Source organism: Vombatus ursinus, unplaced genomic scaffold (genome assembly GCF_900497805.2).
Source record: "Vombatus ursinus unplaced genomic scaffold, bare-nosed wombat genome assembly UNPS02003292.1, whole genome shotgun sequence".
Taxonomy (NCBI): domain Eukaryota; kingdom Metazoa; phylum Chordata; class Mammalia; order Diprotodontia; family Vombatidae; genus Vombatus; species Vombatus ursinus.
In genome coordinates, this window is record NW_020943070.1 from 8,496,317 (window position 1) to 8,634,005 (window position 137,689).

Consider the following 137,689-nt stretch of genomic DNA (forward strand, 5'->3'; position numbering starts at 1 on the left):
AGATAGATAGATAGATAGATAGATAGATAGATAGATAGATAGATAGATAGATAGATATATCGATCGATCCCTTTTACAGATAAGGGAATAGAAGCCCAGATTGGTGACAGGATCATAGGTCTGTCTAAAACTATAAGGGAACTCTGGGGCCATCTTGTCTAATTGAGTTTCTTTGTATTCTTGTTCCCACATCTGGCACACAGTCGGTGCTTAATAAATACTTCTGGATTCATTGTCATAGCTGTTCACAGGTATAATAGGGGAATCAGTTTCTCAAGCCATTATTAATCACCTTCTCTGTGCTCAGCACTGTTCCAAGCATTGTAGATACACAACAAAAGTGAAGCAGCCCCTGCCTTCGAGGAGGAAGGAAATCTGGACCGGGAGTCAGTAGCTACGTTTTCCTCTTAATTCTGTTTTCTACCTCCCACAATGGCCTTGGTGCATGTCCTTTTCCCATTTGGATAGCTGAAACCTTTTTTTCTTTTTCCTTTTTTTCTTTTATCAACAATCACTTCCATAAACTTTTGAGTTTTAAATTTTTCTTCCCCTCTCCCAAGATGCAATCTGATACAGGCTATACATATATATTCCTATTAAACATATTTTCATATTGGTGATGTTGTAAGGAACAATTAGAACCAATAAGAGGAACCACCAGAAAGAGGAAACAAAACACAACAGAAGAAAAATATAGCAAATAGTCTGCTTCAATCTGCATTCAAACTCCATGGTTCTTTCTGTGGACGTGGATGGCATTTTCCATCATGAGGCCTTTGGAGATGTCTTAGATCCTTAGATCCCCTTCTCTCCCTCTTCCTCTCTGTCTCCCCTTCTCCCTTCCCCTTTCTCCTCTCTCATCTCCCTCTGTCTCTTCTCCCTTGAGAGCAAGCAGTCTTTGTTTTTACCTTTGAGGCATCTGGGTGGTTCAGAAGATACAGCCTGGAGTCAAAAGGGTTAAGTCTATCACTATCAGTCATCACACAATGTGGCTGTTGCTGTGTACAGCATTCTCCTGGTTCTGCTCACTTCACTCAGCATCAGAGCATACAACTCTTTCCAGGTTTTTCTGAAGTCTGCCTGCTCATGATTTCTTATAGCGCAATAGTATTCCATTACATTCATATACCACAACTTGTTGAGCCATTCCCCAATGGATGGGCATCCTCTCAATTTCCAATTCTTTGCCACCACAAAAAGCTGCTACAAATATTTTTGTACACGTGGATCCTTTTCCCATTTGTGTGATCTCTTTGGGATACAGCCCTGGAAGTGCTATTGCTGGGTCAAAGGGTAGGCACATTTTGATAGCCCTTTGGGCATAGTTTCAAATTGCTCTCCAGAATGGTTGGATCGTTTCACAACTCCACCAACAATGCATTAGTGAAAACTTTATTTCTTTAGGACCATGCCTTAAACCCAAATCACTCTGGCTGTCATTGATTGGCCAACAAGAGGTCCTAGCCCAAGCCCTACTTGGTCATTGTTTGGACCCTGATCGGCTCAGAGTGAACGTAAATAGCAATTGTTTCTGTTTTGGCCAGAAATCCTGAGAGTCTTTCCTCCCAGATTGATGATGATGATGATGATGATGATTAACAATAGATTGATTGACTAGGTAAAAGAGGTCATTCTTTGCCTCGTTTCTTACCTAGCCTTAATCACTAAATGGGCATTGCCTCAGACCTTAGCTTAAAAAGGCCAAGGTCTCCCACCGCATCCAGGACCATCTCCAGTCGTCCTGATCTATATCTTACCACTAGACCCAGATGGCTCTGGAGGAGAAAGTGAAGCTGGTGACTTTGCACAGCCCTCCCTCACATGGCATCACCTCCCTGATGTCACGGTCCTTTTCTAAAACAAAGGACAAACAACCACCACCACCTTCCCTCCACAGACTTCAGTTCTCTCATCTCTAAAATGAGGGGGTGGGTTCCCTAAGGCCCGCTTCAATTCCCTAATTCTATGATGTTCCCTGAGACGTGTCAGGAGCAGGAAGGAAGGAGCTAGATGAGTTTGAGAACAAATATCCCAGACCTCATCCATGCAGATGAACGAACATCCCTTTCCAAGAGGTCACACTGGAACTCTGTGTCTTTCTGGCCAGGCTGCCATGGCTCAGGGCATTTCTGGAACTCTTGGGAGTGGAGTAGGGATTCCCCGTGAAGATAGAGGCACTTTGAAATTCCACATATCTTAAGTAGTGGAAAATTTTCAGCCAAATTTGAATTTTAATAAAAAATAAAAGGCTTTGAGAGCCTAGCTGGGCAGTAAGGTGACTAGGTGACCTTGGGAGTGACCCTTCCTCATGGATTCTATAGTTTTGTTTAATTTTGTTTTGTTTTTCCCAGCACAAGTGCCGCTTCTCATCCAAGGCTCATCCTGACCATAGCCCCTTTCTTTTTCTTTTTCTTCTTTTTTTCTTTTTGGTGAGGCCAGTGGGGTTAAGTGACTTGCCCAGGGTCACACAGCTAGTAAGTGTTATGTGTCTGAGGCCAGATTTGAACTTGGGTCCTCCTGAATCCAAGACTGGAGCTCTATCCACTATGCCACCTAACTGCCTCACAGTTTCTAATGCCCTCCTGAGCCTCCAAGGTCAGCAAAACAAACCTTTATTAAGAACCTACTATGTGCCAGATATTGTGCTAAGGACTGAGGATATAAATAAAAGAAGGAAAAAATGGCGGTTCTTACCCTCAAGGAGTTTATCTTTTCATAGACTTAGACATTAAAAAAAGGGGGGGAATAAAATAGTAGCAAGAGGTTCCCACCAGGGAAGGTGATGAAATCTGGAGAATGGTACTTTGAATTTACTATGTATATAATAAAGAGACCAGAGTTCAAATCCAGCTTCACACATATATTTACTGCGTGATCCTGGACTAGTCATTTAACCTCTCTCTGCCTCAGTTTTCTCATCTGCAAAATAGGATACAAATAGAAGTGTTGTAAGTATCAAATAAGATAATATTTGTAAAGCACTTAGCACAGTGCCTGGCACATAGTAGGTATTTCATTAATATTTATTCCCTCACCCTCCCTTTTTGCATTCTCACAACCGATCCCAGTGCCTGATATATAAGATAGGACCTAGACCCGTAATTTCATTGGCATTGAGTAGAGGAGATCTCTCCATCAAGAGAATTCTATGTCTTCTCTCTAGTACAGAATTTTTGAGAATTGCCTAGACCACTCGGAGGTTAAGTGATTTGCCTTTGACGCATAATATCTGTGTAACCCTGGGCAGATCACTTAACCTCTCAGGGGTGTAGGCAACTAAAATATGAGTTACAGAGGAGAGAGGCAGAGGGGTATTAGTAGGGAAAGTTACTAACCAGTAGCTCCCTAGATCAGTGAAATCAGAAGACCTTATCCACGTCTATGTCTACATACACGTGTATATGTACACACACGTGTATATATTACATATATGTGTGCATGTGTGTGTATGTACGTATAGGTATATATGTATTATATATGTGATTTTTATATTTCAACATTAAAAAATGTCTTCTGTGGCCAATACTCTGCCTCTGAAGGCAGTCCCCAAAGAGCATAAATATTCTGAACACTGACATTCTTGATAAAATGTCCATACCCTCCTCTGTTATAGTTTAAGTATTTGTCTTAGCTAAAGGGCAGTGTGGTTACCATAGGATCACAGGACCAGAGATGTAGAATTGAAAGCGACCTCAGATACCATTAAGTCCAATCCTCCCAGTTTGCAGGTAAGGAAAATGAGACCCAGGGAAGTTAAGTGATTTGCTCAAGGTCACATAGGCAGTTATAATCAGAGGTAGGATTTGAACTCAGGTTCTCTGACTAGCAAGTCACAGTTCTTTCTACTACATCATGTTGCGTCCCAGTACACTGCCTCCCAGATTCTGCCTGACATATACTACCTGGGTGACCTTAGATATGTCAACTCATTTGGGCCTCAGTTTCTTCATTTGTAAAAATGAGTAGTTTAGACTATACGGGCTCCAGACCTATAAGCATATGATTTCCCATTGAACTCATTTAAATTCAACCAGAACTCACCAAGTACCTTCTAAGTCCAAGGATAAAAAACTCCACAGCTTTGAAAGCCCGTCAAAGAAAGACAGTGCCTCAAGTCCATGCCCCAAAGCTAGACGTGTAATCCTTGTTCAGTAAAACAAATCTTGCTCTTTATATGAAGTCACCCGTTATCTCGGCTTGTCTCTTCTCAGATCCTTCAAGCCCATTCAGCAGCACATCTACAGTATGACCCTGGCAGAGGAGTACTTCAGCCTAGTTATCGGCCTCCAATATGGCAGACTCCCCAGTGTAAACTCCTTGTACTCCATTTACAATTTCCGCAGCAAGCCTCGGGTGGGAAGTGCTGAGACCAAACTACGAGATCGGAAGGTAGTTTTCTTTTGAAAGTTTGGGATGAAGAGCAAAGTTGGAAGGGAGTGTAGGTTCTTTGTCAAATGGCTTCATATGTTGAAACCAAGCCTTAGCGGGGCCCATTGGGTCAACTGAAAGAAATCTCCCAGATTGTCTAGTCCAGCCTCGACTGCTTCACAGGGAGGATGAGTGACTTTCCCCAAGTCAATGACGTCCAAAGTTTGTAGGATTATAGACTTAGAAATGAAGGGAACCTTAAACATCTTCTGCACCAAATCCCTCTTCTACCATTTGGAAAAATAGATCCCCAGATTTAAGGCAGTGACTTGCCCAGGGTCATAAAGATAGAAAAATTTCAGAGATGGGATTCCAACTCAGAGAATCTTAAAGATAGAAGATGTGCCAGGGGTTACCTACTCCAACCTAAAAATTTGAAGAAATCCTTTCTTTTTTAAAAAATATTTCCCCCAATTACATGTAAAAACGATTTTAAACATTCATTGTTTTGGAGGGTTTTTTTTTTAATAAGTTTTGAGTTTCAAATTCTATTCCTCCTTCCCTCCCGTCCCCTCTCCCTGAGACAGTAAGCAAGCTGATACAGGTTATACATGTGCAATTCTGTAAAACATTTCCATATAAGTCAGTTTATGAAAGAAAACTCAAACAAAAAAGAAGGAAGGAAAGAAAGGAGGGAGGGGAAAATAATGTGCTTCAGTCTGAATTCAGAAGCCATCAGTTCTCTCTCTGGAGGCAGATAGCATTTTTAATCATGAGTTCTTGGGATTATCTTGGATCATTATATTTCTGAGAATAACTAAATCATTCACAGTTGATGGTCATACAATATGGCTGTTACTATGTACAGTGTTCTCCTGGTTCTGCTCACTTCGCTTTGTATCAGTTCAGGGTTTTTCCAGGGTTAAGAAATCTCTTCTACAGTAGAACAAATGAATGAATGAAAAAGCATTTATTAGGTATTCACTATATATCAGGTATTGTGCACCAAGGATACAAATACAAAAAGCAAGATAATCCCTGCCTTCAAGGAGCTTCTGTTCAAATATAGGGAAATAACATATAAAGGGAAGTGGTGGCTAGGAAAGAGAGGAGTTTTTTTGGTTTTGGTTTTTTGTGATAGTGAGTTGATTTACCAGGCAGTCCATTGACAGCTTTATAGAAGCCATGGTATATTCCTCTGATTACTGCGCACATAATTTTGTCTAACTGAGTCAGTTTCCTCATCTGTAAAATGAGGGGATTGTCCTAAGTGCTCTTCAAGGACCCTTCCAGCCTGAAACATGTGACCTTATCCCAGAGCAACAGGTGGAAAGCAGAAATAGCAGCTACAGATGTTGGCAGGGAGATGGCAAGATGGTGTGATGGCTGGAATGGAATCCAACATTATATCCTGCAATGAATTAACCTGATAATTAGGTGTTATGAATGCATAGACAGACCTTCCGTCTAGCACCTAGCAAAGTGTCAGGTACATAAATGGGCACTTATTAAGTGTTCACTGCATATTTTTTGTTACAATCAGATGTAACGGGAAAGCCTCTATATGTACAGTTGGAAGACCTGTGCTCGAAGTCTAGATTTAATCCTAATAGTCAACATTTATATAGCACCTATTATGGACCCGGCACTTTACAAATATTATCTCATTTGATCTTCACAACAACCCTGGGAGGAGACAGATACTGTTATTATCCCCATTGTACAGATGAGGAAACTGAGGCAAACAGAAGGCAAGTGACCCTTGTTCAGGGTCATAAATAGCAAGTACCAAAGGCTGGGTTTGAACTCGGGTCTTCCTGACTCTGGGTCCCAGTTCTATCTACTGTACCACCTAGCTATCCTTTACTACTCATTTGCTTTAGGCAAATCACTTTATCTCATCTGTCAAAAGAGAATAATGCACTTACTCATCCTACATCATGAGCTGATTTGCTAGGTGCTAGTTTGGAAAGACATGAAAAGGCATTTATTAATCACTTTCTGCATGCCAAGTACTGTGCTAAGACCTAAAGATATCAAGAGCCAACGAATATACGGGTCCTCTACTCTCAAGGTCCCTAGTCTAATTATAGAACAGAAGAATAGAGGAAGTTATACTGGATAAAAGTAAGCTGGTATTACTCCATACAGATCCCCGCCACTGACTCTGTCTTTTGGAAGATTTATCCCTTGGTGCCATATATAAGTGTTACAGATTGGATAAGTGGTAGTTTTAAGGTTATTCTAAGAATAGGCAGAGGACTTTGTTGCTTGGGGCTGTCACTAGGAAGACGTCTTTCCTCCACAATGCAATCACTTTAAAATATTTAAACAAAAAAGCCCACCCCTGCAAAAATCTATCCTGTCAAAGTTTCTCTTAGCAGCCCACTTATCCAGAAAGCCCATTTGGGTATTCAGTCATGCCAGCTTTTATCAGTTTGGAGTGAATTCAGGTATGTGCTAAAGTTATTCCTGTGATCACTGAGGGTTGAACTGACTCTGAGATGTAAATATTTCAATAGGCTGGAAAATAGAGGGAGAGGAGGGTCTCTAGCTTCCTGGGCTGGTGAAAGGAATGTGGAGAAGGTCAAAATTGCCCACCCTCTGGCAAACTCTGTAAATTTTTTTGAACATATGAAACAGTGGGATGCAATAACCATTTTCAAATAACCTAAAGTCTCTCAGGTGAAAGAGAGATGATTAGTCTGTTCTGCTTAGCCCTATAGGGCAAAACTAGGAGCAGTGAGAAGATGTGGAAAGGAAGCAGATTTTGGTTCCATATAAGGAAAAATCTCCCAAGTTAGTGCTAATCCAAAATGGGGAATGAATGGGATGCTTCCTGAACTGATAGATTTCCCATCACTAGAGTGGAGGACAGAACTGTTAGAGAGGAGAGTCCTAATTTTTTCTCTTTTAAAAAAATATTTATTTATTTTAGTTTCAACATTTGCTTTTATAAGATTTTGAGTTCTAAATTCCCCCCCTCCACTCCTCCCTCCCTAAGATGGCATGCAATCTGATGTAGCCTATACAAATATGATCATACTAAACATATTTCCACATTAGTCATGCTGTGAAAGAAGAACCAGAACAAAAGGGAAAGACCATGAGAAAGAAAAAACAAAAAAACAGAAAATGAGAAAATAGTATGCTTCAATCCACATTCAGACGCCATAGTTCTTTCTCTGGAAAAGAGGGTCTTTGGACTTATCTTAGATCCTTGCATTGCTCACAAGAGCTAAGTCTAACAAAGTCGGTCATTGCACAATGTTGCTGTTACTGTGTACAAGATTCTCCTGGTTCTGCTCACTTCACTCAGCATCAGTTCATGCAGGTCTTTCCAGTTTTTTCTAAAGTCTGCCTGCTCGCCATTTCTTATGGAACAATAGTAATCCATCACATTCACATACCACAACTTGTTCCGCCATTCCCCAATTGACAAGCATCCAAGAGGAGATTCCTATTGAGGAACCAATTGGATTCCGGTGTCTGGTACATAGTAGGTGCTCAATAAATGTTTTGAATTGAGCTGAATGTCCTCTGAGATGCCTGATAGTCTGATCAAACTCTGACGGAAGCCTAACCGTGGGCTAGCATTGAAGGGCATTCAACGATGGTCAAGATGGCAATCTCTCAACAAGTGTTTCTTATTGAGTGCTTGCTGTGTGCCAGACACTATTCCAGGTGATAAAAAGACCACTAACAATCCCTGCCCTCCAGAAGTTCACGTTCTAACAAGAGCTCCATCAAGTGCCTTTGTAAGTCTACACAAAGCAAATTCCAAGTAACCTTGGAGGAGAAGGATAGGAAAGGTCAGCTGAAGGCAATGGTTCTTGACCTGAGTGTTGACAGAAAATAGAACCTGGAGGCAGAGAGGAAGAGAGAGAACATTCCATGTATGGAGGATAGCCATTGAAAAGGTGAGGAGGAAAGAGATGGCAAGCCCTATGTTAACAATCATAAGTATGATTGGAAGGGGATTCTTGTATTGGAAGGCCAAGACATAGGGTATAAACCAAGAGCTGGAAGGGGAACTTCTTCACTTTACAGATGAGGAAACTGAGGCCCAGAAAAGTCACTGAGACTGATTATTGGTGGATACTTGGGTAGTAAATGGCAGAACCAGAGTTCAGATCCAAGTCACAGATTTTGAATTAGAATTAAAAGAGAACAGCAACCATCTAGTCAACCCCCTTCATTTTATAGTTGGCCTACTAAGGGTAGTAAGAGGTAGAGTATTAATCAAGAAATTATTTCAGAGAAGTTCCTATATCATAGATTCTATATCATAGACATGACTTTAGCGAGCAACCTCTTGATTTTATACATAAGGAAACTGAAGCTTGGTGACTTGCCTAGGGTCACATAGCAAGTAAGTATCTGAGGCACGATTTGAACTCGGGTCTTCCTGCCTAGCTGGACCACTGCTAAAAATTCCATTTTCTGTCTCCTGCCTACCTAAACCCTTGGATTTGTTCCCTCCACAAACTCTGGCTTGATTTGGTCTACATTCCTTTTCATTCTCTAGGGGTCTAATCTGGAGCATGCCCTACTTTTTTCCAGTCAGTCGATAAGCATTTATTAAGCACTTACTATATGCTGAGCACAGAGGATACAAAGAAAGGAATAAAATCAGGCCCTACCCTCAAGGAGTTTATGTTCAAATGCTGGAGTCAAGGGGGCAGCTAGGTGGTGCAGTGGATAGAGCACCAGCCCTGAGTTCAAGTCCGGCCTCAGACACAAAACACTCACTAGCTGTGTGACCCTGGGCAAGTCACTTAACCCTAACTGCCTCACTTAAAAAAAAAAATGCTGGAGTCAACTTGCAAAGAGTTTCGAATTTTAATAATATGCAAAGTGTAAATGGGAAATTCCCAATGTGCTCTTGTCTTTGACTCCCTTCTGGGATTCGGGACTCCTCAGTGCCTTGGGAAGCTTTGGCTCCCGTGTGCCTGATCCCAGTTACTTCTTTCCTAGATCCCCACTGGGTGGATATGAAAGGTCCTCTGAGACGAGTGCTCAGCCGGGATTCAGCTGCCCTCTGCTGGTTTCTGGGATGGCTGAAGGCCAAGTTAACTCTTCACTTCCCGTTCCCTTCTGGCAGAGCTGCGGCTCAGAGCAGGGGTGGGGTGGGTTTTGGGGACGGGACCTGTAAGTTTCTCAATTTTGGGGGCTGTCAGTGAGCTCACTCTCCCCAGGCAGATCAGGACCTGTTCTGCAATTTACAGTCCTATAAAGAGATAACTAGAGAGTTACCTGGGGCATTGAGAGGTGAAATTACTTGCCCAGGGTTACCCAGCCCTTATAATTCAGAGGGAGCCCTTGATCCCGGGTCTCCTTAATGCCAAATCCAGCCTCTATCCATTACATCAAATAGTTAACAAGCTATTTGGAAATTCTACCTGCTCACCTGAAGGGTTTGAACAGAGTAGACGCCCATGGGGTTCTTTGACACGGTGTTGGGCTTTTGTCCCTGTCTCACTTTTCTCCTGGGAGCAGATTGTTGGCTTTGGAACCAGAGAACTGGATTCAAATCCTTTTTCAGTGTCTTACTGGCCATGTCGCCAAGCAAGTCCCTTAGATTCTCTGGGCCTCTGTTTAATTGCAACATGAGGGAGGTTGAACCGGTGGACCTCTGAGGTTCCTTCCAGCTTGAAATAGATGATCCTGAGAGTCTCGTTCTGAGAGCTAGGACTGCACCCTCACTGCCTCCCCAGCCTTCCTCCCTCCCTCCATTTGTTTAGACATAGGTATTCTGCCTGGAGGGACCCAGACCGACATGCCCAGGCTGGGAGGTAGCCAGCCTAGGAGGAGAGCCAAGCCTGAGGAAGTGGTGGAAGGTTTAGCCCCGTGACAGGATTGGGGGGGGGGTACATGCCAAGGAGCATTGCTTTCTAATGCCATGGCTGTTGGAGACCAGAAAGCTGTGGGCATGTGACCTCCAGCTTACCCAAGGACCCACGGACTCCATCCTCTGACCTGAGTCAACAGGAGTGTCCCCATATTCAGACATAGAACATGCGGCTGTCCCAATAGCCTTCCCTCAGTTGTTATTCAATTGTATCCGACTCTTCATGACCTCCTTTGGGGTTTTCTTGGCAGAGATACTGGAGTAGTTTGTCTTTCCTTCTCCAGTTCATTTTACAGATGAAGAAACTGAGGCAAACAGGATGAAGTGACTTGCCCAGGGTCACATAGCTAGTAAGTGTCTGAGGCTGGATTTGAACTCAGGTTTTCCTGACTCCAGGCCCTGCAGTCTATCGACTGTGCCACCTAGTTTTCCTCAGTCTACCCCCATTAGATTCCGGAGACATCTTCTAGTCCTACCCATTCTAAAGAAGGACCACCTCTATTATAACTTCCAACAGATGATCAACCAGTCTCAGTATGAAGACTACTGGTGATGGGGAGCTCACTACCTTACAAGGGAGCCCATTGCATTCAAGGACAGCTCTGAGTGTTAGGATTTTTTCCCCTAATTGGAGCCAAAATCATCCTCCTTTTACTTGCTCCTAGATCTGCCCCCTGAGGCCAAGTAAAACAAAGCTAATCCCTCTTTCCTGCGACAACCACTTAAACACAAAGATAATAGCTTTTGAGTTTCTTCTTTGGTCTAAACAGCTCAGTAGTACAATGGATAGGGAACTGGATCTGAGTTCAAAGCCAGCCTCAGACATTTACTGGCTGTGTGACCCTAGACAAGTCACTTGCTTACCTCCATTTCTTCCTAGGGATGTTTTGAGGATCGAATAAGATATTGTTTGTAAAGGGCCTGATAAATGCTCTTCCTCCTCATTATAATTATTACATCATTATCATACCACTTGAACTCAAGGCCCTTCACGGTCCTGGTCACCTTTCTCTAGACACTCCCCAGCACATCAATTTCCTTCCTAAAACATGGCTCTCAGAACTGAGCACAATACCCCAGACGGGGTCTGAGTGGGGCTGCATACAGCAGGATCCTCCCCTCCCCCTGAGGGTCTTTCTGGACCCTCAGCTTCCTCCAATTCCACATGTGGATCTGTTAGCTCTTCTGGCTGCAGTTTTACCCTGGCGGGATACATCAAATTTGCAGTCTGTTCAAACTGGTCTGTTTGGCCTGGGGGTTGTATGACCAAATTTCTCTTCAATGTTCCCCAGCCAGACATCATCAATATACAGGAGTTCCTTTATGACGCTGGGATGAGAGAGCAGGACTCACCCTGCCTGCAGGTTAATGGGTCTGTGTGGGGATCTTTCTTCATAGGTATGTTTCCAGGGATTGAATGGGACCATGGAAAGAGTACTAGATATGGAGCCAGAGGGTCTGGTTTCAAATCTTCTCTCAGATACTTGCTTCCTTGTGTGACTTAAGTTATTGAATCTCCTTTGGCTTCATTTTTCCTCATTTCTAAAATGAAGGGGTAGAATTACGTATCCTCTAAGGTCCAGTTCAGCTATTTAACCCAACTCTCATCCCCAGGACATGGCTGCCATGTCACATCTGAAAGGTTCTAGGGGGCGTCTTTCTTATGTTATAGTTCATGAGCCGTCTCCCTTCTCTGTGTTTTCCTCCAAAATTATAAACTGAGAATCAATTAAGTCAGCCAGCCTTAATTAGCTTTAAGAAAGGGCTATTTACTCAAGTAGCACAGTTAGAACAGTTGATGTAAAGCATAAAAAAGTCCATGATATGCTCCTACAATTAATACAGAGCCCGAGGGAAAGTAAACTTAAGCTTAGGGTGTAAGTGGGGCAAAAGGGGAAACTCCCAGCTCCTGGAAGTCCTTTGTTCCTCTCTGTGGATGTTCATAAAGGTCCCTTTGAGTATGGTGTAACTTCTTTGCTGGATTCCTTGCTGAGCCATGAATCTACGTCCTGTCTAATCTTGACTTCCAAAGCAGACTGGGCTGTCAGCTGATCCAGGGATGCCTCTGAGATACTGGTAGATGGGACATCCAAAATACTCTTGTTTGTAAGGCTCTCCTCTACCAAAATCATGGGGAGGGAATGAGACTAGGCCAAGGCCTCTCTTTCTACCTCTTTCTCCTCCCCCACCCCCAATCAGGTCCCATTCGAGTGTTTTACTAAAATTCTGCTCTTACTTCTGTCTCTGGAACTGCTTCTGTTCTAAACTAGCTCGATGTTTTACAGACAACTCCTAGTCCATAACCAAGTTTCCTCAGCCAATCTGAACCCAATCCCTGTACAAAGTCACTCCATTTCATTCCAGAACTTTTCACACTTGGGTTTAAGCAGAAGTTCTTAATCTGGGGTCCATGGACCCTCAAGGGATCTGTGGGCAGATTTCATGGGGCACTGGACTTGGAGTGGAAAAAATAATACATCTTTATTTTCACTAACCTTTGTGTTTCTTTGTAATCCTATGGATTTTATTTTAAGCAGTTAAAAACACTATTCTGTGAAGGGGTCTACAGGGTTCACCAGACTGCCAAAGGGGTCTGTAATCTAAGAAAAAAGAGTGAGAACACCTGTTATAAAAACTGTAGTTGATCGGGATTTATTCTAACCGTGAATCTTATTATTTACTTTGTGTTGATTCAGTAAATCAATTAAGTTACCCCAATAATTTTATGATCATGATTTGGCATACAATATCTATGGTTATGTATAGTTGTGAGAGGGTGGGGGAATGTTGGGGGTTACTTCCAATCTGAACACAATTCCTAGGAAGTTGATAAAATGAAATGAACAGGAGCCCAGGGAGAAGGGTACTTGACTATCCTAGAGTTCATGATTGCTAATGAAAATAATGCTGAGCATGCTCAGATGTGTAGCCAAGACTTTAAAAAAGAGGTTTCAGAAATGTCCAGAGAAAAAATCCATATGATTAGTCAATCAGCAAACATTCATTAAGTATGGTTCCTGAAACACCAAAAAAAGAATTTCCAAAAGAATGAAAAATGAACTGCTCTATGATGTTTTCTTGCACTAGGAGAGAGACTTAAAGCTGAATGTCCTTAGTACAGGCTGGGAGGGAGGTTGAAGGCAAGCCTGTAGTACAGCCTGAATTCAGTGCTGGGTAAACTAATCTTGGAACTTAAAGGAACAGGTGTTGGCGATATCTCCAATGGAAATCAAGGTTGATAGCTCAGAACAGGAGACCAGAGGAAGTGACCATTGCCAAAACAAGCTATATCAAAAGCAAAACCAAGCCCAGAGGAACTAGCAGGAGGTGAGATCCAGAATTCAGAAATCAAATAATCAATAGAGCAAAATTCCAGTTCGGTGTCCTATAACAAAGTTTTAAGTCTAGGCCCAGATGACTGGATCCTGCCATCCATGGTCTCCTGAATTTCCATGAGCTAGAGAGCTCCTGACAATGCTCTTGTTGTCATTGATTTCCATGGCTGCCAAGGTGGTTATACAGGGAGGCTCTTAAGAACAGAATTCTACTGATACTTATATGAATCATCCCAACGAGGAAGAAAACGAGCAAGTATCTCTGTAGAGCATTGTAGCTGCATAGTGAGCTCTCTGATGATCTCAAATTTGAGGAAATCAAAATCAAAATTTGAAAATCAAATTCACGTGTATATTCTGTGATGATCAACCGTGAATGACTTAGCTATTCTGATCAATACAATGATCCAAGACAATTCCAAAGAACTCTTGATAAAAAACTCTATTATCCACCTCCAGAGAAAGAAAAGTCCAAATGCACATTGAAGCATACTATTTTTTACTTTATTTTTCTTGGAGGGTTTTTTGTCTGTGTTTTCTTTTACAACATGACTAATACGGAAATATGTTTTGCATGACTACACGTGTATAGCATGTATCAAATTGCCTGCCTTCTCAGTGAAGGGGGAGGGGAGGAAGGGAGAGAATTTGGAACTCAAATTATTTTTAAATGAATTAAAAACTGTGTTTACATGTAATTTGAAAAAATAAAAAAATCAAAGTGTATGTCACAAGGACGTGTAATAAATGCTTTGGGCCCACTTATAAAGGAAAGGGATGCATGAGTGTTCTGTAACGAGATTAACTTCCCCCAAAGTCATCCCATCATTTTATCCTCAATGGCTGTGGTTCTCAAAGTATGGTCCAGGGAACCCTGGGTGTCCTTGAGACCCCTTCAGGGAGTCTGTGAGATCAAAATAGTTTTCATAATAATAATGAGATATTTTAATCTCTAATATGATTAACACTGATAGATATAACCAGCATAAACAAAACTTTTAAGAGTCCTGAGACCCAAAAGCTTAGCAACTGCTGCTTTTTGGCATTTACCCAGTTACTGGTCCACCAAACTGTTGGGTGACCCCAAGCACTTCACTTCTCTGCATCTCAGTTTCCTCATGTGGAAAATTAAGAGGTTAGAGTAAACAGTCTCTAAAAATCCCTTTATGCAAAATAATTTAGGGAATATAGTTAACTTAGTTTTCAACTTTTCAATTATGTGTTTATGATTTAGTTGTAGATTGAGACAGAAGAGGAGATGCTGGCTGATTAAAAGAACAAGGTGTGCCCTTCTTAAAAAAAAAAAACAATCATTACTTATATGACATTGGGCAAGTCACTGAACCTCCCTGGCACTCAGTTTCCCTGTCTGTAAAATGAAAGAGTTAACTAGATGTTTTCTAAGGTCCCTGTCAGCACTAACACTGTTATACTGTAATATTTTTTTTCTGGAAGATTTCTATAATTCCATTCTGATTTGGAGGGGATCAATGCTATTGGCATGATCCTAATGAAAGGACCTCATTGAAGGGGTGGATGGAAAGAGAATAAAGATAAATTAGGGGTCAGGAACAAGTGCCAGAGAATATGTCAAAGGAATCAGCCCATTTCTACTTGAAAGACAAGCATGTTCTATTTCAATTTCAGTGGAAGTCTTCCATACTTTTGAGTTGGGAGAAGAACCCTGGATCTGGAGGCAAATCCTTTCACTTGGCTTTCACTGCCTGTGCCATTTCACTGCTCTGGGACTCAGTTTCCTCTGGTGTCAATGAAAAGGATAGATGAGATTGCTAAGATACCTTCCAGCTCTAAATCTGTGATCCTGTGGTCAGAGCCTCAGGAGCTGGGAATGAATCCAAGTTTAGAGGAAAGCAAAAAAGACTGTGCTGAGATGTTCTGCATGACTTCACATGTATAATTGATATAATATTGCTTGACTTCTCAATGAGTTGGGGATAGACTACAGGGGAAAAGATCATTTGAAACTCAAAATGTTTTTAAAATATTTTTAATTAAATGATTTTTAAAATTAAAAAATTAAATAACTTTAAAATATTTAATAAATTAATTTTTTTAAAATATTATTCTGACTCAAGGGGAAAGTTTCTGGTGATGAACTAAGGTTGTAGTTTGCTAGGTGGGGATAAGTGGAGGTAGGAAGAAGAAGCGGAATACTAAAGGCTTTGGATTCTAGGCGAAAGTGGTTGGATTTTATTCTATAGCTAGTAGAAGATCATTAGAAGCAGCCTGAAGGATACTTGAAAAGAAACTGAGCTTATAGTAGGGGGGAAAAAAACTGAAATCAGAGGGCCTGGATTCAAAGCCTGCCTCTGAAGCTTACTACCTGTAGGACCCTGGACAAGTCACTTAACCTCCTGGGTCTCATTTTTCTCATCTGTAAAATGAGGGGGTAGAACTAAGTGGTCTTTGAGGTCCTGAAGACCCTATGATGCCCTCCATATTCAGAATCCTTACCAAGTTCTTTCTTTCTCTTTCAGTTTTCCCAACTAATTAAGATCTTCAATTCACTGGGCCCAGAGAAGTTTCCACTTGTAGAACATTTTCTCCCCAATCACAAGCAAATGGTGAGTACAAGTGGTTTTGCTTGAACTGTGTTTTGGCTCATGGTTCTACGAGGCTCTTTGGGAACTCAGTGAAGTTACCTCATATAAACGGATGGCATCATTTCGTATGAAGGAGAGGGAGGGGATGGGACAAGGGTATGCATGAGAAAACATTCTCTCGCTCCTTCTGACCCTCTGACCCACTGAAAGCTAAAGAGGTGTTGTGAAGTCATGTGGGGAGAGTTCTCATTTTTTCTCAGAAAATAATGATCTCTTTGGGTTAAATGCCGGGGGGCAGGTCAAGTGGTAAATACAGGCAGCCGTTTCTTTGGATCTGGGTTCTCAGCTGGGCAAAGAGAGCCCTTGCCTGTGTGAATCCGAGGCCAAGAATAGAAATATGTGGTCAGTGAAAGTGGGCAAAGACCTGTAATGAGTGGTGTGGAGATAATATTCCTCCTTCAATGTTTAAAATACACAACTATCCATGTTTTATCTATCACTGGAAAGCAAAAGTAAGACATTGGTTCTTTCTTCCCCACTGGATGCCACCAAAACTTTAAAAAGGACTCGGGAGTAGTACGCAGGACCCAGGACTTGGGGCCAGGTCTGGCAGCCTCTGGCTTAAGGTTTATTGTGTATGTGGTCAAGTCACTCGGGCTGCTTGGGATCATAGACGGGGATCTGGGAATTCTTAGCTCTTTGGCTGATGAAGCTGTAAAACGTTCCCAAAAGAATGCCTATTATTGGGATGTAGAGCTGATTTTTATTATTCTCATAAATTCATTGATCTCAACATCAGCCTTTCTTCCCAGAGAAGTTGCAGAGCAAAGTGAATTGAGTGCTGGACACAAAGTCAGGAAGACCCAAGTTCAAATCCTTTGTCAGAGCTTTATTCATTGTGTAACTGTGGGAAAGTCTCTATGAGACTTTGAGAAACCTCTATTAGCCTCAGAATCCTCATCTATAAAATGAGAATCAGAATAGCATTATCTAACAGAGTTCTTGTGAGGATCCAGTGAGATAATACCTGTAAAGTCCTTTGCTACTCTTAAAGTGTTTTAGAAATGCAATCTACTATTACTATGATTTTGGATGGGAGTCAGGAGTTCATTGGTTCCTAGGTATAGGGAGTTTTTAGAGGAAGGAATTTCTTCTTCCAGTGAAGATGAGCAGCTTTTCTGTCATTTGTAGAGTTGACTGAAGTTAAGTGACTTTTACCCAGGGTGGCCCAAGCAGTATGTCAGAGGCACGCCTTTCAAAGTGGGTTATTTTATTGTGGTCATTATTATTGTCGTCACGTTCTTACTATCTCATTCTCATCTTTTGCCACTGGGTTTGGCCTTCACAATGCCTTCACATAGAAGGTTCTTGGAAATTGCTATACTCTTATTGATTTTACTTAGTGTTCTGTGAACTATTTTGCTGTTGTTCAGTCATTTCAGTCATTTCTGACTCTCCATGACCCCATTTGGGGTTTTCTTGGCAAAGTTACTGAATGGTTTGCCATTTCCTTCTCCAGCTCATTTTATAGATGAGGAATCTGAGGCAAGCAAAGTTAAGTGACTCGCCCAGGGTCACCCAGCTAGTAAGTGTCTGAAGCTGGATTTGAACTCATAAAGATGAATCTTCCTGATTCCAAGTCCAGTGCTCTATCCACTGCACCACCCAGCTGCCCATTAAGTTATTTATTATTCATTTTTTTGTTGAGTGTCAGAGAGACCTTGGTACAAGTCGTTATCATGCTATGATTCCTTCCTATTCAATATTCTGTGGACTCTTGCACACGTAGAAAAAATACTAGTTTTTGTAGTTGAACAAATGTATTCAATCTATTGAACCTCCTCTGTAGATTCACTGAAAGCACCCTTGGTGTGACTCCAGTATGACGACAAAGTTGATTTGTACCACAGCCTGTGTCTGCATGATTGAGATCTCCTTGGTCAAGTCTCTGTATTACAAAAGCTACTCATTTCATTCCGCTTGGCACGAGTAGTTGGGATGGCAACATCTTCTAAAATGTGGTTCTAGAGTTTTTATGAATCAGTTTTACGTCTGGGGTGATTGTTTGGTCTTAAGCATGTTAATGGTCCAATTCCAGAAGTTTATTGATTGAATTCTCCAGGATATTTTGAGGTCTGTATTTGTAGTATAGAATGAGATAGGATATAGATCAGTCCATCTATCCCTGAAAGAATGAACCTCTGATATATAATTCTAGCCCCCAGATCATGTTGTGCCTAGTTTTCAGTAGGTGCTAAGTTTACACAGATAATGGGTTCTACCCTCATTTCCCTCTTTCCTGTCATAAGCTGCATTGATTACTATCCATCTGTAGTTTCTGGTGGCAATAGTTTGATCCTAAATTGCCACAATAAATTCCTCTGTATATACAAGCAAATCCAGCCATTTGGTGCTTGTCAAAATACTGGTGGCTGAGTTTAAGTGAGTGTTACCCATGAAGTGCCTTTTGATTCCCTTCTTCTATCTTAGCTATTTTTATAGGCTCCATCTGGAGGTAAGTCACTTTCATTTATATTTGACAAATCCAATGGCATGTACGTGTGATCAGCTCTCATTATTTCTTGTTGAAGTGATGTCCGTTTATATGTTTCTGTAGATTTCTCTTTTTTATCTATTTGTCATGCCTTTATTAATATTATAGGAATGTGCTTTTTTGTGGTTAGCTTTGGGTTGTCAGGGAATGTTACACTCCCTAATATAGGTAGATGTCACAACCGAGGATCTGGGTCTTTGAGTGTACACAATTTTAAAACCGCCAATCGGCACAATCCCATAAGAAGTAATGGTCTGGGGGCCAACTTTAGCGATTGAGCTAAAATGATGTCTTGGTGTGGTTGCAATCACAAGCGATAGTATGGACATCATTGATAGAATGCTTGATTTGTGGTCCTATAGAACTGTAAGGAGCTAGAGAGACCATCTAGTCTGCCCTTCTTGTCTTACAAATGAGGAAACCGGATAAAGCCCAATGAAGTGGTATCTTGATCACACATACGGCAGCTGCGGAGGGTAGGAAGGAAGGACACTGAGCTTCATGGAATAAGCGTCAGCTGCCATTTTTATCCAGGTTCAGAGTTCCTTCTACTCCAATCCCACCTTGGACCCTTATTAGTTGTATAACCATGAGCATTTGCTGCTACCTAGGCAATTTGCTAAGATTGGAAGTTACAGATGGGTCGTGAGCTGTATCGGTCGAGGGACTTCCCATGTGGAAGGATAAGATTACAGGTCTTTGACAGACTTACATGATGATGTTTATAACTGTGCCATGTAGCCAGGGTTTTATGGAATAACCTTCACCACGGACCCCACTTCTTAAGGAGGGTTGTGATTTCCTGCAGATTATGTCTGCCTCATTGTAGATTAGATGAGGTTCAGACAATCCCTGTGAGTTTGGTGATCTACAAAGTCACTTCTCTGGACAATAGCAATACAGTTCCCTAAGTCTCCACTTGGCTACATTCCACTGGGTGGGAAGGAATTCAAGAGAGAGGGGTGCACAGACGTACACACAACACAAAGGGGAGACCAGATAGTGTTTGTGATAGAGATAAAACCACTTTACTATTTAGAATAAAGGACACACTATAAAAAGTGAACATTATGCCACATGACCTTACAAGACAATATACATTCACGGAATATAAAATTCATAAATAACATGGAGGAAAACTGTAAACAGTGCTACAAAATTTAGCGACAAATACATTCCTTCCAGACAAGGTTTTCTCCTGGTGGTTTTCCCTCCCATAACACGAGGACGGCAGACTGGCTACACAGAAGGGTTGGAGACAGTTTAGATGCCTATGGGTGCCACCAGCCACCAGCTCATTCAGTTCATTCTCTGAGGGCTTGATCAGTGCCAGAGAATATGCTCCCTCCATCTCATGTTCTTTCTCTTGACCAAGGGGGAAGAAGGGGACCTAATTTAGAAGCTGTTGGTGTCTGTATAGCAGAAATAGGGCTGGATTTGGCATCAGAGGGCCTGGATTCAAATCCCTGCTTTGTCATTTATTACCTGTGTAACCTTGGGGAAGTCACTCGACTTTCCCGGACCTCAGTTTCCCCATCTATAAAAGGAGAGAGGATTGAACAAGATGACCTTCAAGATTCCATCCAGCTCTAAATTCTCTGTCTGCTCAACTCCCCCATCACTCTTTCTTTTGGCCAAAGCCATGCGTACTTTGACTTCCTGTTCCCTTTCAGCTACTCCATGACCTGTCTTTTTTAAAGAAGTAGCCAGCAGTGAAACTCTTAGGCACTACCCTATGGTAACTGACTCCACCTTCCCACCCCCACTGCCAGTGCTGATGGTATCCATGCATGAGGTGGACAGAATGTAGGGGTGGTAAGAGATGACAGATTTGAGCCACCACTGCCATGTTACAATCAGAAGACAAATCATTCCAAAGAGGCAAGACTCTTGTGTCTGTTGGGAAGTATGTTTCCAATTAGCTGTTGGCTTCTAGCTTCCCTCCCCTGATCCAATTTGTCCTTTCCCAAGAATCATGGAAAGTGAACAAGATGAGCTCATGGGGATCTTGAACCGATATCTCCAGTGCCACCGTGATCGTGATTTGGTGTTAGGGATGAGGGGAAAAGGCATCACCTGGCCAGGTAGGATGACTGCATCTGAAGTCAAATTCCTGGTCTGTCAGGACCCTGGGTGTATGGGTATTGCTAATGGGTAGGTTGGGAGTGAAAGAGAAGGCTGAGATAGCCAACAAACTCTTGATGCCAGACTTGACTTGTCAGAGGAACAAAGCTCAACCCAGAGCCATCCTCATCCTCCTTCTGAAGATTTATTTTTACATCCATAGGACAAGTCCTACTCCCATGTTTTCACCAGTCATACAACTCTTTTTTTGGCCTGCCTTGCTCTCTCTTCCACCAGGAAAATTCTTGCCACCCAAGGGCATGCCCAAGTCAAATGTCACTTCTCCCAATGGAAGCAAAGAGTTATTTGCTCTCTGATCATCCACATTTTGCCAGTCTGGCTGTCTACACATCAGACGTTTTACCTTTCAAAATATTAATAAAATTTGGTGGCATATGGGGAGAAAGGGAAGGAGTCTAGTTTTGCTTTGAAAAAAATTGTGCAGATATTACAACCTACATACAACACAGAACTTAGCAAAACAAAACAAAAAAAATTAACAATAATTTGAAGTACTGAGATGTCTCAGCTACATAAATGACCTTGAATTAAACATTAAGTGAATAGGTGTAGTCAACAAAGCTGTAGCTTATAGCAAGCTCAGTAATCACCCTTGGACATCACACAAGAGACTTTTTTCTTTTTCTTTTTTTTTTTGTCAAGACCCCATTGTCTCTGCCCTGGTCTGGAGCTGGTAGAGAGAGAGGTGGATTCCTCCCTACCATCACATCTGTCTTCCCTGGAGGCCATCCAGCATTTGCCTTTTTTTTTTTTTTTTTGAGGTCTTAGTTTGAGCCACTCCATTACCATGAGAGGGATTCTGAGGATCCTCCAAGATGGCCAGAGGCCAACATAATTGGCTACCTTCTAAAGAAGGTCTTACTCATGCCTCAAAAAAACTGGAGTTCAGGATACCCAATTGGCCAGCCCGGTGGGGAGGGCTACAAAAAGGCTAAATACTCTAGTTGGAAGTAACAAGAACCCTGGTCAGCTAGCCTTCGTCATTCATGGGCATGGCCGTTGTCTCCAGCAGTCTGGTTACTACCTTGTCTGCCTTGATTCTTTCTAAGTTTCTGCTCTCCATGTCAAAGACTGGTAGGCAGAATAATGGCACTAAGGACGTTCATAAACTGGGGTTGTTTCAAATGCCTTTTTTCAGGGGTTTGGGTATGTGTGTATATGTACATGCAGAAGTATCATGTCGGTGATTTAAAATACAAAACTAAACCAAAAAGCAGAGCAGCTCTGTTTCCTAAAGTGGAATGAACTGAAGGTTTGATAAATAACTATAATCTTAAAAAAAAAAAAAAAGAAAGAAATACTTGTGTTAAATGTCACCATTCCCAAAACTCTGTAAAATGCACATCAACCATTTTCTCAGTATCTCCTATTTATCAACATTAAAACTTAAAATAATTTTATTTAATAAGAGAATTTATATTATAGTTTTCTTTAAAAAAAAAATCAAAAGACAACAAAAAGCCCTCCAGTCACCAGCAAAGTCAACCTCTCTAACGTCTAACACCACTCGCTATGCTGTGGGGACAAGGAAGAGTACTGTAGGCCATGGGGCCCAGCCATGGGAAGCTGGGAAAGGAGACATTGTACAATCCGGCCATCGCTGGAAGCAACGAGAGGGTGGCCGCTCCATTAGGTGAGCCAGGCAGGTTCCATTCTCTCCCCTATCTGCACTCACTCCACCCCCAACTCTCCCATCTCCTTGCCCCAGCTGCCATGTTGAGGCCACCAGCCTTGGAGGGGGGAGGAGAGGTTCTAAATGCTCTGGGCCCCTGCCCTGGAGTTCTCAGGAGTTGAAAAATTTAATATCAAAAGCCAACAACTTGGAATGTCAAAACAAAAAAGGCAGGGAGAAAGAGGATTTCAACAGCATTGAATGTAATTCTGTGTCCTGTAAAAACTTAGCTTATACCTCTGTGTGGCTATAGGTATATGTGCACCTAATACATTCCCCCCCTCCCCCTTCGAACTAAAAGCTAATTTGGCAATGGTGTTCTCTAAGCAACATTCTAAAGGACTCTAGCTAAGAGTTGTGTGTATGTATTTCTTAAATGTACATGTTGAGCTCCCTGCCAAACAGAGACCACAGAATTTCTAGGAGCACTTTTTGGGGGTCTCAGCCTTTCCCCTGGACTGCTGTAAGAGGCAGGCACATTTCCTCCTGGCTCTGCACCGATGAAACTGTGCATTCTAGGGAGAGCACCCCTAGTTTGGGGGGGAAATCTTGTGGGTGGGGGAGGGCTGGGGTGCACACAAGCATGCTCACCTCCCCCTCAGATCACGCTCTCCAGCACGCACGCTCTCGCTCATACAGGCAGACAAGAGTTCCAAGAGGCTGTTAGGGGATCCAATACCATCTCCTCATGGTTTGAAATTCCCCACATGCCTTGGGATTTGTCTCCTCGCTGGTCTTGGCCCATCCTATCACTTTCCTCCCTTCAGAAAATGCCTTGTCTGTATATAATTTGTGCACTGGGGAGAAAGAGGGAGGGAGTTAGGGAAGGGACAGGGGGATTACAATGCCCAACCGGGATAGTTTTTAGATTTTTGTTTTCCTAAAAAAATATAGATTATATAGACGCTGATAAAAGAAGTTTGCTCTCCTTGTTCATTTCTGGCAAGCCATCATAGATTTCCCCAGGTGGAAACAGGTGATGTCAAAGCCAAAAAGAAGGGGGGAGGGGAGGGAAACGTGATTAAAAATAAACTCAGTATGACGGCATAGACTTTTCCTTTTAAGTGTTCGAAGTGCTAAATTGGCGAGAAAACAGGCACTAATTTCATTGTCATCGTCTGGTAAGAGTTAGCGTCCGAGGGAAGCTCAGCCGAAAGAGGGAGGGAAGGGGGCAGGGGAGGGACAGCAGCTCAGGGATCTGTGGCATTGATGATCGTTTTGTCCGGGGGCGCCCAGCCCCTGTACCAGCTGCAGTAGCCGCCCTTCTGCCGGATGCAGGCGTAGTGCTTGGACTGGTACCCAGGGTAGCCAAAGTTGGAGAGCATGTCCGTCCAGAGACACTCATTCTTGGAAGTCACGAAGCAGGGCAGGTAATAGCATGACTTGATCTGTAATTACAGAAACAAGTGGGGCAGGTGAGTCGAAGGGAATTGAAGGCCAATGAATCCATCCGTTTTACAGATGAGGAAACTGAGTCTGAGAGAGGTCGTGTCACAGATGGGATCTGATCCCTTAAGCCATATGACATCCAAAAGGGTATAGAAGGATCACTGGGTTATCTTGATGAAGACAGGGGTAGCCCTGACTCTTAATTCAAGTCCAAAATGTAAACGTGGCCAAGAAATCAAAAGAGGAGACCTGGGTTTTAGTCTTTCATCCGTCACTAACTAGCTACATAATTCTGACATCCAGAGTTCTAAGGTCCCTCCCAGGTCTCACATCCTTTCCAAATTTTTTTTGTTGGTGGTGGTGTTTTTGTATTTTTTTTTTCCTTTTTGGCTAGGCAATGGGGTTAAGTGACTTGCCCAGGGTCACACAGCTAGTAAGTGTTAAGTGTTTGAGGCCAGATTTGAACTCAGGTCCTCCTGACTTCAGGGCCGGTGCTCTATCCACTGCACCACCTAGCTGCCCCCAAATGTTTGTTGAGTCATTGATTGACCACAGGGAAAAACACTCTCTCGGTAGTCCTAGGAATAGCTTTGGCCAAGTTATGTCCCCTCCCTGGGCCTTGGTTTCCTCCTTTGTTAAAGAGATGACCTCTGAGATCTCTTCCAGTTCCTCATCTGTAAAATGGGGATATAATATTTTCACCATCTCCCCCCACAGTAGGGGGGAAAGCACTTTGTCACAATTGAGGCAGAAAGAAGAGGCATGATTATTCTCACCCCAGCTGGGTTTCTGCCTCTCCCCTACCCGAAGCAGGGGAAGGATGGGGCTCTGACTCGCCTTTCAGGGCGAGCCCCACTTTTAGCAAAGCACCTCCTGAGTTATGGCCCCAGTCAAGGAGGCTGAAGGGCCCTGCTTTGCTTCTGGCTGCTGAGTGGCCGTAACGTCCATCAAAGGGCAGGATCCTTCGTGCTTGGCTGTCTTCCATTCACATGCCAGAGAGAAGCCCAGCCTCCTTCCCCCAAACACAGACATACCGCACCCTCCAGTCCTCTGCATCGGATGACCATCTACTCCAACCCCCTCAACTTACACAGAGGGGAAACTGAGTCCCACGAGGAGAACCCCAGAGCTAGAAAGGATCTTAGAAACGATGGTCCAAACCCTTCCTTTGACAGATGAGGAAGAAGGACCAGATAGGTCACAGACCTCAGAGGCCAGCTAATACAACGTCCTCACTTTACAGATCAGGAAACTGAGGTCCAGCTGAGTGACAGGCATAAGGGACCTCACGACTTACCCAGTTTAAGCCACTTATTTCATCCATGAAGAAACCAAGATGTTAAACATTACCCAAGGTCACATAGCTAAGTGAGGGACAGAGCCAAGATTCAAGCCCAGGTCCCCCGTGTTTCCCCCTCCTCCCCTCCCACCATCTTACCTTGCAGTTGCAGCCCAGGTGATAGCGATAATTGAGCCCCTTGCGCTGGGACAGGGTGAGCCTGTCCCACCTCTCCACGAAGTTACACAGGCCTGTGTACATCTTGCCATCGTATACCCGGCCTGAGGGAGGAGAAAGAAGACAGAAGGTCGGGTCACACCTCTGCCTGGTGTCGAGCTCACAGGTTTTACATTGGGAGGTGCCTGTAACCTGGCTGATGGCCTTCAATCAATCACCAAGCATTTATTAAACACTTACTATGTGCCAGGTACTATTAGACTTTGGGGATACAGAACCAAAAAATGAATCAATCCCTATAGTCTAAGTGGGAATCAATCGCTTATCTCTGGGCCTCAGTTTCCTCACTGAAAATGGGGGCATTGAACAAACTAGCTTCTGATGTCCCTTACCAATATCAACCTGTGATCCCGACAGGATTAGCATTAGATGGTGGGGAAGTCAAATGTCCTCCTTTTACAGATAAGTAAACTGAGGTCCAGAGAGTTGCTGAGCATTACACAATCAAGCGTGTGAGACAAGTCTCCCTGGGTCCGACCCCGCTCCCCTCTCCACTGTCCTGCATGGTCTGGGGCTCTTTGGGGGTATTCTGTAGAACCGTGGCCCAGACAGACTCCTGGGTGAGCCGTTCCTTTCTCCTTCTCTCCCCACCGCAGACACCGTAACCACCCAAGGTGGCCCTTGGCAGACAGCTATCCTCTAGCGGGGCCTCTGTTGAAGCTGGGCCCTTACCTGTCAGCAGATACTGGTATTTGTTGACTTCCAACTTGAGCCCGCAAAGGCTCTCAGAAGCTTCTGTGTGGATGTACTGCACGTGGGGCATCTTGCTGAAGCCTCTGTACATCTGTGGGGAAATGAATAGGGGGAGGGGGGTCTCTGTTAGATGCCAGGCTTTGGCAGGAGGACTTGGGGTAAAACAGGAGTCGTTCAGGGGGTGGCAGTGAGGACAGGTAATCATTTCTTTTCTTCTTTTTAAGGTTAAAAAAAACCTATTGCTTTTTTATAAATCTCCCTCATTTCCAAATACACCCCTCTCCCCTTCCTTAAGAGCCATCCTTTGTAGTCACAAATAAGAGAAAGAAAAAAGTAATTCAGCAAAAACGACCAACGCCCCAACTGAGTCTGACAGCATCTGTAGTATCCCCACCTTTAATGAATCTGCCTCACTTCTCTCGATCTATTCCTTCTAAACCAGACCCCCCCAAAAACCCTTGTTTCAACCCATATTAAAATAGGTGGTTTTCCTCATTCACAGTGCCTGGCACCTTGAAATAAAAATATCCCAGGATTTTCAAAGATGGCATACTCACTGGATCACCAGTTGGTGCCAAGGGCTGATGAAGCCGAGGCTGCCTTGACGAGCACAGAACTCAGACAGAGGAGGCCCTAGCCAGAGCCCATAGGAGTGTGTGTCTAGAATTACAAAGGCCCTGGAGCCAACTTGTCCAGCCCACTCATTTTACAGACGAGGAAGCTGAGGTACGTCCGAAATACCATCTTCAATCCTGGGTTCCATTTTTTAAAAATTTAAAGAAGTTTTGTCAATACCTTTTGTTTGTACACTAACATCATTTCTGGATTTGCACAGTAACCAACCCTTCCATTTACTCTATATGGACCTGCTAGGTACCTGGTTATTTACATATTGTCTCCCCCACCATTGCCCATAAGAGTATGGGCTCCTTGAAGGCTGGGACAGTGTTCTTGCCTTTTTTTGTCTCTCCAAAGCTTGCAAAGAATAAGCACCTAAATGCTTTTTGACCAAGAAAGAAAATGGGTACCCCAATTTAGGAACAGTACTGACAACCTGAATGGTGAAGGGGACCTTAAGAAAATGTGATGCAAGAACCCTTTGAAGCAAAGTGGGAATTTTTAACTGGGCAAAGACAAGACTTGGGGGTGATAGGAAAGCTCTCGTCAGATACACAGAAGAGGGATTAGTCTTTTTCTGCTTGGCTCCAGAAGACAGAATTTCAAGCAACAGATAGAGGCAGCAAAGAGGCAAATTTCAGCTTAAGATAAGGAAAAACATCCTAACAATGAGAGCTGACCAAAAGTGGAATCAGCTGTGTGGGAGGGACTGCATTCCCCACCACAAGAGGTCTTCAAATGCACAGTAGGTGACCACCAGTACATCAGGGTATTCCTGTTCAGGTATGGGTCAGCTGAGGTGGACCAAGGTCCTGTGATTTGGAATCATCACTCAGTGCCTTGTCTCCAGTAGGGACTTAGTAAATTCTCTCTCCCTCATTCATCCTGCCTACAAAAAAGATGCCTTAACTGGACCACTCTGACCACCGAAATCTCCCCAGTTCTATAAAATGTTCCAGGTTAAAGGGCTACAAACAGCAGCCGGGCTTCTCAGCTCCCCTTACAGACACACGGATTCCCACAGAAATCCAAAGGAGAGAAGAGGGAGGAACGGCTGGATTTCTCAAACCCCTGTCACACCCAATGCCTCATGGAACACACGAATTTTCAGGGCTGAATGAATCACTGCGTTTTGTAACTCTCCAGAGCTGACACTGTAGAATGGAGAGGCAGGTGAGACAGGAGACAAAGAATTCCGGGAGTAGCGCCAGAAGACCTTCCTAGCTGTGTGGTTGGGATGATCAAGATCCATTTGGGGCACCCCCTTTTAGGATAAGCTCAGGAGGGCCCAAAAGAGGGCACCCAGGAAAGTGAGGGGCTTTAAGTTTATTCCACATGAATATGAGCTGAAGGAACTGCATGTGCTCAGCTGTCTGAGAATCTGAAAGGGTGTTACCTAGAAGAGAGATTCCACTTGTTCCTTGGTGCCCTAGAGGGCAGAACTCAGAGAGCCCCATTTCCTCACTATTCAATGTCCCAGGACAAGATTTTGTAAACTAAGCAAGCATTAGAGAACCATTCTCTAATCTTACTGAAAGGGAACTCTGAGGTCCATCTAGTCCAGGCTCTCACTTTACACAGGAGGAAACTGAGGCCCTGAGAGACAAAGGGACCTGCTGAGGTAGCAAGCAATTGGAGTCACGCTCCAAACCCAGGCTAGCTAATTCTTCCCAATGTGCCTCCTTTTCCTGCCAGAAACTCACCTCCAGAAACTAATCCCAGCCTCACCTTTAACTCCACGTGAGATCAGAGAGGGCTGTGAGTATGAGATGTTGGCAGGATCCCAGGATTTATACCTGAAGGGGCCTTCCGAGACCATGAAGTCTAGCCTCTTCATTTTAACAGATGAGACAGCAGATGCTGGAATGGATGTTTGCACCCTGTAACTAATCTCTTCTCAGTCTGGCCCATCTGGTCCAGACAAGAAGCTACCTTTCACCTATTTAATGAAGCCCGGTTCAAATCCACCACGGGGCAGAAAGGAGGGGGCAGTAGGAGAGCACCGAGTCCACTGGGCCAAGTTCCCGAGGGCTGAAACAACCTTGTTAGTGGGTGAGCTGAGGAGGGCAACTATGACTGTTACCCAATCCCCTTCCCGTCAGGGCCTCTCCCATTATGGCCCACGGTGGTCTCCAATGAACTGTTGTTTATAACAGGACAACGTCTCTATTCCGGTTTTTCTGGCAAGAGCTATTAATTTGCTTATGCTAATTAATACAAACCAGACATCACCTCATGGGTGTCTCATCAAAAGCAGCTTCACGCTCCCCTCTCTGTCTGCAGTTGTGGTTTCAGTGGGCTGGAGGGATTTGGGCCTTGACAGAGGGTCCAGGAGCTCACCGGGTGCAGCTTTGGGCTCCAGCCCAATGGCCCCCTCTTAGCCTTTCTCTACCCCTGGAAAATGGGACCAAGGTCTGGCATGCCACTTCCATTAGATATTATTAGGAAAACAAAACAATAAATTTGTATTGCAAAAAACTACGTTTGAGTCCCACACCTCGGTCATCCTATCTCGGTGTAGGACCCTGGACAAGTTAAGTCAAAAAGGATTTAAGTGCTGTGTGCCAGACCCTGCCCTCAAGGAGCTTACAGTCCCTTCACAAGTACAGTGGCTGGCAATAAAACATGTACCCGTTGAACTCAACTGAATTTTCTGAGCCTCAGATTCTTCATCTGTCAAATGGGGGTAACAATAATAATGCTTATTCAACCTACCTCACAGGACTATTTGAGGAAAATGCTTTATAAACCCTAAGGCACTGCAGAGTATGTGTAGGCAATGGATAGGGGAGGAGGCCGGAGGCAGGTGAGAGAAGATGAAGTTATAACCCAGGCATTGGCTCTGTGAGCAGAGAAAAGGGGGATGATTTGAGGGGTGTTGTGGATATGTGGGGGAAGGGAGACCCTGAGGGACTGGGAGGGTTGGTGGTGCCCTTGGTAGCATCAGGAAGGACGGGAAGGGATGGATTTTGAGGTCCTTAATTATAAATGTGTATGTATCTATATATATACTCTCCATAGATAGAGAGAAGGAGATATGCACAGAATTGAGCTGGGAATAAAAATCAATCCATGCACCTTTATTAAGCACCTACTCTGCACTCTAGGCACAAGGGGGTAGGGCTACAAAAACCAAAAATAAAACAGCCCCTGCCTTCAAGGACCTTCCATATTCTGAGAAGAGGCAGAAGACATTGACTCTGCCCTCCTAGAGATTACGTTTATAGAGCCCCTCCCTGCAAGAGTCCTCAGAGGTAGGGAGCACAAATAATTACTGGCACCATTTTTTAGATTAGGAACTCAGGCTGAGAGGTGAAGGGACAGACCAAGGCTGTACCTGGAATGTGTCCAATGAGTGATGTAGCCAGTACAGGTATATGTGAGTTCCAGGGTGGGACAAATCCCCGACAGCTGGGCAGGGCTTCCCAGGAGAAAGGCCATGAGCCCAAGCTTCAAAAGAAATTCCCCCCCCCCCCCCCCCCAATTATGTATTTGCTAGAAGCGAGGGCTGAAGGAAGGAAGCAGGCACTGCTGGGGCCAAACAGATTAGCCCAGGGGGCCTTCCTGCCCAAGGTCAGGGTGAAATGCATGAGTCAGCGTCCTGCCCCTTGGGACAATCCCGCAGTCCGGGACACATTGTCCCACACGTGCAGTCCCTCCCCCAACCAAAGGCCCAAGAGACTTTTCCAGAGAACGAGAGCTCCCGGCAAAGGGGACCACTTTCTCACGGTCTTGCCGGCAGAGATAAAGGCTTGCGCTGATTAGGGCTGCACCTCCTGTCAGCCATCACTCTCACCTGCCCCATGACCCCTCGTGATTTAGAAAACTAATCTCCAGGTTGGGTTTCGTAGCCAACCTTATTTCCCCAAATTCTTGACCCTTCCACTTAGACATCACCTGCCCTTTCCATGATGACTGTCTGACTGCAGACATTTATGACCATTGATTTAGAGTGGGAAGGCACCTCCCAGACCATCTAAACCTAAACCAATTTTACAGATGAAGAAACAGAGGCCAGGGGAGGCTAAGTGACTTCGGGTCAGAGATCTGGAACTGGAAGGACTCAGAGCCCATCGAGCCCAACATGACGATTTTACAAAAAAGGCACCGAAGCCCTGGGAAGGGGTCACTGCTCCAAGGTCACACCTAGATTCCTGGAGGTGGACCGACTTCAAACTAGGCTGGAGGGAAGGAGCAGGGCTGGAAGACCAAGACTAACGGAGAAACCGTCTCTGCTATTTCCACTCATCGAGATGTCAAGACTACCCTCTTGTCAGAAACAGAAAGCATGGGCATTCTGTCCTGCATCTAGGCTTCCCGTAATCCTGCTGCGAGGGGGCCCTCCAGCACCCTGGCTGACTCTGGGGCAGACTCACTTATCCAATGGAGCAAAGCAATTGCAGACGGGCCCCAGGCTCCTGCCGACACACACGTGGGACTTGTGTCTCCTCTCTCTTACAATATTTTTTTTCTGATACATCCTTGGCAAGATGTCACAGAGGAAGTGCTAAGTGGCTGGTGAGTGGGCCACAGCCAAACTCTGGTCATTCCCTGTTAATACTAGAAGGGACCTTAGAGGTCATGGACACGAATCCCTTCATTTTACAAACGGAGAAACTGAGGCCCAGAGAGGGCACCCAAATTATAGGGCAGTGAGTGGCAGAAGCAAGATTCAAACCCAGAGCATAGATTTAGGGCTAGAAGAAACCTCAGAGGTCACCTAAGCCCACCCACTCATTTTCCAGATAGTGGGAAAGAGGCTTACCCACAGTCACTCTGGCACCGGGGGATTCTAGGTCAGCAAATGCCAAATGATCTCATGCTGTTTAAATGATGGTGAAGTCACTCAGGAGCAGAGCAGGTAGAAACAGGATGGGGAAGAGGAAGACAGGTTTCCTCTCTTTCTGGATTCCAAATTGAGCTGCGTGCCTTCTCTAATTTGAGGGCACTGAAAACCTTGTTAGGAGAAGCCTCTGAGATAAGGCTAGGAGGGGTTAAATACCTCAATACGTGGCAATAATGGGAGAAGACCACTCTGAGAGTGGAGAATGCCCAAGCTAACCTCTGACACATGCTGCCATCCTGACTGAGGATACAGTTTGCAGATGACTTGTAGACTTCTATGAATGGAAGGGGGTTTCTATTTGGGGAGTACCTTAAACTGAGGAACTCACAAGCCTAGGCATAAGAATAACAACAGTTGATACTCATGTAGCATTGTACTAGTTACAAAGTACCTCACACACATTAAGACGAATCATAGAAAAATAAAGTAGACAGAGTCTTAAGACCCCAAAGACCTGGATTCAAATTCTGCTCTAGACATACACGAATGTATGACCCTTGGCAAGTCACTTGATCTGACTCATCTAGCAACTCCTCACGACTATAAAATGCAGAACAAGTGCTTTTCGGAATTGGTGAAAGGAGTTTTCCTCTTCTGGGAGTTCCCTATTCCTATGACATCATAGGTTCAGGTTCCATCACTTAAATTATCTCATGTGAGCCTCATTACAACCTTATGACATACAAAGCGTTATTATCCCTTTTACAGATAAAGTAAATTGAGGCCAAAAAACAAAGTATCTTGACCAAGGTCCCAAAGCTATGAAATAATGATGGAAGTTCAATACTGTATCCAGGGGTCCTTGACCTGAGGTCTGTGAACTTTTTAAAAAATTATTTTTGCTAACTGTATTTTTTTGGGGGGAGGGGGGAAGGCAATCAGGGTTAAGTGACTTGCCCAAAGTCACTCAGCAAGTAAGTCAGAGGCCAAATTTGAACTCAGGTCCTCCTGACTCCAGGGTCAGTGCTCTATACACTGCACCATCTAGCTGCCCTGCTAAATGTATTTTAAGAGAATCAGTTTCCTTTGTAATCCTATGTATTTTGTTTTATGCATTTAAAAACGCTGCTCTGAGAAGGGGTCCAGAGACCACCCAACTCACCAAAGGGGTCCACGAAACATAGACTAAGAATCCCAGCTCTAACTTCTCAGTTGATGAGAGGGTGTGAGTATTCCCTCCACACATTCACTAATCAATTGAGTAACTTCTTGGGCATAGTTCCAAATTGTTTTCCAGAGCAGCTAGACCAATTCACAGCTCCACCAACAGTGTATTAAAGTGCCTGGTTTCCCATGGCTCCTCCAACATTTGTTTGTTTTTTTTTTCCTTTTTTGTCAACTTTCCCAATGTGATGCAGATGTATTCATCCACAAGCATTTATTAAGCACCGACTGTGTGCCAGTCGCTGTGCTAGGCTCTACAAGGGCACCCCCAGGAATTCCTGACCTGAGGCTTTCTAGGAAGACTGACCCAAAGCATGAGGGACTTTCAATGGACTCTCTGTTATTGGTCAGATTCATTCGAGGACCAACCCACCTCCATTTCCAGCCTAAGTCTGCCCCAGTCCAGGACCTCCCATTTCTAAGGCCCACAAAGCAGGGAAGGGTACGGCCGTGGCCACTCTGGTCCCAAGGGAGCTTCGTCCAGCTCTCCTCCCAACAGCTCTCAGGAGCACCTCATAAAACAAGGGATTGCTATGGAGCAGGCATTTCTGACCCTCCGCTTTGTCTAATCTGTTTCAGATTCCCTCTGACCACTGCCAAGGCCTTTAAAAGGGGGGGTGGGGTAGGGCTCCCTCAGCTTGTTTTTCCCAGCTGCCCCACACTAGCCCCCCCCCACCACCCACACTCCCTCATCACTGCCGCCTTCTACAAAGATATAAACTAGTCTCAAGACAGGGCTGCTTGGGCCAAGGGAAGCAAGCCAGGGCAGATTTTTAACATTACATAACAAGAGGTCAATGGGTATGTCCAAAAATTCAAAAAATAAGATTTGATGAAGCAGGTTACATGAAATCTGAACATAAGGAGAGGAATGCATTCCAGAAGCGTCCCCATCCATCCACTTACCACACCAGACCATTTGCAAAGACCCAACAAAAAGAAAGGAGTCCTTCTGAGAATGGCTCGACACCCCCACCCCCAAATCTAAATCCCTCAAGATTTAGCCAGCTCAAAGCCTAGTTCTTTTTTTCATTCATTCACCAGCTATTTGTAAACCTCCTCTATGTGAGTGTGAAGAAAGGCCAACATGGTAGGGTAGATGGAAGGCCAGCCTTGGGGTCAAGAAGCCCCTGGTCAAGTCCTGCCTCTGATTCATTGCTGATTATGTAACCACAAAGTTACCCAACCTCTCGGTGTCCCCAGACAACTGTTTATGACTACAAGTTACAGAGAGGTTGCTGATTTGAAAAGGTAGAGGGGAGTTTTCAGCGTAAAACTCCCTACAACGATGAAATCTGAGATCCAGAGGGAAAAAAAGTATGTGTGTATGTATATTTATATATTTACATGTTTATGTGTGTACATCTATATAATAACAATAATAATAATAGCAAGCATTTATATACTTTGAGGTTGGCAAAGTCCTTTACATATGTTAATTCATTTAGCCCATAAAGGCCCATGATGTTAAGACACAGACCTTGCCCCATAGGAAACTTGGCCGATTTTGGGACAGGGAGTGGGAGTGGTAACTTCCTCTCTGAATACATCAATCAGTGAAAAAGCATTTAAAAAGTAAGCCTTACCTTAGCTACTCTGATCGGGACAATGATCCAAGACAATTCGGAAGGACTGGTGCTGAAAAATGTTCCCCCCTTCCCGAAACAGAAGGGATGCAGTCCAATTTTTTAGCCTTCTCTTTTTTTTTCATACAACATGGTTAATATGGAAATATGCTTTACATAATTTTGCATGTATGACTCACATATTGTTTGTCTTCTCAGAGGGTGGGAGGAAGGGAATTGGAACTCCAAAAAAAACTTTTAGGGGCAGCTAGGTGGCGCAGCGGATAAAGCACCGGCCCTGAAGTCAGGAGGACCTGAGTTCAAATCCGGCCTCAGACCAAACACTTTGACACGTACTAGCTGTGTGACCTTGGGCAAGTCACTTAACCCCAACTGCCTCACTACAAAATAACCAAACAAACAAACCTTTTAATGAATGTTAAAAATAAATCAATCATTTTAAGAGTAAAATACAAGTAAGGTTTACTATGTGCTAAGTACATAGAATGTGGAATAGAAGCCCCTTTCGGGCAAAACCATTTTTTTCTCCTTTGTGTTCCTAGCACAGATAGCATAAGAGAGGATCTGGACCCATGATTTCACTGGCCCAGGGAACCCTCGGACAAAGACACTCCCTCTAAGAACGAAGGTCTGCCACCTTCTCTTACCTTAGAGCTGTCTAGAGATCTCAGACATAAAGCGAGTGTTGGGCAATAGCTACAGGTTGAGTTCCCATGTGCAGCACGTAGTCTGAAGCAAAATTCGAGCTCAGTTCTTCTGACTCCCAAGGCCTGCCTCTAAAGCACCAGGCCATCTGTGGTCACACAGTTCATTAGCAGCTGAGCCAGATCTATGGATTCCCAGTTGAATATTGCTTCCATGACGCCACCCTTCTCCGGCTTGAGAGATACTCAGCCGGAGTATCTCTCATAAAGATAATAAATTATCTTTATTCCTCCAGAAGGATGGAGGGTTAGGGTTGTACATGCTTGGAGACCAAGTATAAATAAAAGCCAGAGCCATGCTTAAGGAAAGGCAGACCCCTCTCAGAGGGCCAACCTCGCTCACCTTCATCTGCTTGATGGTGTATATCAGCGTCCCAAAGGGTCCCTCCTTCACCAGCTTCTTTCCCACCACCTTGGCACGGATCACTGCAGAACAAGAGAAAAACATGGGAAACGATATTTACTAGAGGCTTCCAATGCCAGAGAAATGAACTCCACACCCCACTGGCATGTGTCTCAGGGTGAGGTCTCCAGCCCCGAGTTTCTCTGGAAATCCATTTGTGTTTTTGGAGCCAACTGGAAAGATGATTTTGTTTACATGAGCAAAGACTTTGAAAAGGGTGAGGAGAAAGGGAAAACTGGCATTGTCCAAGTTTATTCCACAAATAAGTCATAGCTTTGTACCTCGGCTTTTCTCCCTGGACAGTCATGTACCCTTGTGGCTCTTTTACTGCTTTTAAAAAACTGGATCTCAGTCCCACTGACCCCTCACCCTTCTTTCCAACCTCCTATGAAGCAATGCTATGTGGATCCCTTCCTGGCTCCTGAGCTGTAGCACAATGAAAACCTTTCATGGGATCATGGGTCTGGAGCTGTGAGAAACTTCAGGGTCCAATGAGTTCCACCCACCCATTTTACAGAGGAGGAAACTGAGATCCAGGAAAGGAGAGTGATTTTGAAGCAGGCTTTGAACCCAGGGGCTCTGACTCCAAAAATCCGCAAGGGGATCATAATAAAAATATTTATTGCGCTTTAAAGTTTCTAAAATTGCTTTTCTCACAATTGAAAGATAGTATGGTATTGTGGGTTAGCATCCAGAAGACCCGAGTTCAAATCCCACTTCAGACACTAGCTATGTGGATCTTAGTCAAATTGTTTAACCTCTTTGTGACTCAGTTTCTTCATCTGTGAAAAGAGGGGTTTGGACTCCATAACCGGCCTCTGGGGTCCCTTCTAGCTAACTCGATGATCCTATATACTCTAGGAAATAAGGATAAATAGTCAAGAATTATTGTCCCCATTTAATAGGTGGGAAAATAGAGTCCCGGGGAAGTTAGAAGCCTGGGTCATAGCTGATAGTATCAGAGGTGGGACTCAAACTCTGACCTAATTCTATAATATCCCACTGACCCTCCTTTATACTATTATTCTTTTTTCTTTCCGATTTGATCGTCATTTTTAACCTCTTTTCTCTACTTGCCCCACAGCCACCATCCTAATCCGCTTCCTCCCTGCCTTCTCTCATTCCCCTGCTGCAGCCGGGCGCCGTCCTTTGCTCCTAGAATAAATACTCCCCCAAATAGAGCTGTCATGTCATCTCCTCCTCAGCAGCCTCAAGAGATTTCCTGCTACCTGTCATATCATATCTAAACTGACATTCAGGCTTCCCATCAACTGGGCCCCCTATGTTTATGTAGCATTTTAAGGCTTACAAAGTGGTTTGCAGTAAGGAAGTACTGTGGTGCTTGCTGTAAAACGGGCAGGCACTGGATTTAGAGGCCTGAGACCTGGGTTCAAATCCTGCTACCTATGTAACATTGGACAAGATTAAACCTCAGTTTTTGATCCGTCGGAGAGAAGGTTGAACTACAGCCTTCAAAGTTCCTTCCAACTTTAGATCAGTGACTATAACCTCCCTGAGCCTCAGTTTCCCCATATGTAAAATAAGGTTAGGCTAACGGCCTCAGAGGCCTCTCCCAGTTCTCAAGTCTTTGATTTAAGTTCCTGGACAGCCCTCTGGCTTTGGAAACATCACTTCCCCATGAGCCTCAGTTTCTTGTAAAATTGGAACATTTTCATATTCTGTATATCTCACAGGGTTACTGTCAGATAGATTTGAGAAGGATTTTGGAAAGTATAAAGAGTAACCTAGATGCAAGCTGAGTTTATAATCCTCCACACACGCCCTGCTAACGAGGACAAGACCTCAGTGGTCCCGAGGGCAGGAAGGGGGCGTCGGCATCGGCAGTGTAGACTCATACACAATCCTCCACTTGGGTAAATGGATTCTCCCGAGGTTATGCTAAATGCACAGTCGGCCAGACGCCACCCAAGACCCCCAGTGAGTCTAAATCCACCTAAGTGGCTGTCGGCAGCACCTCCACATCTCAGCGTCTACAAGGACTCATCTCTAAGGCAGCTGGAAGGGTAAGAAAGCCAATGGCAGGCTGTAACGGGGAGGATAGCCTAGCCTCGCCTCCCCTTCCTGCCAGGCTTTCATGACCAGTTATTTCTTCATTTCAGCTACAGGGACAGCCATCACCACCACCCCTCACCTTCACATGGTACTTTGTTACAAAACAATCACTGAGTAAGCAGCTACTAAGAACCTACTATGTGTATGAGACAGTAGAAAGTCAGGGGGCCTAAATTCAAATCCTGCCTCTGACCCTTAAGCACTGGGATGACCTTAGGCAAGGGACTTAACCTCTCTGAGCCTCAGTTTCCTAATCTGTAAAATAAGGGAGTTGGACAAGAGCGCGTCTGAGGTTCCTTCCAGCTCTGAATCTGATTCCTACATGCTATCTGGGACTCAGTTTTCTCATTTGTAAAAAGAAACTGGATCAGATGCCTTCTGATATCTTTTGTTAACTCTGCATCTCCAATCCTATGACCCAAGACTCAGTTTCCTCATCTGTAAAATGGGGGATTAGGACTAGATGCCTCTAAAATTCCCTTCCAGCTTTATAGCATATCCTACGATCCTATGACCTTTACCTCCCCAAAAGCGCTTACAGTCTCAGTTTCCCCCTCCGTAAAAAGAGGGGGCTGGGTCAGATGACCTCCAAGGTCCAGTCTGGCTCAAACATCTATGATCCCCAATATCCCACTAAATGCAACTTACTGTATCGGGCAAAGGGGGAGGAGGGTATGTGTGATAAAACTTCCTGATCCCAAAGAAAAATGAGATCATACAGACCCACAAATCAGCAAAAGCCCTGGCCAAGAAAAGGAAAAAGCACCAAACTCAAGTTTTTCTTCATTTGCTCCCCTCCCAGCAGGGCTCGCAAACAAAGTCCTTCCCAAAACAACATTTCACTGGTTTTCGAGTTACAAAAACCACCCCTCTGCTATCTACTAGCTCTCTGGCCATGGCCAAGTCAAGCTGACTCTGCATGTTTCCAAGGCAAGCCTAGAACCCAGGGCTCTAGGTCCAGCTCTCTTTCCACTTTTGACTTTATATTCACAGCCCTTAACACAGTCCCTGACACAGAGTCCATATCTAATACTCTTTGAAATCCACTGAATTAAAATAATATGATATTTGATATCTCAGCCCAAAGCTCTCAGATTAGCAAAAAATGGAAACTGAGGCTGGAAGATCTGCTCCCCAGAGGAGCTGGAACTTGATCACAGTCAGCCACCAAGGGGCAGAACTGGGATCTGAACCCCAGGAGGTTCTGACTCCAAGCCTAGTTCTCTCTGCTGGTTCTCAGTCCCAGCAGGAAGGGGGAGGGGAGGTGGGAGAGGGCGTTGCTTTGGCACTCTCCTCCTCTATAAAATCATTACTTTATTGACTTTAAACCTCCATGTGGACTGCAGGCAGCCCAGGCTTTGAACAGAAATGGAATTCTGGTGGCAAACACAGCCCCACTGCCAATGTGCCTATTAGCCTGTTTCCAGAGGTTTTCCACATGCTATGAATTAGCATATTCAAAGGGGATGCAGATACCCAATGAGCGGCTGCATCTCCCCGCTCCCCCATCTCCCCCATCTCCTCGTCGATTGAATCCAGACCTCTTTTACTAGGCTTTATAATTGAATTCCCATTTCTCCAGCAGTCTAGGGGGCTAAAAGGCCACCTACTCCAACCCCCCAAACAGCATTTCCCCTACACGAGAACAAGTTTGAGTCTAACTCTGTCTCCGTTAAAATACACCCACCTAAAAGACTCCAGCTTTTCTTTATCTGCTCACATAGGGACGGGTAGAACATCAAACCTCCTCCATCCACCTTGTGAATTAATCATGCCTTCTTACTTTTTCTTTTCTCCAGCCTTTCTCCAGGCTGCCTGATATGTCCTCTACCCTCATTTCTGTCTCTTAATATCCCTGGGATCCTTCAAGATAGACCTCAAACACCACTTTTTATGTGAAACAAGTCCTCCCCCCTCCACTAAATAAAAGTGTATTTATATTTTGGGGGGGGGGGAGCTAGGCAATGAGGTTAAGTGACCTGCCCAGGGTCACACAGCTATTAAGTGTTATGTGTCTGAGGGCAGATTTGAACTCAGGTCCTCTTGACTCCAAGGCCAGAGCTCTGCGCCACCGAGCTGCCCCTATTATTCTTTATCTACTTATGCATGCATATTGTCTCCGATGGCAGAATACAAACTCCTTGAGGGCAGGCATCGTTTTTGTTTTTGTTCCTGTATCCCCAGACCCAGCACAGTAGGCACTGAATGAATATCAGGCACCAGAAATGCATAGGCAAGAATGAGAAGTTACTGTTTTGCAGGAGTTACCTTTTCTTGGGAAGAGCTATGGAAGAGACAAAATTGCAGCCTTCAGATATTTGAAAGGTATCACGAGGAAGAGCCTCAGTTTCCAACTAGGTAGGATCACTTCCCAACAATGAACTGTCCAGCAATGCAATCAGCCACCTTGGGATTCGCACATTCCCCTCTTAGGGTCTTAGAATTTCAAATTTAGAGCTAGAAAGGCTCTCAGAGGTCATCTGAGCCAACCCTTTCATTTGTAGACGAGGAAAAGGGTGTCCAGAGACGACCGTTTAACTGACTCGCCCGATATTTGAACCTGCCCAGGAATCCTCTGAGCAAGAGACCACATTATAGCTTGTTGGGGATTTTTGCTGAAGGGATTGTTGATCTAGAGTGCTTACAAGGTGTCTTTAGGTCTACCTCTAAAAAGACTAGAATTATAGTAATATGTTAGGTTTTGCTATAGACTCACATTATAATACTCACCAGGGAATCCAACTTGGGAACTCAAATTTCATGTCACATTGTTTAAAAAACAGGATAGCAATGACAGCTCCAACCAACCCCTTCGCAATAGTGGGAGGTCCATATTGCACATGTTTTAAGATTTTTTTCAACGTTCTGATCATTTTTGCTGATTTCCCCCCCTCTTTTGTCTTTTAAAAATATTATGTGTTGTATAACCTGAATCAGATTGCTTACTGTTTCAGGGATGGGGGAGGGAAGGATAGAATTTGGAACTGAAAAGTAAACAACCAATGTTAAAATTTGTTCTTACGTGAAACAGGAAGGAAATAAAATATTTTTTAGAAATTTTAAAAATATTATGTGTTATGTGAGATGACTCTGCGAAAAGACGGAGGAACATTATGATTAAAAAAAGACAATATAAATTTATTTTAAAAATTAGAATAGCATTTTTAAAAAGGAAGGTGGTGGGGGAGATAATTTAATTTTTGCTTCTTTTGGAAAAAGTTGAAGGTATCACTCATCAAAAACACTAAAGAGCCTGTGTTCTCATTTCCTCTCCTCTTTCTAGAATTTTTTCTTAACTATCAATGACCCTGATTATTTCCTACCTTTCTAGACCAGTTGGTAGGCTTAGGACATGAAGACATCCCCCCCCTCCCAACTATCCCTGGACCTGGGCATACTTTTGTGTTTCTACCTAAAAGACATTCTTAACCAGGAGACCTGCAAGCCCCCAGAAAACCAAGAGTGCCGAAGAGGTTTCCTAGCTGTCTAATTTTTAAAATGACTTACATCTCTCCAGATTTTTTTTCTTTTTTGTGTGTTTGGGTTTATTTTTAGCTTCCTGAGTTTTCTTCTGTGCCCCAAAAAAAGACCCTGCTTAAATAAAACCAAGATTAATATTTTTACTTAACGGAAAGAGTTCGTCAGTGAGGCTTTGAATTTCCAGGTTTATCTTTTATACTAAGTGCATATTAAATGCCTGATCTCAGCTTTGAAACCCACAACTAAAAGAGGGAGGGTGGAGTGCTCTGTGAAACTACAAGAGTCAGGAGCCTTCCTGCTAAACTTGGATGGGATATTGGAAAGGTTAACTGGACTTTAAGCCTACAACTCTTCCTCCTGCTCAGATTCCTTCTCTTTTTCCCTCTTTCCCTCCTTCCACTGGCCTGGGTTGTTCCCTAACTTTCTACTTGAGGATGCTTACTAATAATAAGCCTGTGCCACCTTGCACAAGTCCCAGCCTGACTGTGCCTCAGTGTTCTCATGGGTAAAATGAGGAGGTTGGACTTTACAGTTCAAGATGGACCTTACAATTCAAGACCTCTGATCCTAAGAGAAACAGGCAAGTGAGGATAGCCCCAATGTTTCAAGACCCTCCCTCTCTCCAGGAGATGATCGATCTCAACTGTTACCTTGACTCAAAAAGAAATAATCAATGAAAAAAATCCAATAAACAGTCACTCCCCACCAGTGGCCTCCTTGGAATGTCTCTAAAGTTCCCTAAGGATCTAGGCTCTAAAGACTGACCATCTGAAGGGACAGACCATTTCCAAGCCTGGGTTTGATTTTCTTTTTCTTTTTTTTCCATTCTATTACAGAGGGAGAGCTGGAAAGCGCAGGCTCAAATTAAGTTAAGTTCCTTGCGCAAATTGGTACAAATATCAGGCATTTTCTTAGTCTCAAAATCCTTCTCCTCCAACATCAATCAGTAAGCATTTTTTAAGTACATAAGTAATAGTAACAGATGCCTTCGGCAAGCCTACATTACATGGTGGGGGGGGGGGGTGTGGAAAGAACCATCTTATACCAAGAAAAGTAACTGCAAAACTACTTGGGGTGGGGGGAGGGTATTAGCGGGTGCCAACAAGTTAAAGAATCAGGAACGGCTTCAAGGAGAAGGTGTGACCTGAGCTGAGGCTCTGAAGGAAATTAGGGATTCAACGAAGCAAGAAATTCACTCAGTAGGTGCTTGCTGAATTGAATTAAATTATCTTCTCCAGGCTAAAATACCCTCAGTTCCTAGAACATTTATATGGCATGGTTTCAGATTGTCCTTAGCATCCCAGCTTTCCTCCTCTGGAGGTGTTCCAACTTGTCAAAGTCCCTCCTAAAATGTGGTGCCCAGGACTGAGCCCAAGGCTCCAGATGTGGTCTATAGGGCTATGATCTCATTCAGTACTATGAAATAAGAAATGGTACTATCCTGGGGCATTGAGGATTGCAAAGCACTTACATACGACACCTCATCTGATCCTATCCATACAGTAAAGACTAAAGGGATGATCTTCATTAGTTTAAAATAAATGGATTTTTATATAAATTTATGTATAACATTTACTTATTTATAAAATTATTTATATTACTTATTAAATACAATTTTATTTATAATATTTATTAAATAATGTATTTATTCATATAAATGAGTGATTTACACCCAGGGTCATGAAATGAGGGTGTGAGGCAGGATTCAAACCCAGGTCTTCCAAACTCAAAAGTCTAGCACTCGGTCCACTGCCACGCTCCCTCTCTGACATAAGTTGCTACCTTCAACGAGCTTACATTCTCCCGGCAAGAAATAACATGTGCAGAGATCAAAGAATGGCAGAGCCAGGGCTCACCAGTACCTCCAAGGCCAACTCCCCTCATTTCAGAGGAGGAAATATGGGCCAGACAAGGGGAATACCCCCAAGGATACTCAGGGAGGATTTGAACCCAGGTCCTCTGTGTCCCAACCTAGCTCTATTTGTACTGTGCCGTGCTATCTCATAGGCGCTGAGAGGGACCTCAAAGGTCATCTAATCTAACTGGATCACAAATTTTACCGAGGAGGAAATGGAGGCTGACACAGGAAAAGTGAGTTCCCCCTTACTACCTACCTAGTAGTAGAACTCAACTTCTGACTCCACGGCCAGCGCAGCTGATGAGGCAGTGACTAGAGTGCCAGGCCTGGAACCAGAAAGACCTGAAACACTTACTAGCTGTATGATCCTGGGTAAGTCTCTTCAACTCTGCCTCAGTTTCCTCAACTGTAAAATGCTGAAAATAACAGTACCTATCTCAAAAGTTGTTGTCAGAATCCAATGAGATAGATTTATTTTTAAAAAGTGCTTCGCACAGTGCCGGGCACATAGTAGGCACTTAATAAATGCATATTCCCTTCCTTTCTCCAGGATTCTTTCCACTGTAACTATTGACCTTAATCCTCTTCAAAGTTCCCCAAATCTCTAGAAAGCTGCTGACCCACACTCGAGTTCAAGTCAGACTCAGGAGGTGTGCGTTTACTTTCCGAAGCTCCAGTTTCATCAACGAGGATCTAGCAGTAAGCATCGAGGGGTGCTCCAGCCATTCCCCACCCTTCTCTCCACCCCTGTCCCTTCCTGGGCTCCCATTACGGGCCTGAGAAATTTTATCCCACACAAGTGGTCACAGAAATAGCCGCATATTTTTAAACCGCAGTCCCTTTGAAGCCCTGCCCAGAAAAACACACCGTGGGGACAAGAGTTTCTCAGAACTTGGGAGTTTCGGGTCCTGGGTCTTTTGGTGGGGCCAGGGCCCCCGGCAAAGTCTCATACCCATGTGTCATTTTAATTTTCTTTTTTAAATGTTGGCGGGCTTAACTGTGATAACTAAAGCCTGTTCTGTGCCATCCAGAAGACACCTTTTCTTCCTAAATTATCTCCAAATTCTCAGATGCTCACGTCACGGAATATCTGTTCTTACAGCATATATTAGGGGGAGGGCAAAAAGATCTTCCTTGTGTTTTAGATTCAACAGCATGGCCAGCCAACAAGGAATTTATTTACTATAGTTACTAAGGAGGCAAGGAGTGACACATAAATAACTTCTACCCATGGAGTATCTTGTAATATATATAATATATAATATTAATAAATACATATAATAGTAATGTTGATATTTATTGTTACATCATATTAATAGAATATTAACTATAATAGCAGGTGTGTACATTATCTTATTTTAATATAAATAATTATTATATTAACTAATATAATATTTAATTATGTCTATATCTTTTTTCAACATTTCTTCTTTTAACTTTCCTGAACCTAGCCAAGGCCATGGAACTGAGGGTGGTGCTGTCTGGACGAGACACAGCTGCTCCTCTTTCCCTGGTTTTTGTACCTGCCACATCCCCAGGCACTGACCCAAGGCTCGGTTCCCCAGGGGCAAGGGTAAGAAACAGATGAGGATGGGAAGTCTTTTACTTGAACTCAAAAGATTCTAAGAAGCCTCAACAGTCATGGATTGGGAGCTGAAAGGGAGATTAATAATCATCAAATCCAAGGCTTATCTAGGAGTTAGTTAAGTGAATATTTTCCCCCAATTTTGATAACTTTATTTCAACATAACTGGCTTTCTTCGTAATCCTGTGTATCTTCTTATGCATCTAAAACACATTCTGAGAAGAGGCTTCTTCAGAGTGGCAAAGGGCTTCATAACACACACACACACACAAAAGGTAATGAACCCTCACTCTAATCCAACCCCATCACTTTACAGTTAAGGAAACTGAGGTCCAGAAAGGTCAAGTAGTCTGACCAAGGAACTTCCAAATCTGGAGCCATGAGCCTAAGGCCTGACTTGCTTCCAAACAAAAATTGGTTGGTCGTGCTAAGACATGGAGTGATTTTGAATGATTATGGTCTTACAGACAGAGTGTTGGGCTTGGAGTCAGGAAGACCTGGGTTCAGATCCTATCTCTGACAATTACTAGGTATAAATAACCACGGGCATTCCTTAATTTCTCTGTGCCCTCAGTTTCCTCATCTGCAAAAGAGGGGTGATCATACCTGTAGGGCCTATTACCCCATAAGGCTGCTGTGACATTCAAAATGTAATAATTGATAGGAAACAGTTTGGAAATTTGAAGACACCACACGTCATTTGATACGAGTGGTATTCTTAGGCCTGCTCTAATGTAATCCAGGCTCTTGGGAAAGCCCCAGGTTCGTTTCACGGCTGACCTAATGTACCCCTATTGAGGCAGTCACAGCCTAACCTGTGCGGGCTTGTAGGCTGTGTTCAGGCTTGCTGGAAGCCAACGCAAAAGAGATGGCCACCGCCGAGGATCTCGTTACAGCGCCTAAAGGAGGGACAGCTCGGTCAATGGTTTGCACGCACTTGGCTCGCACCCCGTTCCTGGAGGGAATCATCGTCCCACTGAGCCAATTCCCACGACACAAGACATCTGGAGAACATCCGACCTCAACCACCATCACCGCAGACTCATCCGCTACCTAGTTAGCTACCAGGATAAACACTCCAGTGGCCCGAGGCTGGTCTCCTAAGCAATGATGGAAGGGATGAATTGCCCTGTGGGATGTCAGAGCTAGAAGGGAGCCCACCTCAGGTTATCTGGTCCAACCCCTTCACTCTGAGAACCAAAAAGATAAAGTTCCTTGTCCCAGGGTAAAAGCTAGGGGCAGAGGCCATGTTTACTCATACTAAACAGAGCTTTTCAATGATAGTTAAGAGGTGGTGTCCTGAACAGAATCCTAGATTTGGAGCCAGAAGATCTTGGCTCTTGGCTCTGCTGCATGCCTATATGACCTTGGGTTAGTCACTCTCCTCACCCCGCCCCATCACCATCTGCAGGATAAGCAAAGATGGACGACTAAATTCAGTTCAACTCAAGAAATAATTAAGGAGCAGCTACTACCATGAGCAAGGGACTATGCTAGATGCCTGGGTGTACAATGACAAAATAAAAGTCCTAGCCTTGCAGAAGATTCCATTCTGAGGGACAGATGGTTCCTAAGGCCCCTTCCAGTTCTAGAACCATGATCCTGGGTGCTCCTTAGATCACTCATCATGCCCATTAGATCACCTCCTTTCAAAAGGGGACTCCTGTCACTTTGGGGGTACCTGCTATATATGAGTGAGTACCTTTAGCCCACCCCATATGTCAATTGGTTCCCACTTCTGACTTGAGTTGACAAGAATTATGTAGTATTATTTCATTTATTAATTATATTAATTTATGATGTATTATTGTATTGATTTTTTATATTTGATGTTAATAAATTCTAATTTATTACTATTAGATGCTGCCTTTAAAACAAGGGTACAAGAAAAAACAAAGCAATGCCAGGAAATGGAATTACTATCAGGGAGGTTTTCTCTAGCCTAGTATCATGTGACTTAGGCTAATAATAGCTAGCATTTAAATAACACTTTAAGGTTTGCAAAGAACCTTTCCATACATTATCTTGTCTGAGACATGCAATAACTCTGTAAGATAGGTACTGTTCTTATCTGCATTGTACAAATGGGGAAACGGAGGCTTCGAGCAGGCAAGTCACATTGTTAGCAAGTGTCTAAGGCAGAATCTGAACTCGGGTCTTCCTGACTCCAAGTTCAGCGCTCTATTCACTATATCACCTAGCTTCCGTACGTGCCCTGGATGAAGAGAACGGCATTGACCACAAGGGAGCAAAGACTATATGATTTTTTTAGCCATCTTTACGTTAAAATTATTTTTTTAAAAACTAGAACCACAGTAACAGGAGTGAGCATAGGAAATATTTACAATGTGGCTATGGAGAAAAGGGAGGGAGAAACTGTTAAAGTCTACTACTACCAGTTCCCAGACCATGTCTTTACCTAGGCATCTAGGGTGAAACTGGGTAGAACCAGAGAGCACACAAGTTTTCCTTTATCAGCAATAGATAGATAGATAGATAGATGGATGGATGGATGGATGGATGGATGAATAAATATGCATGTAAATAAATGAATAAAAAAATAAATATATAGATGAATGAATGAACATACATATAAATAAATGAAAAGATGGAAGGATAAATAGATGAATAAATATGCATATAAATGAAAAAATATATAGATGAATATACATATAAATGAATGAATTAAAATTAATAGATGAGTAAATTAATGAATAAATATATATAAATAAATGAATAAATGGCTGGATGGATAGACAGATGGATGGATAGAAAGAGAGATATAGATATGGATATCTATCTATCTACGCATACAAACAGACAGATGGACCAATCTTGCCCCTGCAATGACCAGAAGAAGGAAGGTGAAAATTGAGAACTAAACGCTGTCCACAGGTAAGGTGGGTCACGAAGAAGTGAGCGTCCAGAGCAATTCCTCCATGTTTCTGGAAGAGCAAAGCCCATAGATTTAAAAAGATACTCAACTTCAACAGCAGTGATATCTTATTATTCTCTCTTCCTTTTTCAGTTCAGGTAATTCCTCATCTTATTGCCCTTCCACACCCATTTTGCCTACAAAGAAGACAAGCCTTATCTCTGTCCTGAACCTCTGAAATACTGGAAGTATCTTTCCTTCCCATTGCACCTCCAATTGGTGAGACCTATAAAGGCTATTTCATTCTGAACAAGGAACTGTAATTGGTGGGGCAATGGAATACGTACTGCTATAGCGAGCGAGAAAGAGAGAGAGAGAGAGAGAGAGAGAGAGAGAGAGAGAGAGCACGCACAAGTGCACTGAAGTTCCAAGGGGTAGTAAGTACTAGGGAGGCCAAATCACACCCAGCCGAGGCAGTAGTTGTTTATACACACAGGGAACTAGAATTATCCCATCCAGAAGGAATGAGTAGTAATCTATTAATTGTAACAGTAATAATATATTCATGGAACAATCAAGACACATATGCCTGGGACGAGACAAATTACATACACATTCTTACTATCTAAACTTAAATGTGAATTCCGAGTGGGCCTTGTATACCTCACCCAGTCTTCTCCAAGACTATACGCTTTTTCACCAATCTCCTTGCAAAGGCCCTGGAATGGGAAATTCAGAAGAAGCATGTCTGGCTATAGTTGGGCCAAACATTTCCATATGCAGGAATGAGGGGGAGAAGAAGGCAAGAGGGGAGGATAATTGATGGTCCGCAGACTGTCTATAAAGTCACAGGATCAATTTTAGGCAAGACCAGACACTGACCTTGCAGTCAGTCAACTGGACTTTAAACTTCCTTCTACCTCTAATGATCAAGGAATAATGACATAAAACCAATTAGAATTCTCTTTCAAGTAATACACCCTGGCAGGCAGAGACTTAGAGTCTAGTGATGCTGGCAATGACAGTGACAGATGTCTGAACTGCCTTAGATCCTATTGGGGTGAACAACCTTCAGAGCCAAACCCCATCAGTAAACAAGTAAGAAAAATCAGTCTCACTATTTATCACACCTTGATTCAATCCAAAACAGGATTTCCCAGCTTAGTCACCTTGTCTCCTAATGACTTTTGGCTGCTTCAAAAACTAAAATAAAATAAAATCCACCTTCCAAGGACGAAAATTTGCCACCACTGGATTGATCCAAAGAATATGCCACCCACAAGGCCTGAAGCATTTCCCAAAAGAACTGAGCAACAGAAGCACCTCTGAAGTGAGTACCTAGCTTCTCACGTGGATACCTTGAAGATGACCACACTCTTTTGGGTAGGAAAGGGAGAGGGAGAAAAGACTGGCTATTTATCAACAATTACCACTCACTTTTTTTATCTAGAATTACTACTCACTTTTTTTATCTAGAATTACTACTCACTTTTTTAATCTAGAACTACTACTCACTTTTTTATCAACTACTCACTTTTTTTTATCAAGAACTACCACTCACTTTTTAATCTAGAATTACTACTCACTTTTTATCTAGAATTACTACTCACTTTTTTATCTAGAATTACTAGTCACTTTTTTATCTAGAATTACTACTCACTTTTTAAATCTAGAATTACTACTCACTTTTTAATCTAGAATTACTACTCACTTTTTTATCTAGAATTACTACTCACTTTTTGATCTAGAATTACTACTCATTTTTTGATCTAGAATTACTACTCACTTTTTTATCTAGAATTACTACTCACTTTTTTAATCTAGAACTACTACTCACTTTTTATCAACTACTCACTTTTTTTATCAAGAACTACTACTCACTTTTTAATCTAGAATTACTACTCACTTTTTTTATCTAGAATTACTACTCACTTTTTTTATCTAGAATTACTACTCACTTTTTTATCTAGAATTACTACTCACTTTTTTTATCTAGAATTACTACTCACTTTTCTCTCTACATGAAATGGTCTTGGGCTCTATTCTCCCAAATTGCTAAGGCTATACAGCCTTTTGAAAACATGATCCTTAGAGCACAAGAGAATTATTCACTTTCCATCTTTCCATGTTGGTTCCTTGGGTCTGTTCTATTTGACCTTGGCTAAGAGACTTCGCCTCCAGGGGCCTTGGGTACTCTAATTATCCCCATTTCACAGTTGAGGAAACTGAGGCAGACAGAAGCTATGTGACTTGCCCAGAGTCACACAGCTAGTAAGTAAGTGTCAAGTGTCTGAGGTCAAATTTGAACTCAGGTCCTCCTGACTCCAAGACCAGAGCTCTATCCACTGCGCCACCTAGCTGCCCCATAGAGGGGGTTTTCTCAACAAGAATTCCCTATCGCTGTTGAGACCACAAGTATCTACCAAAAAGTGGAGGCAGTAGATCCCACAAATTTCTGTGCACTATCCTAGTAAGGCAAAGCATGTGAGTATGGCTCATCCATAATGCGCTTTGAGATCCTTGGAATGGAATGAAAGGCAAGCTTGGATTCCTTCTCTGTTGAGTGGTAAGTAGGATCTGACATACAGGCCAGACTCTGAGCCCAACCTTGTTCTGACCTCCATTCTCAGATCTAGCAACATCACCCACATCCAGCTCCGGAGGTTCTGGTTTTAAAACAGAAAGCATATTCAATCATTTTCACTCGGGTGGTGCTTTTTCTCTTGCCTCCTCAGCCCTGCCAGTAGCCCCCCCCCCCCCCCCCCCCCCCCCCCCCCCACCAAAATAAACCAAACAAACCCTGCCCGACCACATGCCCACAGGAGATCATGGTGTCCTGCCCGTGCAGGCTTTACTTTGTGCCAGCTGTGACTGGTCAGCACGATTTGCAGGCAGGAAACACCTTGAAGGATGTGCTCAGCAAAGCCAAAAGGCGGGGATTTCCAGAACCTCTGGGGGGAGGAGGGGAAAGAGAGGGGAAGGGAGGGGTCTGCCTCCTAGCACCTATCACATGTCCTTGGCACAATGTACGTGCTGAAGAAATGTTTGCTGGATTGGATATGACAAGGATTCTGAACTCTGCATGTGTCCAGGACTCCTCTGGCAGTCTGGGGAAGTCTGTAAGGACCCCATCTCAGAATCATGTTTTTAAATAATTGAAGGAAATGCTAAAAAGTCGATTAGAGGCTAGTGAAAATAAAGTTAACTTTTTGCCCCCACTCAAGTTCTTCTAAGATGCCTTGAAATCTGTCTGGGAGCAGCTTAAGAACCCCTGGGATAAGACATTGAAATCTCCCTTCCTGGAATTTACAATCTAGTAAGCTAAAGTGCAGTAGAATTAGTGGTTCAATCAATCCCAGGCAGCATCACAATATCCTTTTTTTTGGGGGGGGGGGCTCGAGAGTGAAGAGAAAACCCAGCATTTTTCAGAAATGCTAATTAACAGTCACATGAACCGACCCCTCAGTTTTGAAAACTCCCTCCCTCCTCACACAAGTACCATTCTACAAGCAAAAGCAGAAAGTTTAGACAGGCCTAATGTCATAGGTTGATATGAGATTGATGTGAGCAAATCCTACACACACACACACACACACACACACACACACACACCCCTCTTCCTCTTGGGAGTTGCTCTGCAAGGCCAGGATAGACCCCAATGGTGATCCACAATGAGCTACTAGACATATCTATTTACATCATTCTCAGAAGCACCCAAAAAGATTGGGTGCTTTGGATTGGGTGTATTGGATGGTTCCCATCCCCCAAAAAGCTGGGCTTCCCATCCATGGAGGGGCAGAGCTAGGAACGAAACCAATTAGAGGCCAATTGGAACCGGGTGTAGCTCTTAATGAGCTGAAGGTCTGCTGCGGTAGACTTCATTGCCTTAGGGACACCTACTGCCTGGCGGAAAGGAGGCAGGCATGGATCACTAGCCAAGTCAGGAGGTGACAATATGGAACAGAAATCAACTCTTACAAAGAAAAGATGGTCCTCTCACTCTGTGTCTCTATTTTAATGAAGTGCCAATTGGGAACCAGCTGTGTAAAAAAGCTTTCCTCCATCCCGTTTGGAAACAATTAGAGCTTTTGTTTCCCTAGTGATCAGGGACAGGGAGCTGGGACGTGATTCCTTTGAAATGGCCCTGGCAGTGAAAAAGGGAATGCGTGTGAAAGGTAGCACTAGTTTCATATCCAATATGGCAGAGGGCATCCACCTTAGGGCATGCTCCTCTCTTCCCCTTGGAGTGATGCTCAAGTGAAAGGGGCTTTTCCCTCCTTGGTTCTCCTCACTTTGTTTGCAGCACGCACAAGACCACGAGGAAACAGCAGAAATTTCAGCCAGCTATCTCCCAATACCAAGTTCAAGCTCAAAACCAAGCCAAGAAACAAGCTGGTGGGCTCCCCCTCATCTTCTCCCTCCCTCTCTGGGGTGAAGGACTGGGACTGATTTATTCTGGTCAACCCATGTTCCAAACTGACATTCCCATGTGTTTCTCCTCTTTCTCTCTTCCCTCACTCCCTGCCAGACATTTCCCTCCATGCATTGACCACTACACCAAGGTGGTGAAAGAAGCCTTTCCTGAGGCCCCAAGAGAAGATGAATTTCCTACGATATTATCTTCCCCAAACTAACAGGGCAGCTAAGTGGTGCAGTGGATAGATAGTGTGTCAGGTCTGGAGTCAGGAAGACCCGAGTTCAAATCCAGCCTCAGACACTTACTAGCTGGATGACCCTGGGCAAGTCACTTCACCCTGTTTGCCTCAGTTTCCTCATCTGTCAAATGAGTTGGAAAAGGAAATGGCAAGTCACTACACTATCTTTGCCAAGAAAACTCCAGATGGAGTCACATAGAGCCAGATACAACTGAAAAGTGATTGAACAATAAACTAACATGCTTTCCACCTAAATCAATGATCCCAAAATGATTTTCCTAAAGTTTACATATAAGCCCACCCATATCTCAATAAACTCCTATTACCACCAGGATGAAATACAAAATCCCCTGGCATCTAACCCAGCCCTTTCCTCTTCATTCCTCACCACACACTAGTATTCTTGCGGTTCCTTCCCCCCACAACTCTCTATCTATCCCACACCTGGAATGCTCTCCCTCCTCACTTTCACCTCTTACCTTTCTCCAGTTTCCTTCACCTTCTACAGGAGGCCTTTCCCTCTACCAAGAAGTCTGATGGCTCATAGAATGGCTCCATCTCTATATACCACTTTAAGGACTAAAAAGTACCTTTCTCAAAACCATCTCATGGGGTAAGGAGTGCAAGTTATCATAATCCTCATTTTACAGATGATGAAACTAAGGCTCAGGGAGATGAAGTTATGTATCCTGCCCTGGACTACTTTCTAATTGTGTGTTGTTGTTGGGTTTAGTCAAGTCTGACTCTTTGTGACCCCATTTGGGGTACTGTTGGCAAAGATATTGGATTGCCATTTCCTTCTCCAGCTCATTTTACAGATAGGAAACTGAGGCAAACAGGGTGAAGTGACTTGCCCAGGGTCACACAGCTAGGAAGTGTCTGAGGTGAGGTTATGAGTCAGGAAGGAGAGTCTTTCTAACTCCAAGCCTGGCACTCTATCCACTGTGCCACCTGTGTGGCAAATCAGTACCCAGGCCTCAGTTTCCCCATCTGTAAAATGAGTGGAGGGGGGGACTAAATGACCTCGAGGGTCCTTCCAGACCTAAATCTCTGATCCCAAGAGCACAGTGCTTCAGTTAAATTCAAGCCTGCTCTCTGGTCACAACCTGTAACTACTGAAAAATCCCCAAAAGCCAGCTGCTGGCAAGATGTCCAGATTCCCCCAGTATCCTGTATCCTAACCCTGAGGATCTCCGACATGCATTTTTGCTTAAACCAACAGATATAAAGAGAATTCAGTCCTTCCTTAACCAGAGACATGCTCTAAATGCCTGCAGCATTCACAAGGCTCAACTTCCATCCACGTCTGCTTTGATCACCTCACCTCCCAGCATCTTCTAGTCCTGGGTCTATCTGTCCACAGTAACAAATCAAGTCAAGAAGCCTTTTTTTAAGCTCCTATCATGTGCCAGGCATAATGGCCGATTCCATCATGAGTTCTCAGCTGCATTTCTGCCCTCAGGGACCGCAGGGCTCCCTCACAACTTGTGCCGTATAGATTTCAAGGACACAGCGCAGGATGACAATCTCCACCCTGCTGAAGATGGTAGGCTAAGCAGCTGTCATGGCCCAACACAACTCACACATTTGACTGAAGGAGGTATGGGCGGGGGCGGTCCTCAAGGCTGTGCCCTGCTCCATTTTTCCTGCTTGTACCGGACCTGAGAGTAAGGCACAGCAAGCATGACAGGGGAGCCAATGGACATTTGCAGACTTACCGTCTTCCTGGCCAGAGATAGCTTCTATTGACCTGTTAACTCTAGGCAGATTCCTAGGTGGGGAGAATCCACCAGGCTAAAGAAATGAAGTTTCAATAATTCGGAGCTTAAGGTACCTGGCAAGCCTTGGAATGTCAATGAATGTCCCCCCAGTAACCATCACTTAGAGATCATAGGTTGAGGACTGGAGGGGACCTTAGTGGTCTTGTCCAACCCCTTCATTTTATAGACTAGAAAATTGAGAACCAGGGAGGTTCTCTACATAATACTTAAAGCTGGGAAGACCTGAGTTCAAATTCTGACTATTAAACATGAGCTTGTGACTTACTCAGTTTACCCGTGAAATTAGAACATTGGACTCAATGGCCTGTAAGGATCCTTCTGGCTCTAAGTCTGGAACTCTGATTCTTCCAGGCTTAGCTCATCCCCACCTACAAGGTAAATCTTAGAACCTTAGGTGAGAAGGGCAATGATTCAGGCTTAGGGGATCTGAATATTAAAGCCAGCTCCTGCTTACTGCGTCTGTAACCTTGACCACGTCCCTTAAGCTTTGTGGGCCTCAATTCCCCATCTGAAAGACAAGGGGCTTGACCCCAAGGGTCTGCATTTAGAGTTGTCCTAAAGCTAAGACCCCATAATCTACCATGTTGCTTATTTGTCTCCTTTGAAAATTTTGGGTCTAGGACCTACAGGAAGGAATCTTCCCCTTTTTATATATAAAGAAGCCGAGAGCCCAAAGAAATCAAAACACTGATTAGCCCCAGGCCATGAATTGCCATGACGTGATATAATGAATGAAGACCAGAGTTCAGGTTGCCTTCATCCAAATATACTATTCTTTTCATTGCATCAAGCAGGGGCCCCTCACTTTCCAATGTCCGCCCATCTATCTCTGCCACTGAAATTGGACTTTGAATAGAAAAATTACAACCAAGCACACCTGCCTGGTACCAGGCAAAATTGTGGTACCGTTGCTTTTTCAACAACATGTATCTTGGCCTAGTAAACAGAAGACCATCCTAGTGGACAGAGAGCCTGCCTCGGGGTCAGGGAGACCAGGGGACCAAGTCTGTGTGACTGTGGTCAAGTTACTTCAAACGTCAGTGTCTCACACAACTATCTAAAACCCATAAGTCACAAAGACATCCATGTATGTGGAAGTAGGACAGGTTCCCTATAGGGCGTTCCTTATGTTGATGAATAAGTCTGAGACCTTTCTCCCAATTGCAATCTGATAACAATAAATAACATTTGTATAGATTTAAGGTTTGCAAGCAGTTTGGCATACATCATCACAACAACCTATGAGGCAGGTAATATTATTCCTCTCAATTTAGAGAGGAGGAAACTGAGACCCTGAAAGGCTTGATAACTTGCCCAATGTCTCACAGTTGGGATGTACCCTCAGGCAGAATTGGAACCCAGGTCTTCCTGACCCCAAGTCTGGTGCTCTCCCTTCCATCCAGCGCTGCTTCTGAACAAGACACACATCCACAGAAGGGCCCGATATGGTGACAAAGAATGCTTCTCTTTCTGACCCCTCCTCTTCCCTCCCTCTTCTGCCTCATGCAATGCAAGTTGCTATTTCCAAGTTACAAGGCCTGTATAAAGAACCAGGGACAGATGAACACATGGAAAGGCCTCCCCCTGACCCTAATCACTGACGTAGTAAAATCAGAGGCTAAGGCCTCGCCTGTAAAACCTAACACAGGACACACCGGGTCCCTCCTGACCACCATGTGCTGTTAGCAATTTACAAAGATATCTGGGCTCTACTAGGAAGTCAGAGAGAAAAGGGTCATTTCGAGCCAAAATATGCCTGCAGAATATTCAAAGCCTCCTGAGAAAGAGAGGACACTCTCTACAGCAGAGTTGGAGCTTGAACGGACTTCAGACCCCCTAATCCAACCCTTTCTTTCCCCAGTACAACAAACGTATTAAGTGCCTACTATGTGCCAGACACTAGAAATACAAAGATTAAAAAAAAAAAAGAAACATTCCCTGCCCTCAAGGGGATTGCATTCTACTGATGTAGTAATTCACCCAGTTGAAAAAGAAATTGCTTTGGAGAGTCTGAGAACGTGGGTTTGAATCCCACTTACTACCTGTGTGGGCAAGACATTTTACTTCTCCTTTGAAAAAGAGGGGGTGGGTCTGCAGCGCTTCTCAGCCTGTGGGTTGCTGTTGAGACTCAACAGGTTTAGAAGCGCTGGTGGAGAACCCCAAGGCCACTTCCAGCACTGGGTCTGTGATACAGCCCTGATGGAACCTAGTTCTCCTGATTCATTTCCGTCCTCCCTCTACTATGAAAAGCTGCCAAAGATATTATTCATATCATTTTCTACTTTCATTTTAACAAACAGCAATCAAATGCTTGACACATGCAAAGCACCAAGTGCTTGTTTCTCAAAAAAAAAAAAAAAAAGGAAGGAGGAGAAGGAGGAGGCTGTGGGAGTATGTGGGAGGAACTGTCCCCCTTCCAATTTGGATGATTCCTTCAACATGAAGAAAGCAAGCTTCTCTCTAGCCTTGGACAGTATCAGTGAGGTCAGTCACAGACTAGAATCCATCTGCCAAAAGGCATTTATTAAGCACCTCGTATATGCTAGGCAATGTGCGAGTCACTGCAGATTCAAAGACAAAAATGTACGGTCCCTTTGCCCTCAAGAAGGACATGTCGTCAGTAAATTTAAGATAATTTGGGGCCAGGGAAGATTGTAAGAGCTGGCTCCTCATGGAGGAGGTGGAACCATGGAGGAGCTGTGCTTTGAACACAGAGATTCTAAGAGGTGGAGGTGAGGAGGGAGGGCATTCCAAGCATGGGGGCCAGCCTGGGGCAAAGGCATGGGGATGGGAGACTTGTGTCACCCTGTGAACATAAATATTAACTCACTTTATGCCTAGGGCAATATGCAATAGTCCCTAAGGACCACGTGGTTCCTTCCTCTACCTTTAAAGAGTTTATTTTAGAAGAAAAGCTATGAATTCAATCACATGAGAGTTGTGGGTGGGAACGGGAAGGCCAGCTTGGCCAGGGGAGAGTGAGTGAAGGGCAGTGTTGAACATGAAGGCTTTAAAGTCAGGCCAGCTAGAGCCCAGGGGTGAAGGAATCTAAGCCCTGAAAAGCAGCTTGTATTTGACCCTACAGACAAGAGAGGGCCGCTGGAGTTCTAATCAATGCACTCACCTCATTTGACATACAGAGGTAGCAAACAGAAGTACTTTCTATAGTTCAAGTGACCTGCCCAAGGTCATACATCTAATAAGGGACAGTTGGGGATTCAAATTAGATTGCCCTGACTTCAGGTGCAGCATTCTTTCCAATACATCGGCCTGGGTCCAATCCATGATGGCTGAAGGTTCTGCGAGTGCCTCTTTCTCATTTTTCCATTTGTGGCTATTTCTGCTTCTCCACCCCCTCTGCCCCTCCCCCACAGCCAGCTCTCTGCTCTCCCTCAGGACCCCTGCTGACCATTTGTGGGCAGGAGCTGATGTCTATCACATGACCACTTATATAAGCCACTTTGGCAGCTGAACCAAAGCAGGTCTGGTTCATGTACAATCTGCTGGGGAGCCAAGCTGAGAAGACCCCCCCCTTACATACACATACACACACACACCTTCCCTCAGTCCACCCATCCACCCAAAGGCCAACTTTACATCCCTCGGGGTCAGTCCCCGTGCCCTCTGGAGACTCCTTCCAAGGCCAGGGATGTCCCTGTTCCCAGATATTCGAGGGGAGAGGGCCCTAAGCAATCTTCTTGCCATTTTACAAGGGAGGAAATGGAGGCCCAAGAAGGGAGGGACTTGCTTCAATTTACATAGCTTTGCCTCCAGGCTCCCCATCCAACTTTCCAGCACGGTCCTGCTGCCTGCAAAATGCTCCAGGAGGCAGAAGAAATCCCATTTTATGGGTAACAAGCATAGTCCAGCTGCAGTAACGATAGGGCCCTGGGACTAGAGACCACAACAGCTGCTTAAAACCTCCCAAAAGGAACAGGAAGGAAAAAAAAAAAGACATGCTCAAAAGGATGAGGAAAGGATGCTAGTGGGCTCCTCTCAGCTCTCTGACAGTCAATCAAAAAGCATTTATTAAGAACACCTACTATGTGCAATGCACCATTCAGATTTTGAGAGATGCAAAGGAAGGCAAAAAAAAAAAAAAAATAGAATCCCTAATCTCAGAGAGCTCACAATCTAATGGGGGAAACAACATGAAAGTAACTGTGCATATGAAAGATATAGTCAGCCAATAAGCACCTACTATGTTCTGGGCCCTGTGCTAAGCAATAAAGAGGAAAGGGCTTTAAATGTCAAGGAGAACATCGGTGAGGAAGGAGAAAACCATAGGCCAAGGGACAGGACCCCTCAAGGCAGAGATGCTGAGGTCATCATTTTTGGGGGGGGGGGCCTAGGCAATCAGGGTTAAGTGACTTGCCCAGGGTTACACAGCTAATAAGTGTCAAGTGTCTGAGGCTGCATTTGAACTCAGGTCCTCCTGACTCCAGGGCCGGTGCTCTTTCCACTCTGCCACCTAGCTGCCCCGAGGGCACAAATTTAAAGCTGGAAGGAACTCAGAGGTCATCTTTGTCATCCACCACCCCTACCCCAGGTGACTGATGAGGAAATTAAGTAGCAGAGAAAATAGGTTGGGGTTTTGTTTTGTTTTGTTTTTTTTTTGTCTTCATATTTCCAGTACCTGTCACTTAATGCTGATTGACTGACTGATTGATTGCACAATCACAAAGACCACAAAGAACAGGGAGGGGATTTGAACTTAGATCCGGTACTCTCTTTGCTATGCCTTGGTCCAAGTCCCTCAGACTCAAAAACTCCAAAGTCAGAGGTCCCCGGCATGCTACTATTCAGTCCAAGCAATGGGAGTCGGAGAGGGAATGGATGGGGCATTTGTTACCTTCCTGGCTAATTACAGGCAGATGGAGATGCCTGTTTCAGTCAGTGGCTTGTCACCAAGCTATGACACATGAGGCTGGGAGGGACCCAGGAGAAGATGCTCAGAATCTCTCTCTTCTTGGACCAAAGCTTCTCTCTGGCTCTAGATGAGGGTGATGGTAAGCAAGGCATTATGGGAGAGAATGCTGGAGCTGGGAGTCAGGAAGACCCAAGTTCAAATCCCCATGAACAAGTCACACCCTCTCGTAAGCCCCAACTTCCTTATCTCTGAAAATGGGAGAAAGAATCCTTTTTTTTCAGTGATTCCTATCAGAGAGGTGAGAGACAAATGAGTTCATGTATTTAAGCCATCAAAGCTTCAAACTGCACTGAAGACATTTGGGACACTCTTTACCAATCGCTGGGCAAACCTTAAAATGTCAGACAGGATGCCGGAGGAAACGTAAGTGATATTGAAACAAAAGATATAAAAAGTTTACTTTTTTAAGTGTTATTGAGGCAGCTGTAGTGGTTATGAGGTAGCTGGGCTCTAGTCTCTCTAATTTGTTCTGTGATGTTGCATACATTACTTTCCCTCTTGGTCTCATTTTCTTTAAATGGAAAAATCCTGCCTGAATCCTGGGTGAACCTGGGCAAATCACTTGACCCTGTTTGCTTCAGTTTCCCCATCTATAAAATGGGGATAATAATAGCACCCCTCACAGGGTGTTTTGGGGGATCAAATGAGAAAGCATATGCAAAGCACTTTATATGCATTAGCTATCAGGAGCAGTAACAAAAATAAAAGATATCATCTAGTCCTACCTCTTCTAAGAGCATAAAACCAAGCATAAAATCCTAGGTTCCTGTTGACTCAGAGCCAATGGAAGGACAGCTGGCTCTGCAGCCCAGCTCTTCCCAAGCCCACCCTCTTACAGGATCTTCACACACGTGGCCCTCACTCAACCTCTCTGCACTGCAGTCACCAGCTCCAGTTCTACGGATGCTTCCTCTAGGAACGGCCAATGCCAACCTCCGCTCACTTCAAATACTCTTGTTTTCTAAGGAAAGGGAGTAGAGACAAAGCCAGAGGGGAATATCTTTCCTGGAGAGCAGAAGACGCCGAGGACTTCCGACCACATATGGGTCATGTTTTGTGAGTTCTACTGGGCCAACCCACAGGCCTCACCCCAACACGGAGCTGGGTCAGGGCTCTATAATTAGAGAAGAGTTTACTCATCATCGACAGCCAAGTGATATAGTGGATAGAGTGCTGGGTCTGGAGTTAGGAAGACCCAAGTTCAAATTTGGCCTCAGACACTTAATGGTTATGTGACCCTGAACAAGTCACTTAACCACTATATGCTTCAGTTTCCTTATCCGTAACATTTGGATAATAATAGCATTTACTACCAGGGTTGTTGTGAGGATCAAATGAGATAATAATTGTAAAGCACTTAGCACAGTACCTGCCATACGGTAAGCTCTATATAAATATTTGATGATGGTGATGATTCAGCCAAAATTGAACTCAACAAATATTTAGGAAGCTTCTATTCAGTGACTCAGAGACAAGACTCAAAGGTAAAAATCATAATCTTCCCTCCCCTCCTCCATAAACTCCAATGGCTCCCTATCTAAATTAAAAAAATCTAAATTCCTCTCTTTGGCTTTTAAAGCCCTTTACCACCTGGCCCCAGTCTCCCTTTTTAGCCTCCTTATACATTGCTCCCTTTCCTGTGCCCTATGGTCTAATGAAACCAGCCTTCCCTCCCTTTTATTTCTCATGCCTTAGCCCCGGATGTCATTCATGCCCGGAATGCCCACCCACATCATACTGTCTTCACAGAATTCCCTATCTCCTTCAAGATGTGGTTCAAGTACCACCTTCCCCCCAGCCTCAAGCACCCTCCCTCCCTAGACTATCTTATATTTAGTTTTTTAATTTGTTCAGTAATATATACATCTGTCTTGTCTTCCAACAGAACATATACATAAGTTTTATGTTCTCCTGTGCCTAAAGTGGGGAAGAAGAAAAGGACAGGAAGAGAAAAGGGAAGGAATTAAGCATTTATATAGTGCCTCCTTAGTTCCAGGGACTGTGCTAAGAGCTTTTTAAAGCTATTTTCTCATTTGATCCTCCCAAATCAGAAGGTATTGCTATTCCCATTTTACAGTTGAGGAAACTAAGGCAAATAGAGATTAAATGACTTGCTCTGGGCCACACAGCTAGTAAGCACCAATAATAGTGTTATAGACCAATAATAGTGTTAATAAATCTATATTCAAAAATTTTAATAAAATCGTGGCAGAAAGACTACAGCAATTTATGCAAAAAATTATTCATTATGAACAAGTTGGATTTACATCAACGATGCAAGGACTATTCAACACTGGGGGGGGAAATAAATATTAATCTTATTAAAAACAAAAACATCCAGATCTCAAAAGATACACAAAAAAAGCCTTGGACAAAATACAGTAGTCATTTATGCTGAAAACCTTTCAAAGTATAGCATAGAGGGATCTTTTTTTAATATGACAAAAATCTAAAACCAAAAGTTAGCATTATGTGCAATGCAGAAACACTAGAAACTTTCCTACGAAATACAGGAGTAAAGCAAGGATTTCTCTCCACTTCCCCCTTTCTCTGCTTTGACTTGATCTGGTTCCAGAAATGCTAGCAATAGCAATTAAGATCAGAGAAAGAAACTGAAGGCACAAAAACCGGCAGGCATAAGACAAAACTCTCCTCTAGCAGATGACATGAGAGTTTATGTAAAAAAATTTAGGAAACATACAAGGAAGTTGAGACAATTAATAGCTTCAATAAACTTTTAATAAACCCACAAAAATGCAAAAGCTTTAATAAAACAAAATCTAGGAGACAATAATAGGAAGAGAAACATCATTCAAAATAACTACAAAACACATATAATATTTGGAAATCAATCTGCCAAAGTACATTCAATATCCACGTAGACACAATTACAAAATGTTTTTAAATAAAAAAACTATTTAAATACCTGGAGGAAAAAATATCACTGACTCATGGCTAGGGTCAATATAATAAAAATTACAATGTGACCAAAGTTGGTTTATAGACCTAAGGCATCACCAGTCAAACTACCAACCAGTGAGACAAAATAACAAAAGTCATCAGTCAAAATTGAATTCCACAAATATTTATGAAGTTCCTGTTTTCCTAGGAAAAGACCTAGAGATGGGGGGGGGGGGGAACCTGTAGTCTCAAGGTCACATGTGGCTCTCTGGATCCTCAAGGTCCCCTAACTTCACAGAAGGGCCACACTTGAGGACCTAGAGGGCCACATGTGGCCTTGAGACTGCAGGTTCCCCACCCCTGATCAGGGAAATAATGAAAAAAGGTGGGAATAAAAGTAAGCTAACACTTCCAGACTCAAAGTACATTATAAAGCACCAATCACTGAAACAATTTCATACTGGTTAAAGAAGTAGAAAAGCAGAAAAATGGGACAAGGGGGAAAAAAATGAGAAATCATTGACCTTTCCAAAATCCAGTATTTGTTAAACCCTAAAACATAAGTTACCTAGGAAGAACTTTGATAATTTGTTAAGAAAACTGGGAGTCTGGCAGAAATTAGGGTTAGAGCAACATTTTGTATATAGGTTGCCAACCTACCCTGCAGTAAAATGCAAGCTTTTTGAAAGCAGAAACTGCTTCTTTTTTTGTATGGTCCAAATGCTTGGCTTTGAGTAATTGCTCAAATGTTCACTGATATTCAAGTATGTTCATTGATGGATTGAGTGCCTGCCTTCAAGGGGCTTACATTCTACTTGAGGGACCCAACATAAACTCCAATTACACGAGGTAGAGAGTAAAGCAGGGAGGAGGAGAGGTGGGGGTGTGTGTGTGTGTGTGTGTGTGAGAGAGAGAGAGAGAGAGAGAGAGAACAAATGAAAGACACTAATCTCTTAAAGAAAAAAACAAAACATTTAAAAGGCAACTATAAGGATGGCGCATATCCAGCAGTATATATGCACAAATATACATGGAGCCCAGAGACAGTAATGAAGAGATCAAAAGAAGCCCAATTTGGCTGAGAAATAGGATGAGTGAAGGCTACCGATAGAACAGTCTGATAACTACAAATGACTATTATCCCAACCCTGGCAGCTCAGAGTTCTCTTGCTAACTCTTTTCCAAGACTGCCATTTGTTGCCATGTGAAAATAAGGTTGGAGAGGCAGGTTGGAGCCAATGATGATGGGCTAAGGAATTGCCATTGATGTCCTTGGAGCAGAGGGAGTAATGTGGTTAGATCTGTACTTCAGGAAGATGATTTTGGCAGCACTGGGGGTGGATTGTAGGGTGGGGAAGAAGGGATAACTGGAGGCAGGAGACCCATCCAAAGACCATTGTTACCTTCCAGTTCAGAATAATGGGGGCCAGATTACAAATGCCCAAGTTTAATGAATATTGCTGACTTAGAACTCAATAAGCAAGGCTTGCTTAATGTAGGACAACAAGAAGTCAGTATCTATTGTTTGCCCCTTAGCTTAATTGGGCAGAAAATAAAAAATCAGGAGGAAAAAAAAATTGGCTTTCAAAGTTATTTTGGCTTCTCTTTGACTCATCAAAAAATGGCTTTTACTTGGACGAGCCACCCCCCTCCATCCCTGGCTATTAGGACCTCAACTTCAGAATTAGCAAATCCAAGGGGGAAAGAAAGGGAGGTGATCCAGGAACACTGAGCAAGACTCCTGTGTAAAGAGGGAAGGAGGAATCCCCAAGTCACAGCACAGTGAAGAGAGAGCAGAACCTAGAATCAGGAAGACACGGGCTCGAATGCCGCCTCTGATCCATGACGATGGCCAGTGCAGTGGAAAGACTTAAAAGTTAGAGGACCCAGGTTCAAATCCTGACACGGCCACCTACTACTTGTGTGACCCAAACAAATCCCTTCCCCTCTGTGGTCCTGAGCGTCCTCATCTCTAATCGCAGAGCCAATTCACAGGTCACAAATTCAGAACTACAAGGAATTTCAGTGGCTAATCCAAACCCCTTCATTTTATAGGTCAGAGTTTAAGTGGCTTTCCCAGGTCACACAGGCAGAAAGTGGCAGGTCTGGAATTTGAACCCAGGACCTCTGACTAGAACCCGAACCTAGGACCTCCAAACCCGGGGCTCCTTCCATAGAACCATACTGCCCCCACCCCCAAACAACGACGATTTACTTATAAGCAGTATGACCATAGGTAATTTATTGAAAATCTATGACCCTCAGGCACTCCCTTTATTATTTATTATTTCTCAGACTGGCCCTATGACTTGTTACTACAGGGAACTCTAAGGTGAAGAAACTCCCTCTACCAAGACAGGTAAGCAGCTCATCTGCAACTTAGAGATTGTCTGAGACACTGAGATGTTAAATGATTTATGGGAAATGGCTGGAGGCAGACCTGGAACCCAGGACTTCTCAGTCCCACTATATAACACACACTCCCTATTCAAACTTCCGTGGCTTCCTTTTTCTTCCAAGATCCTATATAAAATCGGCAGTTAATCCTTATAGAGCCCCAGGCTGGCCCCTTCCTACCTTTCCAGTCTTCTTGTACCTGACCCCCTCAAAATGCTCCCTGATTCGGAGCCATTGGGTCAACTTCCTATTCCTTGAACACAACCCTTCATCTCTAGACTCCAGAGACTTTTCACTGGCTATACCCCCACATCTGGAATGTTCTGGCTCTTCTCCTTTGCCTCAGTTTCTCCAGCTTCCTTCCAGACTTAGCTCAAATCCCCCCTTCTTCAGGATGGATGTCCTGGTTTCCCCCACCACTTTCCTCTAGACTACCATCTCTTTGCACGGTCTACATCTTGTATTTACATAGTTGTTTACATATGGCCTCCTTAGAACGGAAGCTCCCTGAGGGCAGGAAGTATATTTTTGCTTTCCTTTGTATCTGCCCACACCCCATGGCAGGCACATAGTAGGTGTTCGATAAATGCTTGTTGACTGACTGTAAGCATGAATGAACCTAAGTTGATTATTTATTACTATTTAACGAACTTAAGCTTATCCTTGGATGTTCACCTCCATACCTAAGCAGACCCAGTTGTCCATGATATTCCGAGCCTGGAAAATGATATGTTTTCCATCCAAAGGGAAGAAAGGAAAAACATTCACAGCTCACAAGCAAGAAGAAAAGTGGAAGCCAAATGCAGCCCCTCCTGGGCCCTGAAGAATCCCTCTCCCCTCCCAGAGGCATGAGGGCCCATAGAATTCCCGCCAGGGAGGCGCCCTGCGGGCCTGCTATGCTTGGTTCCAGGCTTGGCTCTGGGGCTCGTGTTTCTCAGGCCAGCAGGTGGTGGTGGGGCTGCTGAGTAAGCAGGGGGTGTGCCCAAGGGAGGGGTGGTGAAAGTGCCAGGCGATCTTCTGCCCGAATTCTTTCCTGCCCTCCTCCCTCCCTTCCCCAGTTTCCAGAGGAAACTGAAGGGGCACAGAGGGAAAACACAGATGTCGGAAGAGGGGAGCCTGGCCGGGGTGGGGGGGCCTTGAAACTACCAAGCTCAGAGACCCCCGGAGGTTCCTTCCAGCTCTAATGCCCCAGGACTCCATGTGCATTGGGAAGTCCCTCTGACAGCCTGGACCCTGAACAATGACGGGAGGGTGCGATGCTGCAGGGACCTGGGGCTTCGTCAGAGAGGGTCTTCTTTTCACCAGTGTACTGAGCTCAGCGTGTGGAGTCAAAGAGACCTGGGCTCGAATCCTGCCTCAGTTTTTTGATTCTCCATCATTTACTTAACCTCCCTGGGGCCTCAGTTTTTTCCTCTGTAAAGTTGAACTCTGACCTCAAAAGGTTCTAACTTTAAATCTCTACTCCTACAAACACTGCTCGTTGCAGACCAATTCATAGAGTTACAGATTCAGTGCTAGCAGAGACCTCAGGGGCTAGTCCAAACACCCCTTCATTTTATAGGCCACAGTTCAAGTGGCTTGCCCGGGGTCACCCAGGCAGCAGGTGGCAAGACTGGAATTTGAACCCAGGACCTCTGACGCCAAACTTTCAACCTAGTCCTCTTTTCACAGAAACACACTCCCCCCCCCCAATTGTGGTGTCGACGTGGCATCAAGGCAGTGACTGCCCAGCAGGTCCTCTTTAGTAAAAAACAGACTTCTTGACCCTGACAAAGGTAGAAATGAAGGTGCCCAGAGACCCTTTCCTTCCCTTATGTAGGTATAATCTAGGGAGACTGACCACAGACTGCAGGGCTTGGGGCTGGTCTGAGCAGCCCCAGATGCCAAAGCCACCGACCCAATGAAATTACAAGGCTCTGGGGAGAGATGCAGGATAGCATAATGGACATAACCCTAAACTCAGAGTCATGGTAACCCTTACCATTATAGGGTTATAATGGACATAACCCTAAACTCAGAGTCAAATCCTATCTCAGACACTACATATCTGGGTGACCCTGAATAAGTCACTTGCCTTCTGTCTGCCTCAGTTTTCCCATCTACCAAATGAGAAATTTTGACTTGATGGTCACTTCCTCCCACCGAGCCTCAGTTTCCCCATTTGTAAAATGAGGAGGTTGGTTTTGATGACCTCAGAGGTCCCTTCTACATCTAAATCTGTATTCCTATGAATTAGGCTTGAGCAAGAAGGGTTTTATAAGATCACAGAATTAGATCTGGGAGAGATCTCTGAGGGCATAAGAGCCAACCTCCTCATTTTACAAATGGGGAAACTGAGGCTCAGGGGCAAAGTGACTTGCCTGGGGTCACACAGCTACTAAGTATCAGAGGCAAGATTCAGACCCCAGTCCTTCGGACTCCAAGTCTAAGTCTGTGATGCTAAGGTGCTACTTTATAATATACACATTCAAGCCTTTTCTTTCAGGCTACAAATCCACAACTCCCTTGCTCTGCCTAAGTAAAAAGGGGGCAAGGAGGGGGAACATTCCTTTTCGAAAACCTGAAACTCCCCCAGATCCCCTCCCCAACTGCCAGCCACTTCAACAGCTCTGAGAGCGGGTCCCCTATGCAGTCTCGCCCCTTCCCTCCCATTCACCTATACTTAGTCTAAAGGCTGGTAACAAACTATTAATAGCTATGTCAGAGGAGAGGGAGGCAGGAAATAGGAAATTATAAAGGAGGGGGCCAGGAGGGGCGCTGGAAGGAACGTAGGGGCCAAGGCACCCTGAAGGCTTGGAATGCATTCCCTCCCCAAGTTGTGAGCAGAGGTCAGGACACGTGACTGAGAAATGCTTGACCAGGTCCAAGTGTCTGCTGACCAGCAAGCTGGCCCCAGCCCTCCTTACCTGGTACTTTCCCCACAGGCCGGCTGTTTCCTCCTCTTTCTGCTTGGATGGAAGCTGCTTTCATCCTGTCCCTTCCTTCCCCACCCCCATTCCTGAACCCTTGACACAGACAGGCAAGGCTCTGCTTTTCCCCATTCCCATTGGAACAGTGCAAAACCCCCAGAATTCCACCAGATGCCCAGCAAAGGCAGCATCACAAACCGCCCCCCACCACCACCGCTTTCCAGTGTGGGGCGACCGTTGACTATAAAGTTAGACTGGTCCTGAAAAATCCATTAACGGGCTTCTCATTGTCTCCAATTGCACTTGTAGGGTTTGTTTGCTTTTGCCATGGAAAAAAATGAAAGTCACCAAAAACGTCTGAACAGAAAGGGACCCTGGGAGATCAGCAAGTCCTACCCACCAGTGTCCCTTTACATCAAAGCTCAGAAAGGACAAGGGAGTGACCCAAGGTCACACAGTAAGTCTATGGCCGGGTCTGGCTTGTAAGCCAACATGCTGTCCCACCCAATCCCTTTCCTTCCTAATACTCACCTATTTATGCTTCAATTCACAACCCAGACACTGTTGTGGTACTTTAAATAGCTCACAAGCATTGGTTCCCAGAGGGCTACTAGTTAGAAACAGAGAACACATGGATTTGGGAGGAATTCCTGTCTATCTTTTACCTCCAGAGTGGCCCATCCATTTGCACCCCCTATAAATCACTTTTAATTTCTTTTGCATTCACTTCTCTGTCTCAAAGATCCCCCTCCCCATTTTCTTCAGTGCCATAGTCTCAACAGTATACTCCCCAAAACCACAGACACTTAAGAGCATGTATAAATGCCTTGAGGATAAAAAACAAATTTTTTAAAAGGATAAGAAACCACCACAGTCAGAAGATTACAGAAGGGTCAATTTTCCATCTAATATATATTTGGCCAATGAGCATCACTACAGTCCTCTTCAATTCAATTCACCAAGCAATTATTATGTACCTACTATGTGCCAGGGATTCCAAAACAAAAGGAAAACTGTGCCTGTTCTCAGGGAGCTTAGCGTCTATCCAAGTCCCCATTCATTTATTTTTATGTTGAACAAGCATTTATTAAGTATCTACTGTATGCCGAGCACTGCATTAGGGGCTAGAGGTACAGGATGAAACCAAAATTGTTCTTGGAAAGAGATAAGCATTTACTAAGTGCCTACTGTGTGCTAATGCTTTACAAATATCTCATTTGATCCTCACAACAAACCTGGGAGGCAAATGCAATTATTAGTCCCATTCTACAGATGCGGAAACTGAGGCAGGCCGCCATTAAAGTGACAGCTAGTAAATGTCAAAGGCCACATTTGAACCCAGGTCCTCCTAACTCCACCCCCATCACTCTATCCACTGTGCCGTGCAGCCATCCTCAAATTTGTATCCAGTGGGGTGGGGCTTCTGGTCAAGCCTTTACTATGTATTGATATTGCAAAACCTTGGGTAATGCTACCTTCCCACGGCCTCTGCTTTCTTATTTCCACCACCAACATGGCATTTGCCGACATGGATCTCCAAGGTCCCTTTTTTGGTGATCTTTGAGCAGAAGCCATATTCATCGATGGTCAGTCTAGACAGTCATTGGGATTCCTTCTGACTTCCCTTTATGCCCCACAAGTCTGTAATTCTGGGTTAACATTCTGGAATTCTTAAGTTTTCCAAGAAGTCCTTGGACTATAATCAACACAGAACTCAACAACCATTTACCAGTGACGTAATGAAAACAGACACTGACCCAGCCTTCAGAGAACAAAGGTTCAAACCCTACCTCTGGCCATTACTAACTCTACGGCCTAGGGCCTTATATCTTCATCTCCCTGGGACTCAGTTTCCTCAGCTGTAAAATAAAGGGATTTGGCCTAGATGACCTCTGAGGTCTCTAAGCCAAGGCATTGTGCTGGACCCTGGATATAAGAGCAAAAACCGAACCAGAAATCAGTTCTCCTGCCCTCAAGGAGCCAACATTCTCCTTGGGGGAAAAGTCAAGCTTGACTGGCCCAAGAGAATGTCCAAGTCTGTGCACAAGGCAGGCTCAATCCCTTCTGGACGACCACACCCCCCTGGGCCTGCCAGGTGCTGTGCAGTCAGCCCAGGAAGAAGCTGGGGAAGAGGATTTCCTGAAAACTGGATCTCTCCCCTTCCCACCCCTCCCACCCCTCCCACCCCTCCCACCCCTTAGCCTTTGTGCTACTTCTCCAAGAAGAGCTGGCATTGAAAGTGTGCAAAGCCCTTTGTAAACATTATCTCAATACAGCTGGGGGAAGAAAACGGAGGTAAGAAAGGGAGCCTGTGTCACCACAGGAAAGAATTTAGGATATTCAGGGTCAATCAACTAAAAGAGGAAAAAAACCCACTGGACTTGGGCCCAACAGAGGTTTGGAGCTCAGTTTCAAATAAGTAATGGTTCAAAAGGTGTTTTGACTTACACTCACTTACATGGTACAAAAAAAACTATGATTAACAGTGGAAAGAGGGCTGGATTTCAGAGCCAGAGGCCCCGGGTTTGAATCCTGACTTTCCTGCTTTAGTATCTTTATGACATCTCTTCATCTCTGTGCCTCAGTTTCCTCATCTGCAAAATGAGAGGGTTGCACCAGATGGTTTCTAAGGTCCCACCCAGCTCTAAAATTAGGATCCCAAGTTTTCAAGAATATCTACACTACATTAATTCTTCATTCTCATTTTTCATATGGTCTCCCTATGTCCTGTTAATAGTAACTTCTGAGCTATTCCCGGAAATGTTACCCGTTCTTTATCACAACATCTCCAAAGCTCAGAATGTTGTTTGGAAGGACAGTTAACTCAATGGATGACTGAATTGTGGTCCGAAATCTAACAACAGACTGAATCTAATATTAATCTTAAGATTTTTTTTTAAAAATCAGTGAAGGACTAGATGGGTTCAAATCCTGTCATAGACCCTATCTGGACCTCAGTTTCTTGCATAATGTATAATTCCTGTATAATGAGGGAAGTGAACAAGATGGCCCCTGAGATCTCTTTCCGATCTCCTGCTAGGATCTTACAGATAAAACAAGATAGACATCTGCTATGACATTCCACGAGATGGAGGATGGTCTAAAGACCGCTCATTCGGGGACCCACTCCATCCACACCCTCTGAGTGGAAATTCAGCTCTCAGCATCCCACTCTGGGGTGACCTTGATTCTCACTCCTAGGACTCAGCTGCACTCCTGAACAGTGGATAAATGAGAGGCCCAGATAGGAAGTTTTGTGGTCAGTTAGATCGTTAGAGAAAACCAGAGCCCATTAGGGCTTTTCGTCCTTCATGACAACACAATGCATACCACTACACCATTGCTAATACGGGTGTGGGGATGCAAAGGGGTGGGGGACCCATACCTGTGATTTCATCGGGTATAAGAAATGCCCAACAAATGCTTACCTGGCACCTGCTTGGTAAATTATGGTCCTGAAAGAGTTGACTGGAACACTCAGAAATGAAGCATTTTGTACCAATCTATAAAATGAGCAGGCTTCAGCTAAATGTCCAAGATCCCCTCTGGAATAAATCACCCTCCGATCCAGGGCTAGTCAACATAACTTCCTTCATCTAGTTTAGTCTTAGTTTTCCCATCTGGACAATGGGGATGATTTTGCTTTCCCCACCCACCTTACAAGCCCATAATGTGGAAAATGCTTATAAACATTCCCAGGGTCATCTGGAGAGCTGAATTGGACCGGTAGAGGTTATATAAGCCCAACTGTCTTTACAGAGGAGGAGACTGAGGCCCAGAGTGAAGAATGGCCTTGACCCAGAAGCCAGGTTTCAATTCCAGAGCTTCTGAGTTCAGATCTAATACTTTTATCCCTGCAATCGGCCAATTACCCCAACAGGCTGCAGAAATGTGAGCTGTCCTTCTGACAAATTAACCCAACTAGTCCCAGCATTCCAGCCACACCCCCATACCTCCCTCATCAAGGGTGATAACAGAGCCTTTAAGCCCCAATGGAAAGATGGAAGCTGACCATGAGCTTTTTCCAACTCATCTTCTCTATTTTCACTAGAAGCAGGAACCATTAAGACTTTCGTCTGGCAGTTGAGCTATTTGATGACTGGTCCCCTCATTCGGAGGAGGATTAAGTTGGGGGCTGTAGTTGGGGGGGGGGAGGTAATTGCCATGTTATCTGGTTCCGGAATGGCTAACAGACACTGCTACTCTGATAGGTAAAGCCCCCAGACAGCCTGGTCGGATGGATTTCCCCTCCTCTCCTTCCGCAGGCCATCCCACTTTCTGACACTCCACCGGGTGAATGTTAACTTCAGCTCTGAGAGGCCAGCTCCACACCCTCCCCCTGCCCCTACAACAGCCAGGTGGTCACAGCCCTAGGATTGCCTCAAGTGTCCCATCCCCATGCGGTGAATGCCACAGTTGGGCAATCAGGTCTAATCGGACATCAATCAAAAGCCTGAGGCTGCCAGCCATTTCCTCCCATCTCACCCCAAGGTTATTATCCTAGCCACCAAGAAATCACAGATCAAGCTGAAGGCAATCTTAGAGGCCATTTACAAAGAAGGAAACCGAGGCCCATGAAAGCAAACACAGTCTCTTCATGCTCATTTTTCATCCTGGCTCTGTTATTCTTGAAACCTTGACTACAGCCACTCTGGTCCACACCCAGACGAGGAAACTGAGACCCGAGAACATTAGGTAACTTTCACTCTGACAGTCCACGTCCAAGGTAGGATTGGAACCCGGTTCCTCTGACTCTAGAGATGGTGGTTTTTCCCGTTGCACCATAGGCCCCCATTCTCTCTCCCTTTTCTAGTGAGTCTTCCCTTGTATTTGAAAAGTAAAGCAAGAGGTGACTTTGTCCCTCAGCGATGATCCCCTCCCCACTTTACTTCTCAAATACTAGAGAAGATTCACTAGCAGAGGGAGACAGCTGGGGCCTCATGGGGAAGATATGGGAAGGAACACTGGCTAAGAGAACAGAGTTTGGACTCTTAGCTCCATTATAATGTTGAAGACTTTGGAAGAGTCACTTTCCCTCTCCAAGGGTCTTAATTTCCCCATCAGTAAGACAAGAGGACTTCAAAGGCCCCTGCCAGCTCCAATAAATCAAGTCCATGCATTTCCTCATTCCTAAAAGGATAACAAAACCTGCCTTATTGTCTGCACCTATAGGTAAAGTGAGATGAGATTCAAAGTATCTTTTTAAGTTGAAAGTAAAAGTTAATTTGGTATTCAAAGGTACTTAATTACCTTAGTCAGAGAAGCAGCTAGAATTTACAGCTGGATGAGACTATGAGATCTTCCCTCCAGAGAGCAAAGCATTTAATTGAAACACAATAGCAAAAAATAAAATAAAATAAAAATAAATAAATCAGAAAAGTTGAGTAGAAGATTCATTCTCGGCCCTCCCTTACCCTACACCCTGGAAACAAATAAGCACCATCTCCCACCAAATCCTTTGCCAGTTAGCCTGGTCTATATAAATGGGGAAACTGAGGCCCAGAAGAACTAAAAATCAAACGAGGCGCCACGATTCCAAACCCAATGCATTTTCCCTTCCATTCTGCTGATCATGCAAGCCAGCTCTTTGAGATGATGATCACCTCAAGTCCCTCTGGGCAGAGGTCTATAGGGTGTTCCAAAAGTCTTAGTGTTATTTTTAAGCTATTAAACTAAAAATCACAGATCTACTTACTGGGCCTCAGTTTCCTCATCTGGAAAATGAAGGAGCCAGGGAATTAGATTCTCTCCTCCTAAGATCCTCTGATCTCTGAAACTCTGCATACTCCAAAAAAAACCCTTTCATTCCTCCTCCCTCTCTTCTCTCCTTCCCTCTCATACTCTCTCTCTCACACACACACACACACACACACACACACACACACACACACCCTCTACCCTTCTATAGGCAGCATGGTTTGGCAGGAAGCAAAGAGCCCCTGGAGGTCTTCCCAGGACATACAAACCATAGTGAAGTGAACTTCTCACTGTAGGCCAGTATTTTCATGAGGTAATGGGGCAATCCAAGAGGTGCCTTTCTGCTCTGAGGCTTTCACAAGTCTCCTTCAGAGACTGGTAAACATAGCTGCCCCTCCCTTCCCCCAAAGAACATTCCCTGGTATATACAGAAGTCACTCTTTTCAGGATGGGGAATTTGCCCATGAATGCAGTTTTCAAAATGTCATTAAAGCAAGTTATTCCCTGCCCCCCTTTTCTCCCATCTCTCCCCCCCCCCATTCTCACACCCCTCAATATAGCAAGACTGAGGGGCATAGGAGAAGGGAAGGTTGGGATAAGAAGAGTGGCCTTTACATGCACAGGAGCTAGGAGGCAGAAAAGACTCCTATCCAGGAGTCAGGGCTGGGAACATCTGGTCCTGCACATCTGGGCCTCTACCGGCAAAGGGGCCTCTCTACAGTCATTTCCTGAGAGAGATCTGGTGAAGTCTCTCCAAGCATAAACCGGATAAGAGAGAAAGCCATCTGACTCAGATTATGGGGTAGCCAAAGTGCTTTGGGAAAGGGTGATGGGGGGGGGGGGAATCAAGTGGAGGATATTTTACCAAGGAAAGAAAAAGCTCCTTCAGCTCCTCATAGGCTGATTAGTCCATTGGTAGAAGATGGAGAGCTCGGTTGCTTGACTTTGGGTCAATACATTGAGAAAAAGCCATACAGATATACACAAAGAATTTAATAAAAATCTACTCGGTAGTGGAGAAAATGAGTTTCTGTTCTGGTCCTATAGGAGACAAAAACCATGAAGGAACATGACCAATTTTTGTTTTCAAACCATTTAATGAACGTTTTCCCCTTAAGAGACACAATTACAACTATCCCAGAGTTGGAGGGGCAAAGGGGCAGCTAGGTGATGAAGTGGATAGAGCACTAGGCTTGAGATCAGGAAGATTCCTCTTCCTGAATTCAAATTTGGCCTCAGACGCTTACTAGCTATGTGACCCTGGACAAGTCACTTAACCCTGTTTGCCTCAGTTTCCTTATTTGCAAAATGAGCTACAGAAGAAAATGGCAAACCACTCTAGTATCCTTGCCAAGAAAACCCCAAATGGGGTTGCAAAGAGTCAGATATGACTGAAATGACTGAAAAACAACAACAGAGTTGGAAGAAGCCTCAGGGCCTACCTAGACCAACTGGGACCTAAGCTAGGATCCTACCTTCTCCCCACCCCCAAGTCATCCCTTAATAATCAACAAGCGTTCAAGAACCCAGTATGTATAGGAATACAAAGACAAAAACAAAACAAAATTAAAAAAAAAAATCCCTGCCCTCAAGGAGCTTCCACTCTATCAGAGAAAACATGTATCCATGAGACTATAAAATTCTTTTTTTTTCCCCCTTCAGGTCAGGCTTCCTCAATAGCAAAGGGCATTTCTGCGATTCTGAAATAATCTAAAGTCTAGCCCAGCCTCCTTTTCACCTCCCACCACTCCCCTAACCAATGGTATTTGAATGCCACCACTAAAAGGTAAAGCAGGATATTAACAGCAAGGGCAGGGGAAGGAAGACCGGGGAGGAGAAGTGCAGGAGCCAGAGAGAAGGCTTGCCCAGGCCCACGATGGATCGTCTACAGAAACCAGTTAGATACAGAAAAGTCAAGGAGGCCCCAATGGCAGGAAACAAGGCTTCCTTATGCCTGCCACCAAAGGCCAAGTATGGTGGCCATTGTTTGTTTTTTCAAACAGGGTGGCCTACTCCTCTTATCCAGTGGAAACCCCAAAGTCAAACAAACCAAAATACAATAAAAGCCCCATCCATTGCTTATAATATAGGGGAAAGTCCTCTCTTGATAAATTATGACCCAAATGTCAACAAAGAGACTGTCGAGAGTTCAGAGTTCTTCCCGATGACTCTCCCTCAGCTCAAGAAGTGGTTGGTTGGCCAAAGGTAAACGGAAACAAACCTAAAACTGGTGGTGAAATAAACAGAAACCCTTTTCTTCTGTGTCTACATTATTTCTGAATGTAAACTCCTTGAGAGCAAGGACCAGTGTTGGGGCAGGGGGAGGAGAGCTGGTTTTTGTTTCCACCTTCTTAGCACACCAGATTTGCAAACTCCTTTAGAAGGAAGGGGGAATCTAGTTTTTTGTTGTTAAGTCATTAACTGTCACACTCTTCGCGACCCCATTTGGGGTTTTCTTGGCAGAGATACTGTAGTGGTTTGCCATTTCCTTCTCCATCTCATTTGACAGATGAGGAAACTGAGGCAAACACAGTTAAGTGAAGGGCTAAGTGACTTGTCCAGGATCACCGGGCTAATAAGTGCCTCAGGCCAGATTTGAACTCTGGAAGATGAGTCTTCTTGACTCCAGGCCTAGTGCTCTATAGAGATATATTCATTTATATACTATATTTGTGCTATACTTAATACAGGATTGTTGACTGATAAGGCCAGACAGGTCTCTGATTCCCCTACCTCTGTAGCCCTCAAAGTTCCACACCCTGGAAAAGAGACTCATCACCCTAAGAAATAGTGGATTACATGAACGTATATTTTATTTGCTAAACTCAGCACTAAAGTATAAAGTGCAGTGGCCAGGATCGTCCAAAAACCCCAAGGATCATCAAACCTGGGGGTTCTTAACCATTTTTTGCATCATAAACCCTTCTGGCAGCCTAGTCAAGCCTATAGGATCCTTTCTCAGGAGAATTTTATCAAATGCAGAAAATAAAATATACAAGATTACAAAAGGAAACCAATTTTATTGAAATAGATATAAAAATATTTTTCTTATCCAAGTGCATGAATTCTCCCCTAAATCCATCTACAGAGCCCTGGGGGTGGAGGGTTGTGAAGGGGTAACCCTCCATGAACCTTTGATCTAGGGGCAAACAGAGATCATCTTGGTTAGAGTTTGGGATTGTACATTCACAACTGCATTCAGGAAAACCCAAGTTGAAATCCCACCTCTGACGTTTACTAGCTGGGTAACCCCACCTCCTCCCCCTCCTTCTCCTCCCACATCCTTCCCCCCAACCTTCCCCCTCTTGCAAGTCACTTTCACCCGTTTCCTGATCCGTAAAATGGGATTAATAATAATAGCACCTACTTCACAGGGTTGTCATGAGGCAGCGAGTGTACTGTCTTGTGGCAGAATGCTGTAGAAATGCTAGCTATGATTATTATGGACATAGAAATCACGAATAATTGAAAATAAGCAAGCCCAATTGAAATTAAGTTCTTTAATGGCAAAGACTGTCCATATTTATCTTTATGACCACTAGTGCTGAATACCATACATTTTGCACACACACACACACACACACACAGAGTAAATACTTTACAAATGTGTTATTGCATGGGATCAAATGAAAGCCAGGGAGGGGCAAGGAAGGAGACCTGCTTTGGGTCACATGCAGACAAGGATGTCAACAGCTGACAGACCAGGACAGTGTGCTTGCTTCCAAGAGGGGCTGATTAGGAAGGGATACTGGATTTCTCTCCCCTCTTTTTTTTTTTAAATGAACTTGTAGGAATGCATCAATCAGCAGCTAAGCACAACAGTTCCTGATGCTTCTGCAAAGCCAATAACAAAAAACCCCCCACCCCAGCCACTTTCCATGGACACTCTCGCTTTATCTGCCCTAGAATTTGGCAAAGGGCATATGCCCTGTACCCTCCCCATGAGGAGTATGGGATTGCAGCCTAGGACACCCATTTCCTGGGTTTTTGTAGAAGGTTTCTTATTTCCATCACACCCTGTCTCCTCAAGCTAGCCCCCTCCTTGCCACTAATTTGCTGCGTGATCTTAGACACCTCACTTCCCTTTCCTGGGCATCCTCATCTATAAAATGAAGTGGTGTAATTAACTAACTGATTTCAAAGATTCCCCAGGCAGCCATGTATATGAAGCGGAAAGAGGGTCTGGGTTTAAATCTCCTCTTTGCCCCTCAACATCAGAGGGGCAACGGATAGAATGTTGGGCTTGGAGTCAGGAAGACTCAAATTTAAATCCTTGTTCAGAAGTATTTCAGTTGTGCCTGACTCTTTGTGACCCCATTTTGGGTTTTCTTGGTAAAGACCCTGGAGGGGTTTGCCATTTCCTTCTCCAGCTCATTTTACAGATAAGGAAACTGAGGCAAACAGGGTGAAGTGACTTGCCCAAAGTCACACAGCTAGTCAGTGTCTGCAGTCAGATTTGAACTCATGAAGATGAGTCCTCCTGACTCCTTAAGGCTCTACAAATGGTAGCTATTATTGCTGTTTCTATTGAAAACACACTGCAGTCAAGAGCACCAACCTAAGTCCTGGGTCTGAGTTCTGGTTCTGCCACACACTGTGTGACCTAGAGCAAATCACTTGACATCTCTTGTGAGATTAGGATTGACATCTGCCCACCAGGGCCGTGGTAAAGTTCATTTGGGAAGAGTGTTTGTTCTGTCTTTGTTTTTTGTTTCAGTTGAGACCTGGGATTTCAGAACTCCCAGTATGGAGACTCTCTCCATTGATACAGATCACCAACTGGCCGACAGGTCATAGTCTTAGAGAAGTTAAGAGACCTACCCAGAGTCACACAATCAGTAGATGTTGGAGGCAGGACCAGAACCCAGGACTTCCTCAATTCAAGGACAGCCCTCTATCTACACCACTGCACTATTTCTTTTCTAAAAAAAGTTCTAGGGGCAGCTAGGTGGAGTAGTGGATAGAGGACTGGCCCTGGAGTCAGGAGGAATTGAGTTCAAATCCAGCCTCAAACATAACACTCACTTAGCTGTGTGACTCTGGGCAAGTCACTTAAACCCAACTGCCTCACCAAAAAAATAATAATAATAATTTAAAAAAATAAAAGTTCTATTCATCGTCCCAAAATCGCCAGTTTTGAATGAGAACACCTGGATTCCAATCCTGGCTCTGCTACTTAGGTGTTTCTGGGCTGGCTGCTCTGAGGCTCAGTTTCCTTTTCTGTAAAATTTAGGGGGCTGTAGATGGCCTGAGGTTTCTTCCAGCCCTAGGGCTAGCCTAAAGAGAGGATTCCTGCTGGGAACCCCAATATAACAAGCTATCCCAGCCCCACGAAACAAAAGGGTCCCCTTATTCCAGGGAAGGCCCCAGCCCCAGCTCCCTTCCTGCTCTGGGGGGATCTGATCCCAAGCTGGCTCTTCAGGGCTGGAGGGTGTATGCTGTGTTCATGTGGGCATGCCCACAAAGGGAGCTTAGTTCTCTGTGAAACGGCCTCTTTGAAAGAACTACCATCAGACACCAGGAAGATCCATTGGTGCCCATCCTGGCTGCGTCGCTTTCCAGACAGCTTAGGGTCATCTACGGGAGTTGGCCTCCTGCCACCCCTCTGACCTCGGGGCACTGAAGCTTCCGTCCCATCCTCCTAGCCCAGGGTACAAGGCTCAGCATGCTGGGAGGACACTTCCAGCTCACCCTTCCCACAGGGCTTCCTCTTCTCCTTCAGAGGACTCTGAATTCTGAAACCGGCTTGTCCTGGGGCCCCCACTAGCGTGTATGTCCTGCCTACCACACCATAAGCACACCACACACACACGGATGAAGAGAGGGAGAGAAAGACGGGGCTGGAGGCATGTAGGCACGGCCTCCCTTCTTGGGTCATTTTCTCCACAAGGTGGTCAAGGCTGCTTGAACAGGATCTGGCCTGCTAGGCGTGGCTCCTTCCTTCCCAGGCCTCACCTGCTGCTTCCCCCCTCCCCCCACCACCCCCCCAACAGCTCCCTCCAAAGGACTTGGAGGGGAAGATGACTGGGAATGGGGTGGGGGGGAGGGGGCAAGAAACCACACACACACACACACACACATCCTGGCTGCTGCCAAGCCCTTTTCTTCCCCCGGCGTGTTTTATAACCCAGCATGTACTTTATTCTTTTCCTAAACACTACACTCTGGGTACAGGGCCCAGAGTTGCCATAGAAACACCTTTTAACTCCTGCTCACCCAGAAGTTTCCAAATCCCCCTCTCCCCCTTCCCCCCCCAAGCTGGCTGCAGAAAACGTCACCTGTGGCCTGGGATTTGAAGCTCAGGCCATGGGAGGGCGCTTTACGGGCGCTTCCCAACCGTTCAAAGCAATAACATGTCCTGGGCCATCTTTCTGACCCGGCTCAGCCCCCTGCCTCCGCACAGAGGGATGGCACGCAGGGCCAGGAAAGGAGGGGAAGCTGAACAGGGCTCACCAATGACCGGGCCAAAGAGCTGGCAAGCTCCAGGGGAATGGGCTAGGCTGGGGCGAGATATAAGGAACTCCTTGAGGAAGGAGGGAAAACGGGGAGGGGGGAGCCTCCTACCCACACTCAGAGCCAGAAAGACTCAGAACAAAGCACAAATTTGAGCTGTCCCCTGCTTGCCAGCAGGGTGCTCCCAAAGAAAGCAAAGAGATTAACCCAGGGACCTGGGAATTCAAAGACAAGCCCAGCTCCAGGGACCCACGTCCAGAGCACAGTAGGGCTCTTCTCCAGAAACACAGGAGAGCTGAAGGACTTTGACAGACCCAGCTAGGAGGATCCAACTTCTATTTAATGCACTGGTTTGTGGGGTTTGTTTAGGGGAATTTTTTGGGGGGGAAAGCTTTATCCCTTGGCCACTGTTATCTAAGATACAGAGGGGAGACTTCTTAAGGGAGGCATTGGATTAGACAGATGGAGACAGTGGAGAACAACAAGGGTGCTGGATTTAGGTCACAAGACTTGGGTTTGAATCCTGCCCGTGTTTGTTAATGAACATAGATGATCTTGGAAAAGTTACTTCAACTCTGTTTCCCCATCTGTAAAATGAGACCAGAGGGCTTCAAAGGTCTCTTCCCCTGCTATGTCTATGAGCTCATAAACATCTGGGCCTCAGTTTCTCTATCTGTAAAATAAGGGGGTTGAACTCAATGACCTCGAATTTCCCTTCCAGCTCTAGGATCCTACAAGTCTTGGGTGGCTTCTGATTTCCCTTTAGAGTCTGTTAAAGATCTCTAAAGCAGTGTGATATTGTCATGAGAGTGCTGGACTTTGAGTCAGGAAGATCTGGGTTCAAATCCTGCCTTTGACAACTTAGTACCTCCATGACTCTGGAACACATGAGCCTCAGCTGCAGCCTACATAGATTATGGAAAAACAGCTGACTCTAGCATCAGAAGACCTGGTTTCTAACCCTGCCTCTGGCCCTTACTACCTGTATGACCTTGAGCAAGTCATTTCAACTTGGAGGGGGGGTGGATTTGTCACCTGTAAAAGGAGATGTTGGAGTAGAGGTCCTGTGAGGTCCATTACCACTCTACATCTACCTCGATGGACAATCGTAAAGATCAAAGATAAAGTGCTTTGCAAATCCCTTTAAAGTACTATTATCCAAAAAGCCGACCGACCCTAGCTATTGTCACTGGGGAGTTCAGTTCCTTCCAGGGCGTGGTTTGTTGTCACTGCTGCTGTTTTAAATACATTTCATAAATAGTTTCACAGAAGTCCCAAGCACGCCAGAGCTCTGCATGGGAGGAAGGTAAACAGAGGAGGTGGTCTAGGGCCAAAGAAACCCCCCTGGGAAGCCAGATCCACCTGCTGCCTGTTGTGCCCAAGTGATTACTCCTGTATACTGGCCTCGATTTCTCCTTGGCAGACCTCCCAGGGTCTTTCAGGAGTCCAAAGCAAAGGGCTGGCGGTGGGGAAGTAAACTCCTATGAAATGCCCTCCCCATTCTTAGATCCTAACGGACTCTGAAGCTCTAATTCCCCGATTTCTTCCTCACTAACATCAACGGGGCTTCTCTCGATTTTACAGATATAAACACTGTGGCACCCTCCACCCCGACACAATCTCTCCTCTTATTTTTCAAGGTCTTGGGAGTGGTGCTGAGCTCCTCTGGAAGGGAGGGGGAAGGAAGAGAGTCCCCAGTGGTTTGATTTTCTACACAAAGGAGCTGGTAAATGATTCGGTACCAAGGGACCACAGTGAAAATCCTGGCTCTGCTAACTGCTCTGTGTGACCTTGGAACAAGTCCCTTGCCCTCCCTTGGCCTCAGTTTCCTCTTCTGTAAAATGAATAGGCACAGCTAAATGGCACCCTTCTGTTAACCACCTGCTACAAGACAGTTCTGGAAATATAAAATATTAGTCCCCACCCACAGGGAGTTTACTTTCTACCAGGTGACAAGGAAGAAGCTTCAGAGGCCAGCTGATCCGATCCCCTCATTTTACAGATAGGGAAACTGAGTCCAAGAGGGGTGAAGTGATTTGGCTAAGGTCACATACGATCCTATTCAGCATAAGTCTTATTCCCTGGCATTGGGTACTCAAGCAGCAGCAGCAGCAGCATGGAAATACATTCCTTAGACATACACACACCACAACCCTGGCACAAAGCCTTTCTAACCCCCCCCAAAAAGGGAGCTCTGCCATCCCGAGAGCAATATAAGCATCAGTCTGGGGAGTCCCAAGAGCCCAAGGCTTTCCCAAGCGCCTCCAACGTGGAGCCACCTGGGATGATGTTGACAGCCATTCTTCCAAACCAGAGCTAGCTGGCCAACAGGTCCAACCAGCCGCAAGGTTCCTGCCACCCAATGATCCCCAAGCTCTCCTCTACCACACCCAGCCCACTTGTTAACTACCCTCACAATGCCAACCTCATAGGCAAGGACACAGTGAGGATTTTCTTCCCCATCAGCACTCCTTCAATCTTCCCTCTAACCTGCTGGTTGCTTTGGTCGTCAAACACTTATTAAGGACCTACTATGTGCAAGGGCCCATCCAAAAACACCATAGTCCAAAACAAACTTCTCTCTCCCTTTTCCATCACTCTCCTCCCTTAAACTCAGAGGTCCCTCTACTCTTGTACTCTGGGGGAGAAAAGGACAGGAAAATAATAGAAGCTTTGCCAGCTCCCCAAACCTCTGAATAGCACAGGCTTCTCAACGAGGTTATCCCCAGCACTGGAGTTTTCAGGGCCACTCTGGGAAGCTCCGGATAACTGGTTTTGCTTCCCCGTGCAAGATGCCTCTTTAACCAGGAGAGAATCGCTAATCTGTACCCACCAAGAGACTTGCCCACCCTCCCCCATCCCAAGTCCAGAGCAACATTTTTTTTTTTTAAAGCCACAAACAAATGAAATAGCTTGGATTTCTACAGCACCTAAAAGCATTAACCTTTAAGGGAGAGAAAGGGCAGTCACATCACTTAGACATCAAACAAGCTTGGAAGCTAGGCGGTGCACTAGGATATTGTTATTCTACTCAATTGCTATATGGTGAAACTGAGGCTCAGGGAGTTGACCAGACAAGTGACACCCCCCAAACCTCTGTCCCCCGACTCCCAGGGCTGTTCTCCACCACACCCTACCCCACTCTCCTCATCCCACCACAAATAATGCTGTCCCTGACTTCTCCCAAGTTTGGGTAAGGTGATTTGCCCACGATGAACACCTTTTGCTTGCTATCTACACCCGCAAAAATATTTCTGTCTTTATGTTTGGGGGGATTGGGGGGAGTGGGTAAACATCCATTTGGTAGTTCACATTTCTACCGGGGACCTAACTGTCCTTACCACATCCCCAGCCCAGCAGTCTAGTCACTCTAGAGGTCTGTCTAAAGATTGACACGGAGCAGTGCTCCCTCTCTGGAAGAGGACCACCATTCAAACCCCTAAATGCTGCAAGTTCTCCCCGTTTGCAGGCCACTGTATTTTGCACAGGGCTGGTTCAGTTTCCAGTAAAAAGTCAACCTTCTTATCCCCTCCGCTCCAGGCTCCTACCATTCAAAGTTTTGGAAAACTATGACTCCCGCCGCCCCCCCCCCCCAATTCTTCCTGCAGGGCATTGTAGGAGAGAACTTTCCAGACGGCAGCAGGACCCAGAAGGAATCTCAAGTGCCCTGTGCCACCGGTCAGGGTGGGAAAGGAAACTTGATGAAGTGGGAAAGCAAAAATTTCAGACCTGAAGAGCTCCAGTCTATGGGGGGCGGGGAGGAGGAGGAACAGAAGAGGGAAGGAAGGAAAGAGAGGGGGGAATGAGCCCTTTATGGCCACCTACGACTGTGGTAGGACCCTGACAAAAATCAGACCTCTCCACCATCCCACCACCGAAAGGGGACGTCTCGGGCAAAGCGGGGATATACCCCTTAGTTGCCCACCCCCACATTCTCTTTGCCCCTTGTCCACCCTCCTGCCCTGTACTGCAGCTGAAGAAGGCAGGGAGAAGGTGGGCGCAAGGCAAAAGGGGACATCGAGGCAGAAGTCTGGAGGCAGCCCTAGGTGCCCCCCCCCTCCGCATTTCCCTTCGCCCTCTCCACCCTCCTGCCCCGGGCTGCAGCTGAAGAAGGCAGGGAGAAGGTGGGCGCAAGGCAAAAGGGGACATCGAGGCAGAAGTCTGGAGGCAGCCCTAGGTGCCCCCCCCCCCCGCATTTCCCTTCGCCCTCTCCACCCTCCTGCCCCGGGCTGCAGCTGAAGAAGGCAGGGAGAAGGTGGGGAGATGGGGGCCGGCTGAGAGCGGGAGAGCGGGCAGGGGAAGCCGACTTCGGCGGCGTCTCTTACCGATGTCCGAGTTGCAGAAGGCGTCCTGGGGGTGGCTCGGGGAGCAAGTGCACGCGTCCGCCCCCAGCTCCCGCAGGCTCCAGCTGCTGAGAAGCACCACGAGGCCGAGCCACGGGCTCATCGCGGCGCGCCCGGCTTCCCAACTCGCTGCGGGCTCGGGCGCGGGCCGGGCTCAGGCTGGTCTCCTCCTCCTCTTCCTCCTCCTCCTCCTGTCTCCTGCCTCTCTCTCTCTCCTCCTTTCCTTCCCTGGCTGAGTTGCTCGCAAACTTGCCTCCACCGCTCCCAGGCTGGTGCCCGGCGTCTGTGCAGCCCGCGGGGTGGCGAGTCTCGGGCAGGACGGGACGGTCCGGCCGGGGAGAGCGAGCTCGGGGCCCTAGAGGGACAGAGGGAGCCAGGGGAAGGCTGAGCGCTGCGCGGAGGTGCCAAGACGCCGCCGCCGCGACCAAAACCGCGTCCGTCCCGGAGCGCCGCCGGCCGCCGCCTTATATAGCCCGGGAGGCTCTGCCAGCCCCCCCTCCTGCGGCCCGAGGTCCGCCCCCCCTGGCCAATCGGCGAGCCGCATTACCTCATCGCCCCCCCGCGGAAAAGGGGGCCGCTGGAGAGGGGGCGGGGCCGCCCGGTACGCTTCAGATCCTTTTAGGGAATGCGGGAGTGCGCTGGCTGCCTGGGAGCGACCCAAGAGAGCCCTGCTCTCCCTCCCGGCGTCTCTCCGCGCCTCCCGGGGGGAGCCCCAGCCAGGGGCCCCTCCGGGACGACTGCCCCCTGGAGAATCTCCTCTCCTCTCCTCTCCTCTCCTCTCCTCTCCTCTCTCCGACGCGCCCTCCCTGCGCCGGGCTTCCCCTTTCATCCATCCTGCTGGGCCAGCAGGAGAGGTCGCCCCCCGACGGCGGGTCAGCCCCTAGAAGGACAGGTCGCCCCCAGACTGCTGACCAGGGACGCCCTAGACGTCCATCCCCGGGGATGGGGGGGGCGGGGGAGAGCCAGGCTAGTCGCCCCCGCGCTGCGCACTGCAGAGGGCTAGGGGAGCTGCAGAGAGAGAACCGTCATCTCTCCACCTTCTCCAGGGGGGCTCACCGGAGCAAAGACGAGCACCGCACCGATGGCCTCACCTGTTTCTTTCTGGTGAAGCGGCAGTGGCAGAAATCCATCCGCCCATGGCTGGATCACAAATTGAGAGCTGGAAGGGACCTTAGAGTCCGTTTGGTATAACCTCTTCATTTTATAGGTGAGGAAAAGAAAGATCCAGAAGGTTGTGACCTACCCAAGGTCGCACAGGTAATAAATGGCAGGGTCAGGATTAGAACCCAAGTCATAGCATTATAGATTTAAGGTTGGAAGGGACTTTCGTAGACATCTGGTCCAATACCTTCAATTTAAAGAGCAGGAAACTGACTTATCAATTGATTTCCCATCGCCTCCCCCTCCCCAAAAATAATCAGGTGTCAATATAATTGGTACAGTGAATATACCACTGGATGTGGAGTCGAGAAGACCTGAATTCAAATCCTGCCTCAGATATTTACCACATATGACCCTCGGCAAAACTTAATCTTCTGAAGCCTCAGTCTCCTCATTTGTAAAATGGGGATATGGAGAAAGAAACAGCAAACCACTCCAGTATCTTTGCCAAGAAAACCCCACATGGGGTCCCGAAGAGTCAGACACAAGGGAAACCACTGAACGAAAAATTAGGGATAATAATAACACCTACTTCAAAAGATTGTTGTAAGGACCAAAGAAAGTATATGATGCACTTTGCAAACTTCAAAACTATTTAAATGCTAATCAATCAACTCACACATAGTAAGTATTTACTGCATGCCAAACTCTGTGCTACAAGGACAAAAACTAAACAGTGCCCACCCTCAAGGATACTCCATTGTAAAGGAGAGACGGCACATACCAGATAGGTATATAGCAGTCACGTGCAACCGAGGCACAAAAGAGCCATCCAGAGAGAGAGTGAATTGTGAAGACAGTAAATTTCCAGATGGAAAGGGACCTTAGAGCCCATCTAGTTCAACCCCACCATTTTACAAATGAGGAAACTGAGGCACCAGTGGACACCTCCTCTCCTCCCCTCCCCTTTGCTGGCAGCTCAAATCTAATCAATCAATAAGCTTTTAGTAAGTCCTAATGCTGTCCTTTGCCCTGGTAAAAGCGAACCAGGCCCTGCAGAGACAACAGCATGTATATGGGCAATATATATACCAAGCAGAAACAGTAACCTTGGATTGAGGAACCAGGAAAGGACATCATACTAGGCTCCAAGCCTTCCTTTTAGGATGGATGAGACATTTGATGATCATAGCTATGAAGGAAATATATCTGGTTATGAGAGACTTCATAGATGGACATCTGGAAGAGAGTTTAAAGACCGTCCAGGCCAAGTCTTGTGTTTTACAGATGAGGCTCAGTGTTTTACCCAAGGTAACCCAAGGTTTTACCCAAGGTAATTTGAACTCAGACTTTCTGACCCCATTTCAACATTCTCTCCTGGGTAGTATGCTGTGTTTTAATGAAAATGGATTTTAAACAGGGAAAACAGCTCAAAAACAGGGTAGGGGGCCACATGAAACTAGACTCAAGTCCTCTCTCTTTACCTAAGGAATTTAAAGAGAATTCAGTTCCTAATTACAGCCACCTGTAAATGGCAGGAGACCTAGATTTGGAGTCGGATGACTTGGGTTCCAATACTAGCTCTGTTCTTTAGTATCTGTGTGACCTTAGGCAAGTCATGTTACCTCTATGGGCCACAGTTTCTTCCTATGACAAATGAGGGGATTGGGCTAGTCTTTTAGGGTCCGTTCTAACTCTGACATTCTTTGAGCCCAAATCTGGTATTCACCTAGACCTTAGATCTAGTAAACCAGCCAGGCTCCATTCAGAATGGATAGATTATCGGGGCCCAGCTAATGGGGAAAAATAGACTTTTAGCAAGCTCTCCATCTGACCAAGATGGAAAAAGTCTGTACCTTTCCACTCCCTTGCACCTTTGGGAAATGACACATATTTCTTCAGATGAAGAAATTATTGGAGTAACAACTGCTTCACCTTCCTCCCTCCCTCCAAAGAAAAAGACTCACATTAAAAAAAAAAAAAAGATTTTGATCCTACCACTGAATTATTTATCTGTGTGACCTTGGAGAAATTACCTCACTTCCCTGGGACTCGCTTTCCTCATCTGTACATAGTATCCCTTTGGACTATCCCCCCAACTACTCCCCAGGCTATGGCTACACCAAGTTCTAGAGACTCTGTAGATCTGTACTCTTAAACCTATAGTAGCTCATGAGCCCCCACTGCTATGTTTCCTTTTCAATATTCAGACAGAGGACACATTTAACTAGAAACAAAGGCATTTACTGAAATAACACAGTAAGATTTACGATAGAACGTTACTATCCCCCCCAAAATTTAGGGTATGGTCTCCCCCAAACATATTATTAATAGGGAGTATGAGCAAGAACATAGATCACAGGGGAGTGCCCTACATGAAGTAAACAGCAGGGGATGGTCAATTCATACGTGGGACACTGCAGGGCCCTGATGTCCTCTCATAATGTCCTATGAGCTGTGCTCAGCTCTCTGGGCCTGCTCTCAGCAAGGCTTGTTGCTTCACGGGTCACCCTTAGTCTCTGCAATATCCAGCTTCTTCAGTGCCTCTAGATTTCACCCATCCTTCAAGGCCCAGCTCAGGTCTTGCCTACTCCATGAAGCCTTGCTTCCCATATATCCCTTCCCTCCCAAATTTACCTTGATGAAGGAGATGTTACCCTGTAAATATTTTGAATGTGATAATTTATCGACATGTCATTTCCCCCCAATAGACAAGGGCTGTTTCACTTTTGTCTAACAAAAGTGAATCTAATATAGTGCCCCCATTTCGTTGTTATTGATTAGTCATTTCAGTCACGTTTGACTCTTCGTCATCCCATTTGAGGTTTTCTTGGCAAAGACACTGAAATGGTTTGCCATTTCCTTCTCCGGCTCATTTGACAGATGAGGAAACTGAGGCAAAACTGAGGCCCTGCACATAGTAGACACCTAATCAATACTAGTTGATTGACTGAAAAATTGGTATCTAAATATGATGATGATGATGAGAGAAAGAGTACGATACTCTGGAAAGTATGCCATATTTAGAGTCAAAGACCTTGGGTTCATATCCCTGCTAGCTTAGTGACCTTGGGAAATCACATAATTTCTCTGAGCTTCTGTAACCTCATCTGCAAAATAAGGGGGTTAGTTCTCACTCTGCTTCCAAGGTCCCTTCCGTCTCTGAATCTATGACCCTATGATCTCCAACCCAGAGGTGAGAAGGCCTGAGGAAAAGACAGAAGATCTCCAAAAACAATTTATGTGTATACATATATGTATATATATATTTAAATATGAATATATATAAATTGTTTTTGAAGATCTTCTGTCTATATATGTGTATTTATCATATATTTATGTAGCATTTTTATAGATAAAAACAGCCTTTTTTGGGGAGCCCTCTTTTTTTTCTTGATTTTTTTAATGGAAAAGGGAATAAATGTGTTTCCAGAGTACTTTTTATTTGTTCTCCCCCCCCCCCCAAAGTCACTTCTTATCCAAAGCTTAGCTTAGCACCAGCTGGAATCCAGTAAATTTGCCTTCCTTAGCCAAGTTTATCACTTAATTATTCTCTAGTGAGTTCATGTAGTCTTCTCTCCCCAACTAAATTGGAAACTCTTTGAAGAGAGGAATTAGGGTAGTTGTGAATTCTGTTGTGTTCCCCCATAGGACTCCAAAGAGTATTAGATTAGGTATGCATGTGTATACACTCACATTAGTGTATATATGTACATGTATATATATATACACATATGTACATGCACATATGTATATATACACACATACAGATAGGTGTGTACGTGCATATAATGCATGCTAGAAGGCACAGTGGGTAGAATGCTAGACCTGGAATCAGGAAGACTCATCTTCCTGAGTTCAAATATGGCCTCAGACCCTTATTCTGGACAAGTCACTTAATCCTCTTTGCCTCAGTTTCCTCACTTACTAACTCTCCATGAATAAGTCATCACTGAGCATCTGTTTCTTCATCTGGAAAACAAAGGCAGGAGTAACCTTTCTCATGGGTGTGGAGGGTGAATGAGGCAGGAGCCCTTGATGAATATTACTATCGATATTACTAGAAATGCCAGTCATTCTTATTCCTCCTAGAACTCAGGGCTTCCTTTAGATATGGGGACTACCTCCTACCTGGAAGCAGACCTGTCCCCTCTCCAACCAGTAAATGGTCTTTAATAAGTAGCTTGGCTGGGTCCTCAGACCACAGATCTCCGCTCCATCACCGGGCCTCGACAACTCAGAGTAGTGACAGACCCTCTCAGAGCTTGTCCTCCGCTGGCCATTGGCTTTAAGAACCCATGAGCACCTCCGTGTGAAGATGAATCAGGGCAGAAGGTCTTGAGTGGGTGGTTTTATATACAGTAGCTGAGCAATAAATGCTTAATAAAGCTCAGCCATGAAGAAGAAATGGGACAAAAAATGTACCTCTCCCCCTTCTTTACAGGGGTGAGTTACTAGGGGCATAGAACGCTGTATACATTATCAGACAGAAAATTAGATTTGCTGAAGTATTTTTTCCTTCTTTGTTGTTTAAATAATAATAATTTATTAATAACAAGCATTTATATGGGCTTCAAGGTTTGCAAAGTGCTTTACAAACACAATTTATTCTCACAGCAATAGCACCCACTGTATGACAGGCATTGTGCTAAGGTCTGGGGCTACAAAAAAAAAAAACAAACAAAAAACTAGCATCCGCCCTTAAGAAATTCCCAGTCCATTGGGGGAAGATAACAACCATATGCAAAGTTGCTCAGTCTCTGAGTAAATGCTTGTTGAATGAACCAAATCGCTAATTGGATGAGTGGCCCAAGATCCTGTGAGGCTGATCCCTCCACATTTGAGGTCACAGCAGACTTTGCTCGGTTTTAAAGACTAATCCACTTAGTGCAAATCTCTTAAGTGATTTATCACCCCCTCCCCACTTGTTCCTTTCTTTCTTGTTGTATGATCTTGCCCAGAAGACAAAAATGAAAACTTGACAATTTTTCCAAGGAACTTGTTCCAAGTTCCAAAGAACTTGCCTGGGAGATAAGTGTCAGGCAGGTGATTCTGTTGGAGATAACTTCAGAGCTGTAATTTAAGTAATGGGGTTCCTGAAAGAAAGCCTCCGATTTAAGGCCACCTCTTAATTATGCAATCTGGGGTGGTAATCTGATTGCTTTACCGCTGAAAGGTAATGAAAATGTATTTCCTGTTATTTTTGTTCCCTTTGTGACCTGAGCAGTATGAGAGAGAAAGAGAGAAAGGAAAGAGACAGAGAGGGAGAAAGGAAAGAAAGAGAGAGAGACAGAGAGTGAGAGAGAGAGACAGAGACAGAGATAGAGAGAGACAGACAGACAGAGAGAGGGAGAGACAGGGAGAGAGAGACAGGGAGAGGGAGAGAGAGAGAGAGAGAGAGAGAGAGAGAGAGAGAGAGAGAGAGAGAGAGAGAGAGAGAGAGAGAGAGAGAGCGCACACTTGCCTGGGAAGTTCTCTATAATATCTAACCCAAATATCTTCTTCTACAGTTTAAGATCTGATGATCATAGCCAATGGAAAGAAAGATAGCTTGCAGAAAAGAGATGGGGAGGGTCTGGTAATAGATCAAGCCTAGATCTGGAGTCCAGAGGACCCAGGTTCAAATCCCTCCTCAGACACTTACTAGCTGTGAGATTCTGCGTAATTTCCTTAACCTCCTCCAGACTGAGTTTCCTCATCTGTAAAACAGGGATAAAAATACTGCCTACCTCACAAAATTTGGTGTGAGGCTCAAATGAAATAATATATGAAACATTTTACAAAACTTTAAGGGCTATATGAAGGTAAATTATTACAAAATAGCTGCAAAAGAGGGGAGGTTGGAGCAGATGGCTTCTAAGGTCACTTCCTGCTCTAAATCCATGATTCTACGAATGCAAATTCCTTGAGCAAAGGGATTGCTTTCTTTTGTCTTTGTATCCCCAAGGCCTAGTATAGTGCCTTGCACACAGTAGGAGCTTAATAAATGATTGTTCAGTTGAGGTCATGACAGCACCCACCTGGAGAAGTCTTCTCAGAGGACCAGGGGCTACAGAATCCCAGCTGGATGGAAGCCAGAGGCCAATTAGTCCAATCTACAGGACTTGAATGCGTTCCTTCTACCATGTTCCCGACAAGTCACTCAATGGCCTCCAGCAACTAGGAACTCACTGCCTCCAGAGGCCATTCATTTCACTTTTAGGTGGGTCTAATTGTTAAAAAGTTTGGTTCTCCCCCCCTTCAGTCCACCTGAAATCCGCCCTCAAAGAGTAGCTGCCTCGCATCAGTTCTGCCTTCTGGGGCCAAGCAGACCAAGCCTGAGCCATCTCATCCATCAGCATGTGAGGCACATACAAGTAACAATCACTTTATGAGACACCCAGTGGGGTCTAGAGAAAGAGAAGACTATAGACTTCCTCACCCTTTGAGCAGGGGATCCTGCTATACATTTTTCGAAGATACTTATCTCTTGCCTATTTTTTCCTCTTATTGCTGTCATTTACAAATGTCTATCAAATAGCTTTTTTTTTTTTAATGTTCTTTCCGGCAGAACATACCTATTGGAGGAGGTAAGTGCCAGAATTTATTCTTGAAAGAAAGAGAATTAGGAATTAAATTCAAGCAGCTTTTAGGAGGGAGAGAGGAAAACAACATGCACACAGATGAGGAATGTGAGAAACATTGTGTAGCAGAAGGCACCTCGACCTGAGGAATAGTGAAACCCGAATTCAAATCCCGGTTTCTGCCACTAACTCTGGGTAACATTGGGTAAGTCACTTCCTTCTGGGCCTCAGTTTCCTCATCCGTAAACTGACAGAATTGGCTTAGACCAGGGGTTCTTAATATGATGGGGAATTTAAAAAATATTTTGAGAACTTCATTCCAATGTAATTGGTTTCTTTTTACTCCTATGTGTTTCATGCATTTAAAAACCTTATTCTGAAAAAGACTTAGCTACTCTAATCAATACAGTGATCCAAGACAATTCCAAAGAACCCATGATGAAAAGTGCTACCCACTCCCAGAGAGAAGACAGATGACCTCAGAGTGCAGATTGAAGCATACTTTTAAAATTTTTTCTTTATGTTTCTTGCTTTTTTATAACATGGCTAATATGGAAATATGTTTTGCATGACTTCACATGTATAATTGATATCATATTGCTTGCCTTCTCAATGGATTGGGGAGAGGCAGGATGGAGGGAGAGAATTTGGAACTCAGATTTTAAAAAAATGAATGTTAACAATAAATTAAAATTTAAAACTTTATTCTAAACTTTAAACTTTAAAAAAACTTTAAAACTTTATTTTAAGGAGTCCACAGGCTTCAGCATCCGCCCAAGAGGGCCAGGACACAATAAAAGGTGAAACCTCTTGGTCTGAATGATAACCAAGGTCTTTGAGCAAGTTTGTCATTTGTTTCTGAGCCTTACCTTCCTCATCTGTAAAATGGGGAAGATGTACAAGATAATAATAATTGCTCCCATTTACAGAAAACCTTATCTAATGATCTTCGCAACAACCCAAGGCAGCAGATGCTATTATTATCGTCATTTTAAGAGACCAAGAGAGGTTAGGTGACTTGCCCTGAGCCACACAGCTTTGTGTAGGATTTGAATGCACGTCTCATTTGCCTCTAGGTCTTCCAGTCAGGTCTGGAGTCAGGAGGACCTGAGTTCAAATCTGGTCTCTGATACTTACTAACTATGTGACCCTGGGCAAGTCACTTCACCCTGTTTGCCTCAGTTTCCTCATCTGTCAAATGAACTGGAGAAGGAAATGGCAAACCACTCCAGTATCTCTGCCAAGAAAACCCAAATGGGGTCATGGAGAGTCAGACACAGCTGAAAAATGACTGAACAACAACTCACCTGCCTCTCAGCCCTTCACTTTATCCACCATCCCAGGCTGCCTCTCATCTCTCAGAGCTTTTCCAACTCTAAATCCTCATCCCCACGGTCAGGTCAGCCCTAGTACCTCCCATTTCCCAGAGCTCCAAAGGCTCTGGCCCATCCGCAGGTGCTGGTGTCCTTTCCGAGGGTTTCCTGAGTCCGATCCCTGCATCCAGTGCTAGGGGGCACTGTGCAGCTAGGGAACCCTCCCACTGCCTCTGAAACCTCAGCCCATTCTACCGGGCCAGTCTCCTGGGGAAAGCCGAGGCAGCGGATCCCTTCCTGCTGAAGGAGTTTGCGGTGGTTCTGGGGAGGAGGACCTAATTCCCAGCAGAGAAGATGGCTCCCCAGCAAACTCTACCTGCCTACTCCCCTCCCTGATGGGAAGGTGGCCAGCTTCCTCCCCAGAGCTGGCTGCGTAGTGGCACAGGGCTGGCATTCTAGCAATCAGAAGCTGGCAAATCATTAGTCCAGGGTGGGGAAGGGGCAGAGAATATGGGGATGAAAAGGAGGAGAGCAAGGGCAAACCACTAAAAAGGACCAGCCGGCTTAATCCTGCCTTTGGAAATTCCTTTGGGAGGTGGGTGAGGTGGGGGCAGGGTGGGTATTGAGAGGACAGTGTGGAAGAGGATTGACAACACCCCCCCCCCCCACAAGCCCCAGCCCTAACTCCCTCCCTAAACCCACAACCATCTGAAAGTAATTATTATTAAAAATAGCCTTCTCCAAATAACAGGCAGCCTTGGTCCACACTGGGGCATGTGCTCCTGGCAGGGGGCCCTAGCAGCACCTAAGCCTGGTGGATGGCCTTCCTGCTCAGTGCTGGGTAATTAGGAACAGAGAGATAGGCCTTCTGCCAGCCGCTGACCTCCTGGTTCTGCTCTGTACCTCGGTCTCGGCAGGGAGCAAACACCTTGCTTCTCTTCCATATGGAGCCAATTTCAAAGCTATATAAAATGAAGAAAAAATGTGCAGGACAGCCTTTACACCAACTATCTCCTAGGCTTGCCAAGAAATAAGTCAACCCCTTAAAAGCAGTGCCTGGTCACTTACGTTGGAACTTAATATTGCCGGCCACAGGGCCCTACATCCATGGACCTTTATTTCCTGTTTTTGTTTTATTTTGTTTTTGCTTTTTTTGCAAGGCAATCGGGGTTAATTGACTTGCCCGGGGTCACATAGCTCATAAGTGTCATGTGTCTGAGGCCAGATTTGAACTCAGGTCCTCCTGACTCCAGGGCAGGTGTGTTTTTGTTCTGTTAAACAGTTTGTTTGTTTGTTTGTTTTTCCTTCAGGAAAGTCCTGTGAGCCTAGTGGGAAAGTTTTATGTGATGCTTTTTTGGGGGGGACGGTAGGAGGGCAGTTCACAGGTTCACAGCAAGAAGGGACTCAGAGTCCATCGGGTCCAAACCCCTCATTTTACAGGTGAGGAAACTATGGGATGTGGAGATAAAGTAAATAATCCAAAACCCAAGTCATAAGTGAGAGAGGTGAGGTTTCAGTCCTTTATTTTCCACTCTACCACCCTGCTACCCACTGCTATTCTTAGCAGGGTGTGCTAAAACCCTCTCTGGGCCTCAGTTTCCTCATCTGTAAAATAAGGCAGTTGGATTAGAACCAGGGATGGGGAACCCTCAAGTGCGGCCCTTTGACTGAATCCAGACTTCATAGAACAAATCCCCTTAATAAAAGGATTTGAAGGCTGCACCCAAGGACCTAGAGGGCCACATGTGGCCTCGAGGTTACAGGTTCCCCACCTCTGGTCACTAGATGGCCTCTAAGCTTTCAATCCATGCTCTATGACTCTAAATCTATGAGCTTCCCTGTGCCTCGGTTTCCTCATATGTAAAATAAGAGGGCTGGGTTATAGAGTCTCCAAGCTCCCCTTCAATCCTAAATCTGATCCTATGACCATTTTTCTTCAAAGGAAAAAGGGCTAAAGCACATTTCTGTGAAGAGGAATGGAGTGAGGAGGAGAGAAAAAAGGGGAGGGGACAGATTTCTGCCCTTCTAATGCCTTCCTTATGGCAGTAGTCTTCATGTGTTTCTCCTGAAAACAAAAGTCAGTGGCTTCTTTGTGGTCTCTGAAGGCTTTGCCCTGGACCGAGGGCCCGTATTGGGTGTATCACAGACTGCTCTTCTGGGCTGATGCACAAGGAGACCCAACTCATTGGACTCAGGTCAGGTCGGACTTCAAATTCCAGTGATTCCATTCCTGCCAAAACATTTGATTTCTCCCTGCCCCAAGTTCCTACAGACTGGGGAGTCTGGGCTGCCCAGCCCTGTGGGAGCCTGACTATGTACTGATTATAGTTTGCTGATTCTTTCCTAGTCTCGTCTGACCCTCCTCACCCCAGGAGACTGGAAGCCCCTCGTGGGCAGAGACCACGTCTTAGAATCATAAAATGCTTTAAATTTATTTTAATTTTTACTGATTTGTCTTGTCTTTACATAATCTTCATTCCCAAATATATGCCTCTCCCTTATACAGAGAGTCATTTCCAGGAGCAAAAAATAAAAAAAGAGGGAAAAAAATCAGTTGGTTAAAACTAAACCAAATTTCAACTGAGTCTGATGGTAAATGCGACATTCCTCACCTCCACGAAGAAACAAAGGAGACGTATTTTCTTGTCTCCTCTTCAGGACCAAACTGGTCATTATAATTTCTCAGCCTATAATTTGTGGTGGCTGTTTTTCCATTTACATGATTGTGGTCAATGTATGTACTGTGTTCTGGGTGCTGCTTACTTATTATTCTTCATCGGTTAATATAAGTCCATCTGGGATTCTCTGTCTTCTTCATAACCATCGTATCTTATGTCACAGAAATAGAACCAGAGAAAATCAAAGCTGGAGGAGGCATTTTTTATCACCCTCGTCCTACAAGTATGGAAGCCCACTGAGGGCAAGTAACTTAGGATCAAGTTACCTGCTCCAACCCTCTCATTTTATAGATATAGATACTAAGGTTCAAGGAAATTAAGATCATGCAGTTAGTACAGATGGACAAACCAAGGCCAAGTCATTTACTTCTACAAAGGACCTCAGAAGCCTTACAGTCTAGACCTTTCATTTTACCATTGAGGAAGCTGAGACCCACGGAGGCTAAGTGCACTGAGTCTCCCAAGTTCAGAATCTCTCCATCCATACTAGATGCCTCACCCTCCCTTACCCTATGTGGCTGATTGGTGGCCAAATCTTGCCATTTCTTTCCCCATTCACTATAATTTAATCCCCATTTTTAATATAATTTAATCCCCAATTTTAATATAATTTAATCCCCCACCTTGGTTCAGATTGTTGTAGCAGCCTCGTAATCAGTCTCTAACCATCTCCAGTCCATGCACACAGTAATTTTCCTTAAATGCTGATCTGATCATGATGCTTTCTTACTCAGCTGATTCCTGTGGCTCTCTGGGGTCCAATAGAATGAACTCCTCTGTTTAGCTTGTAAAGCCCTACCCAACCGGGCCTCAACCTATCTTTCCAGCCCTGCCGGACATTCCTCCCCTTCCCACACTCTGATTCAGTCAAACTGGCTTTCTCCTAAGTGGAGGAGAGAGCCTTTGCACTCACTATCCCCTCTATCTGGAATGCCCTCCCTTCTCACCTGCTATTTCTAGAGCTCTCTCAGTGCTGAAGATGAAGCTCTGGCTGGGCATGGTGGTACATTCCTGTAATCCCTGCTTCAAGGAGGCCGGGACTGGGGATTACTTGGGCTAGGGAGTTCTGAGCTGAAGAGGGCTAAAGATGATCACATGTCTACACTGTCTGGCAAATCTGGTGGTCCCCAGCTGGACCAAGGAGCCACCAGCTGCCTAAGGAGGCTGAACCAGACCGGGTCAGGAAGGAGACAGATCAAACCTCCTGGGCAGATCAGCAGGAGGGTTGGGCACATGAGGAAGAGAAGAAAGAGGAGAAGGAAGATGAGGAAGAGGAAAAGGAGGAGGAAGAAGAGGAGAAGAGAAATAAAAAGATGAGAAGGATGAGGAGAAGGAACTGAGATCCTTGGTTTTCTACTACCAACTCTGCTTATTAGTTATGTGAGGAGAGACAAATTAGGTGCCCTCAACAGGCTTCAGTCAGTTAATCAAGTATTTTTTGCCTACTGTGTGCCTAGGTCTGTGCTAAGCACTAGGAATACAAAGAAATCAAAGTCGGCCCCTGCCCTCAAGGAATTCCCTTTCTAAGGAGGGAGACAGCATGCAAACAACAATGTACAAACAAGTCAGAGACAGGATAAGTTGGAGCTGACCAAGCTGGGGACGGGGCACTAGAATGAAAGGGTATCAGAGGATGCTTCCTGGGATTTTGGGGGGGTGGGGACCTGAAGGAAGCTCTGGAAGTCTGGAGGGGGAGATGAGAATGGAGAACATTCTAGGCATGGGGGACAATGATCTGGACCGTCATGTACCGTGAAGGGGATACCCAGAATGATACTTAAAGTCCCTCTTGGCTTTAGCATTCCTCAGTCCCAGAAGCTTAGTAGAGAGAAATGCACTTACTTTGGGGCTGTTAGAGAGAGTCTTGTGTGGAATGCCCAAAGAGAGAACAAAGGAGTCCATCAGAGCCTTTTTTAATCGCCTGTGTCGTGCTAGACACTGGGGTCAAAAATGAAGCAGCCCCTGCCCTCAAGGGTCTTACATTCGATTGGAGAAGATACGTGCATACATAATTACACATAAAATAAATACAAGGCAAACTTCTAGAAGGAAAACAATAGAAGCTGGGGGTGGGTGGAGGGAGGAAAAGCTGGAGAAGGTGGCACTTCAATTGGGCATTGATTCTAAGAGGCAGGGGTGAGGAGGGAGGGAATTCCAGGCATGGGGCACAGCCTGTCCAAAGGCACAGAAACTGGGAGCTGCAATATGTGTGGGGAATAGAAATGTTAGATCAGATAAAACTTTTACAAAGCACTTACTATACATATGCTAGTTAGGCACTAAAGAAGGCTAGTTTTACTGGACCTAAGAGGCCATGAAGGGGGAAGGTACATAATAAGCCTGGGAAAGTTGATTGGAGCCAGATCAGTGAAAGACATTAAAATGCCAACAATCCTAGAGGGAAGAGGGAGCCATGACGGTTTGTTGAGGGGAGGAGTGGCGCAGTCAGACTGGTGTGTTTGGCAGTTACATGGAAGAAAAAGGGGAGAGAGGGGAGAGATTTGAGGCAGGGAGGGCAAACCTATGAAGAAAAGCAAGTGAAATCCCAAAACATCACAGAAGAAAGAAGAAAGAATGAATGAACCATGTTGCCTCTCACACTTTATGGGATATAATGTAGAGATTGGACCTGTGCTTTAGTTGACTGATATAGGGAAATTCCAGATGAAGAAACTACCTTCACCAAGGCAAGTTGGCTCCTTCTATAGTAGCCTAGAGAAGTGAAAGGTTGCTGCTGCCATGGAGAAATCCACCCAATAATGACGGCATTGGATGCAAAGACTTTTAATGCCCCTTCTCTTTCTGAAGGATACAAACATTTGTGCCTCAGTGTGCTCATCTATAAAATGGAGTGGGTTGCCTTAGACAACTTCTAATGTCCCTTTTGTTACAAATAGTCTGTCATTTGGGACTCAGTTTCCTCATCTCTGAGTTGATTTCTGAGACCCCTTTTAGCTCAGTCGATGGTTCTGTGTCCAGCTGCTCTTAGGGTAGCTGCAACTGCTTCTAACTCAAGTATTTGGTGACTGAAACCAAGGCCTTGAAGGTCCATCAGCAAATCTCAAATATCTGAGGAAGTCCTGAGGTTGCCAGGACTGGGGGTGCAAGAAGGGAGGGGGAGAAAGAGGGGAAGAGAAGGGGGACAAGAGGGGGAGAGCATGATTGAAAAATCATTTTTCTGTCTGTTGTTCCTTTGCATGAACCAGTTTCTGGTGTATGCACCGCCCAGTAATTAAAATGACTGGAATGCTTTGCATTTTTTAAGGCAGCTCGGTGTCCAGGCAGCAGCACCAGCCAAAGGGGAGCCATGGAGATCCCATCCAGATCTGGCTGGCAGAGCCAGTTGGCACCTGGCCCCCCAGGGGGGAAGGGAGAAGCAGACTGTCCAGGTGAAATCCTTGCAGGTGAATGGCTCCTCCCACCCACCCCCAGCCTCTTCCTCCTTCCCTCTTTCCAGAGTCAGTGCCAAGATTCTGGCCCCATCCAGGGAGGGGAGAGGATGGGGAGGAGGAGCAGAGCAGAGCCAGACTCTGGGGACCATTAATGATTGAGTCTCTCGGAGGAATTTGCTCTGGAAGTGGGGGACTGCATCTCCTGGTGGGACGACTTCTCTTCTGCCTGGGGAAGTCCCAACTTTCTGCCCTCCCCCTCGCTGTATACAAATGGAGGCATTCACAAGTTTGTAAGATTTACAGCTGGTCTAAAATGTAAAGATTATACAGTGTAGGGACCTCGTTCTACAGCCCACCAGAATTCTGGGACCATAGAGCTAGAAAGAACCTCAAAGGCTATCTAACCCAACCCCTTCATTTTACAGAGGGGGAAACTGAGGCTGAAGAGGAGAAGCAGGGGCAGCTAGGTGGCACAGTGATGGAACACCAACCCCGTGAATCAGGAAGACCTGAGTTCAAATTCAGCCTCAGACACAATTAGCTGTGTGACCCTGGGCAAGTCACTTCACCCCGATAGCCTCCTTAAAAAAAAATGAAGAGAAGCAACTTGTTCAAGGTCATATGGCTGAAAAGTGACAGAGCTGGGGCTCAAACTCAGGGTCTCTGATTCCAAACCCACTTTGCCACTTGACTTTTTTTTTTTCAATAGAGATGTATGCTGGGAAAGAACTGGGGTATGTTTGACTGCACAAGTGGCTGGGCTGGGGGAGGGGAGGAGGGGTTCACACCTGTAAGGAAGGATGACTAAGAAAAGGACCACCTTTAAGAGTTTCTCATCTTTATTTAAATGGAGATATTGTTATTATTATTATTCTTGTTGTTGCTGTTGTTTTCTTAAAGCCTAATGGGATTAAGTCCAAATATCTAAGTCTGACATTTAAGATGCTCCTCACAATGGCTTCAGCCTTCTAACCTCCCGAGACCTGACGTTTTCTGTTTTAAGGTTCCTCCTAGCTCAGACATTCCACAGTTTAAGGCTCCATGATGTAGTTCTATTATTTTGTGTTCTAAAGTCCCTCCCAGTTCTGACATTCCCTGTTCTAAGGCCCCTCCCAGCCCTGACATTCCCTGTTCTAAGGCCCCTCCCAGCCCTGACATTCCCTGTTCTAAGGCTTCTCCCAGCTCTGACATCCCCTGTCCTAAGGCCCCTCCCAGCCCTGACATTCCCTGTTCTAAGGGCCCTCCCACTTCTGACGTCCGCTCTTCTAATGCTTCTCCCAGCTCTGACCTCCCCTGTTCTAAGGCCCCTCCCAGTTCTGACATTCCCCTCTTCTAAGGCTTCTCCCAGCTCTGACCTCCCCTGTTCTAAGGCCCCTCCCAGCCCTGATATTCCCTGTTCTAAGGGCCCTCCCACTTCTGACGTCCACTCTTCTAATGCTTCTCCCAGCTCTGACATGCCCTCTTCTAGGGCCCCTCCCGTTTCTGACCTCTCAGTTCTGACCTCCCGTGTTCTGAGGCCCCTCCCAGCCCTAGTATTCCCCGTTCTAAGGGCCCTCCCAGCTATGACATGACATGCTCTAAAGTTCCATGTGACTCTGATAGTCTGTTTTAATGTCCATTCCATCTCAGACAGCTCTAGCTACTCTAAAATCCTTCTGGCATCTCCTGTCCTAAGGGCCTTCCCGTCTCTGACGTTCTGTTCCATGTCCTAAGTCTCCTTCCATCTCTGTTACCTCTGTCTGTTTTAAGATCCCTCCCGACTCTGGCCTTCACTGAGTCTATGAATCTGCTTTTCTAGCCACATTTCTCACCATTCCCCAACACCAGGCCTATGCCCCAGTCTGTCTAGACGACCTGACATTTCCGTGTCATGGGTCTCTGGGTCTTTCCTCATGGTGCTCCCTCTCTTGGCCTCCTGAAGTCCCACTTCTCCTTCAGTGTCCATTTCAAACACTTCCTCCTACAAGATGCCTTCTCTAATTCAGGAGATCTGTGATCCTAGTTCAGGGGATGGTTTGTTTGTGGACACCTGGAAAATGAAACAATGAGGGCTAAAAACCAAGATGATTCCATCAAGGTTTGATGGCAAAATCTAGATCCAAAAAGTTCTTCTTAGGTTAAAGTGATGGATGAAACTGAACATGATGAAATGTAAGGGATAAATGTAAAATTCAACACTGGTTCAAAAAATCAATAGCACAAACACAGGACCTGGTTAGACAACAACTCCTGTGAGAAAGATCTGGTGGTCTCAGTGGATTGCAAGCATGGTATGAGACAATAGGGTGATGTAGTAGACAAAAATGAGTAATGCTGTGCTGGGCTATATTTTAAAAAGTCATGATATCCAGAACTAGGGAAGGAATTGTCCCAAGGATCTCGGCCCTGGTCAGACCACATCTGGAGTCCTATGTTTACCACATTTTAACAAGTGTCTAGACAAAAGGGAGTTCATCCAGAAGAATGGTGAGGGAACTTGAGACTTTGCCTTGAAATGACTGAAGAAACAGGATACTTAGCCTGCTGAAGAGAAGAGAGGAGGGCTCTCTTCAAGTTGTCTTCAAGTATTTGAAAGGCCATCCTGAGGAAGGAGGAATAGACAGGCTCTGTTGACCCCTAAAGAGAGAAGTAGGAGCAGGTAGAGGCTTAACATCCTAATGGGTGGCCCAGTTTAGAACGTCCCTGAAGAGGAGTGGGTGGGATGAAGGAGCTCTGACTTCTTTTCCAACTTAGAGAACCAGCTATTCTGTGACCTTCCTCCCCAAGTGATCTCCCCTGCCCAACAGAAGAATCTTCCTTCCTTCCTCCACATGCTGATATCATTTGGTATTTTGGTTGTACCCCTTGTGAGGGACTTGTCCCACACAGCTCTGTATTGTACTGACATAGTGATGTACATATCATATCCTTCTGGCCAAAGTGTAAGGTCTTGGAAGGGAAAGACCTGGCTTGCCTGGCTTGCATAGTTCTATCTAATACATAGCACCTACCATAATGCATTGTCCAGAGGAGGTATCCAAATAATTGTGGAAGGAAGGGAGGGAGAGAGGAAGAGAAGGAAAGAAGGAAGGAAAGAAGGAAGGAAGGAAGAGAGGGAAGGAGGGAGGAAGGAAGGGAAGGAAGGAAGGGAGGGAGGGAGGGAGGGAAGGAGGGAAAGTACTGAAGTAGGAAAAATGAAAGGAAAAAGAATTAGCAGTGTGGTATAGAAAAATGGCTTTGATCTGGCAGTCAGTTGACCTGAACGTGAGGTGTTAACAGCAGACCTTGGGCAAATCATTTTCCTCTTCTGAGCCTTGATTTCCACATACAAAAATAAAGGCGTATAACTTACTAGATCACCTCTAAGGGTTCTCTCTCAAGTCTAGGAGAAACAGAAACCAGGGGTTAGAGTCTGACTTGGTTAATTAAGCCGTGAGCTCCAAGCTGCTGATAGATTTGATTTGGGGATAAAGGCTTGGCAGCCAACAGAAACTGAATCCTATTTTCCAGGGTTGACCAAGCCAAGTATTTGGGGAGCAGGAGCCAAGGGAGGGGCCTTCTTTCTGTCACCCCTGAGGGCACCCTTCTGGTCTCAAAAGTCAGCTTCTGGACACTAGCTAGGTTAGGAATCAATAATTTTTCCCCCTTAGCTGGCACTGTCTCTGACTTGCAGTATGTGTACAAAAAACAGCTAATACATGTCTCTGACCTAACTTGCCATGAAACAGCATGAAGAGGAGGGTTGAGGGCTGGATTTAAAATCAGGAAGGGTGAGGTTCAAATCCCACCACAGAGACTTCTGAGCTGTGTGACCCTGGACAAATGTCACACCGCCTCCGCCTTGATGTCCTCCTTTATAAAATGGGATGAATAATCTGTCTAGCACTTGTCTTTGTGGGATGTGGAGGCCCCAGGTCAAAGGAGAAAGAGACAAAAAGTACTTTGTACACTTCAAAGTACTCAGCAGTTGTTATTATCATCTCGTGTCCTGCCAGCAGCCCCCCATGGGCCTCCCCAGGGCCAGCTGCCAAGGCCAGAGGGGAACCAGCTCTTGTCTCTGAATATTTCCTGACCACTCAGCACCTTCTTGATGAGAGGGGGGTCCGACGGAGGCCCAGCTACTGCTGAGTTACCTCAGAGATGTATCTCCAAAAATTTCCCTAGGGGTGCTTGTGTCTGGATCGCAGTCTGCTTCATAACCAGCCCTGGATGATACCAAGGAAAACTGAAGTCAGATGTCTCCATCTTACCTCCAACTCTGGACTACCCTGGAGAAATTGCCCATCGTCTTGGCCAATACAATGTCATTTCACCTCCACTCTGGCCCATCGTACTCAAGCCCCACTCCCAGGAGAACCACCAGGACTCCATCCCTGGGTCCTGGGGATCTGGTAGCTGAGCATGGCCTTGCCCAGAACCCAGTCTGGACCTAGGAAACTCTGAGCCCATGCACGAGTATTCATGAAGCATCTCTAGTACTTACTCGGTGCCAGATACTTGGAACATACACATATGTAAGAGAGCAGGACAGTTCCCATTGCTCCCCAGGCATTTCCAGATCTGACTGCCTTGACTCCATCCCACCCCACCCCCACTTCTGGCTTTTCCTCCCGTGTCATCTGCTCACTGAAAACAGGCACCATCTTGCTAGCTTGCTTTTGTATCTCCAGTTTTTAGAATGGTGGCTTTTTGTTGTTCAGTCGTGTCTGACTCTTCGGGACCCCGTGGACCACAGCATGCCAGGTCCATCTGTCCTGTACCATCTCTGGAAACCTGACCAAGTTTAGGTTCACTGTTTCCATGACACTCTGCCAGCTCATCCTCTGCCGTCCTCTTTCCCAACATAATCAGGGGCTTTTCCAAGGAGTCCTGTCTTCTGGTTACGCGGCCAAAGCTTCAGCTTCAACATTTGAGCTTCCAGTGAAGGGTCCATAAAAGAGCGCTCACCGAGTACTTTATCATCAAGTGCCTATGATCAACCTTTCTGCTCCAGAGGCTCTTAACCTGCAGTCTATGAACTTGATTTTTTTTATAACTTGATTTTTTAAAAATGTGTTGGAAACTATTTCAATATAATTGTTTTCCTTTGTAATCCGATTTTATGCATTTAAAGATAGATTGATTCTGAGAAGAGGCCCATCGGCTTTTCCAGACTGCCAAAGGAGACCATGATATATATGTGTGTGTGTGTGTGTGTGTATATGTATGTATATGTGTGTATATGTATATGTATATGTATACATATATACATATATGTGTGTGTGTATGTGTATTTAGGGTTAAGAATCCCTGTCTAAAGCTAGAAGGAAACTAGAAACAATTTAATCCAACATCTCGCTCATTTTACAGATGAGAAAACTGAAGCCCAGACAAGTTAAGTGAATCATCCATCATCACACACCTAATGAGTATCCAAATTGAGATTTGAACTCAGGTCTTTCTGTTTTGGCATCCGGTCTCTATCCACTACACCCCCAGGCCTCTCAGATTCAATGTCTCTGTTGTCTATATAGCCCCATAAACTACACTGGAAAATTAGGAAATAGAATAATAATAATACCTTTATTTCACTAGTGGAATAGCAATAATTGTGCCAATAATTATTGTGACATTCACTATGATGGCCATGCCACTACTACATGGGAAGGATCTTTCATCAGCATGGGATAACTCTCAGTATGTGAGCTCCCTCCACCAAGAAAGATTGCAGCCCAGCTGATTCTATAGAGACATCTTTGTTGTTGAGTCTTCAGTCGGGTCTGGCTCTTCATGACCGCATTTGGGGTTTTCCTGGCAAAGATACTGGAGTGGTTTGTCATTTCTTTCTCCAGCTCATTTTGCAGATGAGGAAACTGAGGCAAACAGGGTAAAGTGACTTGCCCAGGATCACATAACTAGTAAGTGTCTAAGGCTGAATTTAAACCATGAAGATGAGTCTTCTTGAATAGCTAACATTTACATAGTGTTTACTACATGCTAGGCACTGTGCTAAGTGCTTTACAATTATCTTCTTACTCAATCCTTACACAACCCTGGGAGGTAGGTGCTATTATTATCCCCATTTTACAGATAAGGAAACTGAGGCAGATACAAGTTAAGTGACTTGCCCAGGGTCATACAGCTACTGTCTGAGGCTGCATTTGCACTCAGGTCTTCCTGACTCCATTCCAATGCACCATCCCCTACATGGCATTCCTTCCATACCTGGACCGCCATGCACATATTACTGCCTTACCTTTTTATTGACATTGCCAAATAATTTCTTTCAGGTTATCCCATAGCCTCCCTAAGAGACCAAAAGAGTAGATGGTAGTGACAGAGTGCCAAGAGTAGTAAATAGGAGTCAGGAGACCTGTTTCTGAGGTCTAGCAAGTTAGGAGAATTACTTCATCTCTTTGAAACCCAGTTTTTTCTCCTCTACAAAATGGGTACAATAATGAATGAATGAATGAATGAATGGAAATTTATTAAGTACTTAACAGATGCAAAGCACTGTCCTAAACCCGGAGTATAAAAATCAAGCAATCCCTGTTGTAAGAAGTTTATAGTCTTATAGGGAAGAAGACACATGCAGAGGAATAGTAGCAAAGGAGGAATGTTTTGGGCCCTGAAGTCACAGGGACGATGAGTGGAGTCTTGGGGCGATGGATTGCTATATCCTAAGGGTAGATTTGATTACTGTTCCCAGGTGTGGAGATACTAGCTTGGGGAGTGAGAAGAAGGGTGGGGAGGGGAGGAGGAATGATATGAAGATGTCCAGCTAAAGAGCTTCAGGGTGGGCCTGAAACTAGGTTAGTTATGGACAGTGCTTGCCCCACTAGCTTCACAGAGAGTTTATAAGTGGTAAAATTTTGAGTTATTATCATTTTTTCCATGTTCCCATTTTACACGTAGGAAAACTGAGACCTCCCAAAAAGTGAAATTACTCTTCCCAAGGTTGCACATCATATTAGTGATAAGAATTGAAATGAGAACCCTAAGCTCCAAACTCTCTACCCAGAATTCATTGCATTTAACCATGGTGGTAGGATTTTAATGCCTTTTGTAGGTGATAATCAGAAGCTTCCTTTACCTGTTAATAAATAGTTCATATATATGCTTTTTGGTTCAGTTCTGTGATTTAATCAGTATTAGGAATCTCCATTATGAACCCCTCCCCCACCAATGCATATTGGCAACTCATTTGCAACTTACAATCACAGAGAATTGACTGGGGCACTTTTTCTTGATCGGCTCTAGTTTATCCTGTATTTATCGTGTTTGTATATAATTGTTAGCATGTTGTTTTCCTAAGTAGACTATAAGCTCCTTGAAAGCAGGGACGGTTTTTCTTTGTATGTCCATCACTCAGCACAGTTTCTGGCACAACAAAGGTTCTTAATAAGTGCTAGTTGATTTGTCTTGTTGACTTGCCCCTTGCCCGTGGTTACATATCTAATGTTTCAGAGGCAGGATTTGAAACCATGACTTCCTCATATCAAGGCCTGAGTCCCAATTACTGTACCATGTTCTTTCTCAAGCTTATAACAACAGAAACAACAACAGCTTACATTTCTATAAGTTTTAAACTTTACCAAGAGGTTTCCTTACAACCCTGTGAACTCAGTAGTATGAGGAATTACTATCTCCATTTTACAGCTGGGGAAACTGAGGCTCAGGGAATGGATTAGACTTGGCCAAGGTCACACAGCTAATAAGTAGAAAATTAATGAATAATTTCCTTACCCTTAGTACATAGCAGAGCTAAAATTACTTCCCTGGGTTTCTATCAGTAGCAGAATTAAAATAAATTCACTCTGAAGTTTTTCATTGAGCAGGGAGAAATCCTTTGGTGGGCATCTGAAGAAGAGCAAGCCAGCACATTGCAAAGCTAATTTATTTCAATTAAATTAAATTCAACAAACATTTATTAAATGCCTACTATGGGGAAATCAGTACGGTAGAGTGGAAAGAGGGCTGGCTGTGAAATCAGAGAATGGAGTTTGAATCTTGCCTGTGACATTATCTGTGTGACCTTGGGCAGTGAGTTGGTCACTTAACCTCCCAGGGACTCTGTAGAATGACAGGGTTAGACTAAAATGTGTGTGGGGGCCCTTCTCACCCTAGATGTGTCATCTTTTGTGAAAGATCCTAGGAGTCACGTCAGGGAAGCCAAAGCAATTACAAAACAGCCCATTCCCTCTTGGAGCTTACATTCTAGAGGAGGGAGGGGATTGTAGAATGCCACACATACACACACACACACACACACACACACACACACACACACACATATACAGTCAGTAAGTACAAAGTATGTGATTTCCTGTGGAGCCTCGTGCTAATGCCGGAGGAGATTGAGCAAAGTCTCCTTTTAGAGATGGAACCTGAGCTATGCTTTGAAGGTGGCTAGGGATTTCCTCTGTAGGTGAGTTTTTCTCCTCTACCATCACAGAGACCTCACAAGCAGAATTTCAAAGCAGTTCCTTAAGCCTAGGAAGCAGCCCTTTGTCCATCACCACGGGATAAGACACACCCTTGCAAGAAGTCTAGCCCTAAGGAGGGGAAATGGAAAGAGGCTGGGCATGCTATTGACTCCTTTTGCTGATCTGAACAAAGTTTTTGATGACTGACTCAAAATTGTTTGAATTCCTTGGGCTTTTTTTTTTTTTTAAATGCCAAAGACCCAGCTTGGAAGCAAATTCAACCATATTGGGTGAAATAAGAGCTGAGGGGTGGGCGATACCCACAGGTGGCCTGAACCGGATCACCGATAACTTGGGGGTTTTACAATCTGGATTGATTTCTTTTGTTTTACATTACCTTAACGTTTCAATGTTGCCTTCCCCATTCTCCACCCCCAAGAGCTATCCATTATGACAAAAAATAAAAGAGAGGAAAAACACACTTGGGCCGAAGGTAACCAACGAATTGATCAAATAAGACAGTAGATGCCAGGTTCCACCTGCTGTGTTCCCCCACCTCTGCAGAGAAGTTCCCTAGACCAATCAAATCCCAAATCCACTCCTCGTCCCTCTCCCCAGCACTTACCACCATGCCTGGCACATAGGAAGCACAGGCTTTAATAAGTATTTGCTGATTCATTGATCAATTGCCCCATCACATAAACCTTCTTTGTAGAGATAAAGGAATACAGAGGTCCAACAGCAAAGGAGGGAGGTGAGGTACCTCCTCAAATCTTTTGTGTAGAGTCAATCTTGGTCATTTATAATTTTTTTGTTTTGTTTTATTGGGGAAGGGAGGGTTGGTGGTTGTTGTAGGCATTGTATATATCGTTCTCTTGACTCTGCTCCCTTCACTTTGAAGTCTTCCCAATTAATCAACATTTATTCAGCACCTACTGTGTACCAGGTGCTCTGAGTAAGGACAAGAATTCAACCTGTGATATCATTGATCAGGAGATCTCCCATGGAGACCACACAAGGTAACTTTAAAGGGGAAGAGAGAGCTTTAGTTGTACTGAGTGCAGGATGGTCCCTGGAATCCATGGTAGAAAGGGGAAGGGTACAATGGCTAGGACTTGACAACTGTTAGGATGTAGAAGGCCAGAGGGAGGGAGGAGTCCTAGGTGACATCGTCTGAAGGTTCCAGTCACTCTCCATCGTTCAGAGACTGATCCTTCCTTGTGCATGGTCTCTGTCCATTCTTTTTACCTCCTGTTTCTGCTTCCTGCTGCTAGAGTCCCAAGACATGCCACGTATGAAAACAGAGAAGGTAAAGTCAAAGATGTAACAGTCACTGACCTTCTGACACCGTATCACGGCTACTGCAAGCAAATGAAGACTTCCCCTGGCAGAATGGGGAGATGAGAACAATTTGTTATTCCAGCCGCCATGGTGGTGGATGAAGCGGTGGAGTGTGTGGGGCTTGGTCAGGCATCAAAGATGACAAATGCATCCATCTTGGCCAGGGCCATCGCCCAAAAGTCATCTTGACTTTTGTCCTGCCATTGGACTTTGATGACTCGGGAAGAGAGAGGGAAGCTGAAGACTGTGCAATTCTGTCTTGATTCAAACCAACTCACAAAACAAGTCAAGATGATCACCTCCCAGATCTTCTTGTTGCCAGAGCCTGAGACCTGGCAGCTCACCGTATAACCCAGTGAACAAGACTTCCCCAGGGACACAGGAAACAGGGGAAACAAGCAGAGAACCACAAGAAATACATAGAGAAACAGCTGCCCCACAGCTCCTAGTTTCTGCTGTGACAAGGTGTCACCGGGCTCCTCTTCCTGCCCCTTCCAGTCAACACATTCAGATCTCCAGCTAAGATCAAAGAACCCATTTAGAGATACCAGCCTTGAGGCTCAGGCTCTCTGGCTTTCACATCCCACTTTTTTTGTTGTTGTTGTTCAGCCATCTCAGTCATGTCTGACTCTTCGTGACCCCACTGGGGTCAGTATCCAAAGATACTGGAGTGGTTTGCCATTTCTTTGTCCAGACATCCTACCTTAGTCAGCTTCAAATTGGGAAAGAAGCTAATGCTATTGTTAGCTATCTTCCTGCTCCCAGAGTTCAACTTTCTTGCTTTCCTGAGTAGAGAAATAGCTACTTACTTCTCATTCGCACAGTACTTGGCACATTGTATGTGCTTAATAAATGCTTTTTCATTCAGTTGTTAGAATCTCCCTTGGGAGCAAAAGAAAAGAATTCCACTGCTCGGCGTTTTTTCAATGATTCTTATTAGCTCCTAAATGACGTCTGAAATTATCAGCCTAGCATTCCAACATTGCCAACTTACCTGTCCAGTCTTCTGCACTCACTTCTCCCCTACCCATGCTTGTTGTCCCCAGTTAGATGAGACCACGAGCTCCTGTGGAATGTGCATTGGGCGATACTATACGTTGAGATAGAAAAGATGCGCTCCAAGGTTCCTCTCAGTTAAAATTCTCTGACACTATCTGGGTCAAGCCAAATAGCTCAGTCAGTTGGCATTTAGTGGAGTGAAGATCTTGGATGCATTCATTGCATGAGACAGCAAGCTTTACACTGTAAAGACTTCTATTCCAGAATGGACACCTAACCTTTGGACCACTCATCTACCTGACGTGTGCTCTTGTTCAGTCATTTCAGTTATTTCAGTTGTGTCCAACTCTTCATGACCCCATTTGGGGTTTTCTTGGTAAAGATACTAGAATAGTTTACCATTTTCCTCTCCAGCTCATTTTGCAGATGAGGAAACTGAGGCAAACAGAGGTGAGTGACTTGCCCAGGTTCACACAGCTAGGAAGTATCTGAAGCTGGATTTGAACTCACAAAGATGATTCTTACAGACTCTAGGTCCAACACTCTATCTACTATGTCACCTAGCTGCCCAAGCCAATGTTCCACTGTTAAAAAAATATGATGGTGGTGATGATAATGATAATGATAGCCATCATTTTACATAGCTCTTTAAGATTTACAAAGTCAACCATGGAAATACGTTTTGCATGACTGCACATGTATAACCTATATCAAATTGCTTGCCTTCTCAATGGGGATGGGGGTGGGGGCAGAAAGGGAAGAAGGGAGAGAATTTGGAACTCAAAAACTTTTAGAAAATGTTGAAAATTGTTGGGGGAAAATAAAATATTAAATTAAAAAAAAGATTTACAAAGTCAATCAGTCAATAAGCATTTGTTAATTGCCCACTATGTGCAAAGTACTGTGCTAATCGCTGAGGATACAAAAAGAGGGAAGGGATAGTCTTCACATATGTTATCTCACTTGGTCAGAATGGAGTCTGGGAGAAAGTATATAGTTGACTCACCCAAAACCATTTCTACAACTAGAAAAATGACTCAAACCCCATGTTCTAGAAATTCTGGAAAAGTAGCATCCTAGGTAAGGTTCAACATCTTCAAAAAGACAGACTTTTTGAAGAGGAACATAGCAGAAGCAGAAGAAGGATGCACAGTCCACCAAATGCTGGACCTGGAGTCAAGAAGGCCTGAGTTCAAATCCTGCCTCAGACACTCACTTGCTGTGTGACATTGGGCTGGTCACTTAACTTCTCTTTGCCTCAGTTTCCTATTCTGTAAAATGAGGACAACCTACCTCCCAGAGCTATTGTAAAGATCAAATAAGATAATATTTGTAAAGTGTTTTGCAAACCTTAAAGCACCATATATAAATGTTATTTAGTTATCATTATTCTCTCACAGATATGCTATTGGCCTGACCTTGAGAAAGGTATTTAAACTCCTTGGATCTTAGCTGCCTGACTTATTAAATGGGAATAATAATCCCCCTAAACAAAAGCCCCTCACAGGTTTGTCATGAGGCCCCAGAACCACAGATTCTGAACAGATTTGATGGGAATGAGAAGACTTGTGTTCAAATCCTAATTCAGTTGCTCCCTTGGGCAAGTAATGTCTCACTGGGCCTCAGTTTCCTCATCTGTAAAACGAAGAAGTTGGCCTAGAAGACCCTGCTATCGCTAGATCTATGCTATATTTGAAGATCTATATAAAAATAGAGTTTTTAAAATAATATTCAGAGCCATAGAATTGAGGGAGAAAAGCAGAGCTTCTTTCTGATGGAGAAAGGATATTTCTCTCATTGTGGAATTTTCCTTCAAATATAGGTTTGAAGAAAAACAAAACTCTCCAAGAAATTAGGAGGGGGCGGTAGATCACAAGGGAGAGTATTTCACTGAGAAAAAAAGCATCTTTGCCTGCTGTTTGTTCTTTCTGTATTAAAAAGAAAACAATGCTTATGAAAGAAGACAAAAGAGAGAGAAAATATCCTGCCCCCTGCCCCAGGGCCTCCCCCACTGTTTCCTTATTTTGAGGGTCATGTCTGCTAATACTGCCTAAACCTGAGCAAAACTCAGATTCTGGCTACATGGGACCTGCCACGTCCCACTGTTAGGTTAGAGAGAAAATTGGTTCCCACTAAAATGTCAGAAAATTTATACCAATAAAAGAAAACTCCCAAATCTATCCTATTTTGAACCAGAAGGGACTTCATGGGCCATCTAACTCTACTGTGTTATTTTATAAACGAGAAAACCCAAAGACTGGAGTGGATTTACTCAAGCTCACATTAGCATAAGTGGCAAAGATAAGATTTGAACTTAGGTCCTTAGATCTCAAATCTAGTGCTTTTCCTACTAAACCCAAGTTATAGCTTCATGCTTTTTTTTCACTAGGGAGCTGTGGGCCAAAAGAGCATTCCGGCCTATTTAAGAGTAGCAGAGGCCTGTCACCCCTGAGAAAGTAGCCAAGGCCATTTCATATGTGACAACCTTGTAGGACCACTTTCCCAACAGGGCATTCACATTTATAGTTGGGAGTCCCTAAAAGTCAGCTACTGATTTCTTCTCCCCCTTACAGTTCTAAGTCTAAACCCTAGGTAATACCTCAGATACTTACTAGCTCTTTGTCCCTGGATAAGTCATTTAACCTCTGTCTGCCTCAGTTTCCTCAACTATTAAACAGAGATAATAATAGCACCTTCCTCCCAGGGTTGTTATAAAGTGCTTAACCCAGTGCCTGGCACTCAGAAGGTGCTTAGCAAATGCTTGTTTCCTTCCAACCCACCATTGTAGCTCCTGAGCCCCCACTGGTGTATTCCCCATTATCAATCAATAGGTTGAACTCCATTAGCTTTTAGAAAAAGGATGCATTGAGAAAGTATAACAAGAACAGTCAGTATAAAATATTCCTCCTGGCCTGGGAAGGTATACACACACACACTCTTTAGGGAGAGTGGATTCAAACTTAGAGTATAATAGTAGTGAAGAGTAAAAAGTATAACTGCAGTAAAGAACCCATATGAACAAGGATTACCTCCCAACTCTTGGCCCTCCCCTTTAGGGCCTCATGAATTTCCCCTTAGGTATAACTCTCTGCTGCATGAGTCTTCTGGTACTGGGCTGGGCCACTCCACTGCTTCTGATGCTCTCTTCCCCCATTCCAACCTTCTGCTTAGATTCCAAGGAAGAGGAAGATACCAGCTGTCACCCAGCTGTTATTTTGACTCCTTGACGGGCTCAGCTGCTGCCCTGCGTTCTTTTCAGACTTTGAAATGCCCATACTGTGGCTTTTTGAGCACAGGGCAGCTTCTGTGGCTATTTCTGGCTTTGATGAATTCTGCTACTACTTCCAGCTACTGGTAGGATCCCTGGATCTCCAAAAGTTATCAGGTAGTTTGGGCATTACCATTCCAGGATATGAATTTGCCTAAGATCAGGAAAGAAAAAATATATATATAAAAGAAATAGAGGCATCATGTGCTCATGGTCACATGGCCAGGTGGGGAAATTCAACTGATTGCCTTTCCACTACCCAGGAGATCAAAAAGTTCTCAGTGGAAGCTACCAAGGGAGGAGGCTGAGAGATGGATGGGTAACACCTTTCATATGTATACTCAGTTCTGGCTCATCAACCATTAATCCTTCTGGTTATGAAGTCAATTAGAATACCTTTTATCATCACATGGCACCAACTCCTCAGCTGCCCATGGCCAGACACAGACTCAACAAAGTTTCCAGGGACTGGACTGGAAGCAAGCAGAGAAAATCAGTCCATTCTCTAAGGACTGAAACAAGGCAAAGAGTATGTGTACCTGCTTCAAGGACTGGCCCTCACTGACCACCGTTTCTCCTACACTTCCATTACATGCAGAATCACACAATGTCAGAGCTGGAAGGGATCTTAAAGATCACTTAATCCACCCCCCCCCCCCCCACTTTACAGATGAAGAAACAGAGTCCCAAAGAGGGGAAGTGACTCTTCTAAGGTCAAACAAGTACTGAGTAGCATGACCAGGATTTGAGATCCAGCCGCCTGACTCCAAATTCAATGAATGTTCTTTCATCTCTAACGCACAAGTTCTCCATTCAACAAAAGTCTATTCAGGCCCAACTGTTTGCAAAGCTTTGTGCTGGGTGCTGGGGGAGATGAATAGTTTAGATGAGACCCACAGTCCGTGCTCTCATGGAATTTAAAATCTGGTAGGAAGAATTCCACACACACACACACACACACACACACACACACACACACACACACAAAAGACAAAAAAAAGGGCATTACTGAAGGTCTCCCCTCCATGCTTTCATCGTATCATAGATTTCCAACTGCAAGGGGCCTTAGGATGCAGAATGTGAGAACACGGTGTCAGAGATGTGAGGGCATTTAGAACGTAAAATGTCATAGGTAGGAGGGAATTTAGAACGTTGAATGTCAGGCCTGGGAGAGAGATTAGATGGGAGAATGTCAGAGCCAGAAGGGATCTTAAACGTGGAATGTCAAAGCTGGGAAGGTCCTTGCCGTGCCTAATATCAGAACTAGAAGAGAAGTTAGAGCAAAGAAGGTCAGGACGTTAGAACAAGAGGAGAACAAAGGATGTCCTAGATCAGTGGTGAGAGCTGGGGGGTGGACTTAGAGATTTCTAATCCAAAGTTGTCATTTTATAGGCGAGAAAAGTGAGGAGAATGACTTTGCCCAAGGTCCCCAAGGTCATCTAGCAGAGCTGGGATTCGATCAAAAGGTACTCCAACTCCAAATGCTGAACTTTCCTATACTAGGCTTGGTTCCATCCACAAATATTGATCCACCACCTCTTCTGCGATCACAATAATAACACCAGTTGACTGGACCATTGTACTTCGGAGGGTTTTCAAAGCCCTTTATCTTCATCATCACTTTGGAGTCTCCCAAGAACCTTGAGGCACAGGCTGCAGGAATAATTCCCATTTGCCAAGTGACCAAAGAGAAGGTGACTTGACTTACTCATGGTCACAAAGTGAGTGTCAGATTCTTGAGTCCAATGCTCTTCAGGAATTATTATATTTATTTTGGGGCAGCTAAGGGGTGCCATAGTGCACAGAGCGCCAGGACTGGAGTCAGGAAGACTCATCTTCTGGAGTTCAAATCTGGCCTCGGACACCTCCTAGCTGTATGACCCTTGGCAAGTCACTTAGCCCTATTTGCCTCAGTTTCCTCATCTGTAAAATGAGCTGGAGAAGCAAATGCAAACCACTCCAATGTTTCTGCCAAGACAACTCCAAATGGGGTCCTAGAAAGTTGGGCACAACTGAAAAACGACTGAACAACCACAATTTTTATTTGACAGAGGGGGAACTGAGGCTCAGAGAGGTTGACTTGCTCGGGCATCGAACAACAAATAGATATACAAAGATCAGAGCTCTCAGAGCTGTGGAGCTCCCCACCCACTCTCATCCTTGCCCTCAAGGAGCTTAAACTCTAATTGAGAGATAGGAGACTAATGCACATTCTCTGTGTGTCCTCGGTGCTTAGCACAGTGCCTGGCACATAGTAGGTGCTTAATGAATACATATTGAGGATGCACGTGAAACAGATAACACTATGAGGAAGTATTCCAGGGCCAGAGAAGGGAAGGGAATAATCATCTCTTAAGCACCTACTATGTGCCAAGTGCTTTAAAAATATGATCTAATTTGATGCTTACAACAACCCTGAGAAGTATGGGCTATTATCATTCCTATTTTACATCTGAGGAAGCTAAGGCAGACAGAGGTTACATGACCTACCCAGGGTCACACAGCTGAATGAGGCAGGATTTGGGTTCAGGACTTTCAGCACTCTATCCACTGCACCACCCAGCTGCCTCAGCTAGCTTTCAAGGAGGGGGAGACATTGGCGGTGATGAAGCTGTAGTCCATGGGAGCATATGTTGTCCAAGGTGGTTGAAGGGCTAATTGGGACCCCAAAGTGGGGTGAAGATTGGAGAAGAGACGAGCAGAGAATGAGAGCCTCCTACAGCCCCCATGGGGAGGTCCTTCCAGTCACTGCTGTGATTTCCTGGGTCCTGGAGTCCTGCCGAGTCTCAGTTAGCACTTGGGTGGAAAATACCGAGCCTCGGGAAAGATATACGATGGAAACGAGGGCGATTTGCAGGCTGCTTACCACTGTCGCCCTGGTATCCCATTTTGGGGCAGGCGCTGGTGTGCTGATGAGCCTTGGGGCTGCTCACTGCTCTGTCTTCCTGAGACACCCATCACATCCACCTCCAGGGCCCCTTGGGTTTGAGGGAGATTCCATTCCACTCAAATCCAAACAAAGCGACCAATATGGTATTGGCTGCTGACAATTTAAGTCTGCAACCTGGCTGGGTGGCAAAGGGAAGGAAAATAATTCAGAGGGATCTGAGGGTTCTGTGCCCTGATAAAAGGAGCCTCCCATCCTTGGTGGGAGCAGTCAGAATATCAGCTGGCGTTTATTTTGCTCGTGTTTTAAGGCTTGCAAAGCACTCCACGAGCATTACTTCATCTGACGTTCAGGACAATTCTGTGAGATAGGGACTGAAGGTATCATTATACCTGTTTTAGAGATAAGGTAAATATGCATAAGAGACAGATGGATAGAGCTCAGGGCCTGGAGTCAGGAAGACTCACCTTCCCGAGTTCAAATCTGGCCTTACTAGCCGTGTGACCCTGGGGAAGTCACTTCACCCTGTCTGCCTCAGTTTCCTCATCTGTAAAATGAGCTGGAGAAGAAATGGCAAACCACTCCAGTATCATTGCCAAGAAAACCCCAAATGGGGTCACAAAGGGTCAGACATGACTTAAGCAACTGAACAACAAACTTTACACATAGGTTAAGAGACTTGCTCATGGCCAGCTGGTAAGGGACGGTAATTGAATTCAAATTGAGATCTCATCACCCTCTGGGCCCATTACTATCTCTGCACTGTTATATTTCACAGATAATACACAGCAGACCCAGGGCTAGTACCCATGTCTTCTGGGTTCAGAGCTCTTTCCACTGTGTATGCAACTTCCCAATGCTGAGAAGCTTGTGGTAGAGTGGACCTGGGTTCAAGTCTTACCTCCAGCCTCGACTGGATGTGTGACCCTGCACCAGGTCACCTCTCAGCTCCCCAGGCAGCTAACACTGTAAGCTGTAGAGAAGGAGCCAGACAGTACGATAGTAAGATTGCCCTCATGACCCAACTGGGAAGTTTTTTAAAAAGTCACAAAGAAGACAGGAAAAGGATTCACTAAATAGTACACCCAGGATCAAATAAGGAATACAAGGCAAGGGCCTCCCTCTTCTATAATGACCGGGTAATACTCCCTAGCCCAGGCCCAGACCACGCCCCTTTCCTGGAACATTTTTGCTGAATTTTTCTTTTTTCTTTCTTTTTTTTGGGGGGGGGGGGGGCAATCAGGGTTAAATGACTTACCCAGGGTCACACAGCTAGTATCTGAGGTCAAATTTGAACTCAGATCTTCCTGATTCCAGGGCCAGTGCTCTATCCACTGCCCCTTGAATTATTCTTAATGTTGTTGATAAGAGGCTGATGTTCAGTGACCAGATCATATTAGTCAAAGATGTTCAAGAAACACTCGTTACAAGAGAACAGAACTAAAGCAGAGGCCCACAGGGCAGGTGTTCTTTGGAGACTGGTGTAATCAGGAAAGGTCTTGGCTAAGAGGCTGATTCTAGGAATCAGAGAGGATGAGAGAGTCCATTCCAGGCTGGGGGCACAGCCTGGGCAAAGGTATGGAGGCATGACCATAGTTATGTGGCAGAGCCAAGATTCTAAGATATACAAGCAAGACTAGCCCTCAGTAAGGGAGTGGGTGATAAGTGTAAGGAATCCTCAAAATAGGAAATGGTGGGGGACCTAGACAAACTCTGCTAGCTTTACCACCTTGCCATCTGCTGGCTCTATTCAATATTAATATCTCACATGTTTAGAGAATTTAAGGACCATGGAGTGCTTTCTTCCCAGCAATGCGTGTGAGGAAGCCAGTGCAAAGATGATCATTCTCATGTCTGGGCCGTGCAGGTGACCTCAGCATGGGGGATCTCTCAGTGTGGAACCTCCCTTCCCTCGGCTCTGAAGTAAAGTCTTAGAAAGTTGGTCTGGACCACTCAGCTGCAGTCCTTAGACCGACACGTGTCAGAGACAGGACTCAACCCTGGGGGGCTGTGACTTCTATCCCCAAGCTGCCTCCCATCCGCATTTTATAGATAAGGAAAATGAAGATCAGAGTGGGCACACGGTTCGTGGGTGTCATAAATTCTCTGACTCTGCCCGTCCACCCGTCCTCTGCTCCCTCAGGCTGGCACATGGCTAAAAGCTCCTAGCGATGCCCATGTTTGAATCCCTGACTCCAAGGGGGCAGAACCTCCTCCCTGTCTCAGCAAAATTCCTAAAAACCAAGACCCACCATCTGGAAAAGAGGGAAGAGGAGGAGGCGTGGAGGTTCCAAGGCCTTCTAGAAAAGCAGAGGCCTGCTTTTCCAGTCCTGGTTGTAAGGGATAGCTCCCTGTGGGTTGCTTCCATCAGGCCTTGGCCCCCTGCCCCTCATTCACAGGGAGCTTTCTCGTGATTTCCACTCCCTACACGTGCTCCTATCACATGCACCCTCCAGCTCTCCAGGTCCTGAATTTGAAAAAAAAAAAAAAAGAAAGAAAGAAAGAAAAAGAAAAAAAGAAGGGGGAGAGAGAAACCTGGGCTTAATGGGAGAACATTGGGACTTTGATGGTGGGGGCCTGCCTTGGTCCAGCACACCTTTCTCCTTCTTCCCTCCTCCTTTCAACCCATTTCTCCTCATCTATCCCAAGCCCTCTCTGAGGCCTCATGTGTCCCATTTTCCAAAGACATTGTTCCCACGTGTGCCATCTCCCTCTCCCCATGTGACACCCCCATGCCCCCTGGTCCCTCATCATCCCCTAGCCTGGGCAGGGGTGTCATTTTCTCCTTCCCCTCAGAGCCTGAGGTCTGGCCTTCTCTTTCCTGTTTCCAATTAGAAACTTGTCCTTCAAGCGAGAATCCTGGGTCACATTGGCATGTGGTTAACAGAAGAGAAGATGATGCCATGGGTGGCCAGGGGGATGGGGAGAAAGATTCCTGCTGCCCAGCCTTGGGGATCTGGCCATATTCTGAGTGAAGTGGGGAGACCAAATCAGGAGCTGAGTGGTATTACTAGAAGCTGCTCCTCAGAGACCCAAGTATTCCTGTTCCCAGAGCTAATTTGAGATTCTGGTGTTGGACCAGCCCCGTATGACCCTCACCTCTGCTTTTCCCTTTCTTCCCTTACACACAGACTCTCTCTCTCTCTCTCTCTCTCTCTCTCTCTCTCTCTCCCTCTCTCTCCAGTGTATGTCTGTGTGTGTCTCACACACATATTCTTTGTGTAACACGTGAACCGAGGGGAGGCTCCAGCCCTGCCCAGTCATGTGCAAGCTTCCAGACAAATCAAAAAGCCACATGGTTCCATGGGCCTTCAGGTCTGCCAGCAGGAAATGAGGGGAGGGGGTGAGAGAAGAGGGAGCTTTGCAGACAGGGGGCAGGGGGTGGGGGCTTCCTGCATCCCAAAAAAGGAGATTGAGTTCCTATCTTTCTTGGTTTGCTCACTAGCGTCCAGCCAGAACAGAGCTCTTGTATGTATCTCCTCAAAGGCTGATTCTCTTCCTTTCAAAGTAGGCTGTGAGTGTCCAGTTTATTAGTTTAGAGGGTTTGGGGTTTTTTTTAAGGATGAAGGGGAAGGGGGAAGGGAGGGGCTACCTTTAAAACCTGAGAACCCATAACCTGCCAGGACGGCCACATGTTTGTGAGGGAAATTTAGCTTCTTATCGGAGTCATCACCCCGAAGTCCACTGCGTCTCTGAGTCAAGGCAGTGAACTCTGGAGGGGGCATCAGAAGACAGGTACCCGGCTCCCTGGTCACTTAGAGCAGAATGAACGACTGATTCCCATTTTCATAGGCTTCATAAGGTATATAAACGGCTTTCCCTGGGGGGTTAAGTAAGACTGGGCAATCAGAGTCGTGCCTCAGAATGCCAAAATTTAGCTGAGGGGGAGATGAGCTTAGCACCTAGCTAGCAAGCATAATTACTAACATTAGGAAGCTACCAAATGACTATTTCCTTCCCAAATCCCCAAAAGCTGGGACATAGGTGAAGCCTACCCTGCCTTGACCTCCTTCCCCCTTCCTCTGAGGCCTTCCCAATTGCAGACTCCTGGTGTCCTGGATCTGTCTTCCAGATGTCCCAGATCAATTTTCTAAATGCATTTTTTAATCTGGGTGTGATGGCACACACCTGTAATCCCTTTTACTAGGGAGGCTGAGGCTGGTGAATCGATTGAGCTAAATTCTGGAGTCTCTGAGCTGCAGAGGGGCTAGGCCAATGGATTATCCAAATTAAGTCTGACGTCAATATGGTGCATCCTAGAGATCGAGGGGGGTCGCCCTGGGCTCCCTAGAGAGGGGAGACTAGCCCAGGCTAGAACCAGTGCCGACCAAAGCTCTCCTGGTGATCAGCAGTGGAATTAGGCCCATGAAAGGCTATAGTACCTCCAGCCTGAGTAAAGACCAAAAAAAAAAAACCTAGGCTCAAAATAAATTTATTTTTCAAGGTTGATTTGAAGGTGAGTTTTATACTATTCACTCCAGATGCAAAAGCCTTTTGTTACAGCTCTATATTTTTCTACCTGTGAGCCTGCAAAAAAAATCACAAAACGAGGGTGGGTCATATGGGCCTCTGTCCAAGGGCGCTGAAATTTAGAGGCCAATGTGGTGTAGTGAATAGAAAGCCGGCCTCTATGGCAGGAGGCCCCAGGTTCAAGTCTGACTTCTGACATGTCGGCTGTGGGACCCCTAGCAAGTTACCTGCTGGAACCCTAGATGATTCTCAGGACAATGAATTGAGGAGCAGGTGATCATGTGCACTGGTCTGAAAAAAAAATTCATTGCTGGAAGGAGATGTCAGAGCCCTTTCTGGATTTTTCCATCCTTCCCTGCCTTTCCTTTCCTTCTCTCCACCATAGCACGTGTGTTCTACTCTGGTCCTCACAGATTGTGGTTATTTTAAGTCAAGTTGCCCAGAGGAAAAACCCGCAGAGGTCCTTTCTCTGAGGGTTTGCTCCTTCCTGTCTCCAGCCTCCTATTAGTGATGGATTTTGAGGTGATTTTGCTGAATCATTTGGCTGGAAGTAAATAAATAAATGAAGGAAGGAAACTTTGTTTGAAAGGAATTCTGCTAGTGGCTCCAAAGAACCAAAACATGTACCAAAACATGTATCATCACCAAAAAGATATGCAGAAGTTCCTCCTATCTGGTGGCCTGGTGGAAGTCCAGGTGACTAACCTCCCAGGGTGGGGGGGACCCCACCCAGTGCAGCTACTCTGCCGACAGGCTAGCAGGGCAGCCTGACCCCACCAGGCAGTCTGCCACCAACCTGCCACTGGGCCAAGCAATCTCCTACTTTCAGGACTTTTTTATGGGTTTTTGGGGGTTCAGATCAACTGGGTCATCAGTTATTAAGCCTATACCATGTGTAATCAGTCTCATTGTGCTAGGTTCTAAGGGTAATACACAGTTTGGATAACACATGGTCCTTTCCATCTTCATTGGATTCAAAGAACCTAGGTTCGAATCCTGACATTTCTTCTGACTTTTTGGATTTTGCCACTCGGAACTTCTACCTACCCTTTCTACCTTCTCACCCTGATACATCTCTTCTCTACCTGCCTCCTTTCTCATTGGTGAGTTTCTCCCTGACCCTCCATTTCAAGGAGGAGCCTAGGCTGGCCAACCTTCCCTCCTGGCTTTGCTTCTGGTTATCCAGACTTCCACTGGGTACCCCAGCCCCTTTTCAAACCCTTTTTGAGTGTTATCTATAACCCCTATTAGAACGTAAGCTTCCTGAAGGCAAGGGCTGTCTACTTTCTTTTTGCTTGTTTTTGCAACCTCAGCGCTCAGAACGGTGCCTGGAACATAGCAGGACTCAATGCACGTCGCCATGTGGACGGACTCTGTCACTGACTAGCTGTGCACCTGAGACAAGTCATTTAAATCCTCCGCGTCCTTCACTGTGACATGAGAGGTTGGGCTTGCTGGACTTGATGATTGAGGGACCTGCCAGCTGGCCCCAAAGCCAAGGTTCCATAATCTTGGGTCTCCAGAAAAACGCGCGCCGAGAAAAGAGCTGTCCTGTTCATGCCATGAGAGCGAGGGAAGACCAACGCACTGGTGTCCATGCAACGTCCATGCAAGACATCCAGAGGAAAACTCTGAGCTCCTTGGGTGGAGACCCCTGTGCCAAACTCGGGAGAGGTCATGGGCAACATCCATCTTTGGCCGGGCATGGATATGGTGGAACCTGCATCGTTGATGAGGTCACAGATCCATGACAGAATCCTAGAACTCTTTCACGAGGCCGTTTTGATTTGTGACTGGCCCCTCACATTGCCAGGTGCCTCTGGACATCACTGCCTCAATGTCCCACAATTTCCTCGGGCTCAACGTGTCTCAAACGAGGCTTATTGTCTTTCCCCCAAACCTACTCCTTTTCATCCATTCCTGTTTCTATCTGGCACCCACATGGAAGATCTTGAGATTATTCTGGACTCTTCTCTCTCCTCTCTCTCCCCTATTCAATCTGTTTCTAAGGTCCTATGGATTCCAGCTCTAAGGGGTCCCGCTCCTATCCTTTCCCTAGGTCCTCACAGCCTGCACTAGAGACCCCACTTAGTGATTTACATTTGTCTCTTCCATTAGAACGTGAGCTCCCTGACGGCAGGGACTGAGTTTTTTACTTTCTTCCTATCCCAGGGCTTAGCTCAGTGCCTGGCACCCACCCTCTTGAGTGACCAACTCTGTCGATCCTCAGTCTTCTCATCTATAAAATGGAGAGAATAATATCAATAGTATAGTCAATAAAATGTAAGCTTCTTGAGGTCAGGGGCTGTGCTTTTTTTTCCCTCTTCAAACTTCTCTGGGCTTCAGTTTCCTCTGTTGTTAAATGAATGATTTGGAATAGAAGTGTCAAACACACAGCCCACAAGGCACCTGTGGCCACAACCCCACCTAGTGTGGCCAAACCAGATTAAAATGTCATTGGTCACTATCTAACAAAATAAATTAAAATATGGATAATATTTGAAAACTAAGTCAATTTGCAGCCCACAAGGGATCCTTGTACATGGATTAGTGGTCCCCATTTCTATTTGAGTTTGATACCACTGGACTCCAAGGTTGCTTCTGGCTCTAAAGTCCTGTGCCTCAGTTTTGTCAAGTGTAAAATGAGGGGATTGGACCAGATGGTCTCTCGGGTCCGTTTCAGCTCTAAATCTATAACCCTAAGTTGGGAGAGAACACGAGAGGATATATGGCCAACACCAGGGAAAAGTCTCTTTAGCCTTTCCCACTGACTAACCATCAGTTGACTCCTCCCCCACCCCTTCCTTCCTTTCCCATTCCCATTTACCCCCAAAGCAGACTTGGGGACAAAGGAGACCTGGCCTTGCTGAGCCTCTGCATTATCCTTTACTGGGAAAAAAACAAAGGTTCAAAGTCCCAGCCTCAGCCCCTTCCTACACAAGGGTGTTTCCCGCCTCCCTCTCATCCAGCTGTGGATTCCACTGAGAGCAGAGTGACTAAGACAGCGGGAATTTCTGGAGGCCAGGTTGGCTCGCGGCCAGCGGCCAGCCCACTGGGACTGTCAGGCTAGAGCCAGTGAGGACAGAGCCCTGCTGCTTGGGAACGCTCTGCCAACAGCATGGACTTCAGAGGGATAAAAGTGGTTTGTTCCCTAATATTAGCTCCCAGATAGTTTGACCCTGAGGGACCCAGATGGGGGAAAGGGAAACTAACCATCGTCTGTTTAGTCTCTGATAGGAGTGGGATGATGGATCTTTCCTCATCTAGTCATGAGCTGCTCAGGGTCATGAAGAGTAGACTCGGGGATGAGCCCATCACAAGTGCCTCCTAAAATAAGCTCTGTCCTCTGCCCTCAGAGGAAACTTAGCAGCTCCACCCCCTCCACCCTCCACCCCCTAACAACTTAGCTTGGTATAGGCATAAAATGTAAGTCGATAAGACCTGAATTCAGCTCCCACCTCAGACAAGCACTAGCCCTGCAACCCTGAGCAAGTCACCTTCTTTGGGCCTCCTTTTCCACATCTGTAAAATGGGTGGGTTGGACATGCCCTCCTTGAAGGTCCCTTCCAGATAGATCCTATGATCTGACACATTCCACTGCCCTGAACCTCCTGTTGGGTGACCTTGCACCCAGTTCATAGCTGGCATGGTTTCTGTGTGCCCTCCACTGTTAAAACATGTCCCAGAATCTTCAATCAATCATCTGTCATGTATTAAATGCCTGCTATCCACCCTGCTATACACACAGTACTGGGGTATACACAAAGACAACAGGGATGACATTTTTCACATGTTCACAGGTAAGTAAATATAGAAATGTATATTCAAACTAAATGTAATCTAGTATATCATAATGATGCAAATTAAACATTTGCAATAATAGTACGTCTAGAGTACCAAGCCTGGAGTCAGGAAGACCTGAGTTCAAATCCAGCCTCAGACACTTACTAGCTGTGTGTCCCTGGGCAAGTCACTTTAACTGCTGCCTGCCTCAGTTTCCCTAACTGTAAAACATGGATAATCACTGCACCCACTTACCAGGATTGTTGTGAGGATCCTGGGAGATAATCATTAGAAAGTGCTTAGCACAGTCCCTGGCACATAGTAGGTGCTATATAAATATTAACTGTGAGCTATAATTTGGGGCCTTTGTACCATTTTTAGGGATTCCCGGTCCCAGCTGGAAGTTCTCCTGCCTGCTGTTACTCATATTTTTCATGTGCCCCATAACTATCGCAAGCAAAATTTCTGAATGACAGCCTTGCTTCCCCCAACACAAATTCCAATTCTGGTTCTTTCCATTTTTAAGAGATCAGGGAAGAAGCCCAGAGGTATGGGCTGCTAAGCAGCAGAGGAAGGAAAAGGACCCAGGAGTTCACAGACTTGGTAGCTGGTAGCCTGAGGATATAGACAGAGTACAGAGAGCACTAGCCTAGGAGTCCTAAAACCTGGGTTCAAGTAAGGGCTCTGACACCAATCACTTAAGTTCCACGAGCCTCAGTTTTCTCATCCACAAAATGGATACTTTGGTAGAAATCACTTAACACCTCTCTCTCTCTCGCTGCCTCAGTTTTCTCATCTACAAAATGGGTCTGATAACACTTTGACAGCTTCCCCAGGCTTGTTACGAGGACAGAATCATAAGAGAGGCAGCATGGCTCCCTAGACAGAATGCAGAAGGTCACATTAGGAGGACCTGGGTTCAATTCCCCCCTCCACCAACAAGCATTTACTGACTGCCTGCCACGTACCGGTCTCTGTGCTAAGTAGTGGGTGTACCAGACAAACATGGAGTAATCTCTGCTACATCTATCCATCCTTCCGGCTCACAATCTATAATCCTACAATTTTAAATGGGGAGATTTCAGTATATGGAGGAGTGTATAGAGAGTATTCAAAGGCAAATGAGGAAGAAAAACTTCAGAGGAGACTGAGGTGCAGGAGAATGGAGCCCCTCCCCCAGCACCAGATCTCTCAGTGCACGAGGCACCCGGGCAGGGTTTATACCCAGGTCTCCAGGTTCTAAATCCCAGGCTCTTTCTCCTATGTCCTGAGGGGCTTTGTCCTCATTCTGCTTTATGCCTAGGGTCTCCGAGATCTGCCTCAGCTCAGACCCACCCAGGGCAGCAACTTTTATGAAAGGCCTACCCGCCCCCAGCCTTCTGACCCTAGCGATGTCGAGAGTCAACAGTCACTGCTTCTTCTTTGATGGGAAGGCAGCTGGGGTGCTTGGGGGGGGGAGTGGGGAGCCCAGCACACCTTTTCTCAGATACATGATCTCCTGACTTGGAGGCAGGGGGATTAATGAGCCTCTTGGGCTCAGCTTGGCTCTCATGTCGATGGCTGGGCTTCCTGCCAGGATGAAGTAGGCATTGCTAGGGGTTTATTTTCCTAGCAATTTCAGGGAAAACACACAGCTCCTAACATTTCCCATAGCTGAAGCTGCCTTCCCCTTACAACCTCTCCTCTCTGCCTTCCTTAGTTGGGGGGAGGGGGCTCAAATGACCGATGGAGGTTTTCATCCACATCAGACCTGCCTCTTTGCTCTTGACCCCAGAGACCACTGAAGTCTGAACCAAAGAGCTGGGAGGGAACTCAGAGACCACTTAGCTCAACCACCCATTTTACAGATAAAAAAACTGAGGCCCAGAGGAGAGGTCACACAGGTAGTAACAGAGCCAGCGTTTCAACCCAGATCCTGCCTCTGTCTCCAAGGCCAGGCTCTTCTTTCTGCACCACTCCTTTCGTTCTGGACTCATATCTTGGTTCTACCACGTAATAGCTGTTCCATCTCGGGGAAGTCATCTGCCCTCTCTGGGCCTTGATCTTATCAGCAAGAGAAGGAGGGTTGGACCTTCCACCTCTAAGCAAACAGTCGTCCTCTGATTCTGTCCATGGGATGTAGGCCATGTGACTTGACTCTGTTGGGCCTCAATTTCTTTCTCTTTAAAATGCCTTAGAGGAGCCAAGATGGTGGAGGAAAAGCAGTGACTTGCTAGAGCTCTCTCCCAAAGCCCTCCAAATACCTAAAAAAATGGCTCTAAACAAATTCCAAAGCAGCAGAACCCACAAAAAGACAGAGTGAAACAAATTTCCAGCCAAAGGCAGCCTGGATGGTTGATTGGAAAGGTCTAATGGGCCGGGCAGGGAGAAGAGCGCAGTTTGGCATGGGCGCGCAGGCCGCAGTGACCCTGGAGCAGCCCTCAGAGGACTGAATCGCAGGCAGCTGTGGCGGTTTCCAGACTTCTCAACCCCTGAATGCCAAAGACAACTTGGAAGGTCAGTGGGAAAAGTCTGTGACTGCAGTGATTGAGGAGCTAGGTCTAAGCCACAAGTCTCAAGCTCGGCCGGGGGCCGCAGCTTTTTCCTGAGCTTCTGGCCCACAGACTGAGGGGGAATCTAGCGGCTGATCAGAGAGGGATTGCAGGGATCTCTTTGCCAGTGCTGAGGCAGGAATCTCTTGCTTTACCCATGCTTGGATCTAGGTCACAGTTCTGAGGGGTGGTCCTGGGGCAAGGAGGAACGCTGGTGTGGTGGAGCTTGTTGTGGTGTTGGAGAGAAAACACCTCGCCCCTTATCATACCACTTTGGAAGAACTGAAAATTTACAGGTCTCTAGAACTACCTCTGAAAACAGCTGTACAAACCCCCGAAGCTTGGGACAGTACACTCTTCACGTTGGAAGCAGACTTTTACCTTAACAAAGAGTTTAAAACTCAAGTAATTGGCCAGGATCATGAGTAAGCAGCGCAAAAAGAGTCAGACTATATTATCGTACTTTGGTGACAAAGAAGATCAAAACATACAACCAGAAGAAGACAACCAAGCCAAAGCTCCTACATCCAAAGCCTCCAAGAAAAACATGAATCAGTTCCAGGCCTTGGAAGAGCTCAAAAGGGATTTTGAGAAGCAAGTGAGAGAAGTAGAGGAAAAACTGAGAGTTTTGCAAGAAAATCATGAAAAACAAGTCAATAGCTTGCTAAAGGAGACCCAAAAAAATACTGAAGAAAATAACACCTTAAAAAATAGCCTAACCCAAATGGCTAAAGAGGTCCAAAAAGCCAATGAGGAGAAGAATGCCCTAAAAAGCAAAATTGGCCAAATGGAAAAGGAAGTCCAAAAGATTACTGAAGAAAATACTTCCTTAAAAATTAGAATAGAGCAATTGGAAGCTAGTGACTTTATGAGAAATCAAGACACTGTAAAACAAATCCAAAAGAATGAAAAATTAGAAAACGATGTGAAATATCTCATTGGAAAAACAACTGACCTGGAAAATAGGTCCAGGAGATAGAATTTAAAAATTATTGGACTATCTGAAAGCCATGATCTAAAAAAGAGCCTAGACATCATCTTTCAAGAAATTATCCAGGAAAACTGTCCTGATATTTTAGAACCAGAGGGCAAAATAGAAATTGAAAGAATCCACTGATCTCCTCCTGAAAGAGATCCCCAAAGGAAAACTCATAGGAATATTGTAGCCAAATTCCAGAGTCCCCAGGTCAAGGAGAAAATATTACAAGCAGCCAGAAAGAAACAATTCAAGTATTGTGGAAACACAATCAGGATAACACAAGATTTAGCTGCTTCTACATTAAGGGACCAAGGGGCATGGAATATAATATTCCAGAGAGCAAAGGAGATAGGATTACAACCAAGAATCACCTACCCAGCAAAACTGAGTATGATCCTGCAGGGAAAAAATGGTCATTCAGTGAAATAGAGGACTTTCAAGCATTCTTGATGAAAAGACCAGAGCTGAATAGAAAATTTGATTTTCAAATACAAGACTCAAGTGGAACATGAAGAGGTAAACAGGAAAGAGAAAATCATAAGAGACTTATTAAGGTTGAACTGTTTACATTCCTGCATGGAAAGATGATATTTGTAACTCATGAGACCTTTGTCAGTATTAGGGTAGTTGGAGGGGAAAAAATTATATGTACGTATATGTAGATATAGGTAGATAGATAGAGGGCACAGGGTGAGTTGAAAATGAAGGGGTCATATCGGGAGAATAAAATTAAGGCATGAGAGAGGAATATACTAGGAGAAGGAGAAAGGGAGAGGTAGAATGGGGTAAATTATCCCACAAAAAAAAAACAGAAAAGAAAAGGCTTCTTACAGTGGAGGGGAAACGGGGGAAGGTGAGAGGGAATGAGTGAATCTTATTCTCATAGGATTTGACTTAAGGAGGGAATAACATGCACACTCAATTGGGTACGGAAATCTGTCTTACCCTACAGGAAAATAGGGGGGGGAAGGGGACAAGAGAGTAGGGGAATGATAGAGAGGAGGGCAGATTGGGAAAGGGAGTAATCAGAAGCAAATCCTTCTGAGGAGGGACAGGGTCAAAAGAAAGAATAGAATAAATGGGGGGGTGAGATAGGATTAAGGGAAATAGAGTTAGTTTTTCACAGCATGTCTACTATGGTAGTGTTTTGCAAAACTGCACATGTATAACCTATATTGAGTTGCTTGCCTTATCAAGGGTGGGTGGGGAGGGAGGAAGGGAGAAAATTTGGAACCCAAAGTTTTAAAAACACATGTTTAAAAAACCATGTTTGCACATGCAACTGGGAAATAAGAAATACAGGAAATGGGGTACAGAAATCCATCCTGCCCTACAGGAAAACTGAAGGGGAAGGGGATAAGAGAAGGAGGGGGATAGAAGGGAAAGCAGACTAGGGGGCGGGGTATTCAGAATGCATGCCATCTTGGGGTGGGGGGAGGGGCGAGATGGGGTGAAAATTTGGAACTCAAAATCTTGTGGAAGTAAATGTTGAAAACAAAAAATAAATAAAAATTACCATTAAAAATAAATACATAAAATAAAATAAAATAAAATGCCTTAGAGGAGGTCACGGGCTTTGTCTTATCTTAGATGAGTCCTACAGGAGATCCAGGTTCCCAAACCATTTTTGTTCTGATTTTACCTACAACAGAACTTCAGTGACCCAGTAAGTACCATAGAAGCATCAGACCCATTGTTGGATTTAGATCTGAGAACCTGACGATGATGATGATGATGACGGCAATAGCTAGCACTTATAAACAGTGCTTTTTAAATTTTGCAAAGTGTTTTACATGTTATGAGGCTGGAGTTGTTATCATTCCCATTTTACAGATAGAGAAACTGAGGTTAAGAGGAGTTAAGTCACTTGCCTAGGGCCACACAATAAGTTGAGGCAGGATTTGAACTCAGGTCTTTCTCTAAGTTCGGCACTCTATCCACTATCTATAAATGAGTTTAAGACCAAAACGGTGTTGTTATTCTAGATCTTTTGTCTGCTGTGATCAGTGAACCCTTTAAGTGGGGGGAACAGTCTCTTAGCAGGTGTTCAATGAAGGCCATTTCTGGAATATCCGCCCCACTTCTTAAATCCCTACCTAAGAACATTCTCCACATCCTTCAAGGACTTGCTAAAAAAAAACCTACACCTCTTCTCTGAAGCTTTCCCTGACCTTCCTAACTGGACATGAGCGGAGCCAGGTTGGAATCTTCCCCCGGCCAGGCATGTGCCCCAGCTCTGTCCCATACCCCTGGGAAACCTTGGGGGAATCACTTCATTCTCCAACTCAGCATCTTTATCTGTCCAAGGGGTACTCATAGTCCTCACAGGTCCTATTGTTAAGGAGCGAATGAGAACATTTATTAGAAAATGCTTTATAAACCACACACCTTGGACAAATATTTGTCACTTGGAAAATGTGGTCAGACTAGATAACCCCTTTAAGCAGGGATTCTAATCTCTTGTGTCCTCCAACTCTCTGGCAGGCAGTTAGACTGGTAAAGTCTATGGACTCTTCAAAATCATGTTTATTAATTCATGAAATGAAACGCAAAGGACTGTAATTATGTGGAAATTTTCATTCCATGAATCTTTATTAAGCACCTACTATGTACCAAGCAGCAGTAGCTAGATGGCATAGTGGATAGAGTGCCAGGCATAGAATCAGGAAGACACATTTTCCTGAGTTCAAATCTCACCTCAGACACTTACTAGCGGTATGGCCCTGGACAAGTCACTTCACCCTGTTTGCCTCAGTTTCCTCCTCTGTAAAATAAGTTAGAAAAAGAAAAGTCAAATTACTCCGGTGTCTTTGCCAAGGAAACCTCAAATGGGGTCACAAAGAGTTGGAAAGGGGCAGCTAGGTAGCACAGTGGATAGAGCATCGGCCCTGAAATCAGGAGGACCTGAGTTCAAATCCGGCCTTAGACCAAACACTTGACACTTGCTAGTTGTATGACTTTGGGCAAGTCACTTAACCCCAATTGCCTAAAACAAAAACAACAACAAAAAAAAAAACAAAGAGTCGGACACAACTAAAAAATGACTAACATATGTGCCAGACACTATGCTAAGTGAATGAAAGGAAAAATGAGACAAAAGACAGTCCTTGCCCTCAAGGAGCTCACAATTAAATGATTATCAACTTTTTTTAAAACAAATTAAATGACCCTAGGTTAAGAACTATTGCCCTAAGGTTGTGTCCAATTCTCATACTATCTGACTCTAAGGTCATTGGATTCTAAAATCATTTATGCCGAATTACAGCTGGTGAGCTCAGTTAGTGACATTAACCCATCAACTAATAAGCACTTAGTAAGCACCTACTACGTACCAGGCACTGGGGATACAAGTACAAAGACTGAAACAATCCCGTGGAGTCAAACAATGATGCAATTGAAACTGAAGACTTTGGTTCAATCTCTGTGGTGCCAGATGATTTCCTTTTTGTTTGTTTGTTTGTTTGTTTGATTAGTGGCTGCAATCCTGCAGATCTGTGCCCTCTGTGGAAAGGTAGGCCAGATGAGAAAGTGGGTCTCGACCAACACAAACACTTCCCTAAAGCTCAGCGAGTCAATTCCCTCCTGACCAGGGCTCAGTAGCGCCATCTTTGCGTGCAGCCAGTTCCGTCGACCCTGGCGGTGGTTGACCCCAACTGGTATGGCATGAATCGAGAACTCGGAGGACCACTCCCGTGATTACAGATGGTGAACCATAGGTCTACTCAGAAAGGCTGAGTGATTCACTGAGACACATGGCTCACCAAATGAACTGGGAAATCAGAGTCAGGCTACATCTGGAATGTGGTGTTTCCTTTCTGGGAAGAGCATGTTAGGGTGGGACAATGACAAGGTACGGCCTGCCAGCACAGGGTGACAGGGATGATGGGAACCTTGGAACCACGCCACAGGAGGTAAAACCAAAGTAACAGGGGATGGTGAGCCCTAGGAAAGAAAAGACAAAAGACAATAAGACAGCCACGATTTAGCTGAAAGAAGCCTAGATTTGGGGTCAGCGGAGCTGGGTTCAAATCTCAATATTTCTGGTGATGTTGTGCCAGCCACTCCCTAGGCCTCAGTTTCCTCATCTGTGAAATGGAGGGGTTACCTGGATGGCCTCGGAGTTCCCTTTCAGTTCTAGGTTAGGATCCTCTGACTTCTCTGGACTTCAGTTTCCTCATCCGAGGTCTCCTGGGCTCTAGATTTGGTTCAAATCCTAGCTAAATCACTTACTACCTACTTCACCTTGAGCAAGTCTCTTCCTTTCCCTGAGCCCTCACTGCCACATCTAAAATGAGGGGGTACAACTAGGTGACTTGAACCCCAAAATTCTGTGTCTGATGAAATGTTAGAATGAGTACGTGGGAAAAGGAGTTTGATTCACTTTGCAAGTCCCCACAGGGCAGAACTAGAAATTATAGGTACAGAATTCAGCTATATATTAGGAATAACTTTCTAAACAAAGCTTTTCAACAATGGGATGAGGTGCTTTGTGAAGTAATGAGTTCCCTGTCACTGGAGGTAGCCAAGTATGGGTTGCATAACCTCTCGTTGACCAGAATTCACCAAGTAGGCTGGGAATTAGACTTCTAAGGGCCCTTCCAACCCTTGGATCCCATGATTCTAAGGAGATCCAGCATTTGAAAGCCCTACTTTCTTTCCCTTCCCCTTCTCCTCTACTCACACTCTGCCCATCCCTCACCCAGCTGACAAGCTTTCCTCTCTCCTGTTGAGGGCTTATTGCTTTACTGGCGTCTGGTTTTAAAGATCTCATAGAGAAACAGGGCTCATCCCCTAAATGATTCCCCCTGCTGTGGAAATGACTGCCCTCCACCAGTCTGCAAATCCTCCCAAAACACCCCACCCTTGATGCATATGCCTTTGGGAAACTGGTGGGTCCTCAGAACTAGCAAGAACCAAGACATGAATCACCGGACAAATGCTTTCCAAACCTCCAGCTGTCCAGCATCTCCCAACTGCCGCCATTTGAAAGACTCAGATGTGAGCCTCAGACGTGGAAGGCAACGAGTGTGCTGAAATGTAAAGAACCTTGGGGCCCAAAGTCCTGGGCTCGAATCCTGTCTCTGCTCCCTGTGTGACTACGGACAAGTCACTTAACCTCTGTTGGCCTCTGTTTCCTCATCTGTAAAGTGGGGATAATAACAGTACCTACCTCCCAGGGTGGTTATAAAGATCAAAAGAGGTAACATTTGTAAAGTGTTTAGCATAGTGCCTGACACATAGTAGGTGCTACTTAAATACAAGCTATTATTAATTATTGTTATTATTTCTCTAGCCTCAGTTTCCTCCTCTGTAAAGTGGGATAATAATAGCACCTACCTCCCAGGGTGGTTATAAAGATCAAATGAGGTAACATTTGTAAAGTGTTTAGCATAGTGCCTGACACATAGTAGGTGCTATTTAAATACAAACTATTATTAATTATTATTATTATTTCTCTAGCCTCAGTTGCCTCCTCTGTAAAGTGGGATAATAATAGCACCTACCTCCTAAGGTGGTTATAAAGATCAAATGAGGTAACATATGTAAAGTGCTTAGCACAGTGCTTGACACATAGTAGGTGCTATTTCAATATAAACTATTATTATTATTATTATTATTATTATTATTATTATTGTCCCTCTAGCCTCAGTTTCCTCCTCTGTAAAATGAGGGAGATGGACCATATGATCTCTAGCTTTAACATTCAATGCGCCTTTGCCTCCCCGTTAAGATATTCAGGAATGATTAAATCTGTTGGACAAGTATGCCTGGGATGAGTTTCTATCTTCCTGTTCCTCTCTTCTCCCTTTTCTTTCTCTCTTCCTTGGTCCCCATCCCAAAGCCTTGTCATTTTTGGGTCAGGCCCGAGGGACTGAGCTGGACATTCCCTGCTGGGTGGGCCAATCCTCTCCCCTCCCTGCATCCTCACCCTTCATTTCACGGGACAGAGAGAAGTTTGCTGAGGCTTAGGAATAAAGCTAAGGGGATGCAGAGGGCCAGAGCCCATTCCCCAGATCCTACATTCCCCTGAAGGGAGAGAAAACTGAATTCTTCTGCAAATGGAAAATGGGAGGGTTTGGTTAGTGACCAGCAGCCCCCCTCCCCTATACCCAGCCCAGCCCAGCCCCTCCTTCCCAAAACATCTGTTTGGATTAAGGGTGGGGCCCCAGCATCCTAGACATGCTGACTGAGCGTACAGCAATTTCCAGAAGACAAAAGCAGTGACTTCACTGCTAAGCAATAGGAGAGAAGGATGTCTGGGAAAATTAGCTCAAATTGGGAGTAGGACTGACTTTCCATCTGCATTTTCCAGAGATTTGGTAGTTTGGGGCTTGGGGTAGAGAATAGGGCATTCTACTGGGGCAAAGGAGACAAGGGAAAGGAAAATAACCTAGGAGAACATGAGGAACACCTCCCAAAATACCATTATTATTAATAATAGTGTACATTTCTATAGACTTTCCTCTCCATTTTCTCATTCTCCACTCAGCTACATTCTGTGGTTCAGCCAAACTGCCCTCTTGCTATTTCTCATACACAACATTTATCTCCCACCTCCATGCATTTGCACAGGACATGCCCTATGCTTGATATGCTCTTCCTCCACATTTCCGCTTCTTAGAATTCTTACTTTCCCTCAACACTCCACCCATGTCACCCTTTCCTGATCTCTCCAACTGTTGATACCTTCCCTATCATAATTACATTATCTCCTACCACAAAATATATTTTAATATAGTTACATATGCACATATTATCTTCTATGGTAGAATGTAAGCTTCTTAAGGACAGAGGCTGGTTCCTCTGTGTCTTTGTATTTCCCACAGGCTAGCTCAGTGATAGGCACTTAAAAAACATCTAGTATTTGATTGATTTAAGGTTCTTGCAGAGGCTAGCTTTTAGCATACTTCCTGGCACAGGGTAGGTGCTTAATAAATGCTCACTGACTTTCCTCACTATCCTGTGACAGAGGCAGCTATCAACATGCCCATTTTACAGATCTAGTTCCTGGGGCACCCCTCCTTTCTTGAGGCTTTTGTCATCTCTCTCTCTGTCTCTTTCTCTCTCTTTCTCTCTCTGTCTCTCCCTCCCTCCCTCTCTCCCTCTCTTTCTCTCTCTCTCTCTCTCTCTCTCTCTCTCTCTCTCTCTCTCTCTCTCTCTCTCCCCCTCTCTCTGTCTTTCTCCGTCTCAATAAAAGTCACCTTACCCCAGAAGGCAACTGAAGCTCCTAGCGATGAAATGACCCCCATATAGCCTTAACAGTCTCCTGACCCTGGGTCTGGCCAGTCCATTTCTCTTTCCATGACTGTACTTTTCCCCATCTCCTGAGATCCCAGTGGGAGCCCTTGCCCCATCCCTCCCTCCCCCACTAGCAGAGAGTGAACCCACTTACCCAGTGCCATCTGCCACAGCTTGTCCCCCACACCCTCAAATGCCAAGGGATGTTACTTGCAACTCCAAGGTCCCACAAGAACATCATTTCTCAAAGCTGGGAGGATACTAAACCCTTGGGTCTTTTTGCCCCAGCTCCACATCCTTATCCTCTCAAAGAAGCTACATCATTTGTCACTCTCAGAGTCTCCATTTGGCTAGAAAAAAACAACTTGCACATCGTAGGCGCTTAGGCAATATTTGTGGCATAATTAAATCAATCAATAATTTTTAAGTGCCCACTATGTTCTCAGGGCTGGGGATACTAGCACAAAGCATGGAATAATTCCTATTCCTGAGAAGCTTACATTCTAATGGAAGAGAGAAGTCTACTCTTAAATATATGCAGCAGAAATAGGATGTGAACCAACGCAGACAGATATGAGATCTTTTGGGAGAGAGAGCACCAGCCCATGGAGGGAGCCAGGAAAGCCTTCACTGGAAGATGATGTCTGAGCTGTGACTTCAAGGAAGGTAGAGGTGAGGCAGGTATACAATCCAGGCACAAGGGACAGCCTGGGTAGAAGCACAGAGATGCTCAGAACAAGCAAAGGAACATGAGCTCTCAGGTTTCCTACTCACAAGAGACAGGTTTCCTTTCTCCACTTCTCCCCTCCCTTCTTCTCCCTTCTCCCCTCCCCTTCCTATCCTTTCCCCCCTCCCTTCTCCTCCCCTCCCCTCTACTCTCCTCTTTGCTATTGCCACCCACTGCTCCTGGCTCTGACTTCTTGGACCAATCAAAACAAATCTCATCTCTCTGCTATACAACAACCCTTCAGACACTCGAAGACAGCCCTCACGTCCCATCCTTTCCTGAGCCTTCTCTTCTCCAGGCTAAACATGCCTAATTCCTTCAAGCTGTGTTCATGGACTCAAGGCCCTTCACCAACCTGGCTGCCCCCCTCCAGACACTTAGCCAGTTCATCAATGCTTTTGTTATATCATGGTGCCCACAATGGAATATACTATTCTAGATAAGGCCTGTTGAGGGCAGATGGACAATGACTTTTCTATAAGTCACATCCTTCCTAATATAGTGCAAGATTGCATTAGGCTTCTTGGCCCCTGCTACCTCACAATGAGCTTGCAGTCCACTAAAACCTCCCAGGTCTTTTTCAGAATAACTGTTGCCTCTTCCACATTACACTTGTGAAGTTGATTTTTTGCTCCCTGCTGAATTCCATCTCATTGGGTCCAGTCCTATGTTCTAACGGGTCAAGGTCCTTTGAGATCCTGACTCTGTTTACCCAGTGCATTAGCTAACCCTCCCAGCTTGGCATCAGTCTGCAAAGCTGACCTTCATGCCCTCTGTGTCTTTATCCAAGTCACTGTTGAAAAGCTGTGGCTCAATATTCTATTCTCTATTCCCATTAGACCACCCTAGTTCCTTGATTCATCGTTTAAACCAAGATAAGAAGCAGTACTGGGGGCCACGATGGCAGTGGGAACCCCAGTGTCAGCATCAGATTGCCTGATGGCGTCAACCACCCACAGTCCCCCCAGCCAAGGGATTACCAACGCAGAATGTCCAGACACATTACAAGTCAGAAGTACTACTGACCACGATTCACTCCCTTAGAGGAGTGGGTGCCTGAGACACGCAGAGGCTGATCCTTTCTTTCCCAAACATTAGCACCAAGGTAGGAGACACGCTGCGCCTGCCGGCAGGCTCTCACTCTCTAGCTAGACCCAGCTCAGGGTAATCAGTACTCCTTCCCATCTTGAATCAGATGGCCTCTCTGCAAGGGGGAGTCTGTGCAGGCAACTTTTGATTACCAAAAACAGGGCGGTATTGAGTGAAAAGGGCACGGATTTGTAGTCAGAGAACTGAATTCACAATCCTGACTCAGTCGTTTTAACTTTTACTGATTTCTCTTCGGTAAAAATGGGGGGCTCTGACCACACAACCTCTGAGGTCCCTTCCGGCTCTAAATCTGTAATCTCATTATCCCTCTGGGTCTCGGTTCCCCATCTGTAAAATGGGGGGGGTCACACAAGATGGCCCTCTGAAGTCCTTCCCAGCTCCTAAGCTAGAACCTTCTTAGCTCTTTGTTCCTCAGTTTCCCCATCTGTAAAACGAGGAGGTAGAACTAGGCAGCCTTTGAGGTCACTTCTAATTCTAAATTTATGATCCTCTAAGACACCTAACTTCCCTAGATCTAGACCCGGGGTCGAGAACCTGCAGCCTTGAGGCAAACTGTGGCCCTCTAGGTCCTCAAGTGAGGCCCATTGACTGAATCCAGACTTCACAGAACAAATCCCCTTCATCAAAGGACTTGTTCTGTCAAACTTGGACTCAGTCAAAAGGCCACACCCGAGGACCTAGAAGGCTGTGTGTGACTTCTAGGCCTCAGCTTCCCCACCCTGATCTAGGGGATCATGACCCTGAGAATTTAGGACCCTGTTATCCAGAAGAATTGTTATTCCAGGCCATGTCCAGGCCATCATCCCCACAAGGAATCTCCACTATCATGTATCTGACAAGTGGCAGTCTGGCCTCTAGTAAGTGTAGCCATGATTTGCTAACCCTCTCCCAGGCTTGTCGAGTGACTTGCATGAGATAATGTGTGCGGACAGGCTTTGTAATCATAAAGCCCTGCGCGCTGTAAATGCTAGGGCTGTTTATTCAGTTATCCCACAATCCCCGTCCCTCATGACTCTGGGTCATTAAGGCTGAGCTCATGCCTTCTCCCAGAAGGGAGAAAACCACAGATGTAAAGAAAACTCTGTGGGCTTGAGAAGGGGGCTCCCATCGCCCACACTCTCAGGGCCTCCCTGCCCTGTTTCATTTCATTTTAATATCTGTAATCTTTTCCTTCGGCTTTTTGAAAGGCTGGCGGGTTCATGTGGTCACCAGAGGTTTGAGAGGCGGCCTGGGAGAGCAGGGAGGGGGTGGAGAAGGAGGTGCTAGGGCCTTAGACCCTGGATGCCAGGAAATGGAAAATCCACACGTCCTCATGGCTCCTGGCCAGCCCTCAGGGGTCTGAGTTAGAGAATCACAGAGGAGCCTTTGGTGTTTCCAAAAGAACCCTGGGCTTGGCGTCGGAAGACCTGGGTTCAGATCCTACATCTGCCACTGACTGGCTGCAATCTCTGTGGCCTCCTGGACCCCCCTCGTGCACTTGCTCCACAGATGCAATCTGTTACCCAGTCTTATCATTTCTGCCTTCACACCATCTCTCATCCCCTTCTCTCCCCTCGCACAGTCACTCTGGCCCAGGCTC

The 137,689-nt window shown here is 45.1% G+C and overlaps 1 protein-coding gene across 1 annotated transcript; it reads right to left on the reverse strand.

The window, feature by feature from the left end:
- Nucleotides 1-19,675: 19,675 nt before the first annotated feature.
- TIMP3 (TIMP metallopeptidase inhibitor 3) lies at nt 19,676-83,468 on the reverse strand. Its single transcript, XM_027872406.1, has 5 exons — nt 83,328-83,468; nt 35,349-35,431; nt 26,067-26,178; nt 25,317-25,438; nt 19,676-23,877 (listed from the first exon to the last, which is right to left on the reverse strand). Exons 1-5 carry the CDS (start codon nt 83,446-83,448, stop codon nt 23,680-23,682), a joined length of 636 nt encoding a protein of 211 aa, XP_027728207.1. The 5' UTR covers nt 83,449-83,468; the 3' UTR covers nt 19,676-23,679.
- Between the last annotated feature and the right edge of the window lie 54,221 nt (nt 83,469-137,689).

What these genes read in the sequence shown, in the direction of transcription:
- TIMP3 (XM_027872406.1), bottom strand. Translation starts at nt 83,448, where the DNA reads ATGAGCCCGTGGCTCGGCCTCGTGGTGCTTCTCAGCAGCTGGAGCCTG. An exon ending in CTTCTGCAACTCGGACATCG is followed by an intron (nt 35,432 to 83,327) that starts GTAAGAGACGCC and finishes CTTGTTCTGCAG; the next exon opens with TGATCCGTGCCAAGGTGGTG. An exon ending in ACCTGGGCTGCAACTGCAAG is followed by an intron (nt 23,878 to 25,316) that starts GTAAGATGGTGG and finishes CTGTAATTACAG; the next exon opens with ATCAAGTCATGCTATTACCT.